Genomic DNA, 131,784 nt, shown 5'->3' with positions numbered 1-131,784 from the left:
TCCTTAATGTATTGCCTTGCCATTGTATCACCATTCAAAATATAAAAAATGCGTTCGCTCTTTAGCATCACCAAGTTTGGTGCCAGTCTCATGGAACCCTTAGGAGGAGTATTCAAAAGTTATTTAAAAATGCACATTCAATCCAAAATAATGCTAATGACTGTAATTTTGAAAGTTGTCTGGCTTGATGAGAACAATATATGTAGCAAGTTTGGTGACTGTAGAAGAAACTGACCCCACCACTTTTGTGAAAAGGTGGCACTACAGAGCTCCCCAGCCTCGCCCATGTGATAACTTTTGCACAGGTCAAATGGCCGGTAACTCTGATGTGTGTGCAAAATATCATGAAAATTCAAGCATGACAAGTAAATCAAAAACATCTGAAAAGCAATAATGACATTTAATGCGTTGCCATGGCAACACTGTTTAAGATATCAAGAATCCCTTCAGAATATTAAATCTGCACATATTATTATCTGTCTTATTATTTTAAAACATGTTTTAAGCAATTCAGGTAAACATAAGAGGGATATTTCTGTTCAAAGTGACACACTTCCTTCCACCAGTTGGTGGCACTATGTCCGTGACACAATAGCCACCTCAATTTGATCAGCCCACAAAGCCAAACATTTGGCTCAATTTTTATGTAAATGACACGATGCACGCAGAAGATGAGACACTACCTTTTTCCCATTTATAGACTTTATAGTGTCGCCATGGCGTTCAAAATTTAACATCTTCAATGTCATGACATGATGTCACCCACATTTTTTACCTGTAACATGAAATCCTTAGGAGGATTATTTCAAATTCCAGAGCATGCATTTTTCAAACAATCCAATATAGCTGACTTCCTGTTAAGCAGACCTTATGACTGTCAGGGTGAAAGTTGTCTTGCTTGATGTGATCTATATTTATACAAAGATTGGTGATGGTAGCTCAAAAGGAATGTGCTACAGAGCCCCCCGAACATGCCCGTCTTCTAGGTGGCGCTACAGATGAACAAACATATTGTTCACAATATGAACAATCATATAAGTATGCTGAAGAGCTAGTTTAACTCATTAACTGTACCATCCCATTTATGGGGCATTTTTCTGCTTTTTTTATGTGTATTGGACTATATTACCTTCATATTTTAATCTTGACAAACCTTATATAATTTGAGAGCTGCAAGTCTGTAGCTTCAAAATATGCCCACTGTTTTGCGATCTGAATGACATCATTATAGTAATGCATTAAAATTCTGAAAGAGTGGATTATTAAACATGCAACATGTGAGCGGTATTATATTTTGGTATATATACTTCTGGTTTTGATCCGATTGGTTAATGACAGGAAATTCAAGCATACAATCCATGGTAAATATCCATGATTGAAAGTAGACCATTTTATCCAAAACAGCAACATTTTTGAAAAAACTGACTGATCATCCTTTGCTTGTGTCATCACATAAATTATAATGTCTATTATCAATAAAATATTGATTATAAATGTACTTCATCAATCAGCATCGAGGTCTTGAGATCTCTGCTATTCTGGTGAAATTTCTGCATTATTTGAGCCCACCCATGAGTCTCTCTGTGATTCACAGGCGGAGCTGTCAATCAAACCGGATCAAAGGATCCATGGCCTCTCCAAAAGTTTTAGTGAATACATCCAGCCAATGGATCGCTTGTCAAGATTTGATTGACAGGTCATGTAGCCATTGTTATGACATTTCTATGGTTACATGGTTTGGTCTTGCTCATTACAGAAAAGTGATGTCATCCTAGTGTTCTGAGATTTCTTCCTTTTCTGGTGACAGTTTGGAGCCGAAATCTAGCATTTTAGCTGCATCTTACAATGGATCTATGCAAAAACACTACAGTCTTGCTAGATTTTATTACTTGGGAATAAGTTCCACTCAGTTTTGAGGAGGAATAAATGCTAAACTGGCAGGAGTGCATATTCTGTGTTTGGACTTAAAGCTGCTATAGGGCTAAAGCTTAATGCACAGGCACTGATCAGTGTAAATGAATGGGCTCTTTGGATCATTTATTATTTTATTTAGTGGTTTTAAAACATAAAATGTATTTAATGTTTAAAACATGGAATGTGTTTAAAAAATATTTTCTTTTGTTATCTGATTGAGTGTTTGAATCTACACGAACAGACTGTGTTCCGAACCTGAGGCTGAGAAATAAAAAGTCTTGCCTGCACTGCTTCATTGCCTCCTGACTCCTCCATTGCCCAAGAGAACAGAACTTGTTACAATAATGTTTTGCAATAAAATAGTGTGTCCTTATATGTGGTTTGAGTGGTGTTTCTAAAATTATTTAAAAATTAGTTTTATTCAATCTTGCACCAACAGTGTTCTGATTTCATCCTGTGGCCACTTTTGGTGCTGCGCCTGGTAATTGTATGATAAATATGGTATTTTATCATTTATTTACTTGAAATTTAGTACACAACTTGGTTTGATGTATGGCTAAAGCTTTTTCTAAAAACTGTTTTGGATGCCACAAAGTCGGAGGTGGGAATATCCAAGTTCATATTTCCCTCTTTCGTCCTCAGTCCGTTCCCTTCAATCACAAGACATGGTCACATGAACACATGCAAAATGGATAAACGCATGCACAGTCTTCCAGATGCTAGCTAGCTATTTCACAGGCAAAAATAGGTGAAAATGTAAACATAGATTGATACATAAACTATTTTTCTTAACATCCTCTTGTATATTTATTGTATATTGCATGTACAGTATATTTCCTGCAGTGAAAATACATAAACGTTTCACAAAACCCAGCTTCGATTTATGCTCAGAGCAGGGCTCGACTACGAAGAGAAATCAGCCCGGGATTTTACGTAGCAACTGACCCTAAAGTTGTTGTTCGCTGTCCTTTTCTACATATTTCGGCACCGTTTTATAGACCACAGCTAGTGGCTAAAATGAGCCACTGCGTTATGCAGAACAGACCGTGACCGATGACCCGCTGGCCCACTCAGTTCTACCGATGGCCAGTCCGCCCGTGATCGGCCCCAAAGTGTGTTGGCCCACCGGGAAAATGTAATGTATGCCAGATTACCAGTCCAGCCCTGGCTCAGAGGTCACGCCATCTTGGAAATTATGCTACTTGCTGAATTTGTGGTTGATCGATCTACCCCTAGTTCACAGGTCAGATGTCAAACTTCAAGCAGTGTTCTAGGCAATTGTAAATCTAGCAGGAAGATCTCTGAATTCATTCTATCAGGCATCTTTTCCAATCACAACACAGCCTCTGCTTTATAAGGCAGCTCAGATGTTTCTCATTGTTGCGTCCTTCCATTGTTTTCACCCCCCCTCCATCCCATCACCACAAGTTTTGGTCCCGTGCTGGGTGGGGTTAAGCTCCGTTCTCCTGCCATCATTGCTTCCAGCAGGATCTGATGTTTCAAGCAAGTATCAGAGTGCTAAACCGTAGGACAGGGCTTATGCCAAATTATATAAGTATACTACGGTCTCATTTATCCCAATAAGCATGAGTGTTTCTGCTAGAAATTATTTTCAAGTTGGAGGTGAGAAAATCCTGAGTTTGGAGCATTGGGCCACCTAATACATGTACTCATGGAACTAGTTTTACTGGAGGAGAATCACAATAGTAGAATTATGGCAGCAGTGATGAAGCTCAAAATGCACCAGATGCGCCTCATTACGACTTGCCAGCACTGTTTCATTTACGCCCCCCTACTCTTATCCACTGCTGCGAGCCTGGACACTGGCCAGTGGTGTGTGTGTGTGTGGTTGGTTGGATTATTGGAGACATGGAGATTCCCTTCGTCACAGGTGTTAGAAGCAGGAGGACTGATGTGAAATTGGATTGTTTTCCAAGACTGAAAATTATAGGAGAGATGCGCTCCCCTCATAGATTATATAGTCTTTTCTCACATATTACAACTGAGAACATTTTCAGTATTTATTTTCTTTGGCACAGTTAGTAGCGACAAGCAGTGTGCGAATTAAACACTGACTTTCAGGCAGGTCGACTTTTTCAGTTTATTTTTACTTAACTTTAAAAAAGTACATTTATTTTATTTTAAGGATGTTTAGATAATTTACTGAACAACGAGACAAAAATATCGATTAACAGTTTTTTTTTTGTTTTTTTTTTGCAGCATCACAACGTTGGACTTTTTAGACTTTATTCATATAAAGACCTTCATAAATGACAATTAGAAAAGTGTTTTGACCAGTAGTTATTCATAATTAGCCTAAAGGATGTTGCACTGAAGTCCTTGTTGGAGTCCTAAGCCAAATTCAAGCTCTCTGTCAGGAGCCCAAAGCATGTGCTAATAATTCTGACCAAATTCTCCTGTTTGCTGCATTGCATGAGGTCATCCACGAGATGCAGGGAACTGCTGTCCCTATGGCAACCGAGGACAAATTGCTTTGTAATGCAAACATACAGTATTTGTTGGCATTTGGCTCCCGAGCGGGAGAGAGAAAGGCCTTGGAGCACTTTGAATCTTTCTGTTTGGCTGCAGTCTGGCAGCCAACGAGATGCTTGAACTATATAGTTTTCTGTGACAGGAGGTACACAAACTTTTATCAGGTTCAAAAGAGAGACAGAAACCCAATGATCGCATCAACAGGAAAATATAGATAAACAGGCTAAATTATGCTCATATTTGAACCTACGTACAATAATATTCAACTCAGTGTTTTACAGTCAGGGTTGTATGGGGTGAAGTGTTTGGGAAGCGTGTATTGTGATGTTTCTTTGTTCTCTCCAAGCGCAGTTGAATATTAGCCACCTGTCACAGATCCAACTCTCCCTCTCTCCCTACGGGCTGAAGCGTGCCAGAATGCTGCCCGGCCTCTCTTTTTCACATCCAGATCTGTCAATGAGCTCATCTTTGGCTTTCATCTGTGTGCTCAGCATCACTTCGTTCTAAAACAACCACACACATCTGGTAAGATATAAAATCCCATACATAAATCTCCAAGGAAAAAGAATGAGTTTTATAAGATACTGTACTAGTTAAAAGAGATGCTGTAAACCTCTTTGCTGCTCATTCTTATGCCAAAACATTTAAACCTCCTGTTATGCAGCCATCTGCGCTCCACACACTGTACAACCCACTAACTTCACACACTACAATATTCTATACCATTATACACCACAGATTAAGCTCAGATACTACATATCAGTCCATACACTCAAGCTACTGTATATACAAAAAAGCATATTACCATACTACTAGTATTTGTACTGTGCAGTGTACACAGTATGCACATTTTCTGTATGCATGGAAAACCTGAATGACAAAATACATTTGCCAATACGTGCAGTATAAAGCAATGCAATGCAATCAACTTGACCTTCAAATTCCAATGTGACAAATGAACCCCAAGCAATATCAACCAGGATTTTCTTATTGGACTCATTATTTTATTAGCTGCCAGATGCTGACATTTTACAAAAAATTGTACTAAAAATGTTCATGTGACAACAAGGTAACATACTGTATTACTGTTTAACTGTTTATTGCTGCGTATATTATGCTGTGAACTAGTGATCTATTCCAAACATAACCAAACACACTGCCTACCATCCTCACAGACTACAAACTACCTTTTCACACTACAAACTACCTTTACATATAGCACTCACTACCCACACAAAACCATCATATACATTACAATTCACTACTCTCACATATTATGCTTAAATTCTACATACTGTCCTCACATACTACATGCTGCTACTCACATAAAACTCAATACCCACATAGAGTAAACCACTCACTTACCCTCACATAATATATACAACCATCATAATTATACAACTCACTAATCTTAAGTACAATATACTGTACCCACACATACTACTCACTACTCACATATAGGCCTACCATTAACTTCCCTCCCCACCAAACTTTACTGCAATGCTACTTAGTACTTTAAAATACTACACACTACCCTACCACACTACCACATACTACACGTTACCATCATATATTACTCACTACCAGGGTTGGGGAGTAATGGAATACATGTAACGGGATTACGCATTTAAAATACAAAATAATAGTAGCAGTATTACACTACAGTTACAATTTAAATAGTTGGTAATCAGAATACAGTTACATTCAGAAAGTATTTTTGAGATTACTTTGCATTTTATTGTCATTTGTTTCATTTAATATTTAGTCCTTTCAGATGGAAAACATTTATACATATAAATGATGTGATCCGAAGTGCATTTGAACATCAGTGAAACACTTTCTTATGATGTGTTACATTCATACAAGCAGACAGAGAAGTACGTTTGAAGTAAGTTTGGAGCAGCAGAAATAAAAATAAACATTGAGAATAAACATTGTCATGTGAATATTAAGCTTTATGCTTAGCAAAAATGCTATTTCTAGTCATTTTACATAACTTGTTACCAGACATGATCATATATTTTTATTAAGAAAATCCACATTAGAACATAAATTCTTAATTCTCTAGTAAGACCTTTGATATTAGGGCAAAAACCTTATTCTTGATCAGAATTTTGTATTGTTTTTCTGTAAAAATATCTAAAAATACTTAATGCTTCTTGTTGTAGAAGCAACACTGCATAAGATATTTAGGTTTTTCAGAGAATGTATTTTTAACATGTGTATTTTGTCTTATTGTAATCCAAAGTATTTAGAATACATTACTGACCTTGAGTAATCTACTGAAATACGTTACAAATTACATTTTTCACCATATATTCTGTAATCTGTAGTGGAATACATTTCAAAAGTAACCCTCCCAACCCTGCTCACTACACTCACATACTGCACACTACCATCACACACGGTTCTACTCACCTTTCTCACTTACTACAAACTACCATCATAAAATACTCATTACTGTGACATACTACGATTACATGCTACACACTGCCCACACACTACCCTTCCCTTGCTACTCAATAACCTCAAATGTTAATATACGCTAACCTCACATACACGTTACAACCCACTTATAATACTCACTACACTCACATACTACAAAATACCATACCACATACTACTCTGACTTACCACGCTTACATACTACACACTCCCCAGACATACTACCCTTGCATATTATATGCTCTCTTTTAAAAATTTTAATTTAAATTGCAAATATTATTAGATAGATTTTTCCAGATATTATATACCGCCTTGGTAGATTCATATGAAAATGTAGTTTTTTTGAATGTCTGTTTGGGACACGCTCATTTCACAAAACAGTGATGCTGCAGTTAAAATTAGACTTGCTTGAGCATTAAGTGTCATTTCAAGTTCTGTCTTTTGTGCGTGGATGTATTTTTAAAATGTAAATTGGTATTATTAGTTAGCTGCAACATAATGTATGATGCCCAAATGCATAGGGTGTCTTATTCATTGTGAAACTGTGTTTTCTTAATTGCATGAATCACACTGAAGGCTTAGACTTTAAATGCACAGCCCACCACTGAACAACACAAAATATTGTATAACAGACAGACCTTTTAGTGTTTTTGGTGTGTGAGCATGTAACGGAATGCGTACATTAATTTCAACCCACAATCAGAAATTGCAAGCAATTGTATGGCCCGCAAATTTCTTGGTAAATACTCAAATGGCCTTAATGGAAAAAAGGTTCCCCCACCCCTGGCTTACATAGTGCACACTGTCCACACAAACACACACAAACACAATACCTCCATATACTACTCACTAACCTACTATTATTACACATGACCCTCAGATACTATACGTTAACCTGACATACCACTAACTACCCACTTGTACCACTCACTACAACACATATTACACACAACCCTATACTATACTACAGTATACGCTACACTCACATACTACATCTTACCCTCAGATACTACACAGTACCCTACCATAATACCTTAAGGCCAAAGTATACTTCAATGTCTGCATGTCAGTATGCCTCGTGTACATTGCTTGTGACACAAACATTGTGATCAGCACATCACATGCAGCAGACACGTGGACAGTCCGCAGCTTTGGGAGTTGTCTGCGTATGCACCTGCCATTGACTGTGCTAAAAAAGTATCACAAAGCAGTTGTAGTACACATGTGTCGAACACATCCACAGTCAACTGAGTGTTAGACAGTATGCAAAATGGAATGGCTTGCTGGAGTCACTCGAGTCACTCGAGTATTCCCAAGCAGACATCACATGACATCATTCAAAGGTGGCAGAGAGACTATTCACAGCTTCATGCAGTTGGTTTTTAGCTTCTAAACTGAGGGCCAGAATTTGACAGAGTGCCTCAACTTGATTTAAGCTTGGTGTCTACAAGCAGCTGGCCAGTTGTATTCAGATGATCAATCCATCTGCCACCCCACCCCACTGGATTGAACAGATATTGTACTGGGCCCTGTGTGCCGCCAGTGAAGGTTTGTTCCACAATATTATGCTCCTCTTTAAGATTTGAATGCACAAGAGAGACATTTATCAGGAACCGAAGACGTGAAATGAAACACACAATAATGTTGTGTTCTCTGCACCATAGTGAGCTTCATCCATTATCTGTCATTCCCTCGGCCACTTTTCGTCCTGTCTTTCTCACTTTTAGTTATCATTTACTCACTCTCATGTTTTTCCAAACCCAGATTACTTTTTGTTTAGTGGAAAACAAAAGGAGAAGTTTTGAAGAATGTTCACGCTGTTCTTGTTTATACCATGTTAGTGGATGAGGGCTGGAATTTAAGTCATTATTCACTGAAAATCTTGCTTGATAGCAGTGGTCACCATTAACTTTCATTGTATATAATCAGAACAACTTGGACATTCTGCCAAAGAGAACTACTTTTGCTTTCCTCAAAAGTAATTCATATGGGTTTCGAATAAAATTATAGTGAGAACCACCATTTTTGGGTGTACTATCTCTTTAATGAACAATGTCTACAGCCTGTACCGAAACCTTTTCACATGTGCTCAGTTCAGTCATGTATTACCAACCTGTTATGGTAAAATATGACGATGATGCTCAGATAAACAAACACAGCACCTGTTGTAAACTGTGATTAGTCATTTAGACTCATAACTTACAGATACTTGTGACTCACAACAGGCTGTTTAGGAAATTGTGTGAGGCTAACACATCTCTGACACTGGTGACACAAGTGCAGAATCAAAACATGACACCGTCCAAACTTTTACAGTATTTACATGACATTTAAATCACTTTTTGTTAAATTAAAGACTCTCTGAAATCAAAACTTGGGGGCTGTGTGGGTTGTTTTCTTTAAAAAAAAAATATTACATGGACACACTGCCATTCACAGATATCAAGAAAGACTCATTTCTGTCATTCTGGCCCACCAGCAGCACGCAATTGGAAACGTTCACCTTCCATCTCTGAGTCAGTGTTGTTATAGTTTTACTTTTTGGTAACACTTTTACAGGCAATTTATTTTATTTCTTTATTTTAAAAAAAATTACAATTTTAATCGTCCACAATAATACAATAGTTAAGCATGAATAACACCGTATTTAATGTATAACTGAATGTAGAGTAAAGCTATCTTAGTCTTTATTTACAACTTATTAGATGTCTACATTTTGTGTAGAAAGTAATGCAATTAATGCTCTGTATCAGAGACAATTTTAAGCTAGTAATTAAGGCTAGTTAGTATTGGCTTTACAAAGCAGTTACTAATAAACTACTAGACTTTTCTATTGAAGACAACTGGACCCCATATTTTAAAGTGGGCATTTTGACCTATTCAAGTTATATGTTTATTTAAATATATTAAAACCGTAATAATGACTAATTATTATTATTGGTTTACTAAATTGTTACTAAAGAATTGCTCAAATCTAAAAAGAAAATTAATTCTAATTACAAATTTATAATTCAGCTTTTATTTTTATTGTATTTTCAATTTGTCCTTTCAATTTTGCTTGGTTTTCATGAATTTTCTCTCCAATGACTTTGTCCACGATGAATGTGAAAATGCGTGACGCAACACACTCAGTGGCGTAGCCACAAGTGTGCCAATGTGTGCAAATACCACCCAAAATGTCATCATTCACACCCAAATGAAATAATGTTACATTGATTATAGAATTTGCTAATCGATTATAAGGACTATAATAATCCTTAATGTGCCGTCTCAGATTACATGCACTCTCACATCATACGTGGAATGCGTGAGACTGAGGAAACTGTAAATTAAGAAAGTTTATGCAAACATATTAGAATTTCTAAAACATTATTCATAACTGCATGCATCCATATGAGCAAATTTAAGAGCTGTTCTTTTCTTCCCCAATTACAATTTAGTATGCATATAATAGAATATTTGGAGAAAGCACTTGGAAAGGATATGTATGTAACATGCCTTTACTTGAATGAATATTTGTTCATAACGTGTTAAAGGCTTACATTATTAAATTGGTAATTCTGTGCTCGATGTAAAGATGAGACTCATCTGCCTGTATACATGACCTATTACATTTATATATCATTTACTGTTTCAGGTAATGTTCCCTTTAAATATGCAAATCTATTACACATGATCAACAGACTACTTACTGTCTGTTTGTTAGTTTGCATCAAGTCAGACATGTTGCCATCAATCTTTTAAACTGGCTCAATAATTAATGTAACATTGGTATTATTTTTCAGTATGTATTACATATTTACAGTCCCACACATGATTCAAGACTCCTTGCACTCCCAAAATGCAAAGAATTTTCAATTTTTTCGCTTTACTGCTGTGCCATCTTTTCCACACAATGCATAACAATTTAATTTCTTAACCAGTTCATGTAAAACCTGTTGTTTTGTTTTTGTCAATATAACAAATATATATTATATTCCGGTATAGTGCAAATTACCCCTGAAAATGACATTCCTGAATTTTAAGATTTCACATCTAAATACTGTATTAAGCATAATATTTTGACACAAGTGTATCAAAAACTTACACTAAAATTAATTAGCACTATTTTTTTATTTCAGATCATTTTGGATTTTAGCTTAGTTTCAGTTTTTCCAATTATGTTGGTAATAAAACTGCCGTGAACTGGGTTATCTTTTCTTCTGTAGCCGGAAGGATGTGATGGGAGCGGCAGAGGGATCAGTTCAGGATATTTGGGGAAACGAAAGGCCTGTGAGTGGGAGAGATGTGGAAGATAATGAATCCAGAGGTGTGGAGAGCAGGCGTATTTGTCAAGACTGTGTATTTAGGCCTGTTTGTTCCTGTCAATGTGTCAAGTTCTGGTAGTTCCATTGACTTCTAAACAGTTTTCTGCTTTGTCATTCGGTCATTTTCAAAGTGATGAGATGTCTAATATAGGTTGAAATAGTGTTTTAGAAATATTTCTGCTGTGAAGACCAGTATTGCTGCTAACCAGTTGCAATTTAGACAATGGCCCAAAGCTTGGGATGCTAGATGCTATCTTAACCAACAAGATCTTCTTGGTCAGCTAGAGGTATGTTTTTTAATAATGTAATTAAGTTTATGTTTTACAAATAGACATTTTGCAAATAATAAATTATCATATTAAAATGATATATATAATTAGATATACTAATATGTCATGGGGGGTGTGGTCATGTGTCGATCTGTGGGAGAGAGAGAGAGTGGTAAGCCTCGTCACCTGTTTCACAATTATCCCTAACACCTGTCTCTCATTATAGTGATGCAGAGGGAGACCAAAAGGAACGCCAGAGTGTCAGTGGGGAGAGAGAGTGTCCAGAAAGCACAACAGCCAGAGCGTCTGAGAGTGAGTCTCTGCTTATTTGGCAAGTATGTGGTTTGATGTTGTCCTGTTGATAATGCCAAGACGTCCCTGTAAAAGACGGTGCTGGATGGCAGTATATGCTGCTTCAAACTTTTTACATATCTGTCTGCATTAATGATGCCCTCACAGATGTGCAAGTTTCCATTGCCACCCCTGACCCATACAGAACACTGGGTTTCGGACCTGACACTGATAACAGCTTGGATGGTCCTTTTCCTCTTTGACCCGGAGAACATGACAGCTGTGTTTTTCAAAAACTATTTGAAATGTGGACTCATCGGACCAAAAAAACACAGTTCCACTGTTCAACTTTCCATGAAAGATGAGACCGAGGCCAGAGAAGTCTGCAGCCCTTATGGACAGTGTTGATGTACGGCTTCTGCTTTGTATATTAAAGTCTAAACGTGCATCTGTGGATTCAGCGTCGAGTGGTGTTGACTAACAAAGCTTTACTAAAGTTATCCCAAGCCCATGTTCCTGATATCTATTACAGATGATTGATGTTTTTAAGACAGTGATGTCTGCGGGATCAGAGATCACTCACATTCAGAAGTGGTTTTCGTCTTACCCTTTATGCATCAAGATCTGACCAGATTCCTTAAATCATTTCAATATATTGTCCACTGTAGAGGGTGACAAGCCTAAAATCCTTCCAATTTGTCTTTGGGGAACATTGTTCTCAAAGTGCTGAATTATTTGCTGAAGCATCTGTTAGCAAATTGTCTCAAAAGTCTCGAATGATCCTTGCTCTTGAAGGACTAGGCTGTTGGAGGCTCCTTATATACTATGACACGATTGTTTCACCAGTTTAACATCTCCTGTTTCACATTGCCTTGATATTTTAACATGTCAAATTGTTATTAGTCTTAAATTGCCCGTCTCAACCTTTTTGGAGTGTGTTGCAATCATCTCAATTACAGTACGTAAAAATATTTTAAAAAATTCACAAGGTAAAACCTCGCAAAAATGTGCAGTTGTAGTGTTTTCAATTTAGCAAAGGTTGAATTTAATTTATAAACAACTTATTTTTGTTTTTATTCATATTTTTCATACTGTCCCAACTTTTTTGGAATTGGGTTTGTATTATAAAATAATTTAAAGTGAAACTATATATATATATATATATATATATATATATATATATATATATATATATATATATATTTCATAAATACACAGTATGTGGTATAAAGTATATACTGTGTAGTGTGCAATATGTAGTGAGATAGTAAGTGATTTTGAACAGTATGTCCTGTTTGCAGCCTCAATCTCTTTGTTATCAGTGTCGGTCAGTCTCTTGTGACCTGCTGTCTCATAGCGGCTGATCTCTGAAGTTGTTATTGATGTTTCAAATTTACTCTGAAATGATAAACTTACTCTTGTGTAGGTTTGAATCTTTATCAGTTTGTGAGATAGTCTATACAGAGTCTCAGGAGCTGTACCCTCTTTTGCCTGCATCGAAAAAAGACATCTGTCCCATTTGCAACTGGTTTTTCAACTGATATGCAATTTCTCTCAGTGAGACTTAAAGCTAATTACCTACGATCTCTCTCATGGGAGAAAAGCAGTAAATGAAATGAATAATGTTTTGAGTGACATCACTCATCTGTGGCAGAATCTCGTGGGAAGCAATTTAGACCTTTTTATACAAGCAAAAAGTGTCAGTTAAAATCAGTGACTGTGACGTCCGTAGCAACTGATGCTGAGAAAGAGGTGGAACATGGAGCGAAACCTTGAGCTCAGAGGTCTAAAGCAATGAATGCTGAGATTGTAGTTTGGAACAACCAATGCCCCAGTGTCTGTCTACTGCACAAGTTTGTTTTGAAGCTAGTTGGTTCACAAATGTGACAACTAACAAAACTTCCGAGAACACAACATTACAAATGTGAGTTGAATGCTTTACCATCAACCCATGCTGTGTGCGTAAATTTATCAAGAATTAAAGACAGTAAAAATGACTTTTGAATTTTGTTCATCCAAGAATCCTTCACTTGCAACAATGACACCTTAGGCATTCTAGCTGTCAGATTATTGGTCTTTTGTTAAAGTTTCATCCCATGCTTTCTGCAGCACTTCCCAAAGATGTCATTGCTTGTAAGGCACTTCTCACGGATTTCCCAACCAAGATTTTTTATCAACAGCTCAACACAAAGTATGAACACCATGAGACCAAGCAGTCATCATACCGCTCAGGAAGGAGACACATTCTGTCTTCTAGAGATGAATGTAGTTTGGTGCAAAAAGTGCAAATCAATCCCAGAGCAACAGCAAAGGACCTTGTGAAGATGCTGGAGAAAACCGGTAGACAAGTATCTATATCCACAGTAAAACAAGTCCTATATCGATATAACCTGAAAGGCTGCTCAGCAATGAAGACGCTACTTCTCCAAAACCACCATAAAAGACTACAGTTTGCAAGTGCACATGGGGAAAATGATCTTAGTTTTTGGAGAAATGTCCTCTGGTCTGATGAAACAAAAATGTAACTGTTTGGCCATAATGTCCATCGATATGTTTGGAGGAAAAAGGGTGAGGCTTGCAAGCTGAAGAACACCATCCCAATCATGAAGCATGGGGGAGGCAGCATCATGTTGTGGGGGTCCTTTGCTGCAGGAGGGACTGGTGCACTTCACAATGGCATAAGGATGGCATCATAAGGAAGGAATATTGTGCAAATATGTTGAAGCAACATCTCAAGACATCAGCCAGGAAGTTATAGCTTGGTCGCAAATGGGTCTTCTAAATGGACAATGACCCCAAGCATTCCTCTGAAGTTGTGGCAAAATGGCTTAAGGACAACAAAGACAAGGTATTGGAGTTGCCATCACAAAGCCCTGACCTCAATCAGATAGCAAATTTGTGGTCAGAACTGAAAAATGTGTGTGAGCAAGGAAGACTGCAAACCTGACTCAGTTACACCAATTCTGTCTGGAGGAATGAGTTAAAATTCCAGCAACTTATTGTGAGAAGCTTGTGGAAGTCTTCCCAAAAAGTTTGACCCAAGTTAAAAAAAAATTTAATCAATGCTACAAAATCCTTACAAAGTGAATGTAAACTTCTGACCCACTGGGAATGTGATAAAAGGAATACAAGCTGAAATAAATTCTCTGTACTATTATTCTGACATTTCACATTCTTAAAATAAAGTAGTGTTCCTAAATGACCTAAAACAGGAAATGCTTTCTACAATTAAATGTCAGGATCTGGAATGCAACCACTCATTCAGATTTTTTCTTCTGAGCCAAGCGGTTGTGTTCAGCGAGCTGAATTACTCTGCCGATCCATTCACCTCTGTTTCCGGTGAATCTGTTGGATTTACAGCACATTACAGCGGTTTCTCCCCCCTCTTGCACTGGCATTGTGCAGAGAATGCCCCTGGGTGCTTCAACATCTAAAAGAGTAATTTTTTCCTCAAAAAGAATATATTTTCTTCTAAAAGAGTGGCACCTACGAAAGCTTAGAAGCTCTATCTGCTTCTAATGGCCACGATTGCTGTCTCATGTGTTTTGGTGCTACCCACGCGGATATACCTTTCGTGGATGGTGCATGTCCTCATTTCGAGAACATGACCATGGCAACGTTACGATCATGGCTTTCTTTCGTCAGAGGGAAAGCCACCCCAATGGCTCCCTGCCTTGGTCCTTCTACCTACGGGTATGGGGCAGAGTCGATTAGAGTCGGTTAGCACTGGGGACGATTTGGGGACCTCAGTGATTGCTTCTCCATCGGAGAGCGGGCTCGTCATGATGCCGTCTGACGCAGAGGACTCGGCTGGACTCCCACCCTTGGGTGCGTAAATTTGAAAATTTTTTTGAACATTCTGAGAATGTCATTCAATTGACTTTTATACAGAAACAGAACAGGATAAGTCTCACTAAGTTTGTGTAAAGAAAAGGCAAGTATATAGGCCTAACGATATTATAATGTTTTTGTTTGGTAATACATTGTTTTTATTTAATGCTTTATTCATTTGGTAATTTATTTAATTTAATACAGAGAATTGTGCCGGCATTTTTTCAAATGTAAGCTAAAACATAATTGTATAGAATTGGGCTATATTTTAGTGTTCCAAAAAAGCACACTGATTCTTTTCTCCTAGTATTGTGTATTTATTTTTAATTTAAAACATCTATTATTTTGAATAGTGTGGAAAAGCAACATTAATAAATGAACAGATGGCTACCACGATTAAATTAATCACAAATAGAGGCCATTAAGTTATTCTCTGTGCACTTGTCGATGACAGGTGTATGATATGAGATATTTGTGTTGGTACTCCAAGAAGTGTCATGTCGCTGATGTGTTTGCAGCATCAGATCTGTGCAGGTATGCCATTAAGACCAATTCATAACAGTGTGAGTTATGCTTCACATACAATAAACTGGCTTTCAAGGATGTATAACTTGTTGTCATGATTAACAAAGTCTAACAATTGGGGTAAATTGGCTGGTCCTTCCGGCAGCCTTTGAATGCAGCCAGCGGCCGATTTTTCTCTGAACCCTTACTGATCAGTTGCGCTCCCTCGTCCTGCACCTCCGTGCCCCTTTATAAAGAATCTCTTTACAATTTTTTAAGTAAATCAACAAACAAAAAACACACACAATTCAATCATCGGTGCTGCGGCATTACATAAGTAGCTAGATTGAAAAAGTTCTGGGTCAAAAGCTAACCCAGTTCTTCTGGAAGCCATACGTATCATCACTTATTTTAGGTGGCATACGCAAAATCCTAAGAAAGATAGGTGGGATACAGCGTATGACTGCGTATGCCGTGGACCAGTCTTAATTATATATATATATATATATATATATATATATATATATGTATGTATGTATGTATATATATATATATGAGATTGACTAATTAATTATATTAACATTTTAATAGGAAGAATGTTGGAATGTTAGTTAACAGGATAGTTCACTTAAAAGTATAATTAAATTCTTTCATCATCTACTCACCTTCATGCCATCCCAGATGTGTATAACTTTCTTTCTTATACTTAAGACAAATTAAGGTTATTTAGAAAAAATATCTCAGGTCTGTGGATGAAAGACAGATTTAAGTCCTTAGCTTTTTTATTATAAATCTCCACTTTCACATTCAGATGTAAAAAGATGAAAAAAGATGTAAAAGTGCAAGTGGACATTTATAGTAAAAAACAACTTAGATATTGATCTGTTCTCACCCACAGCTACGATTTCGCTTCTGAAGACAGATTTAACCACTGGAGTCGTATGGATTACTTTTCTGCTGCCTTTATGTGTTTTTGGAGTTTCAAAGTTCTGGACACCATTCACTTGCATTGTATGGACCTAAAGAGCTGAGATATTCTTAAAATCTTTGTGTTCACCAGATATAAGAAAGTCATATACATCTGTGATGGCATGAGATTGAGGAAATAACAAGAATTTTCATTTTTGGGTGAACAAGCATTTTTAGTACTTATTTTAATCATAAGAGGAGTTCGATTTTCGGATATAGATCAGTTCTGTTGTCACTGTGATTTTTAACTAACAAACACCATGAGTGTTCAACATCACATACACCAGAGATGTGATTGAAACCACGAGCAATATATAGTATTTTGAGCAAAAGTAGATCGCTAAAAAGAATTTGCGTGAAAAGGCGTCTCAGCGCCCTCACTGCATGAAAGACTGTTATTTGTGTTCCTGTAAATACTGTTGTCATGACGAGTACACATCTCTCTGCTATTCGAGAGATTGGACAGATTCGCGCCGTGTTGAGTAACTCTCAAGTGAGATTGTGAGCGCGCATGTTCGATTAACACACCACGCATGAGCGCGCATGTACAGCGTGTGAACGCTCGCGCAGAGCGACCGCCGCTCTTAAGGTGCGTACACACTGCCAGCGACTTTATCGCTGAAGGTCGCCAGTGGCTGGCGGTGAAGTCGCTAGTGGGTGTACCCACTACTGGTTGCCTAGTAACGTTTATAAATGACATTCACGGATGCCACTCCATTGCTGTTGACAGCGAATCTCTTTTCTTGCCACTAAAAACAAACATTTTGAAGGGAAAAGACTAAATATAAATGGAATCAATACATAAAATGCTTTATATCAAAGATGAATGAGAAACAAGGCGTGCTGTTTGCCATAGCGGCTGTTTATCTGCTGCGAAAATGCAAATGTCGGTCTGTCTGGGTCCATAAAATCCCCGCGATCTCAGATACACCTTTCCACGCAGTATTTTTCTTAAAAATGTCCTTGTACGTGGGAAGAGACATATCATTGAGCACTGGAACATTTCTAACAGCAAGAATTTGCCTTTCATCCATTTCCATTACTGCAGGAGCTGAGAGAGAGAGAAGGATCACGTGAGCTCTCCCGTCTTCTCTCCTATTGGCTGTCGCTTCCGTTAGTCGCTCCAAAGTTGAACTTTTCTCAACTCTGTCGCATCGCTGGACACGCCCACATCTAGCGCCAACGGTCGCGACAGCTCGTGTCGCCGGAAGTCGCTGTGCTCGCATTGAAAATGAATGGTATTGAGTCGCTGTTGCGCGCGATGTCGCTGGCAGTGTGTACGCACCTTTAACATCAGCCATGCTCAGATATTATTAGTTGTTTTTATTTATTTGTTTATTTGTGTATCACCCTCTTGCAATTTAATTCCCTCTCTAACGTGATTCAGCAATGTAGAGAACTAGCGTAAATCCTCAGCAAATTGGACACAGTTGATTTGATAGGCTTCTGATAAATATATTTCTGATGATTATATCATAACGAGGGCCGCAAAAGATAGCTTGAGGGCCGCGTGATGAGTAGCGCTGCCTAGACTATGCCCCAAAGCGCCCCATAACTGTTACCTAGTGTGACTTCATTATCTCAGTCCTGATTTGCATGAGGAAACTGACTATATCTGTCATATTTAATGAAACATTGCTAATGACTTTATTGAGAGGAATTATCATCTACAAAGCAATAAAGGAGAAAAGACATTTAATGATGAGAGGGTAAGATTCTAAGAATAACCACACTTGAATATATTGGCTTTGAACTAAGATATTTTTTCATGTCCACATTGAATACGAAAGTGCTGTGGGACATGATGCAATGAAAGCTAATCAGAAAATATTTTATGTTAAATGTACGGTTTAAAGGCATATTCCGGGTTCAATACAAGATAAGCTCAATCGACAGCATTTGTGGCATTATATATCTATTACCACAAAAATGTACGCACTCGACAATCCTTTTAAAAAAAAAAGAAATAAAAAAATCTGGATTCCGGAGAGACACTTACAATGGAAGTGAATGGGGCCAATCTATAAACGTAAAAACACTCACTGTTTCAAATGTACAGAAACAAGACATAAGAAATGTGTGTAAACGTGATTTTAGTGAGTGGTGGTGGTGTAGTGGTCTAAAGCACTTCGATCCCCACATTCACCACCATTGTGTCCTTGAGCAAGGCACTTAACTCCAGGTTGCTCCGGGGTTGTCCCTGTAATAAGGGCTCTGTAAGTCGCTTTGGATAAAAGCATCTGCCAAATGCATAAATGTAAATGTAAAATATAGTGAGATCCCCCCAATCATGCATCTGTCCATGTTTATATAATGCTGAAAATAATTTAGTATTATAATAATTTGCAATAGTGTGACTGTTAGTCTGTCATAATCAGACAAAAAACTTAAGTCCCCCCTCCATTGTACAGGTTGTTTCACCCAACTAATGTTGCACAATCCCCCTCTAGTGTTGACAGAGGTGTCCACCTGTAACTTTTCTTACTGATGGCCAGGATGGGCCAACACAGGTATGAATTTGTGCAATTCTAATTTTTTATAAAAAAAAGAACAATCCAGTGTAAAATGTGTCCTAATGGATATAAAACATTCTGATATTTAAATGTGGATGCATGAAGGATTTGGTTTTCTGATCGTCAAGCATCCTGCTGGAATAAAACTTTGTGTCTCACAAGACACAGTCGGTGGCTGACAACATGTACAATTTCGGTCTGTAGATCTGTTACCCAAAAGACCACGTGTGTGTGTGTGTGTGTGTGTGTGTGTGTGTGTATGTGTGTGTGTGTGTGTGTGTGTGTTTGTGTCTGTGTGCATGCTAAAATGTAAAATTTTGCAATCTTCATAGCATGAAAATTAAATTCCGAAATAATGTTTTCCTCATTTTAGCCTCTTACCAGCTCTCATTTATTCCCCATCAACATCCTCAGTGCCAAATAATCATTTTTAGCTTCTTCAGCCAAAGAAAAACAGTTAGACTAAGACTGAAGTGTTGCCTGTTTTTCTCCTGTTGTGAAGCAAATTAGAAATAAATGAACCCGCTCATCTGAACGTCAGGCAGCCCGGGTAGACGTATTAAAATAATTTACATGAGCACCACAGGAGATCCTCTTGACTGCTGGCCAGGTTTCATTAAGTTAACGTGATAATGCCCCATTCTAATTTACAATTCCACCCTACCATTCAGATCAAGCCATTGAGCCTGAGCTCCACTCTGCTGTCACTGACAGAAAGTGATGTAATGTTAGTTTGAACTCACAAGAGGTGCAATTAATTGATTATCCTTAAGAAAACTAATTTCAGCTATTACAGTATTATCTCAAGTTCTTTGAAAGATTCACATTGAACTCGAGGAATATATGGTACACAATCCTAACGAAATCTGGTTGTGATGCTCAAACAAAAAACAGCAATCTTATGATGGCACCACAGAACCACAGTGTTCACACTTTTCAGGGATATCAACCCACAAATTGCTTACTTATATTTGTCTGTGCTGCATATCAAGCTTGGATCAGAGAAAGTATTTTAACCTTGTGCAACCTTGACAAAACAACATGGTGCTGACCACAGCAGAGTTTGCCTTTGGGAGAAACACCAACAAAACTGCATCTGGTTAGAAACCTAACTATGTTTTTATAGTGAAACCTGTTTGAGTCAAAAGATTAGAGTCTCTAGTTTCATCAGATATGCCATTTTTAACATTTTAACTATTTATTGTGAAATGCCACGCTGCTAAACAAAATGTTCATTAATGTGTACTTTAGTGAATTTTTCCTTACAAATCCTATATTTACTGTGCATTATCACATTGAGATGATGCTTTCAGATGCTTTATATGGAGTTAGGATGAAAATAAGGTGCATTTCAGACTGTTCTGAGACCAGTGCAGACAGAGAGCAGACTAGAAGTTAAGTCATTCACTAAATAGGGAGCAAAGCTCATAAAATGTGACCAAAAGTTCAGTTTCAGGTTGCAGATGATGTCAGTACATAGATTCAGAATATCTAATGCATAATTGTATTTTAACATGGTTGAGAGTGATTAGATGATGCTGGCCATTACTTTGAATCAGAATTCCTTTAGCTAATTTCTCATTTAATGTCTGTAATGTCTCAATAACATGAATAATAAAAAATCTGACTTTCTATAGCTTTTTTTTTTGATATTATTTAAAATTACACAACCCTCTGTCCATATATTTCCATCCATTTTTAGGATTTTTGGCATGTTTTATTAGGTGCTACTATTTACAAATCAAAAAGGGAAATTAAAAATGCACACAGCATTCATGCTCGGGTCTCAAGAGGTTAACATGGAAAAAATCACACACTTCAGCTTTAAAATTAGATTTGCTCATTACAGGTTACAGACGTCTAGTCTGCCCTACAGGTCTAAAACTGCTCAGTTAGCTTCATCTTTATCATCTCTCCCTCTCTAACCTTTAATTGATGTCTATTACAAGGTCCTCTCTCTGTATATCTTCTCCCCTGACTCTAATTATTGGAATATTTGTGGCTACAAATTAGCATTGAGTCTATGTTAACCTCGACAGCTGGATTTCAGATGATTAAATAATTACCAGAATTGCAAAACACACTTTTTACTCTATCACCACTGTTCGAGCTTCACACAAGAGACGAATGCACTGTCAGAATTTAGCTAGCATTTCTCTGCGCATTTTAATTTGGTGTGAGATGATCGCGGAGTCTGTTGTGTCAGTGTTGATGTGGAATCTAGCACTCAGAGCTGTTTTATCATAAAGACTTATTCTGTGGTTATTTGGACTTTAGTGTAACTATGGATTATTTGCTGCATTAGTCAATGTCACTTCTCTGTAGTTATGTATTTATGAATGTATGCATTCATGTATTATGTAATCAATTAAATGATGTAAACCTTCTATTTCTGCTAACTTTAAACAACTAACTAACAAAAATTGTTAGTTTCTGGGTCAATGACATTACACTCATTTATAATAAAAAAAAAAAGAATTTTTGTCCAGATCTATGAAATGAAAAAAAAAAAACAATTACATGAAAATTATAATAAAGGGATAGCACACCCCAAATTATAATTCTCTCATCGCTTACTCAATCTCATGCCATCCGAGATGTGTATGACAAAGATTTTTAGAAGAATATCTTTCAGTCCTTTGAAGCTCTAAAAAAGGAATAAAGGCAGAATAAAAGTAGTCCATACAACTCTAGTGGTTTAATCCATGTCTTCTGAAACAATATGATAGGTGTGGGTGAGAAGAAGATCAATATTTAAGTCCTTTTTTATTATAAATTCTCCTCCCATGCCAGTAGGTAGTGATATGCATGAAGAATGTGAATTACCAAAAACAAAAGAAGAATGTAAAAGTGAAACAAGTATTAAAATTAAATATTGATGTTTCTCACCCACACCTATCATATTAATTCAGAATGCATGGATTAAACCACTGGAGTCTTCTGGATTACTTTTATGCTGCCTTTATGAGCTTTTTTGACCTTCAAAATTAAATTGAATGCACATACAGAGCAGAAATTGTTTTTTTAAACATCTTTGTTTTTTTCAGAAGAAATAAAGTCATACACATCTAGGATGGCATGAGGGTGAGCGAACGATGAGATATTTTCATTTTTTGGGTGAACTGTCCCTTTAATACAAGAAAGTTACTTGAATGCACCACTGTAGTGCGGAGGCAGAGGCGTTTGGATCCATTTGCAGTAGTTTATTAACACAAGCGATCAAACAGAGAGAAGCAGACATAAACAGAATCAGGCTCTGATGAAGGGACAATCCAGTACTCGTAATCAGACACAGGCAAGGGTCAGGGCAGGCAGCAAGGGTTCACAGAGTCGAGAGTCCAGGCAGAGATCTAAGGTCCAGATAATAACAGGGAACAGGGAATAACGCTTGGTAATGTCAGCTGAGCAAAACAACACTTCGCAAAGTAACAATGAAAGGGACAGTCCAGATATAGGGGAGATAATGATGAACAGGTGACGGTGATGAGGATAATCAGATAAACCAGGCAGGGATGGAGATAGATAATGACCAGAGGGAACGATGGGAAGTGCAGTTCTAAAACTCCCTGGAGAGGGAGCGGATGAAACCAGCGGGAGGCGTAGCTGAGCGCTCGGTGACAGAGCCCCCCCTGCGAGCGGCTCCGGAAGCGAGGACCTGGCCGACGACGGGGTCTTCCACGGGGTCTTGGTGCGGGGCGATCTGGGTGGTCTCGATGGAAAGTGGAGCGTAACGAGGGGTCTAGAATATACTGAGACCTAACCCAGGAGCGTTCTTCAGGACCGTATCCCTCCCAGTCAATGAGATACTGTAGTACCCCGCCGCGGCGTCTGGAATCCAGGACCATTCGCACCCGGTACGCCTCTGCGCCGCCGACCTCAATGGGGGGAGCCTGCACTGGGGTGACCTCCTCCTGCACCACCTCTCTCCTGGGAGTAGTAGCGGGTCTGAAAAGAGACACATGAAAAGTGGGTGAGATGCGGTAATGAGCTGGTAGTGCCAAAACGAAAAGAGACAGGAGTGATCTGGCGGAGAATTTTGAATGGCCCAATGAACCGTGGAGAAAGTTTTCTGCAGGGAAGCTTAAGACGGAGATCCCTGGTGGAGAGCCACAACCACTGGCCAGGCCTGTATTGAGGTCCGCTGCGCCTTCTCCGATCTGCGTGCTGCTGATAGTGGCGGATAGTGCGCTGTAAGTGGACGTGGGCGGAGTCCCAGGTAGCCTCGCTGCGCCGTAGCCACGCGTCCACTGCGGGGAGATCGGATGGTTCTCCAGCCCATGGGAAGAGCGGGGGTTGAAAGCCTAGAACACATTGCAAAGGGGTTAATCCTGTAGCTGGTTTTAACAGAGAATTCTGGGTGTACTCTGCCCAGACCAAGAAGCGACTCCAGTCGTGTTGATTCTGGTGGCAATAGGTGCGCAGAAAACGGATGAGATACTGGTTGAGCCGCTCCACCTGACCGTTGGCCTGAGGGTGGTAACCCGATGTGAGGCTTACGTTGATGTTTAATTTGGTGCAGAGCTCTTTCCAGACTCTAGATGTGAACTGGGGACCGCGGTCAGAAACAATGTCATCTGGAAGTCCGAAGAGACGAAACACATAATTCATGAGAGCCTCAGCTGTCTGAAGGGTGGTAGGCAATCCAGCCATAGGAATAAAGCGGCATGACTTGGAAAAGCGATCAACAACCGACAGAATGGTAGTGAACCCCTGGGACTGAGGCAGATCAGTGACGAAGTCCACGGCAATGTGGGACCAGGGGCGCTGAGGAACGGGCAGAGGTTGTAATAGACCAGCAGGCTTGAGATGAGAGGATTTGACGGTGTTGCAAATAACGCATTGGTGGATGAGAGTGATGACGTCGGCTTGCAAAGTGGGCCACCAGAAACGGTTGGAGACGAGCTGAGTGGTAGCCGTGATACCAGGATGTCCCGCACTGGGAGTGCAGTGAACCCACTGGAGGACACGATGGCGAAGCTCGAGAGGAACATAGAGGCAATCTGCAGGGCATTCTGGCGGGACAGCGTGATCTTGCTGTGAAGCAGTTACCTCAGCAATTATATCCCATTGCACGGGTGCCACAATTAGCGTGGAGGGAAGAATAGACTCGGGTTTGGATGGTTCATGGGGACTATCAAACAGACGAGAGAGAGCGTCAGCCTTCCCGTTCTTAGACCCCGGTCTGTAAGTGATCTTGAAGTTAAATCTGGAAAAGAACAGAGACCAGCGAGCTTGACGCGCATTCAAATGCTTGGCGGACCTGATGTATTCCAGATTCCTGTGGTCCGTGAGGACAGTGAAAGGCTGACGCGCGCCCTCCAACCAGTGCCTCCACTCTTCAAAGGCTGCCTTCATGGCCAGGAGTTCGCGATCACCCACGTCATAGTTACGTTCTGCTGAATTGAGCTTGCGAGAATGAAACGCACAGGGGAACATTTTGGCCGGGCTGCCATGGCGTTGTGAAAGAATCGCACCCACTCCTGTGTTAGAAGCATCCACCTCCACGATAACCTCACTCTCAGGATTAGGGTGGTGAAGAATGGGGGCTGTGGTGAATCTCTCTTTCAGCCGTTCAAATGCTGAAGTGCACTCGGGAGACCACCTGAACTTCCTCCCTCCCCCCTGGAGAAGGGATGTGAGGGGAGCCACGATAATGCTGAAATTCCGTATGAATCTGCGGTAAAAGTTGGCAAACCCCAGAAAGCGTTGCAACTCCTTCACAGATGAGGGTTGAGGCCAGTTGACCACAGCTTGGACCTTGCTATCATCCATAAGGACCCCTTCGGCGCTGATGATGTAGCCCAGGAAAGAGATTCAGGTCTGATGGAACTCACATTTCTGAATCTTGGCGTATAGCTGGTTGTCAATTAAGCGTTTCAGGACGGCTCGCACATCCCTAACGTGCGCTTCGAGAGTCTCAGAATAGATCAAGATGTCATCCATGTAAACTATGACATTTCGGTTAAGCAGGTCTCGGAATACCTCGTTGACAAAAGCCTGGAACACGGAGGGACTATTGGAAAGTCCGAACGGCATAACCCGATATTCATAGTGGCCGGAAGTAGTAGAAAATGCTGTCTTCCACTCGTCACCCCTGCGTATGCGTATCAGGTTATAAGCATTCCGTAGATCCAGCTTCGTGAAGTACCGGGCTGTGCGAAGCATCTCCAAGGCAGCAGGAACTAACGGCAGAGGATATCGATATTTCACAGTCACCTCATTCAGGCCCCGAAAGTCAACGCACGGCCGGAGACCACCGTCCCTCTTCCTCACGAAAAAGAATCCAGCTGAAGCAGGGGATGTAGAGGTAGTAATGAAGCCCTTGGATAGTTGCTCATCGATGTATGCTTGCATGGCCTCAGTCTCAGGCTGAGACAACGGGTAAACTCTCCCGCGAGGTGGTACAGCCCCAGGTAGGAGTTAAATGGCACAGTCGCCCGCTCGATGTGGTGGTAGTTGATCAGCTTCCTTCTCGCTGAATGCCCGGCTTAAATCATGGTAAACTGCCGGTACCTTATGAAGATTCGACTCCATAGATGAAACGAGGCATGCTTCAGGACCTTGGACAGTGGGTGCGCAGTTCGTCTGACAGCGGGGAGACCACTGAGAAATCCTCCTCTCTGACCAGGAAATCTGGGGATTGTGATTCTCCAACCAGGGAAATCCTAGTATTACTGGATGAAGAGGTGAATTAATGGTAAACAGCTGTATAGTTTCGGTGTGCTGAGAGCCGATGTTAAGCGTGAGGGGTTGTGTGATGTACTGCACTCTCCCGGTCCCCAGGGGGCACCCATCCAGCGCTGCAACTGCCATCCGGGGATCACAAGAGACGAGAGGAAGATGATGAGTTTTGGCAAAAGCAAGATCAACAAAACACCCTGCCGCTCCTGAGTCAATTAATGCTTTAGTTTTGACACACTCTCCATTAGAATTTAGCGAAATCTCCAAAATGAGTGAGTTTAGAGATGAAACAGGAGGACTCACCGCAATCGAATCTGTGGATGTGGGTCTCCCAGGACGTCTCACTGGACAGGCAGCTCTCAGATGACCAGGTTGGGTGCAATACATGCACAGATTATGCCGCCTTCTCCTCTCACGCTCGGCCGTAGTGATATGGGTGAAGCTGATCTGCATAGGCTCGGGTTCTGTGCTTACTGGGGGATTAACAAAGTAGTTAGTCTTGTACGATGAGCGGCGAGCCCGGATGAGATGATCGAGACGAATGGCGAGCTCCATAATCTGGTTCAAAGTCTTTCCATCATCGCGGCAGGCTAGCTCTCCCTGAAGCTCTGAGATGAGACCCTTTCGGTATAAGAGCTTGAGGGGATCCTCACCCCAGCCCGTCTGTGCAGCGAGCGTCCGAAAGGCGAGAGTGTAATCGGCCGCTGTGAAGCTTCCCTGGCGTAACGAAAGAAGGAGTTCCCCCGGATCCTTTCCGCCCGCTGGGTGTTCAAACACCTCTCTGAAGTGAGTAACAAACATATCATAAGAGAGAGTAGAGAGCTGACCTCCTGACCACATCACCGTTGCCCACTCCAGCGCCTTTCCAGTGAGGAGCGAACACACAAAGGAGATACGGCTGTCGTCGGTGGCATGCTCCCGTGACTGGTTAAAATAGATCTCACACTGCATCAGAAAACCTTTACAAGTGATGGGTGATCCAGTGAACTTTTCGGGGAATGACACTTTGGGATTGCTGGAAGGGGTACTCACAACAGGCTGTGAAGAAGCAGGTGCGGCGGGTGATGGAGCCTGATTGGCGGCCGTGATCGCTGGGGTGAGTGCTCGTACAGATTTCACTAGTTCCTCAGTGAGAGTAGTCAGTTTAACCAGCTGCTGACGATGTGTAACCAACTCCGATGCTTGTGAAGAAACCTCATGGGCTAGGCGGAACAACTCTGCTGGATCCTGTGGTGGCGAAGTGTTCTGTAGTGCGGAGGCAGAGGCGTTTGGATCCATTTGCAGTAGTTTATTAACACAAGCGATCAAACAGAGAGAAGCAGACATAAACAGAAACAGGCTCTGATGAAGGGACAATCCAGTACTCGTAATCAGACACAGGCAAGGGTCAGGGCAGGCAGCAAGGGTTCACAGAGTCGAGAGTCCAGGCAGAGATCTAAGGTCCAGATAATAACAGGGAACAGGGAATAACGCTTGGTAATGTCAGCTGAGCAAAACAACACTTCGCAAAGTAACAATGAAAGGGACAGTCCAGATATAGGGGAGATAATGATGAACAGGTGACGGTGATGAGGATAATCAGATAAACCAGGCAGGGATGGAGATAGATAATGACCAGAGGGAACGATGGGAAGTGCAGTTCTAAAACTCCGGGGAGAGGGAGCGGATGAAACCAGCGGGAGGCGTAGCTGAGCGCTCCGTGACAACCACTTCTATGATAAGCATATTTGCTGTTTCTGAGTTCAAAATAATAATAATAATAAAAAAATATTCTGTGGCTTAAAGTAAAAAATGTCATGGTAAGCAACTGTCTAGAGACCGTAATGAAAGTAAAAGCCTCATTAAAAGGTGAACTTTCTGAAAAATAAATAAATAATGTATAATGCATAAGTAGTGCAAAACAATATTTTATTAATATTTTTAAAAGCAAATAAGCAGTGTGTTTTAAAACTGATAAAATAATTTAAAAAAGAATCTTTCAAGACTGAGTGTGAAGCTTAAATAACCAATATTTTGACATTTTTACGAAAAAAGGCACGTCATGTGGTGTAACTGTGAAAAAACATCTTGATATTCTTGACCCCTAAATTCATGATATTTCTCATGTTCTTTGTTCATTACATTTATATTTATATAAATTCATGAAAATTAATAATAAAGTCATGTACACCCTCATGTATGCAAATTGCAAGGAAAGTACTTTAATAATTGTACTTATTGACACCACATTACATTTTTAAAGTAAATTATTATTATTATTGTAGATAGACAACCAAATTCGACTTGACATGTATTTTTAACTAGATTTTGTTATATATATATATTTTTTAAGACTTCTAATTTTTATCACCTCAGACAACCTTATTTTCAATGACCCTTCTACAACTATCCATCCTGCTTGTGCCCCCCCAGACCATTGAAGTCAACTTCCACTCAACTAATGCTTAATGGTATCACCACAGCTTCTTTTGAAGTGATGGTTTCACTTTACAGACCATTGGACTATAAGAGGGCCAGGTCAACTTCAATAAATCCGAAAGAAAGAAAAAAGAAAGACGCACTCTTTTCATCTGTCTTCTACCATCAGACACACACACAAATAAATGTAATTGAAAAGAGAGGCAATATTCAGTGACTTCACTATTTCTAGTAAACATTTGTTAACTGGTAATGTTTCTTTAGATATTTTGTTCGACATTGTTTTTCAGTTTTACAGTACCTCTTATGTTTTCAGACAATTATTTGCAAACTCTGTGCTCAATACAGAACTTGTATTTTGGTTTTAAAGAAGTTATTTCGTGACAATTGCATTCTTAATTGCCTGTCTGCTCTAAAATTGAAAATATTCAGTAGTTTTATTCTTTCCTGCCACAAACAAAAGGAAATGCTGACTCCATTGAGTGCTATTAATTGCTTTGTGATTTGTTCTGCTGATTTACTGAAGATTAGATTGAGTGCTTTGTCAGGCGGCCCATTTAAAATGTGTGTTATTAATTATTATTCCACTGCAATTTTGGTGAAGGGAATTATATTTCTGAGAATAGTCTGTAGTACAATAATAGCTTCGGGCATATCCTGCATTAGAAATTAAGTATTAACCTGTTTGTTTCCTCTTCTAGATTCTATACAACAGTAGAGCTCTGTGAGAAACTCATAAAAATAATGTTGTTGGTTTTTAAAGGATTAGTTCACCCAAAATTTTTAATTCAATCATGATTTACTTCTTCAGTGAAACACTTGAGATTTTGTTAAATAATGTTGATACTGCTTTTTCCCATACAATAAATGTGAATGCAGGTTGTCAGTCAATATCATACTGCATAACATCTTCTTTTGTGTTTCACAGAAGAAAGAAAGTCATAGGGGTTTGGAGCGACATGAGGTTGAGTAAATAATGGAAGAATACATTTCTATGTCAACTATCCAAATCTGTAATTTTTGGAATAATGTCTGATGGTAATCACAAAGATGAATGTGATGTCACTGTTTTGGCTTTTCGCAGTTCCTCAGAAACCAAACTGCAGTCTTCTTCAGGTTAAAAGAGACAGGATATTAATCAGACCATTTATTTCCAAAACACCTGTGACATATTTTGAAGATGTTTGGAGATTATGAAGTCGTTATGTGTATTTCCCCACAATGTGCTGTGCACATCAGCCAAACAGGAAAACGGTATCAGATATTTGTAAGAGCATTCAAAAATACTAATTTGTCAAAATATCAAGTGCATTTCAAAAATATCCTCCTTGAAGCACACTGCAAATAAACAAAAAAAGATACAAGATAAAGGTAACTGAGAAACAGAATGTCTCTGTTACTGTCTTAACCGCCATTCCCTGATGGAGGGAACGAGACGTTGTGTCGATGTAGTGACACTAGGGGTCTCTCCAGAGAGCCTTGGTTACCTCCCATTTTTGAGAAAAGGCCAATGAGAATTGGTGAACAGAATTTGCATGCCCCTCCCCCAGACATACGGGTATAAAAGGAGGGAATCGTGCATCTGTTCAGACAGGTTTTGAGCTGAGGAGATGAGAGAAAGTTCCCGGCCCTTTCAGTGTTGTGGCAAGAGGGACACAATGTCTTGTTCCCTCCATCGGGGAACGGAGGTTACGACAGTAAGCGAGACATTCCCCTTCTGTCACTCGTACGTTTGTACTCGTACGTTGTGTTGATGTAGTGACACTAGGTGTCCCTATTTAAAAACGCCACAACACTGAACGTGTCACGAGGACTGCTGATGCAGGTGCAAGCAAGCTGATGCATGCGAAAATAGCAGGTGCATCAGACGGCACATAACCTTCCCCGACGCCCCAAGAGACGTCAAGTAGTTCCCCGCATCCCTGAGGGAGGGAAGTGACGTAACTATCCTGGGAGCAGGTCACGCCAGCCGCTGCCTTTTCTCACTCTATGTTTTCTTTCCATAGATTGTTAGATGTGGCTGGGGCCATCTAACACTATAACATGCATCGGGGAAAGGGTTCTTTTCCAATCCTATTCTTTCAGGGGGAAAAGACCCCGGGTGGACCACATCCTGCCCATCAGGGGAGGTTAACATGTGGCAGATACATCACATGGGCTTACCAGCCACACATGGAAGTGGCGCGGTGGTAGGTCCTGCCTTGACACGCCGTGCCCATCTCGGGACTCAAGTCTGAGGCCAGCAAAACTGTCACTGAGGGTACCATATGCCCCAGGAGCCTCTGAAACTGTTTCTTTGGAACCGCTGTGCCCGGTCTGAACGAACTCAGTCAGTTAAGCACCAACTGTGCATGCTCGCTTGTGAGGCGCGCTGTCATTGAGACTGAATCTAACATTGAGAAAAGAGATGCTCTGAACCAGGGAGAGCTTACTCTTTCCCAGTTGTCCTGAATCTTAAACGGCTGAGGTGCGTGAGCACCAGGTCCCTGTGTGCACAGAGCAACTGTCGAGAGTGTGCTAAGATTAGCCAGTCATCAAGGTAGTTGAGTATGCGAATGCCCACTTCCATTAACAGGGCAAGAGCTGCCTCTGCGACTTTCGTGAAGAAGTGAGGGGACAGGGACAGACCGAAGGGGAGGACTTTAATATTGCAGGAAGCAATACGGATCCTTCAGGTCTACTGCTGCGAACCAATCTTGATGCCAGACGCATATCAGAATACGTTTCTGCCTCAGCATCTTGAATAGGCTGTGGCTGTAAGCGGTGCCCCCAAACCTAGGAACCAATTGTCTAGCCGCGAGGGCTGAGGGGGGGACGGAGGGTTCCAGTCCAGCATAGTCTGGCCCGGGTAAGCATAGCGGACAGCTAGGCATCAGCCTCAGACTGGGCCGGCACACCCGTAGGCACTAGCTCAGTCGAGTCCTCAGCGTTGGAGTCCACCAAGACGTTCTCCGATGCATCAGCAAAACTTTTATCCAGCTCGGGGGCTCTGAGAAAGACATCAGACTAGCTGTACGGCGATCTGGTCTCATCTCGGGGCAAACGAGTGTGCTGGGGAATGGGGATTTACCCAGCAAAACCGTGCCCGTTAAATTCCCAAAATCGCCTCCAGCGCCAGCTGGAGAGCTGCGACCACAACGTTGCCATGGTCATGTTCTCACAGTTAGAACACGACTGAACACGACCTCTGCCCAGACACGAGAGGCAGCGCCTGTGGCCATTAGAAATGGAGAGGTAACGACCACATACTGGTATGACACAAAGACGGAATGGCATCTTGATAAAAACGCGTCTTTAAAAAGAAAATTCAACATCAGTGTGTTTACTCTTTTAAAGAAATATATACTCTTTTAGAGGGCTGTCGAAGCACTCAGGGACGTGGTCTGCACTGGTGCGCAGATGAAGAGAAAAGCTGCTGAAATGTGCGTATTTCCAACAGGGTATGCTCTTTAGAGGTGAGTGGAACAGCAGTGGGTTTTACTCAGCTCGCTGAAACACAACCGCTCGGCTCCGAAGAAAAAATCTGTCTGAACAGACACACGATTCCCTCTTTTTATACCCGTATGTCCAGGGGAGGGGCATGCAAATTCTGTCCGCCAATTCTCATTGGACTTTTCTCAAAGATGGGAGGTAACCGAGGCACTCAGGAGTTACCCCTAGTGTCATTACATCGACACAACATTGAGTGAGTGACAGACGGGGAACTATAACACTTTACAATAAGGTTGTATTTATCTACATTAGTAAATGCATTAGGTATCATCAACTAACAGTGAATTATATATTTTACAGCATTTATTAATCACTGTAAATGTTAATTTAAAAAAGATACAGTTGTTCATTGTTCATGTTAGTTCATATGTAATAACTCATTGTAACATATACAATGAGGTTGATCAATATATTGGTTTTACCGATTAATTGGTGCCAATAGTTGCTTTTTGGAACTATTAGTTATCTGCAACAATCTATGCTGATTTTTTTTTATTTATTTTTTTATTATTCCTCATCAATAAACCTCATCAGGTGAAATGTATAGGCTATAAAAAGCTTATTTTGTTAAATACTGTACTTACATATAGAGCACAGCAAAGAAGCCAAGTCTCTGTCATTTCAAAATAAAAGTCCCCAGTGTATTTCAGGCTTGTTTAAAGTGAAAGTCCAGCATAATTCTCTAAATCCTATTTTTTTCTTGTTATTATTAGGATTTTGATAGCACAATAAACTGCTTTTGGGAAGATATTCATTTTGGTCTCCTGCAGCCTTAATGTCTTTTTCCGTCATAGTAAAGATAGACTAAGAATTTCTTTAAATGTCTATAAATCGATTTAAAAAAAACTATTGGCCGATTAATCTGCCTTTTTGATCACCTTAGTTATCATTTTCAGAATAACACACTATCGGATGACTTCTAACATACAACCTTTATTTTTAAAAAGGTATAAATATATGTTGAAATTAACCAAGATTAATAAGAAATCAATAAAAAACAAATACAAATATTGTTCATTGTTAGATAATGTCAACTAATATACACTCACCTAAAGGATTATTAGGAACACCATACTAATACTGTGTTTGACCCCCTTTCACCTTCAGAACTGCCTTAATTCTACGTGGCATTGATTCAACAAGGTGCTGAAAGCATTCTTTAGAAATGTTGGCCCATATTGATAGGATAGCATCTTGCAGTTGATGGAGATTTGTGGGATGCACATCCAGGGCACGAAGCTCCCGTTCCACCACATCCCAAAGATGCTCTATTGGGTTGAGATCTGGTGACTGTGGGGGCCATTTTAGTACAGTGAACTCATTGTCATGTTCAAGAAACCAATTTGAAATGATTCGAGCTTTGTGACATGGTGCATTATCCTGCTGGAAGTAGCCATCAGAGGATGGGTACATGGTGGCCATAAATGGATGGACATGGTCAGAAACAATGCTCAGGTAGGCCGTGGCATTTAAACGATGCCCAATTGGCACTAAGGGGCCTAAAGTGTGCCAAGAAAACATCCCCCACACCATTACACCACCACCACCAGCCTGCACAGTGGTAACAAGGCATGATGGATCCATGTTCTCATTCTGTTTACGCCAAATTCTGACTCTACCATCTGAATGTCTCAACAGAAATCGAGACTCATCAGACCAGACAACATTTTTCCAGTCTTCAACTTTCCAATTTTGGTGAGCTCTTGCAAATTGTAGCCTCTTTTTCCTATTTGTAGTGGAGATGAGTGGTACCCGGTGGGGTCTTCTGCTGTTGTAGCCCATCCGCCTCAAGGTTGTGCGTGTTGTGGCTTCACAAATGCTTTGCTGCATACCTCGGTTGTAACGAGTGGTTATTTCAGGCAAAGTTGCTCTTCTATCAGCTTGAATCAGTCGGCCCATTCTCCTCTGACCTCTAGCATCAACAAGGCATTTTCAGCCCACAGGACTGCCGCGATACTGGATGTTTTTCCCTTTTCACACCATTCTTTGTAAACCCTAGAAATGGTTGTGCGTGAAAATCCCAGTAACTGAGCAGATTGTGAAATACTCAGACCGGCCCGTCTGGCACCAACAACCATGCAACGCTCAAAATTGCTTAAATCACCTTTCTTTCCCATTCTGACATTCAGGAGTTCAAGAGATTGTCTTGACCAGGACCACACCCCTAAATGCATTGAAGCAACTGCCATGTGATTGGTTGATTAGATAATTGCATTAATGAGAAATTGAACAGGTGTTCCTAATAATCCTTTTGGTGAGTGTACTTAACTAATGTTAATGAATACAACCTTATTGTAAAGAGTTACCAACAAGACAAAATCTAAAAGGAATTGTTCACTCCAAAATGAAAATGATGTCCTTGTTATGTGTTTAATTTGCAATTTCTTGTGACAAAATGTCATTAACGTACATCATGTCAAAAACAAATGAGATTTGATAGTATTGAGGCAACCTCGGTTTAAGTGCTTAACTTTAATAATATTATTTAATTTGAGAGTGAATAATCACATACATTTTATGTTCATCGCAGAAAGTTTTTGAATCGACTTAATGCATGACTTGTATCAATTAGTTTACTGTAGTTTTATAGTTTTTTCTTTTTGTCCTTTTTAAGCTTGACAGACCAGAATCGCTATTCACTTACAGTATGACAAAAACATTAACTCTGTAAAGACATTTTGTGTGTGCGTGTGTATGTGCAGACAGAATATATACAGTATGTGTACAACAGAGGAAGAATTTAAGTAACTGAAAACATTAGCTCTGTTCTCCAGATATAATACAGCTGACCTTGCAGGTACTTAATGCAGAATGAAAAGCTCCTCCATTATATTGTTTTTCTGATTGGATCTGTGCAGCTGATTAAGATGTCAAAGTCAAGTGAACCATGCCTTGTATTGATTAGTTCCCATATAACATGTTTCCAGCCTGTAGGCCTCCGGTTAAATGCTGGTCATTAAAGCAAAAACAAAGGTTATAACCATTAGCAGAGCCACATGCAATATTGCACAAGTCTCTAAGTGGACTAATCAGTTATGTGTTTAAATAGGTTTTCTTTTCTAATGCATTAGATAAATCTCTAGAGATATTTAAGTTGTAATTAGGTGGTGTCAGTGAGTGCAGTTTGTAGGTGGAGCCAGTGTCAGAGGGTGGAGTCTGTAGGTTAGGCTTGTAAGTATTGTCTATTGACAGCGTCTATAGGTGATTTCTGTTTATGTCTTAGCAATTCTGGTGATATTTTGAGAAAAATCAGTAAGTCATGGAGGAGCGAGAAGACAATGAACCCCACTTGCAAGTCAATATTCTGAGAAATAAAGCTAATTTCTTCCTGCAGCTTGAATCACATCAGCACAGTCCTCCTAATGAGGATAATAAGCTCTCACTATAGTTGTGGCCCCAAGCTGGTCTGCATTGATGCACTTCTGGACATAAAGACATTTTTTTTTTCAAATGATTGAATATTAATGTTATATCAAGGGCATAGCAGCCATAGGGGACATGGGTGACACGTCCCCCGCACTCTTTAAAAAGGTCATTTTCCAAGCTAAACCCATACTGAGTCCAAATGGTGCACACTTGTATACAGTGTTCTTTGCATTTTGTTACTTTGGCTGATTGATCGACCATCCAGCCGATCACAGGTGAGTGTCATGAGCCGAAACAACTTTTACGTAATAGGCTGTCAGTCAGACAGTGTAATCAATGCGGCTCCGTTCATTTCTACAAAGTTGCTTTCAACAATGCTCATATATCCATATTTTGTATCGGCATTGATTTTGATTTAAATTAATCATCTAGAGATGAGGAACACATAAATGAGAGTTATTTTTCGGCATATTGTTCTTGATTGGCAGCATTATGTGAAATACACTGCAGAAAAAAACATGGACAATCCTTCTTTTAAGCACACATTGTAAGAGGCGTTTATTTCAGCACATGATGTTTCATTAAGTTATGTTTTTTACATTATGTTTGTAAGGTAATCGTTGGGTCGGTTGTTTTTGACAAATTATGTAGATTACTAGATCTGTGTTAAATATGTAAAGCTATTTTTAATATCAACTTACCTCTATGTTGGTGTGCAGTCAACAAACTGTAGGAAATAAATATAGATCTGCTGTGTTCTGAGAACACTACTGAAGTGAATAGATGTGTAGACATGCTTTTTTATACATGAAAACATAAAGGAAATTATAGAGAATAGCATGAGCCTCCACATGCGCTAGGTCTCTTTGGTAACACGCTCAACAAGCCATGTGTTAAGATGTATAACTATTATCCATATTATCATTTATATGTATAAATAATCTGAAAGGACTAAATATTAAATGAAATGAATGACAATAAAATGCAAAGTAATCTCTTCAGTTATCAAAATACTTTTCTCAGGTGTTAGGTCAACTTCTTGATTGTTCGGATGCTGAACTATTAATTCAGGTATCCAAACTTTTTCTAAAGTGTGGCAGTTATTTTCACATCACATTTTGAAAAAGTACAATCTTCCTAAACACTTGCCACGTGCTTTAGGCTATAGCTGAGTACTGTACAATGATGCATCAGTGAACTATTTTTTTTTTGAGGCAATCAGTTGCATAATTCTTTTTAAGGTAATAACTCCCATGTTTAAGTTGATTTTGTACAACTTGTTTTTGTACAGGTTACTTTAACATGACAGAAGCTCTTCTAAATTGCACAACAAAATATTAAACACTAACAAATATCCCTTTACATTCATCGAGCACAAATACCCATTATATAAGTTCCTGTAAATTTAAAGAGACATTTACATTTATCAAAACAAGAATAGGTGTCAGTTTTGTGAACTAAAAAAAAAAAGAGGAATTTCTAAATACTCACCATGGTTAATTTATTTGAACTAATGTGTATTACTTAATTCAATGAATTATTTTGAGGATAAAGGGTTTAAAGTGAGCGAGTGAGTGATGTTTGGTTGAAGGAGTGATCCAAAAGGAAAAAATGAAGATGGCACAGGTAAATGAATGCAAAAATGCTTGGGAGGAATATGTTGAAACATGTTTATTTATCAATGAAATGGATTGTCATCAGATACATCACAAATGCAGGGATACAGACAGAATGAAAAAGACTATAAAAATGTTCTCCAGACTTTCCATTCATTTCCTTTTTTTGGGTCAGATATTGTGTTTTATGTAATCAGGATGGCAAGACGATGAACAGGAAATGGAAAGAATATAAGTGAAAATGAGGGTGAATCAAATTAGCACAGATGCTAAGGCTATGAGTATGAGGAATTCAGACGGTTAGTTCGGAAAATTACATGTTGTATAGCAAACAGACAAAACAAAAGCCATTGAGCGTGACTAATATCCTTCGCTGCAAGGTCCGAAGTAATTTTGTGTGCACAAATCCTAGTGTGTCTGCACCTTTAGTCCTTCGCCGAACATACAAGAAATAAACGCGAGCAACGAAACCATGCACCTTGACGACTAATGCTACATGAATGCAAATACATTGTTCCTGTATGGTCCAATTCTAAAATAATAACAGCACCAAATGAAAAAAGGATGACACTAGTGTAGTAACTGGACGTTAGTTCTGTCAGCCAGACAGAAAACTCTCACAACGAGAGACCAGACTCACTTTTAGCTACTGAGCAAACATACACACAGGTTTTATTCATTCCTACTTTTTCAAATTTTCCTCCCTTTTTCACACAATTAAGGCTTTTTAAATGCATATCAACAATGCTGGTCGGTTAAGACTCAAAGACATTTGAAAAACACAGAAATTCCTGAATCTCAGACATCATGCTTACAGTAAACGTGGCCGCAGTGAATCTTCTGAGCTAGATTTGAAATGGACCATTTGCCATGCCAGCATTTCGAGAGCAAATCAGAATCCACACGTGTCTCTGTTTACCTTTTTAAATGTGGCATGTTCTAAATGCCTCTGAACAACGTCGTCTCACATTTTATGCTCTGCTTCTTATTATACTAGGTAAATATAACTACAGGATACATACCACCTTTAAGATATTCAGCTCTGTTTTATATAATGTGATTGCAGTTTCCTTTCAATCATTCAAATTGAAAGTTGACTTGTTTGATGGGCTAATATTCTCGGAAATATTGAGCACCACTCATGCATACAGTACATGTATACTCACCATCACGTACAAATACAAATATTAGAAGTGTGATAGAGAGGAAATAAAAAGGACATTGAAGAATAAAGAACCTTTCAAAATGTACTGTGGTGGAACTATGATACGGTGTTTGTGTCAGGTGGTAATACCATAGTACTTTTATATGTACCATGGTATTGAATGATTACCAAATACCAAGGTATTTACATGGTACTCCAAGGTACTTAAAAGAATACAATGATATTACCATAGTACATGTCCTAAAAACAGATTTAAAATGGTACATGTAAAAAAAAAGAAAAATAAGCATGGCATTTTGGAGTGGAGAGAGGGATGAATGTCTACATTTCCCCAGGCTTACATTGATCTTTATGTAAATGTAAACAAATAAGTAATAGGCATTGTAATCATATACTGATTAATTTATTAAGCCTATCAGAACAATTTGTCCCAAACCAAGTCATGAAATACATGAATTTGAAGTCCCATTTTTTTCTTTTTTCAATAAAAAAAAATCTAGCATCAATACAGACACACATTCAAACACAGCTTGCCAGAAACACATTGTTTCCTTTAGATTGGAGTGTATCAGCATACGTTTTCTATTTTATCTGCTTTTGTCAGGTATAAAGGAAACTTGCTGGATGACAGCTCAGCACTTTTAAGTACCACTTTTAATCTTGAGGTTGAGACAATTCAATTTGTTCAATTGTGTTGTACCAAATAAAGAGAAAACAAACAAAAATAAAAGTTAATGCAAGCAAATAACTGTATGTTCAAAGGTCCTTCCAATGCAAAGGAGCCAGAGTCTAGAGTCGGACTGCAAGGCATGAACCAAACTGAGATATCTGACTCTGTTTACAAAGAAAATAAAAAAGTCCAATCAGTCCAATCCTATTGCAGATACTTCCAATTACAAGCAATGGCGAGATATTATATTGATAATAAAGACACAGGACTGGATGAGGAAGGCTTGCATACACTTTAAAATCAAGCACTGTCCTGAGTTGCTCTTGTGGTTCTGGGTTGTGGTTCCTGGAGAGCATATGTCAAGGTTCAAGAATCCAGACCGATAAACAAGGCAGTCCGAAGGAGATGACATGCTCTGACTTGAACAGCAACCTTTCGGAAAGGGAAGATACGAACTTTCAAATCTCTGTCCGTGTAAACACGATCAAATGAGTGAGCTTTCAGCATGATAATGATTCAAGCATTTCCGTTGCAGTACTACTCGCAGACTGAAATAACACGTCAGACTATCGCAATAAAATATTTGTCATTGTCTTCCAATTTGTGTTCCCTCTGTTTTGTTTGATATGCTTCATGTTAGGCCAAGGCGAAGGAGTCTTGCCCTTTCTCCAGTAGTTGGGCGGCCCCTGGCAAAATGAGGTTAACCACAGTCTCTGATCTCAAAACAAAGGGAGCAAAGCAATATTGCACTGCCTTTCAGACAAACAAAATGAAGCAGTACTCAAAAAATGTAAAATAGAATAAAACAAGAACTATAACAAACAAAAGCAAAAGCAAACAACACAATCCATAATTAAGGCTGTTAAAATATTGCAGAATATTTTGGCCCCTGTTTTTGAGACAGACTGCCACAACAGTCAAGTCTTCCACACTACATATCACTGCAAAATATTTCAAGCAAAAATATTTATAGAAAAGAAATAGATTTAAAAAATGATGACTGTAAAAAGAAAAAAGATCCTCTTTGGAGTCTTTATTTGGTTTGGGAGTGCTTTAAAGGGAATTGTACAATTTCGGTTTAAAAATAAATTATAGAAGCGAAAATACTAAAAGGTGGTAAACCTTGAACTGGGCTCCTGCGACAAGTGGATTTTTTTTTCTCATTTTGAGCGTGCATTCGTAGGACCTATAGGTATAGCAATCAGCAATTTCCACATAGAACAGTGAAGACCTGAAGTGGCTGTCACAATGCACAAAGAACAATCTGCAAGCCTCCCACAAGTCCTACAACAGGTGTAACTGGGCCAATGGGCGAAGAGTGGGAAGTTTTGTGGGAATGAACCCATAACCTCCTGGAAGGGGGAATCAAAGCAAAGACCCTCGCTGTCCTCTTTGAACGAGACGCAGGTCAAGAGCCAAAGTCCGCAAGTTTAGGGTGGTTACACCACCTTGTCTTGTGGCTATGGAGAGGGATGCAGACCTGGGCAGCTCTGGCTCACACCCATTCCTGCATGGAGCGTTTGCAGTACAGTATGTGTCGAGGTGTACCCTTCCTCTTGAACTGAAAGACGGTGTAGATCAATACCAGCAAGCAGAGCGCCAAGATGCAGGGAATGACGATTGCTATAGCTTTGACCGTGTTGGCTTCATTGTCAAGTTTGATCACAATATCCACGTCTTCCGTTGGTTGCCAATCGGGATCGATGGGCATGAGGTCGCATCCCATGAAGTCCTTCAGGATGGACCGAGGATAGCCTGGTTCGACCCGTAGCCTGTGGTTGTTGAATTTCCAATACTCTTTACCCTTGTAGAAGTATGTAAAACCTGCAAAGAATCCAAACACATAGGATACATTTGTAAGATGGGGACTGATTCTCAATGGATTTTGGTTTAAGACCTGGATTTTACATTAGACATCATGTAGTGAACCAATGCAACATTGAGCAGAACTAATTTTTGTGTAAATGATTCATAATTCCATTTGTACGTAAATCGACCCATTCAATTAAATGGGACACAAATGGTTTTACGCACAATTTACACAGAAATTCATTCTGGTTGTGTTTCAAGAAGACCCATTGAGATCTGTTTACATTACCATTGGGATGGTTTCAAGGGAATTGCTATGAATTTGCTAATGTGGTTTTAGCTGTGATTGGTGTTCTTGGTGGTTGCTAAAGAGCCCAACCAAATTCTCTATGATATTTTGGTCCCTAGATATGGCTATGAAAAATAGTTAGTCAGACCACTTAAAAAAGTAAAAGCACGACTTTCCTCAACAAGCCAAATGATTTTAAAGTATCATTTATGTCCATAGCAAGAACTGAAATTGTTCAATACAAACTTAGAGGTTCGCTTGATAAAGCTTGGGCTGAAAGGTTTCAAAAGTTTTAAAGCTTGATGTTTGAAGGTTTAACAGACCTTAAAGTAAGTCAAATAGCCAGCTAGTTAGATGGATATTCAGACAGAGTGTCAAAGAGATATAAAAAGAAAGAAATAAAAGCAAGAAGAGAGAGAGAGAGAGAGAGAGAGATGTAAAGCCTTGAGTGTTTGTTTACATTTAACTTTGTTTTTAAAGAGTCTTGGCGTGTGTGAACATTTCGCCAATGTAAATCTATGAGATATTTGATTGTCCACTGTGCAAAAACCGTAATTCTGATCAGTTAGAAAAGTCATAGCACACTAAGTGAGAACAGTCTAAAGGTCTATGCCAAGATTGGTGGATGTAGCTTGAAAGCTTTATGAGTAGTTGATCATTTTGATCTTGGTTTAAGGATTTCAGAAAAGTGGTACTTGTTTTCGAGTTTGACTGTGTTTGCGCAACTTAGCATAATAAAATATTCTGTATTTTCGAAGCCATGCCATGGAGGTTAATGCATGTACTCTAGACATTGATCTGTGGTGCTCATGTAGATGACGCAGATTCTAGCCTGCAAGTCCCAATCCAATTTCCCCTCTAGATTCACAATAAATTCCGAATAGAGGCAAACGCTCCCTAAAAATGTTCTGTATTAGGACAAAGGACTTTGCAGAGATTTGATCTGTAAAGACAATTGGACACTAAACCAAAGAGAAAATCTTGACAACAGACCACCATGTTATCGTAACACTGACACTTGCATTAAGGCAGGAATAGAGTTGAGAAAAAAGCTATTCTTTCTCATCTCCCCATGATTGGCTGGCCATGATAACACATAATAAGGGTGCATTTTCAGTGCTACATCTTGTCCACAGAGGTCTTTTGTGTAACGTGCTGAGACAGGGCTGAAAGAAAGCCCACAATCACTTTTAAAATGTGGTTAGCCAAACAATGTCCCTGTAGTATTAATCTGCCTTTCATGCTCAGATAAATGCCTGTGTCCATGGGCAAACCTGGCACCAGGGCTGGGTACAGATGGCATATATGTGGCTGTTGACCTGTAAGCCTGCAGCTATAGACTGAACTCATGCAAGACGTACCCCTGGCAATGAGATTTAAATTCTGTACAAATCACTGCAATGAACTGGCACTATACCTTCGTTCATGTTGTTTAAGAAGGTGTTTTCATGAATAAACTTGAATAAAACAGTTGCTATGTGCATGAGTTTGTAATTTAATTTAGGAATCGTATCAGTTTGGGGTCTGTTCAGGAATTTAGGAATCGTATAAGTTTGGGTCTGTTCAGGAATTTAGGGATCGTATAAGTTTGTGGTCTGTTCAGGAATTTAGGAATCGTATCAGTTTGGGTCTGTTCAGGAATTTAGGGATCGTATAAGTTTGGGGTCTGTTCAGGAATTTAGGAATCGTATCAGTTTGGGTCTGTTCAGGAATTTAGGAATCGTATCAGTTTGGGTCTGTTCAGGAATTTAGGAATCGTGTCAGTTTGGGTCTGTTCAGGAATTTAGGAATCGTATCAGTTTGGGTCTGTTCAGGAATTTAGGGATCGTATCAGTTTGGGTCTGTTCAGGAATTTAGGAATCGTATCAGTTTGGGTCTGTTCAGGAATTTAGGGATCGTATCAGTTTGGGTCTGTTCAGGAATTTAGGGATCGTATCAGTTTGGGTCTGTTCAGGAATTTAGGAATCGTATAAGTTTGGGTCTGTTCAGGAATTTAGGGATCGTATAAGTTTGGGGTCTGTTCAGGAATTTAGGGATCGTATCAGTTTGGGTCTGTTCAGGAATTTAGGAATCGTATAAGTTTGGGTCTGTTCAGGAATTTAGGGATCGTATAAGTTTGGGTCTGTTCAGGAATTTAGGAATCGTGTAAGTTTGGGGTCTGTTCAGGAATTTAGGAATCGTATCAGTTTGGGTCTGTTCAGGAATTTAGGAATCGTATAAGTTTGGGGTCTGTTCAGGAATTTAGGAATCGTATCAGTTTGGGTGTGTTCAGGAATTTAGGAATCGTATAAGTTTGGGGTCTGTTCAGGAATTTAGGAATCGTATCAGTTTGGGTCTGTTCAGGAATTTAGGAATCGTATAAGTTTGGGGTCTGTTCAGGAATTTAGGGATCGTATCAGTTTGGGTCTGCTCAGGAATTTAGGAATTGTATCAGTTTGGGTCTAAAAAAACGAACAAAAAAACATTATATATACATTTCAAAAATCTTCGTGGATCTTCTTCATGCAGTTGACTTAATGATTGATGTATGCCGTCATGAAATCTGAGACTCTCCACTCGAAATCCGAACACAAGTGGCCAAAAGAGACGACCAGGTCTACCTGTGATCAGACCACCCAAAATGTATCTTAATACCCAGTGTAAACAGGGCTCCAGTCAGGGACGAGAGGTAGTGTAGTTGATACACCCAGTCTTGTTGTGTGTGCACCACAACGGCCAAAAACAAAAGACTGTGGGCATGAATAATTGGGAGAATATCGGGTCACAAGACTGGGAAAGGTAGAAAGATTCAAACTCACGTCATCTACATGAGCACTATATGGCAGATCGTGCTGGAACATGCGCGTTAACTGCAGCTACAGCGCAGGTACGATACCTCATTTTTCTTATCAATTCAAATTATGGTCCTATTAAAGAGTTGATGGACTCAAATATGTCACTATAAGAATAATCCATATGATTTACATGCTATATCCAAGTCTATGATGATAGCTTTGTGTGAGTGCAAAATTTATGTAGATGTTCACATTACTCATATTCAAATTTGGCAGGTCGTAATTAGTTACAAGAGATGTGAAAACCAATGCCGATTGGCATTATTGACCTCAAACCAAGTGTGATGCCATTTTTTTTGTCCAGATCCCTTTGTAAAGTATCTGTGGGACAATACCCTTTTTTAAAAGACTAAACAAAATTAGATTGAACTGCCCTGAAGATTAAATTTCACAGAGAAAACATACCATTGGCTTTATCCACGAACGCTCCCTGCGGAGAATCTGGAACTCCCTTCCACACCGTGATGGACTTGGGATAGCCAGGATCCATCGTTCTCATATCCTCATTATATCTCCAATACCTACACAAGTTAAACAGAGAAACTTAAAGCTTAAGTTTGTCATTTCTGCACCACTAGCATCACCAAACAAAATCACAAGCTCATGCCATTTGGTCGAGCCAATGATGCTGTATCGATCTGGTCGGGATGCTCAAACAAACAGAGCAAAGTTCTGAAAGCACCACAGAGCAACAGTGTTTACACTTTTCAGGGGAATCAATCTAACAATGGTTTACTTATAGCTGTCACTCCTTTTTAACCTTTAACAACAGATTAATTACACACACATTCACAAATGCACGTGGGAAAACACACATATACAAGCATGAATGCATAGACTCAGGCATTCAACAGTCACATGCTGTGAATATACCTATCTCCTTTAAAGAAGTAGGTCTTGGCCACGTCCTCCCACCAGACGGCCGTCTCTATGCTCTGCGCTGGCATGCCATTTCCAAACATTGAGATGTCCTGGGGGTAGCCAGGCTGTACCATTGTGTCCTTGAAAACCCAGAACTGCTTCCCTAGAAAAAGAACAAGAACAAAAGAGGATATCAGAAGATTACAGTATTCAAACCAGGGTACATTTTCAGTCGGATGAATGATACTCATGTTCCGATTTAGCTTGGTGAAAGGAAGATCCTGTTATTCCATAGTGTTAATAGAAAAAAATCATCACACTAAGAAAATTCCTGATCAAGCTTCCTAATTGTACCGACCAGTAAAATTGTACTTTTACTGAATCAAGATAATCTGACACTCAAGTTACTGATACAGAATCCTCAATATTTACATCCTTTCTAGATAAAAGTTTGTTTCAGCCAAAACAAAGATTCAGTTTCACACCTCGGGCACTTTCCCGTTTGCTTTTAATTACCGTGACTAGTCTTTTGGCTGTGCGTCTGCCACAGTTACTCAAACATGACATGTTTATATGTTACTTTAAATTGTCAGTATGTTTTAGTGTCTGTTCTGTGGGAGTGTTAAGCAGGGGGGGTGCAGTGGTGACCCTATGCGTTTAGGAAACTGCCTGTGATATCTGTTGACAGTGGACAGGGTTAAAGGAGTGTTGTGGTTTGTTTAGAATCGGAGGGGTCAGAGGAGGACAGGTCCTTCTTTTGCCTCTGGAAGAGGAAATTCCTGTCACGTCACCTGGGTCTTTCTCATGCCCCTCTGACCGGGGTCAGTCTCTCTCTGTGCCAAGCATCCCTGGACACAGGGTCGAGAATGCAATAGGGGGCTATTTGAAGGCCCTGGAGCTACATATGTGTGTTTGTTCATTTGTGTCTGTGTTTTGTCAGTAAATGTGCATTTTTTGTGGAAATTAGAGGATGATTGTATTGTAAATGTTGGCTAGAGGTCAAAATTATCCAGAGCTACACATTAAAATGTCCAGATTTGGACATGTTTTCAGTCCTACTTAAATTGATGTTAGTGTAACATACTCTCATTGCTTTCTACCAATGAATGTAAAAAATAAAATAAAAAAATGTTTCTGCACTTCCTTATGAACCACACACACTGCGTACTACCACTGGTAGTGTTGGGTAAATTACTCAACTAATCCACTACAAATTACCAATTACTTCACTAAAATGTAATCAGATTACTTTACTTACTACTTCATCTAAAAATGAATCACATTACTAATTATTTTACTTATAAGTTATTTACTTATCCTAGAAAAGTTTTTGGTTTTCTGCTCAAATTCAAAATGTCTATATTTCCTCATTCATTGTTGCACACCCTTCAGCCGTCACTGAAACGCTAACAGATTGTATAATGTATTATACATATTACTTTAAAAAAGTACTTATTAAAATTACTTTAAAGTCAGTAACTACTGTATAATGTGATTACAATAATTTAAAATGTAATGTATTATATTACTTTTTGACTAAAATGTAATTAGATTATAGTAACTAATTACTTTGTAATCAGATACACCCAACACTGCACAGGAAATAAACTTTAATATCTCAATTCTTTCTCCTACTAGACCACATTGTGTAGATCATTTGTAAAACCATGTTTGGGTGTTTCTTCAACTTCGGGCATATTCTGTGAACTTCTAGAAAATAATTCAAACTCTGACTAGTTTATTTAATTTTTCTATTAATGTCCAACTGTGTGAGTTCATGCATCACAAGAGAATTTTATTCTAAAATTGACCAAAATTCCTGCAACAGTATAATTTCCGACTACGACTTAAATTATGCATTGCGTTTAATAGAATTCCCTGGTGGAAATGACGGTGATGAAAATGACATTTTTTACATTTTTAAAATATATTGGCCGACTGCTTTGTCTTGCTGAGGCTAATTTAATAGCTAACATTTGATGTATTCTATAAACACACACAATTAGATAATATTTTCAAACATTTTGCGTACTTTTGCAAAATTACAGCTTGATTTGAAATGGCGCCCAATTAAATTACTCTGCTCACAAGTGATATTTAATTAGATTTTTCTACACAAACTTTTGAAAAATCTTTATTTGGGGCTTTATTTGTTTGGTTGGTTGGAAATGATGCTATTGTGAGAAAAGATGGCTAAAACAATTATTATGAAAATGTATTTCACACAATTTATATTAAAATGGTTAATTTATTTTTCACTCTTTGTTTAGATTTTAACATGTAATAATTTGTATTTTTATAATGGATTTTCATAGTTTAATACTGAAAGTCTGGGTCTGGAACAAAGATAAAAAAATACAGTTTATGCATAATATGTAAAGTGCCAAAAATAAATGATGAAAGCATGGTAAAACATTAGTTTTAATGTGATCTTTCTACAACAAAAGGAAAAAAAAAAAAATATGTTAGTTTAAAAAAGAAGGACATGAAAGTGCCCAAAGTGAAAGAAGTACTTGCTTCTAAAATATTGACATAAATTGTCACATTTAATACAATCTTACAATTTACTCACAAATGGTTTTTAATAAACATTACATAGAAATCCATTCTGCTCATTTTCCATAAATGAGGTTCTTAGTATAGATCGTAGTAATCTCACATGTCTCCGCTAGAGTTTCAGAAGAGCTCTAAAAAATGTCATGAACTATGCTCAGATCTGCCAGGATACCAAAGTTTGCAATAAAAATTCAGAAATTGCAATACTCATTTCTCATCAGATTTTTCCAAGACCAAATCATCTGAGCTAAGCTACCGTAATCACATTAGTATTATAGCTCTGTACTACTGTATGTCAACATTTGTTTCAGTTGCATATCATGGTTATTTCTCAAAATGTGTGGAGAAAGAGAGGACCAAACCAGCATAAACTAGTCTGAACCAGCATGAAAATGCATGCTGGTCTAATATAATTATTATCAGCACAGTTACAGAATGCATGATCACATACAACTATATGGAAAGGAAAAACTGGTAAAGAGTCCATGTTCAATCCATACATAATTTAATACATCCCCTCTCATTTCCACTTCAGTCCCTGCTCTCTGATCTCATACTGGAGTTGTGAGGTGTGCAGGCAAATAAATGATTAAAATGACAGGCATGGTGGGCTAAAAAGATTCATTAAGCTCTCTGAACACAGGAGAACATTTGTCTAGTTGTTGAGGAACAAAAGCATGTGACTGCTGTGTGTGTGTGTGTGTGTGTGTGTGTGTGTGTGTGTGTGTGTGTGTGTGTGTGTGTGTGTGTGTGTGTGTTTATCATCATTATCTAAATTGGCCCTGCCTCTTCTATTGCTCTTTTAGCCATCTTTCTCCCTGAGAATACTGAAAATACAATAAAAGCTCTGTATCTTCAGACCGATATTCTTTACATGAATATATTGTGCTCACTTGTTTTTTCACTGACTATCTATTAAAAAGATGCAATGAAAATGGAAAGTGACAGAGACTAACATACCACCTACATCTCCTTGTGTTCTGCAGAAGAAAGAAATTCAGACAGGTTTGGAACAACACAAAGTGTGTAAATGACAACAACATTTTCATTAATGTTTGGAATTCTTACCTTTGAAGAAAACAAATTTGCCCTCGCTATTCTCATAGACTGCATCAATCTTGGGTGGTAAACCCCTCCAGAAGACATTGATGAGCATGGGGTAACCCGGCATCACAGCGTTATCTCTGACCCTCCAAAACCAATGGTCCTTCACAAAGAGAGAGGAAGAAAGTATTACATTAAAATATATATAATTAGAATGTAAAATGCAATACGATTTTGTAAAGCAACTCAAGCTAACAGTAGGAAAAGAGATCCACTGCAAATTTCAGCATTTATGAAGTGTGTGTGCTGGAGCCATACAAGTTATTTACTTTTAGGGAAAAAATAAAAGCATGCAAATGTTAGGCACATTTCAGCATTTAAAACTCTAAACCTATCCTACGAGGCTTGCATCTCTTTATGTTTGGGATGTGTCCACACAGAATGGTCAATACAAGTCTTTAGAGGGTTTTGCATTTTTCTTATCCAATACACTTGTTTTCATTCCAACATTTTTCATTCATTTCAAATTTTATATGATTTGCTTTATGTCTCCCTTTTGCTCTAGTGTTCAAGCTGAATGCATTCAAGCTGACATGGACTCCACAATTTGGTGCAAAAGCTGATGATTCATGTTATCCAGCATGATTTGAAAAGCATCTTGAGTGGAAATCTGACCTTTTGCACAAAGGATTTAACATGGTCAATGTCACAAATTTGCCTATTTTATAAGTGACCTTTAAAGATGCACTCATTATTTCCACATTAAATAAGTTTAACTCCTAAAGATATGAAGTGTAATTTTGCATTATCTGTAGGAAATCATGAGCACTCATATTAAAATGAAGACTCCAGTCATATCAGTAACCTTATAAAAGCTGTTTTATTCTACATGGAGAGGGTCCGCACATGGGGCGGCCATGTTAGAATCACATGACCAGCTGAATACTACTAGCTTAATCTCAGTAACCATCCTGTTATTTGACATTTTCACTCATTGATTAAAGTAATCATGGCTGACTGTGAATACAAAATTTCTTCAATGGCATCTGAAATGAAAAACTATTGATTTTAAATGATGCTGCATCCAAGCCACTAGGTGTCAGTGTAAGTCCAAGAAGTTACTGAGTCCACCTATATAAGGAATATTTCACCCAAAAAGTTTAATTCTCTCATCATTTACTCACCCTCATGCATCCCAGATGTGTTTGACTTTCTTCTGCTGAACACAAACAAAGATTTTTAGAAGAATATCTCAGCTCTGTAGGTCCATACAATGAAAGTGAATGGTGGCCAGACCTTTGATGGTCCAAAAAGCATATAAAAGTAGCATAAAATGAATCCACATGACTCCAGTGGTTAAATCCATATCTTCAGAAGCGATATGCTACAATAAATTGTATTGTATCAATACAGTAAAACAATACATTTTACAATAAATCTACACTTTCACCATTTGGCAATTTGCATTGTTTGTGCATATCACCACATACTTAGCAGGGAGGAGAATTTATAGTAAAAAAGGAATTCAATATTTACCAGTTTCTAATATCATTTAGCTACGGAAGAATATTAATTTTATACTCTTTATAAGCTTTATGGACCTTCAAAGTTATGGCCACCGTTAGCTTTTATTGTATGGACCTACAGAGCTGAGATATTCATCTAAAAATCTTTGTGATCTGCTGAAGAAAGAAAGTCTTACATATCTGTAATGCATGAGGGTGAATAAATGATGAGATGCTTGTCAATTTTGGGAGAACTATCATTTTAAATATTTCTTATTCATCTTACATAATAACGTTTCTTTGTTGTAACTTTTTCAGAATCTTAAAACTGTTTATTTCCAGGTTTAAACTAGATATTGAATCCCGGATTTTAAATGTTGTCTCCGAGAATTTTGGACCCCACTGTATGCTGGAGACTAAACTTGAAGAAGTCAAATAATATAATCATGCCTATTTAAGAACAACGTAAAAAATAAATGCTTCTCATTCTGTGTAGAATGGGCATCTTCCTAGACTAAACTGTTTTAATTGAGGCATTCTGAAGCTAAACGCCCTGCCCTTCACCTACTTCCATGTGGCCACAGCTGCTCTCACTTCCAGCTTTGGAAAATCCCCCATCACACATCTACAGCTTTGATGTCACCGCTTTGATGTTTCCAAAGCTTGTTTAAACATTGGTGGTAAAATGGACAATATCTCCGTCATCTGTGATACCCATAACAATCATTGCCGTCATGTCCACCTGGGAAGATCCAACTTACGAGTTCAGAAATCAAAATTACGACTTAAGTGGTTTATAAAATAGACACATTGTGCAATTTAATTCTGTCTAGTGCTAGTGCGTTAAAATGAAGTGTACAGAATGTACAGTACATTAGGTGTGTAACTGATACTTTATCTGTGTATTTTATCATTCTCATCCTGCTAAGAGAAAGTATATTCTGGCATGCTTTAATCGCTGTTCTTCATCAACATTCACAATTACAACTTACTATGATCAATACCAATTAGTTTCCATCATGATTCGTTCACAACTTTCCATAACAAAAGTTACGTTTCTATCTAAATTCAAAATTGCATACTACCATACTACTTTTCCTTTTCCTGTCATATAAAGTTACGTCAGAAATGGTCAGAATAGTATGGTACTATACGATTCTGAATTTAGCCTAAATCTTTCTTTTGCCCAAGGCAAGAGTTTTGGGAAGTTCTGCATCATTTACCTCCACACGTGAGTCTGTTTCGTCAGCAGCATTTAGTTAGGAATACAATTTAACAGCTAGCATGAAAATAGCATATTTTTTGGAGATGACAGCAGTGTCATTATTCATCTGCCACAGAAGTGCTTCTCCAGACTATTCCTTACAGCAAATTGAAGAAAAATTTAATTTGACCATCAATGTCTCTAAAAAAGAGAGCCTTTTTATTTTATCTTGCAATAAAGAATCTCAGCAAAAGCAATGTGTAAATCTTCACTGTCTCTTCTCGACAGCATTTTGCACTCGATTACAGAAACATATTTTTTATATTTTACACCACCACTTTGATCCATCTTGCTGAATAACATAAATCTAAATAAACAAAAATCTTAATTTAACTGTAATCAACCTCCAATAATACAAAAACCTATTTACAGGATTTTTTGTTGTTGATGTTGTTCTTGTTGTTCTACAGCAAAATATCCAAACAGCCTAAAAACAAGCTACTAAGTATAAAGTAAACTTGTGTAAATAATAACACTTGTTTTTAGAGAACATATTTTAGTTTTTCATATCCGACTGAAAAAAAGTTTTTTATGGGTGGATGTTGTTTTCATTCTATTGTAAAGCGACCTTGAGCTGTGGGAAAGTGCCCATGATGAGTGCTTAATAAATAAAACGTATTATTTTTATTTATTTTTAGATTTATTAAAGTTTAAAACAAGAAAAAAAAAATGTGAATGCAAAATATTTTAACTGAAATACAAGAAAAACTAAATTTGATTAATAAGGTTGCATTTGTTATCATTAACTACATTCAGGGCTAGGAAGAGAAATAGGCCCAGGATTTTACATGGCAACTGGCCCAACTGTTGAGCGTGTGTATGTGTGTGTGTGGGAGGGGGGGGGTTGGGGTTTTGGGGTGGTGTGGTGTTCGCTTTTCTGCATATCTCTGCGCCATTTTGTGCTCCGTTCTGCATAACACGGCCCATTCGGCATGTTTCACGGCCGACCCACCGGCCCGTTCGGTTCTCCTGATGGCCAGTCCGCCCCTGATCAGCCCCAAAGTTCGTTAGATTACTAGTCCAGCCCTGACTACATTAGTTAGCATAAACTAACAATGAACAACCCTTTTACAGCACTTAAAGGTCTAGGTTAATTTCAATACATTTTTCAATTAAAAGTTGTATATGTTACAATTGGTTATTCATTATAAACTAATGTAATCTAACAATGAACAAATGCATTTTTATCAACTAACATTAACCAAGATTAATACATGCTGTAAAAAATATAATGTGCTTTGTTACAGTAGCTCAAAATACCTAAAGCATTTACTGATGTTAACATATATAACCTTATTGTAGTGTTACCATTACGTTTTTATTTTGTATGCAGTTTCATTAACATGGCCTACCTGGAAACTGACAAAACTTTGAAATCACAGTCATTTAGTTTAGTAGTGCTACTTGCACTATTACAATTGCTCATCCTTAGGGTTAGGCCTTTTCCAGAATCCCCTAATCCTAAATATTACACTTAAATGAGTACCTTGTCCTTCACTGTTTGTCCTGTATGGACATGAATGATACTTTAAATTGTGAAGCATGCGAAGGTGTACAATTACTTTTCAAAGCAATCAGACCTACAATTTTCACCTTGTAGATGAAGCAAAAAAATAAAAATACCTGACATTGAAAGAGAGAAATAAGGCATATATACTGTAGGGACCAGAATATCATCTGGGGTGGACTATTTTGATTTAGGCCATTTAGCAACCACCAGAACACTCCAGCAGCCACCTAGCAATGCCTTAGCATTGAACACCAGAACACCTAAGCAACAGGATAGGTACATCATGGTGCCGAGTTTTGTGTGGGTAGGCCAGTGATGTTTACATTCTCTTTTCTTTAGAGAATGTAAACATCACTGGCCTCTCTTTTTTCAAACTGAAGAGAAAGCCAAACAAATTCGACTGGCACTGTGTAATCACAGGGAAGCTCACACAGACAACAGTGACCTTTCCACAAACACTAAAGCGTCTGTTCCCTAGACGAAGTACACTCATCTGCATTTCATTATCGTTTGCTTCTGAGAGAAGACACACAGTTGTCTGCGTTTTGCCCTATTCTGTCTGAGTGAGAAACTACAGAGACGGAACACATCACTTTTCAGTGCTGCATCATATAGACTCTGTCATACCAAATACTTAAGAAAAAGTGACTTTTACAACCCACTGTGACACACAGCTCTCACTTCGCTCGTAGACAGACAGAGACAGAATTATAGAGAGACTGTTATCTTGTACAAGTCTTGAATTTAAAAAAATCAAGCAACATGGGGGATTGAAATATATGATGTTATAATACAGGGAGCATTAATGTCTAAATTGTCTTATTGATTTTTAACCATCATTTTATTTTTAATATTGACAAATCAAAGTCATATGGTATAACAACCATGTAGGTAGCTAATCTGTTGTCATGTCATGTGACAAAAAAAAAATAATAAAATAAAAAAGAGCGAGAGGACCCCTTTGAACCATATGACTGTATGTAAAGTTTTGAAAAAATATAAGATATTTTTATCTTTTTAAATGAAAAGGCAAAATTTGTGTAGGTCAAATTGAGTAACCCTAACACCCCGTCTACACCGGACGCGAGCGATGCCGCGTCACATTGCAGCATCACATTGCAGCAGCTTGAGGCTGTCTACACCTGACCAAAGGTGCTAAACCATTTATTTGACTTGCTGGCAGGAATAGCACCAGCCAGTGCAGCGCAAAATGGCCGTTTCCTGTTGGCGCAACTCAACTTACGCATCCGGTGTAGACAGCATCATTGATTACAATAGGAGCGTTATGCTTTTGTTGTATCAGATGCATCTGATGTAGACAGTGAGTAAGAAAACTTCTTGATATTCGGGCCTCAAAAACGTATTATATATGTAAAAAACAAAATTACCTTGAAAGATTTTAGATTTTTAAAAGTTTTCTAATTTTTATTATCTCCGACAAACTTGTTTGTCAGTGATCCTACTCACATATTCCTGTGACAGCAACGATCATGGAAATGGCACAATCAAAGTTTCACATTGATCAGAGTCTACTAATAGTTACTTTTTTTTACTCTGAGTGCAAATAGCCACACTCAGTTGGTGACGGCGTGAGAGGTAAACATTGGAGACAGTAAGTAATGGAGAACGATCGCATATTCTGTTTTTTAGGACTGCATTTCCCAACGGGTTTTTACTTTGTAAAGCAAGGGAAAGACATGTCCCATTTCTCAAAACGGAAATCAAAGAGATCCTAGAGAGAAAGCTGATACTTTTAAGATGATAAAAAGATGTTAATTAGATTGCGATGCTTTCCAGATGAAAAGATCTAAAACATCTCGGAGATGTACGTATGCTATCTGGGTTGTTGAGGGGATGTGTATGCCTCCGGACATGAACACAAAGAAAGCTAAAAGTTCCCTTACCAGCTAAAAAGGATTTTATTTACAAAATATTATATGAGTAAAATAATAAAATATGATATGAGTTTTAATATGAGCTAGCTCATGTAATCTACCTCCTCGATGAAAAAGGCGTGTAGAAAAATTATCTGATACACCAAATATCATTTTTTTAAATTAATTTTATTAATCTCACAATAGCAAACTTTGCAAGCTATCTAGAAAAAAAACGAGTTACCTTGGTGTTCTCAAATTTACAATTGTGAGTTGCCACATACTAAAGCCATTTCACCGGCACGGTGTAATCCGGTAACGGTTTATAATCGTACTGTACCAAAACATGTTCAAGTCGTAAATGCTACTGAAACTGTTACTCATCATGCTCAGAACGTGGAGGAAAATGGATTATGTGATTTTTTTACGGTGGCATTTTGGGTGGTACCTTGAGGTCTGATTGGTTAAACCTATGGCAGTTTGTGTCAGCGCTGTACACAGAGATTTTTAGTCGGAGTTACTGACAACGTTTTTACATAAAAAAGAGGTTAACAGTACAACTTAATGCAACAGAAGGCAGGGTCATGTAAAGGTTGAACTATTTTTAATTTGGGATCCTGTCTTAAAAAAGCAATGCTCACACCAAAAACAGCAAGACATGATACAAAGACATCCATCTGATGCATGTCTACATACACCAACAATTACTATTTAAACTGAACAAATCACAAATTAATTGCATATTTGGTTACGTCCTTTCAAATATGCATTCAGGCCGGTTAAATGATAGCACAATCTGATAGCAGTTTGTTTACATGCACTTTAAATGTTTGATTTCAGTCTGACAATAATTAATCTTTTTAAAATGTCATGTAAACGGTTTAGTCCAACTAAAATCGTACCAGTCGGAACTTTGGAAAGTCGGATTAACAGTAATAAATAATCCAGCATGTATACAAATTAATCGGAACACGGTTGGGATTGGTGTTGAGTGCATGTCTGCTTTGAAACAAACCCACAGTAGCTTTATTATATCTGCTCATGTAAACATTCTGACTGTAACAACCAGCCGAGTCTGAAAAGAGGGATTCGTGCTGGGAGACAGAGGGATGGAGAGATGCTGAGGAGAGATGAAAGCACTATGAGCTGTGTGATTCTGGGCAGGTTGAGAGCGTACTGCTGGGAGATCGGCCTCTCTCTCTCTCTCTCCTCTCTGTTTTACAGTCTACAGATCCGTCGCTGGGCTGTGAATCTCTTCTCACAGGATGGACGTAACAGATCTGTCACTGCGCACAGAAGTGAACTGCATCAAACACCGGTGCTCAGGAGACTTGTAGTCAAGTGAGAAACACTCTCTCCTGCACTTTAAACACACACTGTCAGAGAAATGAGAGAACTGAGTATTTATATTACTGGAGAAATAATCGAGAACAAAGTGTGCTCCTGTTAAGCTTTGCAGAAATGATACCAAAAGGGTTTATAGACTTTGATTTTGGCTACCACAGAAAGACATTATTGTTTAAGAAGTAAATGCTGGTTCTATCTATGGCCACACACAGCAGATAATACAAAGCTTAAAGGGATATTTCACTCCAAAATGAGAACCTGTCATTATTTATTTACTCTCAGGTTGTCCAAACCCATATGACTTAATTTCATCTGTAAAACACAAAAGTTTCCACCAAAACATGAATGGTGACTGAGACTCTTTTTGTGTTCCATGGAAGAGAGAAAGTCACTCGGGGAAGTAAATGATGAAAGAATTTAAATTTTTTGGGTGAACTATCCCTTTCAAGGGGCCTTTCTTTGTAGAGGGGGCTGGAAAACTCATAAAGGTACAAGAAAAGAAAATGGATTGAGCTAAGATCACAAAACTCCTGGAGAGAAAGTGGCATAATCCACACGAGCACTGGGACTTAACAATGGCCCGGAACATGGTTTACAACCAAAAAGGTTCATTAAACTTTTAAGCATGCAATTATTTTCTGCTTTATATTTGTAATTAATTTAGAGTAAAAATTTTACCTTTGACACTACAGAGTCCTTTAAAGAGGATACATTTAGTGATGCAAGGTCTCAGAGAAAGTTTTAGTGTACTGACAGACTAAATAGTTACTGTTAGAGTGCTAAAAACCCTCTAAGAAAAGTCCGAAAATTTAAGAAATAAGCTTTCAAAATATTTGATGTAATATTTGTATTAATATATTTAATATATTGTATTTTATTATTTAAAAAAAATATTTAAATATAATAAAATAATGTTTTATTCTATAAAATTGTATGAATTCAATTAATAATAATAAATCATTATTTAATAAATAAATATTTATTTATATTGTATTATTTAAATTATTAATTATATTCAAATATATACAAATCAATTAAAAATATAAAAATAAAAATAGAAAAGCCTGTTTAAATATGATAATTATTTATTTTAATAAATGCAATTAATTAATATAAATGAATCAAACGATCTGATTTGTTTGTATTATGTATTTATATTATAACTATATTAATAAAGTGATCTATAACAAGTCTTATGAAATCTCCTTGCAGCCAGTGTCATTAATCTGCCAGTCCCTTTCTTGCTGTAGGGCTTCCTTTAAGCCCAGGCTTAGAAGAACATTCAGAGCACCGCATGCTTCTCTGTTCACCGACGGCTCCACAGAAGAACCACTCAAAGCCTGACACTCACAGAACCCTGCTACTTCAGCTGTGTAATAATAAAGACACCCACTGAAGATTCACCAGAGCAGTCAAGGAACAACAGAAAGAAGAAATGTGAAACAATAACAGTAGAGAAGTGTTCTTTAGTACATAGTTTTAAATGAAAACTGAAAACACTTCTTTTGACAGAAAGTTGAACCACTAATTGACTGGCAGCTGAAAATGTCTAAATGTTTAATAAAACGGAAACTTCATAATTCTCGAATGTGAGGTCTACAGAGAGGTCCCGTCAACCTCAGAATATAAAAGAATGTATTAAAATGATATTCACATTAATATATGAGTTCTTACAGCAAGACTTGAGATTCACAAAAACCTTAATGCTCTGACTCATCAATCTCTGGATAAGAGGGAGAGGAAGATGAGGAGGAACAGGAAAAGAAGCAAAAGAAGGAAACAGTGTGCCTCACTGATAAGATGAAAATTAAACTAAATGAAGACTTTTTCTATGCGATAGATGGACGTCTTTGACCGTTGCTCTGCATCTCGCAGTTTTTTTGAGCATATCAAATATTTAGATGCTGTGTTAAGTAAAAAAATCATCATCTTGAGAAATGTATCTTGAAACACCTGGGTTCTGTTCTATTCATGGTGCTGCATCTAGCTTTGACGCGTTTGGTGTGAATGGACTCTAAGTTGTGTATTGGACCGGTTCATTGAATAAACGTTCCAAACCAATTGAACCAACTGAAATGAATCAAACTTCCAAACTGCCCTACTTGAGAGATAACAGCCTTATGATTCTATATCAGAACTGAGTTTAGAATGGAAATGTGTCTAGAATCTAGACTCAACATTCCATACTTCTGAGGCCCTGACTCGAATCAATTAGTTCAAACAATTACCTTCACACTAAACATCCCTGATCTGAAACAGACTAGATTAGGAGATAGATTAAACAGTACCCACGTAAACCAGATCAACTGTAAAGTCAAAACTCTCTCAGCTCTACTGAGTTTAATTCAGCAGTAGACTCAGTTATAGTGAGCAAGAACATTCACCCATCGGTTGTGGTACTTGGCATCAACCGACATGAAGCAGCTGACTAAACAAAGACTGAAACTGCAAAAACACAAATCAATACCTATATTTTATAGTGGTTTGAAGAAATGATCTCCTATTCCAACTTGGCCTTTAGACAATGATTCAATATCTGTTGTTACTCTGCTGTCAACAGATATCATCCATCATCTCCCAGCCAATCACGTTTGCATCTGCAGCACTAAGCCGCCAACATGAGGGAGCTGACACAGGCATTACCATGGATACACTTCTGAGCTCAGCTATCAGACTTTAAGAGTTTTACAGCACAGAAATATGTGTGTTATTGTCTAACTGCGGTGATGGACTACTCCAGTTTAGAACGAGAAAGAGAGAGGAACATGTAACAGCGTTCATGATAGATTTTGTTTTCCCAGAGGCGTCTGCTGAGAAACTGCGACTTTAGACCAAGTAATAAGATTAGAGCCCAACAAAAACCCTCTTCAACTGGAGTAAATCTACGTGTCAGCGCGAGTTTAGCTACTCCAGAAAAAAAGCTACTTGCTTTCCTTAAAATGCTTCATAAATGAATCCCATCTATTTTTAAACACAGAAAAATATACACAAAAACACTGGCTGTCTGTTTAGCGAGAGCACAGTAAATCTTTTTTGTAGCCTTAAGGGATGTGAGCTACGGAGATGTTGAGCTCTGATTCACAAATGCACACCCATTGGAGAGCTACAACACAGCAACTGGACCTAATCCACATATATCTCCTGAAGTTGTCTGCCCTCTACTATACTTTTATACTTCACTATCCTTTTATAGTTCTACACTTTTAGTCTGTGCCAGACAGACTTTAGGAGTGGGCGAAGGTAAACTATTTCAAAGGAATATTTATTGTTAATGTAGCGAAATCCTTGGAGATTTATCTCAGACAGCCTTATTGTATTTTGGCTCCATTTGTGCAGTTAGTGAACACCAATTCATAACGTTTTTTTATTTGATATTATACACATTGTGACCTAAATCTATAAAAATTAATAAATAATGGCAGTACCAATGTGTTGTCGATGTAAAGTTCAATACTTCTTGCTATAGTTACCTACCCAGAAGAATGTGACTTTTGTTTGCGAGAGTCTACTTGGTGGTGAGCAAAACAAAACACTAACTTGTAATTCAACTTAAGTGTTTATTGAAATGTTGTTCGGACCATGCGAATGAGACTTTTGTTGGCGAGCATCGGTTTGCTGGCTGGTAAAAATGCACACCAACTTGTAATCAAACTTTTGTTGTTATTGAAATGTTGTTCAACCCAGGCAAATGCGACTTCCATTAATGGCCGACAGTGTGAAGAGGCAGGCAAAGAATGAGGATCCAAGTGCAGCTTTAATGAAAAAAAAGATAAACACAGTAACTCAGAATATAATAAAACATAGGAAACCAGGCACAGAACACGACAACACATGTGAGAACTGACAAACTAACCGGGGAAACAAGGGCTTAAATATACAAGGGAACAAACAAGGGAACATAAAAACAGAGAAAACACCCACAGAGAGGGGGCGGAACACTGGCTGAAATACGCTCTTCCTGCGGAAATAGGTTTCCTGCGGCCGCCACGTGTGTGTTTTTGTCAGCTGAGGCCGCCAGCGCTTTACACACTGAGTTCAAGCAGCATTTATGAGACCAAAAGCTGTATATGAGCTCATTTCATACATAACAATTAAGAAACCAAGTGATCAGAGAGTTGATCTTGGTCTGTACCTTCTTTAACTTTCATTGTTTCAGATATATAAACAATCGCACTTGTGCTATTGTGCTGCCTATTTTAAGGCATCATGGGAATACTCCTTTATTTACCAATTGATAATGAAGTATTAATGGTCTTACCTTAAACACAAACATCTCCCTTCTGAGGATGGCTAGAGTATTAAAGCCACCGTCACAGATGTCTGGCTTAGCATTCGGGTGCATTGGTTTGTCGCCAGTTGGCATTCGTGGGGGCCGCGTCTGCCTGTCGTTTTTGCGTGGATCTACGGGTGGGTGTGAGCGGGCGGGTGGGACTGTCGGTAGAGGTCTTGTAGGCTGAGAAAGTTTATCTGGAGGTCCTGGAATGAAAGAAATAAGAGAAAGAGACATTAACTCTCAAAAGGTTGAAATTGTTTAATTGTTCTATTATCTTTAGACTCATTATCATGGTACAAAAAGAGGTTGACCCTCACCGAAGACTTCAGACTGTAATCACAGACAGATTTTTGTTTGCGTAACATGCTTAAATCTGACTGTTTAGAAGTCAACCTCTGTAAAATTAGGGATGTGCACGAATAATCGACTAATCGAAAACTCGTTCTGCACCAGCTAGTTGAATATTAAAAATACTACTTGAATATCAAATAGATTTTTCTTTGTGCATTTGCCTGCCTTGAGCAGTGCTAAATATTGTACTTTCCCTTTAAATCACTCTCCAAATCTCACAGTTACAATGCTTTGGATGTGTATCATCGAGGTGTGGGATGAGAGAAGAAGTTATGATGGCATCTGTGCTATTGAAAGCAAAGCCTAGTGTAGCAATAGCAATACTTGTTATTAGGGTTGCTCTGATACCAAAATTTTGGCTTTGGTACAATACCAGCCCTGGTACCTCGGTATCAATACTAACTCAGTACTTTGGCAACAAATTTAAAAAAACTCAGACTTTTTATGAAATTATTTATGAAATATTCTTTGTCTAAAAGAACTGCAAAAAGTCTTATAGACATAAATTATGCCTTTTCTATTTACATTTTTCGGGATTCCATGTTATGATCAAATTGTGTTTAATCAAATACATACTGTACTTTAATCAAATGAAAATAGAATAATTTTCAACAACATAATGTATTCATGAAAACATTAAATGAAAACAATCTGATTACCTGAGGCAAAAGGCTGTCATGGCTAATACTAATAATATAACCATTTAATATTATATTGTTTTATTATTGTACATTTTTATACAGTAGTAATACTTTTCTGTCGTAATGTCTTCAATTTCACGCAATCAATTGAACAGAGCTCTCATTTCAGCTGAACTTTTATTTTGAAAGATATTTGAACTTCTTCCTGTTTGAGGAGAGTAAGTTATATCAAGCTTCCCACGACTCACGAGTTGAAATCACTGAGCTGCAATGAAGAAAGAGTTCATTATAGAGTTCACAGCCATTTACAGTATACACTCAACAAACTGATCTGTGGCTCTGCAAATGGATACTATTGGACGCACTGCATGAAAATCAAGCATTAGTAGTGTGTGTTGCATTTGTGTGTGTGTACGTGTGTGTGGGTGTGTGTGTGTGTGTTTCTGCTGTTTAATGATCACACTTAGTCATATAGAGGCTTTTTTATTATTATTTTCAAATGGTCTTTGATTTCATCTCAAAACTCTTACATTACAGAAAACTTTGCTAATGGCAGCCAACTTTAATATGGTAATGAAATTAAAAACAAGATGATATCATATTGTTCATAATTTTTTGGTATCACGATACTAAACCACGCAACCCTACTTGTAATATTTTGATTCTTATTTAATTGTATTCTATTGAAATTCGGTTCTTGTTCATTCGAGTCATGCAAACCAATGGTGGAATTGAAGCGGTATGAGAAACTTGGAAGCTTATCAGACCAGTATGTGTGTATGTACATGAAATATCTGAACACAGACGGAGTGGATTTGATAAAAAGCCAACATTTTAACCACTTGTTTTTCTGAAAAACAACATGAAATTATAAAAATATGGTGGCATTTATGTAGACTTACAGTGTATATATGTGCATTACCCTTATGATCTCAGCATTGGTTTCTATGTTTCTAAGCTCCAGTTGAGTGTTTTTTACTTTTAAATTTGTATTTACAGTAAAGCATATTGTGAATTTCATTTTTCCCCCCAAAATAAAAGCATAGTTTGTAAACGCTACATTAGTTTGAAACCATTCTTGGTAACTTTTGTGAAAAAAATTTAAATATACACTGATCAGCCACAACATTAAAACCACTGATAGGAGAAGTGAATAAAATATATTATATCATTACAATGGCACCTGTCAACAGGTGGGATATATTTGGCAGCATGTGAACAGTAAGTTCTTGAATTTCATGTGTTGGAAGCAGGAAAAATGGGCAAGCATAAGGATCTGAGAGACTCTGACAAGGGCCAAATTGTGATGGCTAGACGACTGGGTCAGAGCATCTCCAAAATGGCAGGTCTTGTGGGGTGTTCCAAGTATGCAGTGGTTAGTACCTACCAAAAGTGGTCCAAGGAAGGACAACCGGCGTATGGGGCTGCATAGACCTAAAATGGGCACTTGAGCATCAGAACTGGACCATGGAGCAATGGAAGAAGGTGGCCTGGTCCGATGAATCAACTTTTAGATCATGTGGAAGGCCGGTGCGTGTACATTGTTGCACTATGGGAAGAAAGGAGGCAGGCGGAGGCATTGTGATGCTCTGGGCAATGTTCTGCTGGGAAACCTTGGGTCCTAGCATTCGTGTGGATGTTACTTTGACACGTACCACCAACCTAAAGATTTTTTCAGACCACGTACACCCCTTCATGGCAATGGTATTCCCTGATGGCAGTGGCCTCTTCCAGCAGAATAATGCGCCCTGCCGCATTGCAAAAATTGTTCAGGAACGGTTTGAGGAACAACCTCAAGTGCTGGACCAACAAGTCCAATCCACGGAGACCCTACCTCGCAAATTATAGGACTTAAAGGATCTGCTGCTACTGTCTTAGTGCCAGATAACACAGGACACCTTCAGAGGTCTTGTAGAGTCCATACCTCAAAATGTCAGAGCTGTTTTGGCAGCACGAGGGGGACCTACATGATATTAGGCAGGTGATTTTAATGTTGTGGTTGATTGGTGTCAATGTCACATGTGTCGTACTTGTTATTTTTAACTTTGTTTTAATTTTCGAGTAATTGATTACTCATTTAATGTGGTTTAGAGTCCTTGACTAAAAAATTACTTGAAAATGCCCATCCCTAGTGAAAATGAATAAATAATTTTAAGAATGAATCAACCAGGATGATCACATGACAGGATTAGCAGGAGAGTTACTCCTCCAGTGATGTGTGTGGCCCAGGAGACCACAGTGAGAAGCCACAATCTCTAATACAATCTTCAGAAATAGAGCAGTATTACAGCCCTTCACATTACATAACACAGGGTGAACAAGAGAGAGGGCTAGATACAGACAGACAGACAAATTGATAGATAGATAAATACCGTAGATAGATTCATTTCAAAGCTGATTTATGCTGGTTAGAAATAGCCAAACAGTTAACCATCAAAACTGATGGTTAATGATTATGAAGCTTGTGAAGTTGATGGACCAACATGATCTTCTCTGGTCAACCAAGGAAGTCTTGCTGGTTAGGCTAGATCAGAGGGCTGCTAGTATTTTCAGTGTCTCGTGAAATCAGAAGAGAGCCTGACGATCTTACCGTAAATTTTCTGGATGCCCTGCAAGTCGTCTTGTGGCAGTTTGAAGTTCTCTGTGTCCATGTACTGGTAGAAAGGGGCCATGATGGCAGTGGGGTCGTTGGAATGCTCCAGGCCTAATGCATGACCCAGCTCGTGTACTGCCACCAGGAAGAGGTCGTTCCCTACAGCCAAATAAAACACCAACAAATCTATAAGAACTTACAGAAATTAGACACGTTCAAACTTTCAAACCCATTAAATGACTATAAAATTGACTGAATTATTGGGGTTAATGTATAATATTTGCAGATTATTTACAAATTTGAAAGTTTTTTTGTGTTTAAATTACACTACTTGATATGTTCAAACAAAAGTAATGCAATTAATAATATCCACGGATATTAATATAGAAGAATTTTTCTTCCATCGGAGCAATTCAAGCTTGAAGTACCACCTGTTTTCTGCAGGGTGCAGTAAGCCAAACTTCAGCTGAACATTAATGGAATTCGTAACTCATTGTTTCTCCCATAATAGGATGTATTTTCTAGTGAAACAGTATATTCAAGAAGAAAAAAAGTATTTGGAATTTGATTTGATTGTTAAAAATGGGCATTTCATTCCAGAAATAAGCCAAATCTGAAAGTGAATTTGAAGTTGATTTTGGAGGACTATCCCCTTCAAAAATATTTGGATCTTGGTTAATGTTATAGTCCACAAAGCCTAGATGACATCAGTCAAAAAGAAAGTAATTTAAGAGGTGGCGCAAGTTATTACATTTTGATGGAAGATGATGATATTTATTTTTCTTTGGAATAACATGCACGAAGAAGACCAAGAACCTGTATGAAGAGAGTAAATGACTTCAACCTGATTTGGCTGCATTTCTACAATTCCTGTTCACTCTTGACCTCCAAATGGAAAGAATACTGCTAAATTTACAGCAAAGGCTGGATGTGACAAAGCGCCACATGATATGTGCACAAGAATATCAAATCAAATCAAGACCTGTGTGTTGTTGTGTGGTTGTTTGTGTACATAATTGTTATCCATCTCTGTTTCCACTCCAGAATTACTCATCCAGAGCAACCACAGCTACTGCTGGGAATCATTACTGTATGAATCCTGTCACTACACACCCTCACATCAAACATCCATGCCTAGCATCTTCCCTCTGTGCTTAAACGGAAAACCCCACCCTGCTCGCTCTGTGATGATTTTGAAATGAGACTTTACGCCACAGGCCAAAAAAACGGCGCCACTGGTGGCAGCCCAGTTACCAAAGCAGATACAGCGTGACGGTTACCAAGGACCACAGAGGATAGCACGCCCATGAGGGCCACATAAGAAGCTTCAAAAAAGAAATTGGGAAACAAGAACAGTATTTATTCAGAACTGGTTCCATTGAATGAGCTGTATGATTTTAATGACACACTATTTCCTAAACGGTTCTCGAACATTTCATTTTAAATCAAAGCAGTCGTAACAGCATACATAAAATACTCAAAAAAAAAAATCATTTTCTACTTTTTAGCAACAACGCTGTGCTGTGATGGAAGCTACAGTGTGAAACCTTTAGTGCGAGCAGTGTAGTACACTTCCCGAACCTCTGAGGGCAGTAGATTAAATACAAATATCTTCTTATTTATTCTTCAAAAGTTCTAAAAAATTGTTCATTAAGTTTTAAATGGAATGTTTTGGGTTCATAACAATTTAAGCACAGTTAACAGCATTTGTGCCATAATGTAGGTTAGTAAACGATTTTATCATACAAAAATAATGTTAGCACGTATACTGTTTTCATCTTGAGGCTTTCAAAGTTAATGGGCTGGCTCCATTCACTTCCATTGTGAATGTATTGCTGTATCCGTGCTTTTTGCCAAGTCAAAACTATTTTTTGTGGTAGTTAACATTATGCCACAAATACTGTTGATTGAGCACAGCTTGTATTGAAACCGCAACATACCTTTTAATGAAATTATTAATTGAAACATTAAAGGAATAGCTTGCAAATGTTAACAGCTCACTGGAGGGGAGGATTATCAGTAAAAAAAATATTTATATTTGGGTTGGTTCCTTCTACAAATTTTGCGTATGACTTTAGAAGAATTGGAAAATAATGCACGGGTCGGAAAGACCATTTTTATGAAACTTTCATGGTTATAATATGGAAAAGAGTGTGCAGGATATTCATTCAAAATTGACCTTTTGTTTTCCACTGATAAAATAAAGTCAGATGGGTTTAGAATGATATAGAGATTAACCTTGTCTTCTCCTCTCTCCTTAAGTTGTTTTCTCTAACTGTGACACTCCTGTATCTCTCTTGCTATCTCTCTCTCCCTCTCTTGGTATCTTTTATTCTCTGATAGAATGCAAAAGACAAGGATAAAGATGACACATTTTTATTCATTCAACTTGTGTTTTATTTAAAACTTCTCAGTGCAGGAGACACAGCTCAGATGAAGTGTTCTGCATTCCTGGATATTTCAGTCTATTTCAGCACAAGGAACATCACCCCGGAGAATTCGACCATCTACGGCTGCAACAAAGCCAACGACTGCAACAAAGTACATATTTGACCAAAACACATGGGACCAGCTGTAACAGTTCTGTTATCAGAGGAAAATATTAGTTTGGTACAACAACATTAGATAGAAACACAGAAGCAATAAGAATTTACGAGTAAGGGACGGGTGGGAGTGAGGGAGAGAGAGAGAGACTACAATGACTACACTTTGTAGTATGATGGTGTGGCAGGGCGGAGGGCGGGGCCGGGTCGTGATCCTACACACCCGGTCCTGTATTAGGCTAATCAAGCCTCTGAGGTATAAAGGTCGACTGCAGAGTATTGTGCGGGAGAGAGAGATCGTTAACGGACATGTCCGTCATGTGTGTGTTTATGTTGTCTTTTAAGTTTACTATTAAAATATGATTTATATCGTCAAGCCGGTTCTCGCCTCCTCCTTTCCATTGATCCCTTTACAGATGGACAGTAGGCTCCATTTTTTTAAATACCTAACCTTAAGTATTAAACTTCACTGTGTAACTCGTAATGCTCAAACTGTGCTATTGGCATGAATGACACCCCAAATAAAGTCCCTTTAAGGCAAGTCAGGTCACTAAGCAGCCATATTTGTAAAGACCCCGGACAGTTATTTCCAGTTATACAAGTACAGCTCCAATCTACTGGAATGGGGAAAGAGCAACATCTTCAAAACTGTTGGTCAAGAACCAAATTTCTAATAAGCAATAACATATGTCATATGTCACATATGTCATATTATAGTTTTTTTTTTCAAATAACCAAAACTTTAAATTTTCAAACTGGTCAGGCTAATGTGCATACGCATTCTCGAGTGAACAGACAGGCAATTGAGTCTTTAAATTTTAAGGCAGGACTTCCATACCTATTGCCGCCACATTGAGCATTGTAATGGCTTCATCATTTTCAACTGCACGATGAGACTATAGCCAAAATCGTTTTGTGATTTCTTCCATTTACTGTATATGTATACAAGTGAGCAATCTCATTACCTTATAATATCTCTACATTAGATCATGCTGCTTGTACCGTTTTATTTTCTAAGCAATCAGACTTACAAATTGTGTCTGGTGGACAAATAAAATGGGTTATAATAATCCCATAGACTTGCATTGAAGAAGGAACCTAAGGCATATCTAGGGACAATTCCAGAATATAAAGACTTTGGGCAGTAGAACCTTAGTATCGAACAAAAATACCCTAACAACTGCATTGCAACACTCAAGCAACCACACAGAACACACTTGCAAATGCACAACACCCTAGCATCAAGTCCATGAGTTCTAGACGAGCAGGCACCAAAAAATAAGGCTAGTTAAGATGTCCTTTCTCCACAGAAAATCAATAAAAACCTTTTCCTCCAGTAATGTTTACCATCATATCAGCTGACCTGAGCTGAGGTTCTCCCATGATGCTCTTGTAGAAGTTAATTCAAACAGCTGTGTTTGAAGCAATCGGGGTCTTATATAAGACTGAAGACGCTTATTAATTAGCAGGCAGCAGAAAGGTAAGTTCTCACATCAAACAAAAGAGAAAAAAGCAAAGTGATGGGAAACAAAGAGGGAAAACGCACATGAAACGAATCTGCTCAATTGGAGTTACCTTACCTTCACCAATGTTACAAAATTAGACTACCTTATAAAACACAGCTGTGGCAGAACCATGGTACAGTGATGCATCGCATGGTAATACTGTGGTACTGTGATAATGCTATACCATAGTACTACTAACACGGTATTACCATGGTACATGTCTGAAGAACAACAACAAAAAACATGTTAATACCATGACACTTTTATATACTATGGTACTGATTGATTACCATATACATATACCATGGTATTTACATGATACTTCAAATAATACCACGGTATTACCATTGTATATTTCCAAAAGCATGGTATTATCATGGTAACATGTCCAAAATAACAGCAATACCCTGACATTTTGATAGAATATGGTTCTTACTGATTACCATATTCATATACCATGGTATTTAAATGGTACTCCAATATAATAAAAACAACAAAACATTACATTAACAAAGTATATTTTATTTTCAAAATATCATAGCACTTTTGATATATACCATGGTGCTAAATAATTGCCATACTTACATGATACTCTGAGATACTTCAAAGAATTTAATGTATTCACAATGGCACATGTCCAGAAACATGGTACCGGTAATACCATTGTAAGTTTTTGTGGAATAAACAAACAACTTTTATGATCTAAAAAGGCACTAATTACAAACAAAGTCTGTAGAAAAATCATGTTTCTCAATGCAAGAACTATGCAGCAAAACACTGGGACCATGTGGCACCCTATCATGCAAAAAGCCAGCAAGATAGCAAACTGTTACCATATTTTATTATCCCTCTTTCTAATATCACTGTCACTTGTGGAGAAATGCATGGCTCTTTTCAAAGCCACTTGATTAACTTCCCACTCTTGACATACATACACATTGGGCTCCAGAGACCTGACCTCTGATTACATCCGATGGAGTAGTTGGAGTATCAGTGTAATTCCAAACAGGAGATGGGAGATGTCTAGGTGGATAAGCCCACACCACTGTCAATGATTGACAAGCGTTTCTGCTCTGAATGCAGTGGGCAATTATTTTTATAACAGAGAACAGCTTGATGAACTTTCAAAGATTCATTAGTTTTTAAAGGATATGACATCACCTTCTGTTTCCCAAGGGAAAGACATAAGGACAGAGGGAATTCAGTAAGGCAAGACCTGTGTGTGAGTATGTGCCAGACACACTTGCACACACAAAGGCACACTCAGTCATGATACCCTTGGGGGAAGTTGCACCCATTTTATATCCCATACACATTTCCTCTATGCAGGGGACAAACGCCCTGTTGAACTCAAGACAGGAAAGCCCAGGTATTAGAGAGCAATTCATTAATTTAACCTTCATTATTTTGACTTCCTCCTAATGATCTAACCAGCAGAACACAAAGTTTATTTCAACCATAGAGAGAAGATCCCCAACAGGAACTGTCCTTTGCTGAGAGCTTTTGGTGACCAACAATTCCACTCTTACAATGCATTCAGCAAATTACTACCAGCACTTTAAACAGGATTTCACACAAAACACTAAACGCCTGTGGCTTAACTAAGCCCCTTCTTTCTCTTCTCTCTGTCTCTTTTCTGCTTTGAGGCAAATGCACAGAGGCACAAACATCTTCTGTAGTGAACAATGTTTAATTTGATCCCACTATTTCTTCTGCGTGTGCAACAAGCTTAGGAGGTAAAACAGAGAGCTGTATCTAACATTATAAAAGACTCAAGAGTTCATGCACATAATTGAAACATCCTTTGCAATACATTGCCAAAACACCCCTCAGTGGATGTAAGAATGGCATTCAGATGTTTGCAAACAAATAAGATGCTGAAAATGCAATTCAGTGTTTATTATAATTACACAACCCCATGCACAGGCCCTGTTAACTCTACAACATTGGGAAATTCTGAAATCATATTCTTGAGAAAGTGCTGTATAATCTTTTTTTTAGTTAACTGACATACAAGAGGAAATCCACCCCAGCAATCTCTATAAAACGATTTAATCTGGCGTTCGTTTCCAAATTCGTATTCACTGATCATAAATTGTAATTTATCCCTCCTTACCAGAGGTGAGAAAAGTAAAAAGAACATTGTGACTGGTACAGCCTACTTGCTGCTCAAGCAGCAGCTGTTTTTATGCTAATTGCCATTCTCTTCTCCCTGTTAACACAAGTCATTACACTCTGCTAACATACTCTTCAAACAGACCAGCCTAATGCTACAATGTGCTAACACAACCCATGAACAGGTCCTGCTAACTCTACACCCTGCTAATACAACCCCTTAAACCCTGCTAGTGTAACGGGAGCCAGCTGGTAGATAGCTGTGCAGTGTGTAAACCTCACTCTCCTGACCTCAAGAGGTGCACAACCGACTGGTGATAGAGGCTGTAGCCTTTAGCCTCCTTGTTAGAGCACCCGCCTCCCACGCCGGTTCGCAGCGGGGCGACCAGGACCGGTTACACAAGCATACCCTATAAACAAACACACTGCTAAGAGTACTACTGAGAACATAGTGCTAGCAGCATGCTAAATACTTACAGTAGACCATAAATATGGTAGGACTAGCAGCTAATAACATCATCACAGATTATAAACCACATAGGGACTAATTCACGAATTTTAGCATGTGGTAGGCCCTGATAACTCTACAGTACATCCTGCTAGCACAACCCATAATACCCTGTGAGCATACCCTAAAAACGAATGCTGTGCTAGCACATCACATGAACAGACCTTCACTTACTTTTCAACGAACACAATATAAACAGACCACACTGGCAGATGCTACGAAGAACATTATGCTAGCGGCATGCTAAATCCTTACAGTAAACCATAAAAACAGTAGGACTAGCAGCTAACATCATCAACACAGCTTAGAACAAAGAAAGGGCAAATTCACGAAACAGTTGCACAAATTTAGCATGTGATTGGCCCTGGTAAATCTACATCCTGCTAGCAAACCCTATAAACTGACTCATGCTAATTTCATGCACAATGCAATGCTAAACACATGAACAGACCGTCACTTAAGCCCAAAGTATACAGTACTTTGATTTGATGTGAACGCTCAAGCGTCTGTGTACAGTCGAACACAAGCCTGTCAAAGTATACTTCCATTTGATGGTGCGTGCCTATACAGGAGTTTGGCGCGTATGCGCTACGATTGCTATGAGATGCTGGACAATTTCAATTCAGGAGTACATATCTACTGTTGCCCTCATCTCCTGTTATTTACTGCCAATTATGTCTTCTAATGCTTCTTTGTGACAACAATGGCTCAAATGTGAGTATTGCCACCTTGTAGATCCAATAATTCCAGGCGCAAGGGTAGTTTGTGCGTTTTAAGACGTACGGTTTGAAAAATCGGGCTGCATGCGTTCAGTCCTCGAGCACTCGGCTGATGACGAGATTTGCGTCATGCGTCCTGTACAGAAGTATTCTTTGGCCTTTACTCTTCAGCTAACACACTGCAAATAGACCCCACTGATAGATGCTCCTGAGAACATCATGCTAACAGTGGAAAATGTGTTACAGTAGACGACAAAACAAAATTACAGAATTAGGTACTTAAACAACAAAGAAAGCACATGCAAATAAACAACGCTATCAACCGGTGCAGTTCTTACTTAGCAAATTCCCTCAACACTGAACAATCTGAAATTCTAATTATGGATGAGAACATTATTAGTCTTCATTTCAGTATAAATGGTGATTAAAAACATTAACACCAGGAAAGACGAGAACAAGAGGGCATTTGTAAGCCCACCGAGAAGGCCATCTCTGAGTAATTGGATCAGGAATGGAGAAAGAGGTAAGACAGAGAGAGAGCGAGCTGAGTACTCAGATTCCTGGCGTTCTTGTGTTACCCGTGGCTGATTCCAGGAGAGATCGGGTTCAGGTTCATTCTTGGGCGTGAAAAAATTAGCCAATGCCCGTGTACAGATGAGGCATTGTGAAGAGACCAGCTGCTCAGCCATCTCCCTCTCTAGCTCTCTTTTCACTTTATCTGTCCCAAACCTCCTCTCTTCTCTTGTTCAGCTCTAACATCTAGACTTACACCCTTTGGCTCTAGTCTTGGCTTTCTGATTTCAAATTCAGATCTCCAGCTTGACAAAATGCAATGTCCCCACAAACATATTTGAACATTTAAGACGCACTTTAAAATGTATGAATATCTTAGCATTATTTACAAAATATTAAGCCCACTTTTTCAAGCAAATCATAAATAAATATATATATATATATAAATCAAATTCATCCATCCATCCATCCATCGTCAACCGCTTATCCTGTGTACAGGGTCGCGGGGGGCTGGAGCCTATCCCAGCTAACATTGGGCGAAAGGCGGGGGACACCCTGGACAGGTCGCCAGTCCATCGCAGATAAATCAAATTAAAAATCAAAATTTTAAACGATAGACATGTTGTTCAAAATTAAGTATTTGGAAACTTTTTGGTAATCAAATTTTGTGGAACATGTCCAGTTAATGTAATGAACTTCACCTTCATACATCCACTAAAAATCTTGTTTAAAGGAGGACGCTCGGTATACTGCAGCCTTCAAAGGACGCGTCCTACCTAGCACGCAGCCTTCGAAAGGAGACACAGCCGTCATTGTTGTGAGTTGCATTAAGAGTGACTCTAAAGACCATTTGAAATCCGATTTGAACTCAATGTTATGTCAACCCAATGGCCAACAGAATTATGACACATTAATCGAACTGTACTGCATCCCATAAAAGTAAATATGCCATCTACTCTGACTAAAGTCTGTTGACCAGTAGAGATGTCGTCTGCTTAATGATAATTCACATTTATGAGCTAATTTGTACACTAAATTCTCAAGTACCCGCAGCATTTAAGGCAGCATTTGACTCCTTTCATGAGAATTCACGTTAACAAGCCATTTTTAGGAACAAATTCTGCTCCTAAGATTAGAAACATTTCCTGTCAACAAATATAGGCTGGGACTGAACCTTAGCCAGGTGGAAGAGACCATGAGAATAAAAACAAGATAGAGAAGAGATTAAGGGTAGTATTTAAACACACACACAGGTCAACCTATCCGAGCCTTACTCGCAGTGCTTTGTGTAGCAAATTTTGAATGGAAAAAGAGGTACAACGAGAGAGAGAGAGGCAGGCTGTGCAGGCGGAAGAGGCTATTGCTCCTTGCATGGAATGCTAATGCTCCAGTCGGTGGGTGAGCGCCTATTTTGAGAGAAGACCTTGTGTGTAACAGCGTGAGTCACTCTCCTTACACGTACAGGCACAGTACAAAACACAAGGTCTGCAAACAACTTCAAACCACATTGCATTTACTGTATATATTATTGCTAATTCTGACTTATGCTATATGGTAATGAGTGTATACAGAGAATAAAGTATTTTCAGCTTTCATTTATGATTGTTGGAGAATGCGTGACCGGTATAATAATGTCACAATCTTGTCACATGACACGTTGGACATCAAAACAACTTGAAACAGCATCCGCAACACATTTTACTTCCATAATGTGACTTTTCAGAGAGAAACTGAATATTTAATGGTAAATAGTGTGGGACTTGATTTTATCGATCAAGATTTGATTGGACTGTAGATGTTAGCATTTTTTTCCCACATGCACGGCCTTGGTAATATTAGCAGAAAAAAGTTGTACGATTATGAAAACGTTTTTATAATAATAAAATATAGCAACAAATTTATCATGCACAAACCAGATCAGTGACATTTCTTAAAGGTAAAGTGTGTAATTTCTGTGCAAATAGTGGTACTAAACAGAATTGCAAAGGTAAATAATGCATTTATTTTTTTTAATCACGATTAATGCATTTACCGTTTATAAAGTATAAACTAGCATAAACACCAGACGGAACTTTACACTGACGCACGCACACACAACAGCCGTGTCAGTAATCAAATGATGGGGAAAGGACCTCTTAACGCTCTTTGTTGTTCAAAACAAGCCCAGGTGGGACCTGTGATAAAAATAAAGTACATTGCAAGTTGCAATTTAATTACCACAGATGCACGTTAAGTCTAAACTATCGCAAATATTCAGAACAAGCCATTGTTTACAAGCGCTTTTCATGTGGAGTTCAAAACGGTGCTTGATGCTGGACGCTCTGACACAAATCGTGAATGCAGCTTCACAATTGCAAAGTAAAATTTCAGCAATTAATCACGATTAATTATGAAAATTATGTGATTAATCGTGATTAATATCTGACAGCACTAATTATATTATATAGAGTGTATATTATATTTAGCCCACCATGGTACAAGCAAACAGTTAGAAGACCCTCTCAAAACACCACAAAGTCACACCCCAAACACATCATTGGTTGAGCTAATGTTGCGGCCGGTCAAGCCACTCTTAAAAAACTTTAGAAAACATTTGTTCACCAATTCCGTTTGGTGCAGAGCAAAAGTTACAGACTTTACTTTTGCAAAAGTGAATAAGGTCAGTTTTAATTTCATGTTGTCTTGGTCCAATCACCTCAAAGCTTTATTGTACATGTTTATCTAAATAATGTTATAGAACAAAGCCACCTGCCATCAATATACACACACTTACTCAAACCTCTCTCTGGTCCATGTAGATATGCAATAAAAATAGTTTCTCTTCCTAGAGTTCAAGAAACATTTATTTTAAAAGCTACACTCATCCCACCAGTTATCGTCTTCCAAGAGAAGTTGTACTCATATGTTCGGTTCCTCCCAAAATCTTCCTCTTTACACCCTCTTTCTCAAATGTTCTTCAGACTAATATAACATAAATTACAATTAGCACTTGTGGGCAACTATATTTGTGTAACTAAGCATGCTCCTAAGATTTTAATTTGTTAAATTATTTAAGTCCTTTTCTTAAATAATTAAGGAATTAATTCCTTCTCTGAAACATTATAGGCATTCCACTCCTCTTCCCTTTGACTGTTTTTCTAACCCCATAAACCCCTGTCTCATCCTGATTTGAGAAAATATTACTCTGGAATTTTAATTTCTAGCATGAGTGCAGCCACATGAATGTTCCACATTTTCCACTGCAGCCAATGTTATTGCATCAACTTTAACAGTGTGAAAAAACATGACAAATCTGCCAGAATCCATGTTACTATGTGTTTCCCTGAGGATATTTGGTGAAAACGAAACAATTGCTGATCTTTTGTTAGGAGACATCTGTAGGTGTGCTACCTGGCTGATACAGTTCTACGAGCAGCTGAAAATATAAATTTTTGTGTGTGTGTGTGTGTGTGTGTGTATGCGATTGCTAAGGTGTTCTGAGTGAGTTTTAGCATGTTGATATGCGATTGCGTGGCGTTCTTAGTGGTTTTGCGAGATTCTATGCAGTGGCTAAGGTGTTGTAAATGGTTCATGTTGCTATGCGATTGCTGAGGGCTGTTCTGAGTGGTTTTAGGGTGTTGCTATGCAAATGCTAAGTTCTGAGTGGTTTAACGTGTTGCTAAGTGCTTAGTTTTTCTGAGTGGTTTTAGCTTGTTAGTTGCTAAGATGTTGTGAGAGGTTTAAGCATGTTGCTAAGCGATTGCTAAGGCATTTTGAGTGGTTTTATGGTGTTGTTATATGATTACTAATGCATTCTGAGTGGTTTTAACGTGTTGCTATGCAAATGCAAAATTCTGAGTGATTTTAGCATGTTGCTATGTGAATGCTTAGGCATTTTTGAGTGGTTTTAACATGATGCTATGAAGTTGCCAGGGTGTTCTGGGTGTTTGCTATTGGCCTAACTCCCACCCACCTGAAAGTCTCCAAAAAGTCTGAAGGCTAAAACTTTTATAAAAGTATTTGCTAACGAAGTAAGAAAAATACACTAGCTTTCCCTTTAAATTACTTTTATAAATTTTTCTTACCTCATTAGTAAATAGATTTGTCTTGTTTTAAGCATAAACCTCATGCAATTTGTTTACGAGATTGAAATCAAGACCCAATAACTAATGCCATTTTGCTTCTTAAGTAAAAGTATCTTGTTTTAATGATGTTTAGATGGAAACAAGAATAAAATACTGAGTAAGAAAATTATTATCTGCTGTGTGGAGTAACCTGAGGTTTAGTGCCTTGATCTGGTGCCAGAGTTTGACCCTAAAACCTTTTGGTTACCAAAACAGGTCTTTCATCAAAGCACACCACCACTAGCAGAAAGAAATATGCCACACAACTTCATTTGGTCACAGTTTTGGTGCTAAAACAAGGCTGCAGTTGTAAACAAATCGTTTTTTATCGTTCAGTCCTTTGTATTTTACCTTTATCATCCCAGACAATCTCTCTCTCTCTCTGCCTAGAATAAGAACTGGAGAATGTTCCTGCTGTGAGGCCTAACTACTCTCCTACACACACACACACACGCACACACACACAAACAAACACACACACACACACACACACACACACACACACACACACACACACACACACACACACACACACAAACAAACAAACTCACTCTCACTCCAACATGCCACAGCCCAGCAATGTTCTCTATTGGACTCTGAATCTCTCTTTTTGGGGACTTTCCATTGACTTCTATTGTTTTATACCGAGCTAATTATATTTTCCTATACTCTTACCCCACCCCATCCCTAAACCTGACCCTCACACAAACGTTCATGCATTTTTTATATTTTTATTAACACATTATTTAATATGTTTATTAAGCTGTTTTCCTTGTGGGGACCATTGGCTGTTCATTTGGTAAAAAAGTACAAAAAAGAATGAAAGATAAAAAACATTTTAAAGATATTTAAAATGGAATGAAAAAAGACAGATCATGAGAGAGAAATGTATTTGTCCCCCTAACCCAGACTAAATATCTTGTGAGCTGTGTCCCCCTTATTATGCTCCCACAATCCCTGTCACTTACTGTTGTACGCACAGCGCTTCTGACCTACTTATAGCCAAACTCTCTTACAACTCAGGCTGACAGGAAAAGAGGTAGAGACAACGGTGGAAGTGTCGGCCCACGTGAAAGAGGATGCAGTGGCTTCTGAGAGCCGTAATATCTCGCTGCATGTCAACAAAACAACTGTGCCCGGCAACAGACCACCACCTCCCCAGCAACAGGCTAGTGATTGATTTGACAGATCAGCACAAGGGTTGTTTCCTCTAGACTACAAGTGTAGTGTGTGTGTGTGTGTGTGTGTGTGTGTGTGTGTGTGTGAGCATGTATTTATCACTTTGTGGGGACAAAATGTCCCCATAAGGATAGTAAAACCCGAAATATTTGACCTTGTAGGGACATCTTGTCGGTCCCTATGAGGAAAACAGCTTATAAATCATACTAAAATAATGTTTTTTGAAAATGTAAAACTGCAGAAAGTTTTTTGTGAGGGTTAGGTTTAGGGGTAGGGTTAGGGGATAGAAAATATAGTTTGTACAGTATAAAGACCATTAAGTCTATTGAAAGTCCCCATAAAACATGGAAACACAACATCTATCAACAATACAAATCTAGTTAACATCGTGCGACTCTGCGTACACATGCGTAGGCATTGTATTTTGGCCTCACTATCTCTAGCACATAATGTAAATTCATTTAAACTGATCTTAGTTCAGGAGACTCTGTGCTGTCAGTAAATGTTTAAAATTTCGACACACATAGTCATGCTACAAAACAACATGGCGCCAACCACATCAGAGTTTGTCTTTGGGAGAAACCCAACAAAACTACATCTTGTAAGAAACCAGATACGTTTTTTACATTTAAACATGTTTAAGTAAAAGATTAGAGTCACTATTTTCATCCGATATGCCACACTGCTAAACACAATGTTCACTAATGTGTACTTTAATAAATTTGTACCTTATAAATCCTATATTTAAGGTGCATTATCACTTGGGTCTCAGGAGGTTAAAAATAATTAGACAATGGCATTTATATTTAAAGTAATCTCAATTAAAAGTGTTTGGAAAAACTTAAAGACATATATTGTACATATACTGTACATTTCCATCAATTGTAGAGCAGTCTAGAAAACCAGGACCAAGATAACAAGTTAATTACTCTAATGGAGCGAGAGACAGAGCTGACATCTATTCTCCTATAAAGCAGAGTTTATATGTGACCGATATAACCAGGTTTACGTACCGTCATGATTCGGGTTCCCTAGAGTCCAGGGCTCATCCGAATCAAAGTGTGTGTCTCCTCCAATTCCCGGACCTGGAAAGTAGGCATGCGCAAGGAAACCCCCTTCTCCATCGAAGGGAGAGCTGTCGCCATGGAAACCCGAGGCGAAAATGATAGTAATGTCCACGTCTTTCTTGTTGCGCTCCAGGTCGCTATAGGGCACTGCTTCGAACCGCAGCGGTGTTACATTCTGCCACACATCGAATGCCCGGCGAATGGCGTTGTGCGTCTCCTCCGCGCCCACCTTAGGTGTGATGTTTTTTATGCTAGAAAGAGTGGATGACAGCTATTAGAATGTGGCATTAATTCATATCATGATCACATTATATTCAGTCTGAAATGTTTAGTGAAACTGTTGCCTGTTGCGTTATTCGAAACATTGTGATCTGCCTTGCTGTATACTACCTACATAGGCAGCTAACTACCAAGACAACATCCAAAATGGACTCTGTCCCAAATGGCACACTTTGATGTGGACTTGTGATCTCGTGGCCTTTATTTACGCATTCTAGCAAAGTCCACGAGACCGTATGTGTCCTATTTGACATTTTAGCTCTCAGACGTGTGCTCATGAACACCTCCTTTGCACCCTCGATGCGCCCTTTGGCTGAGCCAGCATTGGTGCGAGCTCCACATTGGTCTATTACCCTATAGTCTCTGCTGCTTATCCTCCATGGCCAAGTATAGATCTTGATGAGGCGATGTTAAGTGAAGATTTACTATACTATTCTTTGAGTGCCTAGAAAAGCGCTATATAAATGTAAATTGTTGTTTTTATTTCAATTATGTTTTTTTCTGATTGTCAATGACAGATATCTTGCTGTTCTTGTTATATTTTATCACTTTTTAATGTGATGTGTATATTTGGTTTAAAACACTATGTTTTACTAAGTTCACCAGAGATGGTCAATCACTCATATTCAGTTTCTACTGAAAAGTTTTTCTTGGGGGAGTTTTGCGTTCATAAAAGTAAGTAACTTAAAATGAAACCTTTGCTATCGTTGTTTGAAAGAGGATTTTGGCAGTATTATGGGTCTCTTAAATATTATCATGGACTTGCTGACTAGCGCCCCATGGATCTGAACTCGTTTACAACACAAAGGCTGGACTTGGAGGAAGACCGCAATGCCGTAGGGTTCCATTTGGGACAGGGCCATGGAACCTTATAAAGGGCCATTCACACCGAACACGTTTTTGTGTCCGTCTACACTCTTTCCATAGTTTTTCTATGTAAACATGCACTAAATTAACATCTTTGATTGTTGTGCCATATCCAGCAGTTTTTTTTGTGTGTCACACAGGAGCGCTGAGTAAAAAAAAGAAAAAAGAATTTCAACTTTTTAAAGAGCGTCTCACAACATCTATGCTCATTCAAGTTTTTTGTTTTTTGCTGAGGAACGCATTTGGTCTGAACAGACCCTAAGTGACTAATTTGGAATGCTCTAAATTGGCAGAAAGAAATTTTACACTTCACTATTCCAATAGAAATCCAATAGATTTTGGCATTAGCATGTTGCTAAGCTACCAACATGATAGGTACTCTAATAAGTATTTTGACATTAGCATGTTGCTAAGCTATCATGATACTCTAATATGCATAAAAATACATAGCACGTAGACTTTGGCAATTTTCAATTAGATTTGACTATTTTATTAATATTCAGTATTGAATACAGTCTAAGTATGCTGACTTGCAATTTGGACAAAATGAGACATCTTAATAAGGCAGCATAACATTGCTGCCTACCTTTTGGAACCGCTTTCATGATGGGCGCACACATCCCTGCTGAATAAACAAAACAGATTAAACCAGCCTGGTTTGCTGGTCTAAGCTCTGCTAGCCTGTGTTGGCTGGGGCGTTTTTGTGGGTTTAGTGGCATTTGGGGCCTGACAGCTGGTCTGGCTAGGAGACCAGCTGGAAAAAAGACACAAGCTGAACATCAGCATAGCTTGGAGACCAGCTAGTCTAGCCCATTTTAAACCAGCTAAAACCAGTAAACCATCTTTGACTGGTTTAAAAGTTTTTTCAGTAGGGATTTGACACTTACAAATCTTGTCTAGGTATGTTGCTCACGAGGTTTTGGAACAGAGCTAATGGAAATTACTAAAACACAAACAAAGTGAAAGAAAAAGACAAAGAGAGTAAATTAGGGAAAATTTGCTGTTTCTCCTCTTCCTGTGCTGGAGGTGCTACAGGTGTTGAAACAGTATTTCCTGTGGAAGGGATTTATTTTCTTACTGAGGATTGTCAACAGTTCACTACTCTACAAGAGCCGCCTGATGTGGGCAATTTTCAAACCCCATAACTTTTTATAAATGTGTAGGACATATATGAAATTAGATTTTTGTTATCACTCCCCATTTAGCAAACTGGCTTTTTCTTTTGCCTCTGGTGTCTTTTGGAGTGAATTTGTCAAATTAAAGGGATAGTTCACACACAAATATAAGAAGAAAGAAAGACATATTCTGACCTGTCTCCCATTGGTCAAATAAACTATTAATCTCACCCCAAACTCACACTATTGGTTGAGCCAATGTTGCTGTGTTGGGCTGGTTCATACGGTGGCCCAGTAGCGCACAACACAACGAAATTCAAAAAGCAAACATAAGTTCACAACACAACGGAAACAAGCCACAACACAACGGAAACAAGCCACAACACAACGAAATAGCCACAACACAACAAAATAGCCACAACACAACGGAATAGCCACAACACAACGGAATAGCCACAACACAACGGAAATGATCCCGACCACTAGGGGGCAGCGTCGGCACTAAATGACAAAATTTTGACTGTCTGATCAGCCTCACGTTCTGTTCCTGTCAATCATACACAAGGTGTCAACCAATTATGAGGGAGGGGCCGAGCCATCACACACTCACACACACACACACACACACACACACACACACACAGCGTCAAACTCGGAGGAGAGGAGAGGAAAAACACATGTGAAAACAAAGCAAAAGCAGGAAAATGAGTCAGAAGCACAGCAGCATTTGGAACCACTTTAATGATGTGGACAACGTTAAAGCACAGTGTAGAATTTGCCAAAAAAAAATATCGCATAAAGCCGGTTCTACGCACAACCTACACCGGCATATGTGAACTGTGCACCCAACTGTGAAGCTAGCGGAGCTTCGAGAAACAGCTTTTTCTTTAATATGGGTTCTATTATGTTCAGATTGTATTTGTTTTGAATGTTGTTTCTATACATTAAAAAGTTCTAATGCAAATGCTTAATAGTATTATTTTTTCATAACAAATCAATGCATTTTTAAAGAAATTGTGAGACATTGCGAGTATGAGTTCATTTAATAATTGAATTAGAATTGTTTTCACACCTATCATAGAGAAAATATTTTTTTTTTTAAAGAGCCGTTTGTGAGCCAAAAGAGCCGTCTCTTTTCAGTGAGCTGAGTCAAACGAGCCGACTCACGAAAAAGAGCCGGATTGCCCATCACTAATCCAGACCGCCAGCGATAACGCATGGGAGATTGAGAGCAATTTACCGTTTCCGGAGACCACCTGTCCCCCTAGTGTTCGGGAGCATTTCCGTTGTGTTGTGGCTATTCCGTTGTGTTGTGGCTATTCCGTTGTGTTGTGGCTATTTCGTTGTGTTGTGGCTTGTTTCCATTGTGTTGTGAACTTATGTTTGCTTTTTGAATTTCGTTGTGTTGTGCACTATTGGGCCACCGTAGGTTCAGTTGCTCTAACAAAAATAACAAGGTTTTGATAGCGCCACAGAGCCACAGTGATTACACAGAACCACCATATGAATGGCTTATTTGTTGTTGTCCTGGAATATTAAGATGGGATAGGAGAAAGTATTTTAACATTGAAAGAAATTACACACATCACATATTGGAAACATTTACTTGAATCAGTTTCCATAATGATACCATTGCTTATAATTTACCAGGACCATGGGTACATTATACAACATTGTGCTAGTGTCTAAAGTTGCAAAGTCTCTCCATCAACTAAGTAGCAGTAGTTTTCTCAAATGTGTGAGGAGGAATTTTAACTGTATTAAAGCTGTGCCTCTAAAAATATTTACAAGACATAATATCTCATTGAAACCTAAGCTCTCCATCACTCTCTCCCTCCAGGTGGTGTAGGATGAGGTTTGGATATCATACGCAGACAGTTGTTCCGTCTATGAGTGCAAACTATTAGATCAACATCTGGCTTGCAATCTTCATGTGTTTTTCCTGTCATTCTCAACTGTAGTTTCCAGAAATCCTAATCCTGTCTGAACTTCACAACCCCTCAGATCTTTCTTTTCCTCTCAGGCTTTAGTTTTTCAGCTCAGCTGGCATGAAGGCTGCTTGTTAGCATGATATGGAGTGTGAGGTGCCTTACAAGCTTTCCCAAACCTTCCTACGGTGCTTCTCATCTGTAAGATACCGACTGATTCTGTAGATGTTAAAAAATCACAGAGAAAATTATGTACAAATTTGCATCAAGTCTGGATGCCATGAAGCTCTTGGTTGGCAGGGTAAGATATTCAATACCTGAATATATTATAAGTAGCACGACTAGGCTTATGCTGTAATAGAATATAATCTTTATTTTTTGCCACACGAACAGAGGCAGTGGAAAGTGAAGTAATTTGCTCAAGGGCACAATAGTTACAATTCATGGATCATCCCTTGTGGCGTTTGAACCTGCAACCTCTGCGATACAGTCAAAATAGTATCATGGTAACTCAAAAAATTTAGTCTATACGAGATGGCGTAATTGTAAGATATCGTACGACATGGCCTGTACAAAAAGGTATGACTTTTATTCCCATAGAGGCCATCCAATCAACAAGCATAATTTCCAATCGATGCAATATAGGCATCAAAGTTTAGCTAGCTTTGGTTACTTATGCAATACTAATGACTGATGTATATCAATAACCTTTAATACGCTTCCTTTGTCTCATTCCAAACCGCCATGATTTCTTTCTTCCATGGTACACAAAAGATAATCTCCTATTTCAATGATTGGGTAAGGAGTTCAACTTTATGTTTAGGTTTGGGTTTGGGTTAGGGGTTAAACTTAGGAAAAATGTTAATAACATTGTTTGTTGGTGTGTTTATTTTTCCAAAGTGACTATCTGCACAAGGTGTAAATAGCACCTGCCACACAGTGTGGCTATTTGCACTCCAGTCTGGTGGAAACAAAGAAATGATGTTGCTATAATGGCATAGTGTGTTAAGACATTGTGGATGTGCTTTAATTTATCTATGTGGATTCGATTCCACCTTTTGTCCCAATTTTCTCCATCCTGTGTCCTGTTTCTACTCTTAATATTTCCGTTAATACTACTTATAAAGTTTGATATAAAGGTTGATTTCCTCAAAGTGATTTGGTCATGGTTAAGGATGGTGAGTTGAGAGAAAGGTTTGATCAGGGTACAATTAACCAAGCTTTTACTATAGTAATATTGTAGTAACCATGTTTTTGGCGAAAGACTTAAGTTTTAATGCAATTAACCATAGTGTTACTAGAGCAATATGGTTTTAATATAGTAACCACGTTTAATCTGCGATGGACTGGCGACCTGTCCAGGGTGTCCCCCGCCTTTCGCCCAATGTTAGCTGGGATAGGCTCCAGCCCCCCGCGACCCTGTACACAGGATAAGCGGTTGACGATGGATGGATGGATGGAACCACGTTTAATTTCATGTTTAATACCATGGTGACACTTTGGTTACTGTAGTAAAACCATGGTTAATTTTTGTGAGGAAAGGTTAGCGTCGGGTTTAGGGGTAAGGGTTGGTGTGGGTGTCTAAGGGACTTTAAATAAACACAATAAATATGTTGCAGTGATGCCACTATACTGTATGTTGGTATTTAATTAGGGGTGCAAATAGTATCTGACACTATTTGGATGAAGCACCAAGATCTGAATGTTGTAAATCCATAGGTTTTTGGTGCTCACAGGCTAGCGACAATAGGTCCTGTCGCATGTGTGGACCTATTGTCGCTAGCTTGGTTTCTATTTCTACTGCGCTGTGCTGGTTAGCTTTGCCCACAGTGAAATCTCATTGGTCCAAAATCCCGCTCCTCATAACTGTAAATTAAACACCAAATATCTTCAAATTGGCTGTGATTTTGTCATGTTGCACATCAGTTTCACATTTATTGTGAACACACCAATTGAAATCACTGGAAAGATGATAACATTGGGAAGTGTAGAACAATTTCTTCTGGCACAGGAAAGCCCAGACTGCCTTCTCCAAAAACAAGAGGCCAAAATAGTGTCCATTAAAATGGCCGTTCAAAAATCATGCCATTATCTCTAGCTTCTAAACACAAGAGCTCTCCAGGTTCTGCCCTCTAGACTTTGAATACACAACACATCGCTTTGTTCTTTCATGTCCTTAACTGGCGTTGTTGAAACCATGTCAGTTATGTGAATGAATGTGAGAGTGTTTCAATGGGAATGAGAACACAGACTGCTTTGAGACCTGGTTAATTACCAGCACTCAACAGCCCAGAATAACACACATATACACACACACACAGACATACACTGCCTGGCCAAAGAAAAGTCACTGTTTGTATTTAAATAAGAAGATCCTTAAGAGCCTATGATTGGATCATTAATGCAGTGATTAATATGTTTCAGCTAGCAACAATTCTTTTAACCCTAACTGATGCAGTGTGTAGCTTCTCATTTCATATACAACCATATCAGAAGACATTTTCCGTGGTTGTGGAAAAGATGTTACTGTATTTAAGAAGGGGCAAATTATTGGCCTGCATCAAGCAAAGGAAACAACTAAGGAGATTGCTGAAATCACTGGAATTGGGTCAAGAACAACGCATTAACAAAACCTGGAAGGATAGTTGTCAGCTTCGCGGAAGAAATGTGGCCGGAAAAAATCTTGAATGATCGTGATCGATAATCACTTAAACGCTTGGTGAAGTCACATCCTAAACAATCGGCAGCTATGTTTAATAGTGAAAGTAAGAGCATTTCCACACACACAAAGCAACGAGAACTTGCAGGATTGGGACTAAACAGCTGTGTGGCCACAAGAAAGCCACTTGTTAGTGAGGCTAATTGGAAAAAACTTCTTCAATTTGCTAGGAAGCATAAAGATTGGACTGTGGAGCAATGGAAAAATGTCATGTGGTCTGATGAGTCCATCGCTTTGGAATTACCCTATCCCAAAGTGATGGGCGTGTCAGGGTAAGAAGGGAAGCGCATGAAGCGATGCAACCGCCATGCATAGGGCCCACTGTTCAAGCCTCCGGAGGCAGGGTTATAATCAGGGGTTGCTTCAACTGGTCAGGTTTAGGCTCAGCTCAAGAAGTGAGCTGGCTACTTGAATGTACTATATGACCAGGTTATCCCATCAATGGATCTTGGCCAAAAATGTATGCAACAGAAATAAATATTGTTATGTTGCATAAGGTTGTCGAAACAATGCCACAAAGAATGTGCGCCATAATCAAAGCTAAAGGCGGTCCAATTAACTATTAGAGTATGCAACTTTTGTTTTGGTCAGGCAGTGTACATACAGCAATGCTATTTGTGGTTGTTATAGTATAGTAGTATAGTAGAGATAAGCTTTGATATGGTATGATCCAGAGTTTGCGGAAAATGAAGGATGGTACAGTCTGGATCAAGACAGAGAGCAGGCAGTGCTGGGGGGAACATCTGCCTACCCATCTGCTCTGCCTGACTACACACACACACACACACACACACACATACACACACACATAGGAACTCCTGCCTAAAGCCATCAAGCTACATTCCATTACATAATCATAATCTCTCTCTTTCTCTGTTGGTTTCTCTGTCTCCTATTTCTCAGTAGGCAAAAATGTTTAACTTACTGTTTATCAAAGGATGCTGGTATGCTATTTTGAGGATAGGGTCTGGATCCTTAAAGGCAAAGTGTGTAATTTTTTATGTTAAAATACTGCACTTATTACTTTCCCAGATTCATTTGCAGAGTTATAAGTGAGTCATTCATACCATAATGTCTTAGAAAAGTGTAACACTGTGGCTCTGTGGTGCTATCAAATTATTGCTGTTTGTTTGAGCATCTTGACCAGGCTGACACAGCAACACTAGTTAAACCAACAGCTTGAGTTTGGGGGCGGAGCTGTTTGTTTGCTGACCAATGGACAACTGTGAGTGTTCAGGAAAACTGTTTGAAAACAAAGAACACCAGTGGCTCAGAAATTACACTATTCACTATTAAAGGAATATTCCATACATTCCACAATTGTTAAACAAAATTAAAGCTCTATCGACAGCATCTTATCACCATGAATAATTGAACCTCCCTAACATGTTAATCAACCAAAACATGTTTATGGTTTTTAAACATGTTTAAAAGCAGAAACGTTAAGCTCTTATTTTTTAAAACAACTTACTGTACATACTTTCTTCTTTAAAGAAACAAGAGTGTGCTGTAAATCATTTAAATCATCCTACTGAGTTGGGTTCTGGTTATGCGTATCAAGTACGTATGCCGTAAATGTGCCATTTTTGGTATACTATGGGACCTTTTCTATTAAAATCCTGTACCCAAACCAGGCCACACTACTCCCAGGCAGATTATATTGAGGCAAATGTAATGTAGTTATATTTACATATAGCATAATAAACCAAAGGCTGCAGGATTATCAATGAAATATTGTGTTTAGGATAGAGAGAATCATGTTAGTACAATACATACTGTAGGACAGAAATCACAATGTTGTCGATTGATTCTACTTTAACAAGAATGACAATTCATATTTCAATGTCATGTAGGTCAACAAGACAAAACATAGTAAATTGTCTATACAGTATATTCACATTTAATATACAACTCTCTGGAATGCCTCATTCTGATTATTAAATTGCAGCATTCTACAGTCAAATAGTTTGTGTATAATGACCGCTTGTCCCAAGCAGCTGATTTCCTACAAAGCTGTGGTAGTTTCATGTCTCTTGTATCCAAGGATGAAACCACAAATTCGGAAATGGGATGACAAAAATGTAATAATGTAAGCATTAACCATTGAAAAACCCATATAGCTATCCACTGCTAGCCAAAAGTTTGGAATAATGTAGATTTTGCTTTTTCGGAAGGAAAGTGGTAGTTTATTTCACCAAAGTGGCATTCAACTGATCACAAAGTATAGTCAGGACATTACTGATGTAAAAAACAACACCATCATTTTTTGATCAAATCTAGACAGGTCCCATATCCAGCAGCCATCACTCCAATACCTTATCCTCGAGTAATCATGATACTAGAAAAATCACTTACCATTATATCAAACACTGCTGAAATCTATTTTGATCGTTAAATGAAACTTAACATCGTCTTAGTGTTTGTTTTTGAGTTGCCACGGTATGCAATAGACATGTCTTAAGGTCAATATTAGGTAAAAAATTTCAAAACATTATACCGCTTTCTCTAGAAACTCATCAGTCAATCATTGTTTTGAGGAATGAAGGCTATACAATGCTTGAAATTGCCAAAAACCAGACAATTTCATACAAAGTTGTACTCTACAGTCTTCAAAGACAAAGGACAACTGGCTCTAACAAGGACAGAAAGAGATGTGGAAGGTCAGATGTGCAACTAAACAAGAGGAGAAGTACATCAGAGTCTCTAGTTTGAGAAATAGACACCTCACATGTCCTCAGCTGACAGCTTCATTGAATTCTACCTGCTAAACACCAGTTTCATGTACAACAGTAAAGAGAACACTCAGGGGTGCAGGACTTATGGGAAGAATTGCAAAGAAAAAGCCACTTTTGAAACAGAAAAACAAAAAGTAAAGGTTAGTCTTTCTCACTGATAATGTCACTAAAACTTATTGGTATGACTGTAATACCAATGCATACCAATAAAGCTTTGGTGACATTATCACTGAGAGACAGGGAGAGAGAGAGAGAGAAGGGGCTGGGGGGGTGGACATAAATATATAATAATAGTAATAATAAATAAAATATGTATATTTATTTTATTAATGTATTATAACATGTATGTATGTATGTATGTATGTGTGTATATATATATATATATATATATATATATATATATATATATATATATATATATATATATATATATATATATATATATATATAATATTTATTTATTTGATTAATAAATCTATCATTAAATATATTTATACTGACCGTAATTACATATATATATATATTGAATCTGATTGGACGAGAGACATTCCATGAGCACTGTGCATACTATATATATATACAGTACAGTATATATATATTAAAATAGACATAGAGGCCAGTTGGGAATGGCCAGCTGGCAGAGAGAGAGAGATGAGAAATGCATGATTTAGGAAGAATGAAGGGAGTTGGCAGGTGGACAGTGAGGTGAGATAGAGGAATTTGACAGCCTGATTATCTAAGCACTGCTGCTGGTTAAATACATCTGCTGTCTGGATACGTACACCAACTCTGAATAACAAAGGCAGTTACCCTCAGACACATACTTGGATATGTTTCATAAAACATTCATGTTGTCAAAATTCAACATTTTCAGTAGCTGATAACAGTGAATTTTAATATGCTAATAAACATAGTCATGCTGAGTAAGCTATTTAAAAAAGACATATTATTAAACACAAAAGAAGTGTAATGGTTTATGACCTACCTGTATGTGATATGTTTATGTTGCCATTTCTGCCCTGTGAGGGCGTAACGCCTTTTTCGTACACTAAGTTTTGAGGCACCTCCGAACTGGTCTGGCACCCCACACCGTGGCTTCTTCATCCAGCTGGGAGAGAAAAAGGAATAGATTCATTAATATTGCACGGCACCACATTCATGACATTCAGCACATCCTGTCTGGGCTTCTACACAACACTAAAATGCTCCTAGATCATGAGTAACATCTCAAATTCCATGAGGTTTCCAAAATGTAACATTAAATAACATGTCAACCTCAGGAAATATTTATTCTTGTGTTATAATATACTATACTTAATTAATATTTACCTTTTCAAGTAACAAATTATGAATCTCCATTCATTTAATGAAGAATTTTTACAAGCTGCAGCTGAAGTAACATTTCTGATACACTAATAAAACTATTAGTTTTGTACATCTAATTTTGTGAACATCTAAGCTTTATTTACCAAACAACATAGTACTGTGGTGGTACCGCGTGGTGCATATTCACCATGGTACTGTGTGATTACCATATTTAAATACCATGATATTACCATGGCACATTTTTGTACGGGTAATATCAGTCTCACTCTGACCTGATTTCTTGCTGAGAGCATCTTCAACTATAGTTTACACAGAGAAAGAAAAAGAGAGAGATAAAGAAAGAGCGGGGCAGAAAGAGAGAGAGAAGGTGTTTAAAGCAAAGAATAAATCACAAGAGAAGAATCAGCCTCACCTTAAGGTGTTATCACTATGAAGAAGCAAAAAGGAAACAAGAGCACATAAGAGTCATGATGCCACAATTATTTTAGTGTCCAAACATGCTGATGTGCTGTACATAATACATCATATTCAACATACAGGAAATATGACGTTTTTTGTGTACATGAATATTTGTTTTTTTTGTGCTGTCATCATATCTAAAGTAATCCCATCAATAACCCTGCTTAAATGGTCAGCTAAGACCAGACAAAATGTACTATAGTCACTAGTTAGTGCTAGTTTGACGCTGGTCTACAACATTTTAAACAACAAAAATCTTAAAGGAATAGTTCAGCTAAAAATAATAATTCTCACTCACCCTCATCCCAGATATTAGAAGAATATCTCAGCTCTGTAGGTCCATACAAAGCAAACCAACAGAGTCCAAAGCTTTTATGCTGCCTTTATGTGCTTTTTTGAGCTTCAAAGTAATCCATACAATGCCAGTGTATAATCCATGTCTTTAGAAGCGATTTGATAAGTGTGGGTGAGAAACAGATACATTTTTAAGTGCATATTTACTATAAATTCCCCTCCCTGCCCAGTAGATGGCGATATGCACAAAGAATGTGAAGAACTCTTAGGAGAGAAGAGTGCTTAGGAGGGCTATTTGAAAGTGGAGATTTGTAGACTTAAATATTGATCTGTTTCTCACACACACCTATCATATAGCTTCTGAAGACATGTATTTAATCACTGGAATTGTATGGATTACTTTTATGCAGCCTTTATATGTTTTGGAATTGATTTGCATTGTACAGACCTACAGAGTTGAGATATTCTTCTAAAAATCTTTGTTTGTGTTCAGGATACCAAAGTCATACACATCTGGGATGGCATGAGGGTGAGTAAATAATAAGATCATTTTAGGGTGAACTATCTCTTTAAATACCACTATCTCAACCTTCTGGCCCAGACCCTGTGAATATATAAGCGAGTGATTATGTGTAAGAGCTACTTACTCAATGGTGTTTTTATCCAGTGCACCGGTGATGTTAAGGCCATAGAGACGCTGCATGGCAGCGATAGCAGACTGCATGGTCTGAGTGGACCTCAGGACAGACATTCTTGGGTCTGTGGGAGGGAGGTAGCCATACCTCTGCAACCAAGCCTGAGAAAGAGACAGAGATATAGACTTTTGTTTATAATGCTACTTCCTTTATTTTTTTCTTAGGTTTCTTTACACTTGTTTTACACTCTATAAAATACTTATTTTAAGGGCTGTCAATTTAACACGTTAATATAGTGGACCGTTCCACCCCAATTTAACCCCTGGATGTTAAGTATTTGAATTATTTCATATTTATATTTACTTGTAAATATTGACATGATTAATTGCAATTAATTTGATTAATTAATCTGCAAATCATGTCATTAATTTGATTACATTTTGTAATTGATTGACAGTCCTACTTTTTTTATATCTCAACTTGTGCGGCTAGTTGAGAAAAGTTGTTTTTTTTGTTTTTCTTTACTTTATATTACTTAATTTCCTGTATATTATGTATTTGAATTACTGTTTTCATTGCATGCAGCTAAGCTGCAAATGCAGGTAAATGAAAATGCAGTTGATCATGACAAAAATGAAACACAAACATTGCAATTGAAACAAAAACAGAGGAGGTCTACCCAATTTTCACTTAGCAATAGTAAAATAACTCATACTGACAGAGTTTCTTATAGAAGCAATACTGCTGCTGTTTCTCCCATTAGTAGATAAAAAAAACCACAGAGTTTGTTTTGAAGTGGTTTTCTCATTAATGTCAGAGAGAAGCAGCAGGGAACTGCTTACACGCATCCTTTCCTGACCCATCTGCCGCCTTCAGCCAACAGCCAAATGCATCACAACTCTACAACACATGACAGTGTGTGTGTGTATGTGGGAGTGTGAATCATCACTCCTCTGGTTCTGTTGGAGCTCAGATCTGTCCTCTAGCTACAAGAAATGCTCTGTCCTGATGAGGCCTTTTCTGAAGTCAGGGAAAAAGAGTATAAAAGAGTGTCTCACTATATAACGGCCCTTTGATACTAACAGCACAAGATATGCAAAGAACAATTTTTTTATGCAAAATATTATTTCTTTATTTTTTCTTTTGATGTTGGGGTGAAATATAACCCAGATCCTTTTAGCCTTGTATTTGTGTTTTGTAAAAGTCATGTAGCCTCTAAATGAGGAGATACAAGCAATATTTCACAAAGCAATCCTAATTTGATGACAAACTAAAAACCAGTAAAAATGTATATAAAAGACAAGACACGATTTAGCCACGTCCGACATGTTCTTGGATCAAAATTCTTTATTTGTGCTAGAAAAACATTCCTATAAAACAAATACTTTCAAAATCCAATCTATAACAATTAACTGTCACTAAAATAAGAGGGAAATGATTGGTTGATAAAAAATTGGTTGATAAAAAATTGCTCAAGCTCCCAACTACAACCCTATGCATAAATCTTTACATAACCCTATCTCTGATTTATCCACATACAAAATGTTTCTGTGCTAACCCTACTCCTAACCTTCCTCCAAAATCAATGGGAAATGATAGCTTGATATAAGAATGTTGTTGAAGCTGCTAACCCCAGGCCAAACAAAACCATAAACCTATGCCTAAAATTTAATTGGTTAACAGAAATGGTGTCCAACAATGTTACTGATCCATAACCATGTCCTACTTGGGGAAATCATGTTAAAAAATGTAAAAGATATGTTTGTGCTTATATCAAAGAGTGCTGGATCTGGCTTAAGGCATCGAGGCCCTTCAACACATCTGCACTGACACACCAAACAGCTGTTTTGTGTTATTTACAAGAAATGCAGGGTATTTATCAAGCCCAAGCAAGAATAGAGAATATATTCAGGTTTTATTAGCTAGCATTATAGCATAAGGGATTGGTTAAGAAAGGATGTCTGTTTTGTTCACCTCTCATTTGCTTGTTAAAACACTATCGGTTAGGTTTAGGTTAAAGTTTTAGGTTAGGGTGGTGCGTTTTACTCATTAAAACCCCCACTAATATTCACCTGAAAAACCTCATCTGATTATGACACCATTTCACTCACTTTTGGTGCCCCCTGCTGGACATTTCACTAGGAAACTGCAGCTAAACATTTAATGAAGCATGTAATTTTGTTTTGCAAAATATTGCCACAATCATGTATGTTCATGAGACCAGGCTGCAACCAGCACAGGTTGCATGACATGTCAGAATCCTTATAAAAACAATGACCAAAAGACCAAAGACTGCATTAAATGCAGGTTCACTTGTATGTTGTTGGGCCTATGCAGTTTGTTTTTATATTAATACATTTCAGTGTTTATTTTAAGGACTTTTACTTTTATACAATACAGTTTTGGCTCTGTGTTGGGGTACCACTTGATGTATAATGTAAAATCTGAGTCTTAAAGCACTGTCCTAAAGCCATCCCACTGCACATATACAAATAAACTGATTTCAAATAAGGGATATAATTAAGGATTTATTCAGGATTCTCCCTTGACTACTGTTTGACCTTCACCCCTGGCTGACAGCATGTCTGGTCAGGGAAGTGTAACAGTACACTTACGTATCCTGAATTTCCATTCACTCACAGCATGCTGTTAGCTATAAAAAAAAAAACAATCTGTTATCATCTTCAGCTGTTTTACTTGCGCAGGAAGCATGCTTTAAACTAGCCCAGGCATTTGACACTGAAAGTCCTACTTCATGAATAAAAATCATAACCTAATCTGATGTTGGAACAGGATCCAAGGGAATCTATGGAGGTTCAGATTTACACACAGGTATTTTATGAGCCACTGCATAATGTACAGACTTGATGAGGGAGAGGAAACAAAACCAGGACAACAAATGTGTGTCACATAATTGCGGACAACATTGCGCAGAGGTGCCATTATTTCATTGCGCAATTCTCAAGTTCAATTCAACACAGTTATTGCTGCCCAGTGTCTAAGCCCAGGGCTTCACATTTCTCTGTTAGTTAAGGATGCTCAGGGACACTTTTTTCGGAACAGAAAAATGACAAACCATTTCAAAGCTTTGTTTCAAAACCTCAACCAAAATCCCTAAGGTAGAGAAAGACCTCAAATCTTGGTAAAACCTGTCAGCAAAAACAAACATGGTCAACCGCAGCTTAAAATGTTGGCAGTATGGTGTAGTGGCTAAAGTTCAAGGCTTGTGACCATAAGGTTGTTGGTTCAAGTCCCACACTGAGCCAGAAGTGAGATACTGTCTCACTACTGTGCCCTTGAGCAAAACAAGGGGATCATCAGAGTAATAAGTGTACTCTCACTTCGGTTAAACACATCTGCTAAAGGACTGCTTTCATATACTGATGGTTTATGAGTTGCCACATATCATCTTACACTCTGCAGTTACGTTTAAAGTCAAAATGAAACAGCATTCGCAACCTATTTTACATTCCTAATGTGGCATATGTGGACTGAAACAAAATATTCAACAAACAAAAAATAGGGCCTTAAGGAACAAAATATAGCCTGAATGTGAGTTTGTCTACCTGGTCTCACAGCCAAACATTATACCTACATTTTTGCAAATGTTTTTTACGTGACTTGTACATATTACGGTTATTTCCTGGTGAAATTAACACTAGGGGTGCTACAACAGCAATTACTTTTATTTACTTTCACAAAAATCCTGAGTAAAACTGCAGATTATCAGTTCATGAACTTTTTCACCCTGTTCCTCACACAATGCTATCTAATAAAATCTAAACACTTTAACTATAGCGCATGACTTGTAAAGCGATACCTTTTAAAGTTTGCATTACATAACCAACTACATTTACAAGCTAGTTCAAGTGTGATTAAATTGCACAGTAGCTCAACTGATAGAGCATTGCTCTTGCAATGTAAAGATCGGGGTACAATTCCTAAAGAAACAAATTCATAGAAGGACCACAAAATGTAATTGTTTTAGAAATCGCATTTTTCATGTCAAATTTACTTTTTCTAACACTATGGGTTAGGTTTAAGGTTTAGAGTCGGCAGGTCAGTTTTGTTAATTTAGGATTTTGGCTTTTAGTGCCACACGGTGGACATTTCACCTCTGAACTGTTGCGATATGTGTAAGGACCCACATAATATTAATTCATATAAATGTTGCCACAGTCACTTAATTTTTATGAGATCAGGCTAAAGTGTGCAGTAAATTGTGGAGTTCTTCTCCCCTCCTGAAACACCCACATTTGAGAAGGTTTTCTGAGGCTGAAGATCAATTTCATCCTTGAAAGCATTTCAAGACGTCCCGATGGAAATATTTTATTTGCTATTTGACCAGCATTAAACGATCCCATTAACTATTGTCAAAATTTCAGAAAGGCTGTGTTACCTACAACAGTAGCCTAAAACAATGCCAAAATAGCTATGTGGCTATTGGTTAACATTATTTTCCCTGCACATATGGCCTAAGTGACATCAGATAATGTCTAGGTTACTGTTGTAACCTCCGTTCCCTGATTGAGGGAATGAGACGTTGTGTCGAGTGAAGCGACACTAGGGGACTTTCTTGAAGGCCCCCCGAACTTGAGAAAAGGAGAATTTGGCAGAAAAAATTGACATGTTCCTCCCCCGAACATATGGGTATAAAGGGAGGGAATCATGCCTCTGTTCATTCAGGTTTTGCACTGAGGAGCCGAGAATAAGGTTCGGCCATTGCAGTGGCTTGGTTCAGCGTCGTGGCCAGGGGGACACAATGTCTCGTTCCCTCCATCAGGGAACGGAGGTTACAACAGTAACCTAGACGTTTCCGTCTGTCGCTCACTTCAACGTTGTGTTGAGTGAAGCGACACTAGGGGTCCCATATCAATCATGCCATGCGCTGAACCGTGTACGTGCTCTGCTGATGCAGGTGCGGGCAGGCAGTTGCATGACAAAGCAACAGGCTGTGTCAGACTGCATGTACCCTTCCCCAATGCCCCATAAAATTATCATAAACTTTTTTGGTTCCTGGCATCCCGAAGGGGGGAACAAAGTGATGTGCCAAGCATGGGCCGAGCCTGCCATGCCGTTTCTCTCTCTATGTTTCTCGCATAGAGTTAAAGCAGCTGGGGCCATCTTAACGCTATCACACACAACAGGTAAGGGGTTCTTTTCCAACTCCTATTCTTTCAGAGGGAAAAGACCCTGTGTAGACCACCACCTGCCCAGGCTGAGGGGAGGTAAAGAGTGGCGAAATACGTCACATGGGCTTTCACATGTGGAAATGGCGCGGTGGTAGATCCTACCTGCTGCGAGGGAGGAGTTGCTACAAACATGGCAACCAGGGGGCAGTGGGGACTGCCCAAGAGAGATGCAGGTCCACCCCCGGGGCCAGCTGTGTGCCAGCGTGTCTGTCCCGAGGGGAGCCTCCGCTAGGGAGTACCAGAACGGGCAAAGGGAGGTCTCTTGGGAAGTGAACAGGTCTATCTGTGCTTGGCCAAGCCGCTCCCAAATCAGCTGGAACGCCTCGGGTTGGAGCCTCCACTCTCAGCTGAGCATACTTTGTCGCGAAAGCGCGTTCCGCTGCTGTGTTGAGGTTGCGTTCCCGTGATGTGAGTGGCATGCAATGACGTCGCTGAGTCGCTGCTTGCTCTTTCTTCGAGGCAAGAAAGAGACGTGGAAGTATGCATCCTTCAGGTCTATCGCTGTGAACCAATCTTGATGCCAGATGCAAGTTAGAGGTTAGGGAGACGGGGGGCGTATGCTTGCTGCAGGGCGCTCGATGCTGGGGCTGAGAGCTGGGCCCAGGTTGAGACGGAGCTGCCTGATGTTTGGAAGCCACAGGAGGACGCTCTCGGCAAGCAGACAGAGCACAGCCCGTGCTTGTATGGCGGCGGGGCATGATGAATGGCTGTCTCTTCACCGCTGAGAACTGCTGGGCAAAGTCGTCAATGGTGTCGACGAATAGACCGAGCTGGGAAACGGGGGTGTTGAGAAATCGTGCTTTGTCTACTTCACGTATCTCGACCAGTTTCATCCAAAGATGACGCTCCTGGACCACGATGGTGCCATCGCCTGCCAGAGTGTCCACGCTGTGACCTCCATGGCCCCGAGGACGAGGTCGGTCTCAGAGCACAGTTCCTGCAACACGTCGTGCAGCATAAGCTCTGCAGAGGTGAGTGGAATAGTACGTGATCTTAGCTCGTTGATCGCACAACTGCTTTGCTCCGAAGAAGAAATCTAAATGAACAGAGGCATGATTTCCTCCCTTTATACACGTATATCCGGGGGAGGGACATGCAAATTCTGTCTGCCAGATTCTCATTGGCCTTTTCTCAAGTTCAGAGGTAACCGAGGCCTTCAAGAAAGTCCACTAGTGTCGCTTCACTCGACACAACCTCGAAGTGAGTTTTTATTTATTTATTTGAATTTGAATTTATTGAAAGGATAGCCCCTTGAGATGTAACATCTCATTTTCAAGGGGGTCCTAAAAACATACGCAATATACAGCACAGACAACATAAAGCAAAACAACATTACAAAACAAAACTACAAAAACAAAAGCTCAACCTACTTCCCACACTCTTGTGGGCTTCCCACACCCGCAACATAGTTTCAATACAAAATCTCAGCATCATACAGCATCAACATAGAGCCACATAATATCAGCAAAAGATCCTCAAATGAATCTCAAGTATAGAGAGAAAACAAAATAAAATCAGAAACATAGACAAGTTATTTTAAGATAAGAGAATAGGCATAACCTAAAACGATTAAGAGAGGTAATAGATCTCAGAGAAACAGGAAGATTATTCCAGTCAAAAGGGGCTTTATACAGAAATGACCTACGTCCAACTACACTAACAGTTTTTGGAACAAAGAAAAAAGGATGTTGCAAATGTCTAAGAGAGTAGGGAGATCTATATGGAATCAAAAGTTCATTCAAATAAGAAGGACAAACAAAATAAACACATATAAAGATAAACAAAAGCCAATGAAATTGTCTTCTAGATTTAGGATGCAACCAATTAAGCAATTCATACATATGGCAGTGATGAGTACGATATGGACACCTTAACACAAATCTGCACAAAGAATTATAAACAACATTAAGAGGCTTAAGATAAATATCATAGGTATTTTGGTAAACAGTATCAGCATAGTCAATAAGAGGAAATATTAACTGAGAAACAATTGTTTTCCTGTCTTGAAATGTAAAGCAATTAATTGAGCAATAAAGTAAGCGCAGGCAGTGATAAATTCTTTTAATAATATAATCTATATGGGGCTATATCTATAATATAATATATTTATGTATGTTAGTTTTTGTGTGTGACACTGAGCGCTGTCTCTACAGTTTCAGAAGGTTCAGAATACATTATGTTTGTCATTTAATAATATAAACAATGGCATTACACTGTAAAATATGCCATTAAAAAAAAAAACACTTTAAACTGTAAAATTTACAGGTTGTTCTGTAAAGTTGTTTACATTTTTACTTCATTTATACATAATTATTCTGGCAACCACAACTGCCAGTTTTAAAAAAATTTATAAAAGCATTATATATATGGTTTTTTACAGTGTAAATATTGATTTCATGTTGACTTTAAATATCAGACTTATATCAAGAGTTGATGTATAGAGCGAGAGGGTTTAAAAAAGATGATCCCCGAAGGACAGCAGGTTGACAGTGGGGATTCGGCTTTGTTTGAGTCGTCCTGAGATGCACTGCATGGCTCTACTCCCTGAATCTGAGGTTTACTGCATGCTAACTACTATTTAAACTCCCTCCACATACATTCTCCCTCTTTTTGTTTTTCAGACCACATATAATTAGCCAGAGAAAAGAAACGAAAGGAGAAAAAAGATAAAGAGAGGGATAAACCTCTGTGTCTGGCTCTCTGACACGTTGTACATTCAACTCCATGATTAATGGAGCTTTAAAGGCATAGTTCACCCAAAAATGAGGATGGAGGACTCACTTTGTTTAAGGAAAACAAAACCCTAACATTCTAACATCATCCTTTGTATTCCATGTAAGAACGAACCTCATTTTTGGAACAACATGCAAGTGAGTAAATGATGACAGAATTTTACATTTTGGATGTACTATCCCTTTCCTACCATACCTTATATGCCCTATTATATTTGCTCATGTTAGACAGCTGATGTACAAACAGTACTGTAGGTCAAGGTTTTCTTATACCCATGTCAATCACTTCAGAACAGTGCCGTCACATTAAATGCAGTAAAGACAGATAGAATCGTGAAATTTTAAGAGGATTCTTTTCAGCTATGGATTATTTATTGAAGCATGGAAGTGTAGGATTTAGATATTTGCCTTTATCGTATCTTATCTGTTCTATTTTGTTTTAAGGTCACTGTGCCTTTAAGGCAGATAATAGGGAAAGGTTTTCTGAGGACTGATGTTACCCCAGGGGACCTCTAGAGGGAGAGAGTGTGTTCTGTGGTGGATTTGGACATGGGAGCATTTGTTGCAGCCTCAAGAAGAACGAAGCCATTAAAAACCACAACAAGGATGTAGAATGCTGCCTCTGTGCTTGGACTGTGTGCCAAAAGAAAATTAACTTTAGGGACTACAGGTATATTTTAGGCAGATGTATATTTATTCATTTAGCAGATGCATTCTATCTAAATAAACTTACATTATGTTTTTACTACAGAAACTTTTGGTTGTGTCTTGGTTAAAGGAATATTTGACACAAAATAAAAGTTTACACACCCTTATATCAGCCCCATTTTATTTTTTCTATAATGAAACATAAAAGGAGATGTTATGCAGAATGTCTGAGCTGCTCTTTTACAGTGAAAGTGAATGGTTATTTATGTCACTTTCTTTCTTTCTTTCTTTCTTTCTTTCTTTCTTTCTTTCTTTCTTAAAGAGATGTTAAGCAGAATGTTAGCCTGTGTCCCCATTCACCTTCATTGAATGGAAAAAAGATGGAATGAAAGTGAATATTCTGCATAAAATTTCTGAGTTCCATGGAAGAAAGGAACTCACTGTAACAACATGAGGGTGAATAAATGATGGCAGAATTGACATTTATTTGGTAAACTATCCCTTTAATGTGTAATTTAACTTTGGTAGAGGAAAAGTTCTGCCTCTATACAATTAGTATTATGGTGTGTGTGTGTGTGTGTGTGTGTGTGTGTGTGTGTGTGTGTGTGTGTGTGTGTGTGTGTGTGTGTCTATACTAAAAACAGACTCTTTCACACAGTGGCACTTAACTGCTGTCTCTTTCAGCTGTGACACCAGACATGGATCTCTTGCGTCACTTGAGCTCAAGTAAGTGTAAGTGTGTGTGGGTAAGGGCTATCTCTGCCTGCTATCTGCTCTCACACATACTAAATTATTCATCGGGACACATACCAAACTGTCATATCGCACATGGGATCTCCATGGTGACCCCGTCCGTCTCATGCCCTCTTTCAACGGCTGCCGACTGTTTTGGCCAAATGTCAGAGAATATCACAGTTCTGTAACGGATCTGGCGTGCTTTTAACCTCTCATCCCACGTCCAAACAAAACATTTTTTTTTTCATTTGCGCTTTGTTCCCTTGAATCTCCCCAGAGAGAGGTTTGTGCCTGTTTGTACAAGTTCATAGTGGAATACTAGCATACTGCATACTGCTCAGTATGTACTCCATACTAGTGGAAGATAGCTAAAAGGATAGTTCACCCAAAAATGAAAATTCTCTCAATATTTACTCACTTTTATGCCATCCCAGGTGTGTATGACTTTCTTTTTTCTGCTGAACACAAACTAAGATCCATATGAATGCATGGGTTTTCAGAAGTGATGCAATCACTTTGGGTGAGGAAACAGATAAATATTTCAATCCTTTTTTTACTATAAATCTCACATTGTGAAAGTGAAAGTGGAGATTTATATTAAAAAGGATATAAATGTTGAACTTGTTCTCACCCATACCTATTATATTGCTTCTGAACACATAGATTGAACCAATGGAGTTGTATTGATGACTTTGTTTGTGCCTTTATGTGATTTTTGGAACTTGAGATGTCTGGTCACCATTCACTTGCATTGTATGAACCTACAAAGCTGAAATATTATTCTAAAAATATTCATTTGTGTTTTGCAGAAGAAAGTAAGTCATACACATCTTGTATGGCATGAGAGTAGGTAAATGATGAGAGAATACAATTTTTTGGGTGAACTATCCCTTTAAACCACTTCCCGATGTGGTTTTTGCTGTCCAGACTATCATATCTGGATATGCCAAAAATCTGATTATTAGTGGCAGTCTGAAGAAGGCCTTATGTGCTCTTCAGGACTCGTACCCAGTTCTTTCGCATCACAAGTGCAACACTCAGTTGAGCTACCGTGCAATTTGATTGTACTCAAACAAGCTTCTTCAGTTGGTTATGTAATGCAAATGTTAAAATGTATTGCCATGAAAAAGTGTTTTGATGTCATAAGACATCATTGTGTGAGAAACAGGATGAACAGATAATTTGCCATTTTACTCATGATTTTTGTGAAAGTGAATAAAATGAATGAAGTGTTTATTTCACCAGGAAACTGCTTCTCTACATACAACAAGCCATGTAAAATTCATTTGGCAAAAATGTAGGTATAGTAATGTGACTTGTTGAAAAATGTATGCATAGTATAGCAGTATGCCATTCCGAACATACACCCGAGTCGATGCTATGTTGAGGTAAGCTTGGCATCAAGTCGCTGAGCTGTAGGGATATTTTTTCCAGGTCCCCACAGTAACAGAAGAAAAACCCCAAGCATCTCAAGAGAGCTGCTAGCCTAATGTGCATCTATTCAGCACCAACAATCACCCATGCCATTAAAGATTGAAGAGTAACAGTCTCTCTCAACACACTAACATTAGGCCAAGGAAAACAGTGAGAGAAGGCATGAGGGAGACAGAAAGAGAGACAGAAGGAAATTTAGAGAAAGTAAGAAAGAAAATGTCCAGAGAGTAAGATATCTAGAAATAGACATTGCATAAAAGCAGCGCCACGCGTTACGTTGCGACTGTGTTTGGGTAGCACTGGTGTGCTCTGTTCTTCAGCAGGATTCTGACAGATAAACATACGGGTGTGTCGTTCCCTTCCCAGCATAAATCTGCTGTACGCACAGAGCCAAACTGACATCAGAGAGGCCATGTGTGAACGCAACATGCTACATCAAGAACAGAGCACTCCGATCTCTCCTGGAAATGCACAATGCACACAATGACACAATGTCGGAACACAAACATGCAAACACATAGGGGAGCAATGTGCGTAAAGATGTAACCAGTGCTCGACCTGCTCCGAGCGGGATTTGAACTGGGGTTGAACCGCAGGCATGCTAAGGAGGAGGCTAAAGGCTACAGCCCCTAGTGTCAGTCGCTAGTGCATCTCTTGAGGCCAGGGGATTGAGATTTACACACTGCACAGTTACCTTACCAGCTGGCTACTGTTACACTCACCCCCCTAAACCTCACTCCCATCCAGGTCACAGCACACTGTAACCAGTCCTGCTCACCTGCTCCAAATGGGATTCAAACCAACGTTTCCCTATTGGGTGGCAGGTGTGCTAACAAGGAGGATAGAGCCCCTAGTGTCAGTTGCTAGTGCGCCTCTTGAGGTCAGGGGAGTGAGGTTTACACACTGCACAGCTATCTTAACAGCTGGCTACCATTACAAAGGCAACAACTGTAATCGCATTACAGTTAAAAGGGTTGGTTTACCCAAACATGAACACCCTCTTCTGTGAAAACATACAGTGACCATGGACTGTCAAGCTCCAAAAAGAACAAAAAAGTCACCATAAAAGTAGTCCAAATGACTCGCACACTATATTTCAAGTCTCCTGAAGTAATACAATAGCTTTGTGTGAGGAACAGAGTGTAATTTAAGTCATTGTTAACTGAAGACCCTTCCGCGTTCGTTTACCAGGCAGAGGAGAACCAATGATGCTTGACATTGCTGACATCCAACCTGATGCATTTTAATGTGCCTAGTTTGAATATAAATATGCACAAATATATTTGAGAACTGTGGAAGTGAATAAAGCTAACGTATGGCTTCAGAAGACTTGAAATATAGCTGTAAAAGTTCTCATTTAATGGTTCTTTATGGTACTTTTTTGGTGCTTTTGTATACTTTTTGGAACTTTACAGCCCCTGGTCACTATATGCGTTGTTGTATAGGAAAGAACAGCCTGAATATTTTGCTTATGATCTAATTTTATGTTCCAGCAAGAAAGAAACTCAACATGGAACGACATGATGACAGGATTTTCAATTTAAATTGTAAATCAATCTGAAATTGTTTTAACATCCCATTCAACAAAGGTAAAACACAAAAGCTGATAAGATTTTTACACTCTCAATAACCAATTAACTTTCATCATGACTTCAGAGGGTCAGCAGTCAAACTCAAGACAGAGATCATCTCATAAATACTGATGGAAGGATGGAAATAATCTAATAAACATTCTAGCTTCTGTTTATTCCCAGGTGTTGTACTCAGTAACAAATCCACACAGGCCTGAGCGTCACACAGAAATGTCTCCATTATTCAACAGGTTCTCCTGTGATCAGATCAGATGAACAGTGAGAAATACAGGACTGAACCCGTACAGTTAGGCCTCTAGGGACACGACACTCAGCATTACACACAACCTCACAACTGCTTGTAAATATATCAATTTGAAGAGAAGGGCTTATGGGATGGGACTCACATTGTGTACTCTTTTTGAAGCTCTGTGCTGCTCTGACAGATAAGTGTGCATGAAATATTTGTGTGATGCTAGTAGCTTGTAAAAAAAAATAATAATAAATAAATAAAAAAATGCAAAGCAAGCCTATACATTATACAATACTCAGCACAGATCTAATCTGACCTATTAAACCCCAAAACACTGCCATATAGTTAAGACTGTGTGATGTATAGAATACTCACAATATATATTCATGATGATTTTGATGACAATATAAAATTAAGCAACATTGAAGATATTGTGATGATTTTAATATATATTTAATATGCCCATTATGTTTCCTAAAGTGTGTGTTATAACACTAAATTCGCAATCCTGCCTTGGAAGGACTGTCCATTTCAATAAATCGATTCAAATCTCTAATTCAATGATTCATTTGCATCATCTCTATGTTTATGGATGTCTCCGCGTGGCATTTCTCATTCATTAAAATGCGTTAGTAAAAATACATGCAGGTTTATACAGCTGTTACCATGCATTGCTGTTTATTACGGAAGTGATTTTCCCGGACATTTTCATAGAGATTTCATAAAGTTCTTTATAGAGTTTTAAGTCATGAACCAAAATAACTAGCTCTGAGGTAAATCAAAATTGTACATGTTTGAAAATCAGACAAAAAGGCTATGCACTGGAATATTCTGGGTTCAATACAAGTTAAACTCAGTCTACAACATTCGTGGCATAATGTTAATTATCACCAAAAATGATTTCTACTCGTCTTTTAAAAATGGCAAAAAACTGAGTTGCAGTGAGGCACTTACAATGGAAGTGAATGGGGACCATTTTTGAAGGGTTTAAAGGCAGAAATGTCATTTTTACAGTCACTTAAGGATTTTAAGATTTGTTGGCATTACGTCGTCATGGCAACATGTCATTGCAAAGAAGTTGTAAAATTGGCTATAACTTTAAACAGAAAAGGTTAGTATGTGAATTTATAACACTAAAATCATGTTAACATGCATATCGTGTAAGTCTTGTGGCTATATTTTTGAAATGGTGAGTATTTTAACATTCAAAAATTGGCTACCATTGACATTGTAAGTGCCTCACTGTAACCCAGATTATTGCTTTTTTTTTTTTTTGAGAAAAGGTGGGGCAAGTCTATATACATTTTTTAGGTAATCAATATAATGCCTCAAATGCTGTCGATAGAGCTTAATTAGTAATGGACCTGGAATATTCCTTTAACATATTCAATGAGGGAATGAACAACAATCCAATTTAGCATTGCAAAAAATAATTGTAAGTGTAAAATCAATCAAAAAAATTACATTGCAAAATATACAGATATATATACAATACTAACATATAAGTAGTTTGAGAGTTTTGGGAGCCAGAATTCTTCCCAAGAAATTCCAATATTAAACATGACTTAAAAAAATATTAAGATGAAACAAAGTGGACTGATAGCTTGAGCAGAAGGATATACCATCGCTTAACAACTTCAGAGCTTATGGTAGATCTGCATTTCAAGTTTTATTAGTTATCATTAGTAATCAATTCCCCAAAGCAAAAAAATTTATTGGATTTTAATTTCCGGAACCAGACTGTGCGCTCCATAGCTTATTCATGCCCATCTAAATGAAATGTGATCTTTCTTGTGTTCATTTAGTGGAAAAATGTTTTTTTTTACTGCATTTTAATTCTTGTATTAAACATTTTGAATCTACTTGGCAACAATGGCAGTTTGGTCGAAATGACAGTTCTTCCAATCACTCTTTTTAAGCCTTTACAGAGCAAATACATAAATATCAAGATATACAAAAGGCTGAAAAATATTAAGGTTTTCATTAGCTTTATCGCCAAGGTCTACAGTCCATACAATGTGTACTTTGTGTGTTGGAGGTGAAACACTTTGGCCATCACAACAGATACAAATATTTCATTTTTTTTTAATACAAGTTTTAATGTGACATTACCAAGACAAAAGACTTAATTGAAATAGAAAGACAGCAACTGAACTCTCACTGACTGCTATTCATTCAGACACACACATACACATCATGTTATATGAAGTGACAAAACACCATCTAAACATGTCATTCTTTAGAGAACATGCCTTTGTCTGAGAGATGTGACAGTGCTTTATCTGTTCACAATAACGCTTTTCGGAGACTGACATCTCTGATGCAAGAAAGTTATTTTTTTGTAGCATTTGCATGCATTTTACACAATACAGAATAGCTTAAATCTGTACAATGAATGAATTAACGCTCCTATAATTTGAACGATTTATATTACTACAACTTTTTTTCCATTTAATAAATCTTACTTATTAATTAAAAAATAAATAATTTGTGTCCTCAAGAGAAAACTCTTCCGCTCATTCTGGAAGACCATTCTTCAACCAAAAAGCTCATAAAGACCTCCAGAGAGTAATACACACAGAGAAAGAGCTGAACCGCCAAGAAAAGATTACATGTCCATTGTCAGTTCTTCATAATTTGGCTCTCTCAAAGACCAAATAGTTTGTCAATGGCTTCTTTCATAGCACACCTCACTGCCTTCACTGCACACTAGTTAAATCCTTCTTTTGTCTGTCTGTCACACACTATTAATAATCTCACTCTCCAAAACACACACACACACACAGAGAGAGAGACATTGTCTACTGTACTGGGAATGTGTACATTGAACATTTAAAGCAATACAAATAATTACTTGTGCTCATCTCATACACTGTAAAAACTTCTTAGATTTACAGTAAAATACTGGCAGCAATTTCACCAGCAATTTATGGCAAATATACAGCACACTTAATGTAAAGCTCAAATGCAGATTTGTACTGTATTCATCAAATACTGACAGCTACTGTTGCATGTTCCCCACATGCACTGCGACATGAAGAAATTACATGATATTTTTATTTAATGGTTTCTTTTGCTGTTGATTTGTTTGCAGTTTTAGATACTTGTTTTTTAAGGTTCAGGATTTACTTTATATCTAACAGTATGATTGTTGATTGTCACCATTGTTAAGTTTTGTATGCTGAGTGATGATATCTGCATGTGTCTAGTTGACAATTAACAATAGACATTCAATAATAACCTGCATTGCAGATCTCTCTTTGAATGCTTATAATTCAATTACTCGTGTACTGTACAATGACATGATGCTATTGCCTCATTTAGTGTCATTTGCAAGTTATGATCAGACTAATAGTCTCAATTTAGCTTTTTTCCTGGCAAGTGCAAATTATTGTATTCAACTACAACACATTAACACAGTGACTGGGAGAAAAATAAATAAGGTCCAAGGTCCCAGCCCAAGGGGACACCAATCACTATAATAGTGACTATAAACAAAACAACTATTTAGGATAATAAATAAATAAAAAACACTAAATAGTGCTAAGAACTCTATTAACTTCTGTACATGGCCCCATAAACCCCGATGCAACCCAAGCATATAGTACTTATTCAAGTGCCAGGCCTGATCTGTATTCCACAATTCAGTGCAATACTGTTATTTTATATTTATAGAGTATTTTTTAAAGGTTCAATTATACCTTTTTAAATAGCATTTAGACAAGTGAAGAATGAGGGTGACAGGGTTGGATCCAGTATTGTTTATACAGTATGTGTCAATAGTGTGAACACTGGCAATAAGCCACAGATACTACACTTTGGGTTTTAAAATGGCACTAGGATTTTTAATGTTCATCTTCCCAAAATGTTTGGCAAATAACATCTTTTTACTGTTAAACTACTCACTTCACAATGAGCCTGCTATTTATCTCCTAGATTACCATTTTTTTTTTACAGCAAACTGTTGTATTTAAGAATTACAGTAGATTGCTGTTAGAATTCGCCCGTAAATGTACAGAAATATTTAACAGTGTACCGTTTTACTATAAAAGCATATTTAAAGGGATTCACCCATGTTCCACAGAAGAAAGAAAATCATTCAGGATTAAACACTGTGAGGGTGAGTCAATTTTTTGGGGGTGAACTATCCCTTTAAATATGTCTGTTTCACTGTGGCAAAACAGTACTAAAAGGGCACAGGAAGTAAGCGGTGATGCTGTGGCCCAGTGCCCAATTGGCTCTTAACCTCAGATATTCTGAGAGGTCAAAATGTCATCGGACAGCTGGTCCACCATCAAAAACCATACAGATTTAGGTTAAACTCTCACTTATACCCAGATCTGTCATTTAAAAACACAAAAGATCATCATATCCTTCTACAAACCTACTGTATGCGTGTGAGCGCAGAATAAACCTGTGCCTCTACCACACCAACAGAGCATATGAGCCAAACCACTCCAATAAACGTCTGTTTTTACAACACTGTCCATTTAGAACATCAGAGAAGTGGAAAATGCATTCTGTCTCTCTACTCTATACTCTTTTGCCCTGGCAGAATGAACGTTGATTCATTCAAGGGTTCGTTAAACTCCAAAAATATCTGTATTCATCAACATACTTGGATTGAATTAAAGAAATTTATGAACGTACCAAAGGTGCTGAAATCCTTTCTGGACTAGTTTGTCTTTGTGTCTATCTGGCGAAAAAGTTTGTGTTGAGATTTGATTTATTTAATTCGTTTTTAACAAAAGATTTAATAAAAGTGCGTCACATTTCTTCCTTTAAACCCTCTGAAAATTGTCCCCACTCACTTCTATTGTAAGTGCCTCACTGTAACCTCCACTTTTGCTTTTTGTTTTTTGTATTTTAAAAGGAGGAACGAATTGAAATGGTTTTTTGTAGTAATCAAGATAATGTGAATTAACAAATGCTGTCGATTGAGCTTAACTTGCATTGAACCCAGAATATACCTTTAAATACATGGTGAAGTGGGGATTTTAAAGTACATATAAAATGTTCCAGGATTGTTGCTAAAACCTCTAATCTTCAACTGTCTAAAATAGCAATATTCAGAGAGACGAAAAGAATGATGTTGTCAAAATGAAAATTCAAGGCGGTTTTGACCTATTGTTTTCCTTACCACAGATTTTAGACTCATTGCAGACATAAAGAGCATCTGACACAACTGTCAAACACATAAACAGGCGGTTTGCCTCTGCAACACAATTTAGCGCTTGAATCATTGTAAGCCAAGAAGCAAACTACCCTGAACACACTTCAGTATTCCAAATAACACAAACAGCTGTCTCGCTTGAGCATAACTTTTGACCAACTGTAAATTCACAGCAGGCTTTTATAATATTGGCACATTTCAAAGACAGAGTTGCTTTGAAAAGCTTTCTTCAAACTGTTGCAATGTTTAACTGTAACAGCATGTTTATCGTTACAATATTTAGGCTGTAGTGACAGGTTGACTCCTTCGGTTTCTGGACGGATATCAAGTCATGTCGAGCTGATTTATTCTGCCCTCTCGTGAGTTAGATTGTGCCAATATAACAAACCCAAGATCAACCCTACATATCTAATTCAGTGTGTGTGTGTGTGTGTGTAGAGAGAGAGAGAGAGAGAGAGAGACAGAGAAAGAGAGAGAGAGAGAGAGAGCATCACGAAAACAAAGCATACAAGCGCTTGGACTGGAATTATGGAAGTGTACGGGACTCTTTAGCCGAGAAATTTAAAACCCCTCTTTCCTGCCGAGGAAGTAAATAAGTAACAACACTGACACAGTTATTGTGCAGCACAGTACGTCATTGGTACAACTAAACAAGCAGTTCACTGTGTTTTTGAATACATTTGTTCAGGATTTTAGTGGTCATTGATTCTTAATTATAATTGATAATGTTTTACATTACAGAGTGTATGTATGCATATTACATGCAAATTTAATTCATTTAATACTGATAATACTGTGCATATCAACAAGCTTATTTTCTAAAAATGACATATTAAGTTCGTACTGTTCATTTGTAGACTATTACTTAGTAACTACATAGTAGTTACATTGTAACATTAACACTAATGTAAAAAGTGACCCATTGAGTGGACATAGATTCCGTGTGATACATTAAATCATGAACTTGAACTTCGTGGCAAGCTTTGACACAAGAATACAGACCCTTTTAAATCAAACAACACAATGATTTCATTAGAATGTTTGAACTGAGTTGCCATAAAATTAATATGGTGCAACATCCACCAAAAAGTCTTCAGACAAAATTTCATTGAAGGAATTCCTTCTGCATGCTCTTTTGTTGTGCATTTCATAAACTTTGATTTGTTGTAAGGGGTTTATATTATTAGATGTGCAAGGCTGAATTAGTTCAATTGCATTAGTAGTTTTCATGCAAGCTGTCTCAATCCAGCGCAGGGTTTACATAGAGAGAAAGAGAGATGTGAAGGACATCAGCATCATCTCCTCTGTTTCTCTTACCTCCACACTGAATTGCTGTTCCTCTCCGTCCACCGCACACAAAATCCACAGCAAGAACTGCGCGCACAAGCAATTCAACCCTCTTCTATTATGCAATGTTAACAAAACCATAATGACCCGTATTTATAAATTTTTGGCTGTTTTTATTAAGAGTCAATGAAAAGCAAAGAACAATAGAAGGAATAAATCCCCCTCGTCTCAGTTGGTTGGAAACATTACAGGCAAACAAACAGTCGACACGTCGCGAGAGATGTTGTAGACATATATAATGATATCATGTAACTCCGGGAGGCTCTGATCGCGTTGTGTTCTCCTTCAGAGTGTGTCTCCTCTTCGTCTCCCGGAGGCGCAGATGTAATGATGCTCAGATAAGTCACATTTAGTTGTGCTGCTCCTCTTCTGCTCAGAGCGATGGACTGCGAGTTTTCAACCATACCTCTCCCGTCTGGGCATGCGCGCTGCGCTCCTCAGCGGAGAACAACGTCACGGAATCCTGAATCAGAAACCCAACACCACTGTACACTGCTGTACAGAAAAGACAACAACAACAACAACAACAACAATAATAATATCTATCTATCTATCTATCTATCTATCTATCTATCTATCTATCTATCTATCTATCTATCTATCTATCTATCTAATCTAAAATTATGTAAATAATTGTATTGATACAATTTTATTATAATAATAATAAATATTGGTAGTAGTAGTATAATTAGTATTATTACTACTACTATAAAGCTATGTTTATTTTTATTCTTTGTTTGCTTATTTGCTGCATAGACATCTTGGTTGAATCATCCATTTCTTGTACAGTTTTGCTCAATCACTTTGGCTCATTTTTTGAAACATTCTCTAAACTGTAAGTGCAATTGTCACAACTGTTTTATGGGACATCCCAACTCTATTGCATGTCTGCAAAATGTAGTAACTCACCCAAAACATGGTGCACAACAGTTATTGTGTCATTGATTTGGCCAATGGCACCAAAATGAAGTTTTTTTTTTGTAATCGTGTGAGTTGTACTGGTCAAAATGTTTAGATGTTTTTTCACCATGGCAGTCAACCCTGCAAATGATTGTTATATACAAATTACATTTTTGTTCTACTTTTTTGTTGACAGTGACTGCTTACTCTACTATACAAGAATGTCAGGTTTGTCTAGCTGAATGCTATTGTGTATCACACTGAGCTTTTTAGATACCGATTTCAACAGCAGGTAAAAGTTTACTGGGAAAAGTCAATAATATGGTACACAGAAAAAGGATATGCACATTTGTATGTATACAGTAAATGTATTTTTGTAGCAATGTGTTACATGTAAACAGACAATTCACATTTGCATGTCCATTTATACACATTTCTTACATGTAATGTCATACATAGTGAACAGAAAATTGACACAAAATGACATCCATGCCAAAAAATCAACAAAAGAAAAACGCTACAATGAAAACAACCAAATCTGGTGTGAACAAGAATCTAGTTGTTCAGATATTTGAACATTATCATCGGATAAGTGAGCCAAAGAGATTGAGAAAAACTGTAACATGTAGTGGAACACTCATGTCCACTGGAGGGCAGTAATATTAGCCATTCTTTCACTGCTTCATCAAGCAAAGCATAGAAAATCACAAATAGGCAAGAAAAAAAAAACATAAATTCGTGTTTCTGGTTAACCTTAAGTAGTCTTTTTTTATTATTCAGCTCCAATAGTAACCCTTGCAAAATATAACCCTTAACAATAAACAGTACAAACTTATATTTGTGTGCTAAGTTCATACTCAAATTTGCTTAAATTTAACTTAACACAGCTTATTTAAACTAATAAAGGTACAATGTGTCAGGGGTGTATTCCACTTTTACATTGATGATGGAACATTCCAAAATCATTGTCACAAAATAAACTTAGGTGTATAAAAAGTAGGTGAAAATCAGATTTAATGTCACAGATCAATGATTTTCTATTTAGAAGCAAATGCGATGGGAACAAAAGCAGAGCAGCAGGGTACAGCCATCTGATGAGGTTTCCATTTTCTTGGGGCTGCAGGGAATCACATGCGCTCTAAACACATAAGATGGAATACACCACTAACATCTGTAAAAACTCCAACCACACATCATAAACAGCACTGACTGCATGAGAGATGTGGGATCATCACTATTCAGTGAAAGCTTTCCAACAGAATTGAGATTAATTATTAAGGTAACCATCACTATTACAATTGCACATACTTAGGGTTAGGAATCTGAACAAACCCCTAAATTTAAAGGGATAGTTCAATTTACTCACCCTCATTACATCCCAGATGTGTATGACTTTCTTTCTTCTGCAGAAAACAAAGATTTTTAGAAGAATAATTCAGCTTTGTAGGTCCATATAATGCAAGTGTATGGTGACCAGACATTTCAGCTCAAAAATCGCATAAAGGCAGCATAAATGTAATCCACATGACTCCAGGTGGTTAAACCTATGTCCCCTGAAGTGATCAATATTTCAATGCTTTTTTACAATAAATCTCCACTTTCACTTTCAGAATGTTAAAGTGGAGATTTATAGTAAAAAATAATAAAGGTCTTAAACATTGATCTGTTGCTCACCCACACTTCACCCACACTATCACTTCTGAAGACATAGATTTAACCACCTGGAGTCATATGGCTTAATTTTTGTTGACTTTATGAGATTTTTAGAGCTTGAAAGTTTTCACCATTCACTTGATTGTATGGACCTACAGAGCTGAGATATTCTTCTAAAAATCTTTGTTTGTGTTCTGCTGAAAAAAGAAAGTCATACACATCTGGAATAGCATGATGAGAGAATTTCATTTTGGGGTGACGTATCCCTTTAAGACATACTGAGAAACTTAGAAAGGAAAATAGTGCCACATGATGGATCTCACAAATGTGACGACTGTTCATAACATTTTCTGGACGATCTGTAAAGGAAGCTGAAGGAGCGTTTGGAATCAGAAGCAGATGCAGCTATAACATTAGAAGTGATATTCACGGAGACGGTTATATGGTGCAGCACTAACCAGTCACGGAAACCATTAAGTCGTCCATCTTTCTCAAAGGAGTACATCACAAGAGAGTGAGAGAAACCTGAGACAGAACAAGCACAAAGAGAATTAGAAATGGACAGAGGGTGAAAAAGAGAGAAAGAGGCACAGATGGTTGCTGAAATGAGTACTCTAGTTTAGGATGTCATCATTATTGCGTGTCAACGGTAAATGCCAGGATTGAAATCATGGCACCTGCTCAGTACTTCCTCTCCTACACAATATAACAACTGTGTCTTGGTTTACCTCTAAAGATCTGTTGAGTGGGGCAACTGTGATGGGCACCTGTCATGTGTGTATTCATTGGCCGATATCATTCTTGTGACTAAAATATGACGTGAAAGAGATTCAAACGATTAGAGTCACTTGCAGAGTTTGTGGATTTGCTGAAAAACTAAATAAACAGAGGATTATCAAACTGTAAATTAGCAGCACATATTTCAGTGAATAATTACAGCTTTGTGTATCATAACTTTTGCATCTGATTTCACTTATCTGTCTTAGGTTTTCTATACTAGATTCACCCTATGATGCTTAGTTGTTGTGGGCAGTTGCTAGGGGGTTCTGGGTGGTTTCCAGGGGATTGCTTGGTGGCTTCAATATGGTTACTTTCTGACCCAAGTCAAAAGAGCCCACCCCTAAGTCTCTATGATTTTCTGGTCCATAGATAGGGGTCGAGTCCCTCTTTCAATATAAGTCTATGGAATTTTTTAATACATTTTATCTTCCAACATGTGTATAATTGTAAGTTTGATCAGAAAAGTACACATGATAAGGTATCATTCATGTCTGACCAAAGATTATTGCGAGTTCATTCTGACCCATAGCCCTTTTTATGAGCAATCATAATTCTTGCCTTAGCAAGCACCAATTTGTTTTTCAAAATGAGGACAGGCATGCTCAGGTTGAGAAGCATGTCATTTTGATTAAGCCTTATGTAGATCCAGCAATGGCAAACAGACTTGCTGACAGTTACAAACTGCAGTCCAGCCAAAGGGTTGAACAGAGGTCACATCCTACAGATGATTAAAAAAGCAAGAAGTCACTCATGGTTCCAGTGAAGGTACCCTAAACATCAGCATACCAATAATGTCCAAGTCTCGCTTTAAACACAATGCAACCTCTGGAATACATTGTCTGGTTTAATGTCCAGCTGTGACAAAAGAAAGGCTCCAGAGGACAGATGTTGTTTAAAAATATCCCAATACCAGCTAATATGCACAATAGCACAGCAAACACGATATTTACATAATGTGATTAAACATGCAAGTGCAGTCGAGGCACATATGACATCCTTCCAAGAAGTCAGCCACAATCTACGGAATGTCTGTCATCCGTGGAGGAAAAACGGGCTTGTGTATAATGTTGTGTTAGACTAAGGCCTGTTTCACGCCGCACATACATAAATATACGATTTATATGTTGATTTGAAAAACTGTAATTTTTGAATGGCCGTCAATTGGGGAAACATGCTTTTTGGCACCACATTGTGGAGTGGATGCTGACAACAAGCCACATTTTGACCCTTGGATCCTACATTGAGTATTACTTTCAATAAAAAAACAGGAGTTAGCCATTTAGAATTATAACACACTTGATCATTGTGAAATATACAGTAATTTACATGAGGAGGTCCACGTTTACTGTTGAATCACTTAAAAGAATGTTCTGTATTCAGTACAAGTAAAGCCCAATCAACATCATTTGTAGCATAATAAGATTACCACAGAAAATAATTACAACTCTTCCACCATTTATTTGTATTTTCAGTTACATGTATTTTCGTGGTTTAACAGTTTGATTGAAATCCTGTTTAAGGCTGCATATAGAGCAGTTGCATAATAAACATCAGTATTTCTAATAGTTCAGTTTGCGCAGTCAGACCAGTTTCATACACTAACCTGCAAAAACGTCACTTTGTTTATTCTTGAAGACCTTTGAACTTTTGTGTGCATGGTGACATGGTCACAATATTGGACTTCCACCTGTCCTGCACCACATCGATGCGTCCTTCAGTATTAAGTACAGAAAATGTATTACCCTCTTCTGGTCTCCAAACACTATTACGCTAGACTACATTAAACGAAAGGCAAACAGACATTGAATTAAAAAGCACGCAAATTAGGCTTCTAATTTAAATATCGGCTTATGTTAATTTATCGATGCCTCAAAAACGTCATGATAAAATAACATGCTGATAAATAATCAATATATAGATATTTTATTATATGTCTTTAATCAACATTATACCACAAATGCTGTTGATTAATTGTCATGTATATTGAACCTGGAACATTCCTTTTATCTACACTGTAAAAAAAATCCAACTTTAATTTTGTCAGGCAAACTCAACAAAAAATGTAGATTACTTAAAGAAATCAACAAGTTCAACTTTTATGCCTTTCAGTGTGATCAACTTAAAATTGTAAACAGCAAGAACATACAATGTCAAGTTTTGTTTTGAGCTTGCAGGCTTTTGAGCATGCTCAGTCTGATCACCGAGGAAGCCAAATGTGGCAGAATAATTCAATCTGTGCAATCGCTGCTAGATTGGCTTGATACTTTGAAAAGGAATATTTTCTTATTTCATGTAATTTATTTATGTTATGTAAATATTGATTAGTGACATTTTGGTCAGAATGTTGGATTGCAGTATTTAACTTAATTGTTGACAACAATGCACTATTGTGTACTAAATATACTACATAGGATTGTCTATTTAGTGGATAGAAACTTTGTGTCTGAGCAGTGAACACTTCATGTTTACTGTAGGAAGTCAGTAAAGGCCAGGGCTCCAACAGACATGGAAAATCAGGAATTATTAGGCAATTTAAAATGTGATTTTGATTCTTAAGAATATTCTCCTCAGGTCCTGAAAATTAATGGGTCAAAAGATTTGTAAATGTTATATTTATGCATCTGCCACTGAGCATGCCAATTGGAGAAGCAATTTGTGTGGAGGCAATACCCATAATCCCTTGGGCTTACATTTATTTATGTGTCTTTGGCCGAAGCATGGCGACATATGAGTACATGTAACTAATTATTATTTATAATTAATACAGTAGATGCTTCTTGTTTTTAGTGTGTTTTAATGATATCTTGCTGTAAAAAGTTGTTTTATTTGAAGTCACCATCAGGGCGAATAGTGCTCGCTTTAGTGGAGTTTCTTCAGTTTTCAAGTTAATTAAACTAATATGAAAGGTTTAGTGATGTTTACTGTCTCTGCTATTTAAGTCAGCCAAACCAAACAGTATTTTGTTGGTGTTGACACATGAAATTAAATGGAAATGTGAAGCTGTTTAACAAAGAATTTTCCAACCTTAAAAATGTAACCTTATTGAACTTGAGTGAACATGTAGAAATCACTGGGTTTTTTAATGTGTTGGACTTAATTTATTCAGTTAACTGAAAGCATAGACAAATGTCAATTTGAAAAACTAAATAAACAGAGGATTATCAAACTGTAAATTACTCATTTAATTTGTTAATTTGCCCTTGAGTTGAAAATACCTACAAAAAAAGCCCTGAAGCTGGATGCCTTAATTTTTAACAAGTTTTTTCAATTTTTTATTTTTTTACAGTATACATAATGCAACCTAATCCCTAAAAGTACAGAATCTAGACTGCTTAAATCATCTTGATACAGACATCTTAACAGAGTGTCTGTGTGCGGGTGAAACAATGTGTTCAGTGTGAAACAGGCCTAAGGGAGTATGCATGAGTGAGTGTTTTGTCTTTGACCATGCCACTATGCATATGTCAGTAGGTGAACAGGGTTTGTTGTCATGACCGCAGATGTCAAAAGACGAATGGCCAGAGTTCTGGAAACCAACACTGCTTCAGTAAGTCTGGTGTCTCCCAGGTTCTGTTCCCACCATCTGTGAGGGGGGATGAACTCAGAGAGATGACCGGGGTAAATGAGGGCGGTGAGACTTATTGTTCCTGCTGCAAGTGCCAGGGTGTGTTTGGCTGAAATATAAAGTCCTCTTGTGCCATGCCATTCTTCTAAAAATGAAATGCATATCAATCAACCTACAAATGCCTTACTTATAACTGTCTCTGCATATTAAGTTGGAATAGGAGAGTATTTGAACAAACGCAAAATGATATACAGTGCATCACCTGTATATGTTTGGATTTAACGCAGACTCAGCAGGATTATTACAAGAACTCTGTTAACAGAATGAACAGCTCTCAGAAGTCAAAATACACAAAATGCAAAGTGAAAGTGTGACAGGCTGACCCAGTTTGTCAGATTGACCAATCACATCCAGCATAGAACAGTACTGAGATCTAAAATTTATATTGAAGCCAATTACACTCACACTTTTGCTGTTGCTGTTTAAGAGAGTGTAGATTGATGCATTGTCTTGCTCGATTGTGAAATTAAAGGAATAGTTCACCCCAAAATTCTACCACTTACTCACCCTCTAAACCCATATGTCTTTTGTTTTTCTTCTGTGAAACACAAAATGAGATGTGAGGCAGAATTTTAGTCTCAGTCACTTTCACTTTTTTTTTCTCCATACAACGAAAGCGAATGGTGACTGAGACTAACATTCTGCCATATTATCTATAACATATTTCTCTGTGTTTCACAGATGATAGAAAGTCATACAGGTTTGGAATAATATAAGGGTGGCTAAATGATGAAAGAATAGAATTTTTTGGTGAACAATCCTTTTTGTTAAGTTAGTAGTGTCGCTGCTTTTAGTTAACAACTCCCCAACACTAAATGTTACCATCGCATGCATTAGGTTTATAGAAGTTACAATATGCATTTATTTGCCTTGATCAGACCAGCAATCCAGGCAATAGCTTGAGATAATGTTTTATTACAAATTGAGTTAGCATCCATAAAATCTTTTTCATTCACATCCTTCCAGAGAAAAACATCAGCAGGATGGTCTGTGTTTTCTTATTAATGAAAGATTGTATAGTGCTTCCTACCTTCCCATGGGTGTGGGACAGTAACTGCTCGATTAAATGGTTGTATTTACATGGATACAACTTTACCATCACCAGATGTCCTTAATGTATAAAAGGAGAGCTTTCAATTTTGTGATGCACATCTAAAAGCCTTGATAAATTAAATGCTTGACATTTTTTTTTTTAAAAGAGACAACATGAAAGAAAACGTTTTTGATGCCCTGTTTCTAATAATGCAAAATACCTTCGGAAAAACTCTCTCTGGCCATGTACACTCTGCAAAGTTTTGAAAATGACAACCACTTAACATTTCCAATCTTCAACTGTCCAGTTTTGGTGAGCCTGTACCCACTACAGCCTCAGATTTGATTTTTTGGCTGTTGTAACCCATCCACCTCAAGGTTTGACATGTTAACAAGGCACACTACAATTAAATAAATAATAGTTTTAATGACAAACTTAAACAAAAGACACAAACACACACATGACGGTCAGCTGCCTGTAAACAATCTCTCTCTCTCGCACCACCATCTGCAGTCCTCCTTTATCCCTCTCTGAGGCTTAATTAGCCTGATATGGGACTGGGTGTGTATAATCACGACCTAGCACCGCCCTCCGTCCTCCGCCCTGTCACAAGCAGTTACAGAAATATTCAAACCAGCCCCTGTCAGAGAGCGAGAGCATGACAAAGGGACCCAAAAGCAGAGGAACAGTTCAAAGGATTAATTTACAATAAATTATAATGTTAACTGTGCTGGCGAAGACTGGAGATACCAGCACTGGCTGCAGTAGAAGGAAATTGTTTTGTGAATGAGTGTGCGCTGTAATCATGCCCATCAGATTTGAAGGTAATCGCATTCCCGGCATGCCGGAAGAGACAAGGAATCCTCCGTTGAAGATTTGTGAACACAGAGAACAAGCGTACTGCAAGCTGGAATTTAACCACATTCCCAACACATGGGCAGAGACAGGCAACCAAATAGATACACGAGACATGACCAACTAGGAAAAGGATGAGGTAAGTTGCTTCACATCAAACAATAATCTAGCAAAGATACTGAGAACACAAAGGGTTAAAGTAGGGAGTGAATTAGAGGAGAACCAGGTGTTGCTAGCATGCTAATTAGGAACAATCAATCTTCCCATGGAAACACTGATCATACATAGTGTGATCAGTGTGAAAACAACAAAATACAGTGAATAATCTGGCAAACTCACAGGAGCCGTGACAGCCCATCTGGCACCAACAATCATGCCACAGTCGAAATCACTGAGATCACATTTTTCTCCATTCTGATGGTGGATGTGAACATTAACTGAAGCTTCTTACCCATATCTGCATGATTTTATTCACAGCACTGCTGACACATGATTGGCTGATTAGATAATTGCGTGAATAAGTAGGTGCACAGGTGTTCCTAATAAAGTGCTCAGTAAATGTTATACGTATGTAAACGGTGGTCCATGGTCCAGCTCTCTTTCCACCAAGGTGTACTTGGACTGATAAAAAGGTTGATTTTGGCCAAATTTTAGCCTTTCTCTCTGGTCTTTATATAATTAAGTACATTAAACTTTAAGATTATTGAAAAACGTAGACATAAAAATTAAGCATTTGCCTTGGTTTGGATTTGTTGGGAATAATTTAAATTGATGTGTCTTTTACAACCATGGTAATAGTACTCTGGGGCATCTGACTCATGAGCCATTTTATCTAAACTAATATAGGAAGAGAGTTTTGTTGTGTGTTTATTACTTTCATGACACATTTATTGTTTTCTTTTGCAGAAGGAAAAGGAGTCCTTCAAATAATAAATTTGACACAGATAAAAGAATCATTTGTAATTTATAATCAACATTCCTTTGAAGAAGTGATTGTACACTACTTGATAATTTTTTATTTATACCTTTTTGTCATCTGTTTTGAGACAGATAGATTCTGTAATCCATTGTATCAAAAACAGGCAGCTGTGGTCCGTCAGGTTCTGATTATGTTCTGATTTTAGATTTAACAAAATCTCCTTTTTTTCTCTATTATTCATTACTGCTATTATTTTGATCCTCCAACAGTCATATTTCTCAAAGTGACAAGGCGAAACTTTGAGCTAAAGGTGCCCAGCTGTATTTATCCAAATATCCATTTTGTCAGCCTTTTTAGGCTCAGCCACGCTCTCCCTGAGTCTCAGCTAATATCTGGGCCACGTGTGTTTAGGTTTATCCGAGATTTGTATTTATATATGTGTGTGTGTGTGTGTGTGTGCGTGCGTGCGTGCGTGCGTGCGTGTGTGTGTGATAGAGCAGTTGTGGAGAGAATGGAGTTTCCCATACCTGGGCAGTGTGCTCATGACTGGCTCTGGTTGCATAACGCCGTTTGGAAGTTACCTTGTCTGTCTCTCTGCACGAAGCTTCAGGTCTTCTCGGCCACGGTCATTCCCTCCCTTCTCTATGCTTGCGAAACGTGGACCCCTCTAATGGAACATCTTCACTGGTTAGAAACATTTAGGCTGGACTGCCTACGATCCATCCTGGGTTTAATAAGGCTGAAATGTGTGAGGAGCTCACAAATCCTTGAAAAATCTGTACAAAATCCCATTGGTGAGCTTCTCCAGCAGGCAAGGCTGCGTTGGCTGGGCAATGTAGCCTGCATGCCCAACCACCGCATGCCTAAACAGCTTTTGTTCGGCCGGACTGAGGGGGCTAAACGGGTGCAGCACGGGCTGGAGAGGAGATGGAGTGATTGGAGCTGAGTGGACTTGTAGCTGACTGGTACCAACGGTATGAAGATCGGCCTCTGTGGAGGAGGCTCGTGAAGGACGCTACTGGGCAATTGGAGGTAGTCGCCCTCCAACAACAACGGAGGGTGAAGGAGCGACGCTCACAACAACGAGTGGAGCGCCGGATGGCTAAAGCACAGCAAGTTGGCACAATAGGGGACACAGGTGGTCCATCAGTCAGTCAGTCAACCCGTGGCATCTGGGTCTGCCCTGTGACCTCCTGCCAGCGGGCTTTCGACACTTCACATTGTCTCAAGGTGCACATAGCCTGGCACTAGCGTCATGGTGATGTCACCACCACTTAGTGGCAAATGGCGGTTGTTGTTGTTGTTGTGTGTGTGAGAAAGACAGAGTACTGGTATATCTCAGGTGTGTATGTTGTTGTTTGCTATCTGAACTACTCTGTTGGTGTGTCTATGTTTAGAAAGCCGGCCTGCTGTGAAAAATTCTGGCATTGGTGCTCCCAAATCCTGCCAGTTCCACCAGAGCCCATTACATATGCTGCAAAGTCAACCCACCAAGTGCCTGATTTACCCCCCGTCCCCAATGTTGCCTGGCCTTCCCGCCCTATTTTACCTCGACCACATTACCACAGAAGATAGAGCTCAGTATACATAGAATTTACTCAACATGTGTCTGTTACTCTTGTAACCTGGAAGTAATTTGATCTAACATTTAATATATTTTTTATTTTGCACATTTAAGTAGCTAATGGAAATCCCTGAAATTATAGTTTACATACACTTAGGTTGAAGGTTAGTTTGAATTTTTTAACCACTCCACAGGTTTAATATTGAGAAGATGCTGGAGGAAACAGGTAGGCAAGTATCTATATCCACAGTAAAACGAGTCCTATATCGACATAACCTAAAAGGCAGCTCAGTGAGGAAGAAGCTACTGCTCCAAAACTGCCATTAAAAAGCCAGATATAGTTTGCAAGCGCACATGGGGACAAAAATCTTACTTTTTGGAGAAATGTCCTCCTGTCTAATGAAACAAAAATATAATTGTTTAGCCATAATGACCATTTTTATGTTTGGAGGAAAAAGGGTGAGGCTTGCAAGCCGAAGAACACCATCCCAATCGAAGCATGGGGGTGGCAGCATCATGTTGTGGGGGTGCTTTGCTGTAGGAGGGACTGGTGCACTTAATAGATGACATCATGAGGAAGGAAAATGATGTGCATATATTGAAGCAACATCTCCAGACATCACACAGGTAGTTAAAGCTCGGTTGCAAATGGTCTTCCAAAGGGACAATGACCCCAAACATACCTCTAAAATTGTGGCAAAATGGCTTAAGGACAACAAAGTCGAGGAATTGGAGTGGCCATCGCAAAGCCCTGACCTCAATCCTATAGACAATTTGTGGGCAGAACTGAAAAAGCATATGCGAGCAAGGAGGACTACAAACTTGACTCAGTTACACCAGTTCAGACTGGAGGAATGAGCCAAAATTCCAGCAACTTCTTGTGAGAAGCTTGTGGAAGGCTACCCAAAATGTTTGACCCACGTTAAACAATTTAAGGCAAAGCTATCAAATACTAACAAAGTTTATGTAAACTTCTGACCCACTGGGGATGTGATGAAAGATATAAAAGCTGAAATAAATCATTCTATCTTCTATTATTTTCACATTCTTAAAATAAAGTAGTGATCCTAACTGATTAATACAAGTTTTGTACGATCAAATGTCAGGAATTGTGAAAAACTGAGTTAAATGTATTTGGCTAAGGTATATGTAATCTACTGACTTCAACTGTATATTGAACCCAGAATATTCCTTTAAGCCGTTACTTGCTTGTTGTGCACCATCCTCATTGAAATCAACATGATTCGCAGTGATGTCTGACACAGCGTAAACTCTTGTGTGTAGGTGACTTATAAATTCATGCACTCCCACACAATCACAAAATTTGCCTAGATCGCTGAAGACAGGTTGACCTCTAACCCTGCATGTGTTGTTTAAAATGTATATGTGATTTAATGAAAAAATGTTTCATAAAAAATGCTACTCTTCTACAATGCACAGAAGCCGTGAGTTTTCCCTGTGCAGTTTTTATGTGGTTTGTGCTGAAATAAAACTCCATCTGGATCGCAAAGACTCAGTGTGGGCGGAGCTTCCATCTCAGTGTGAGATGGGTTATGAGAGCAACAGTGAACTCGAAGTTCAGACTGAAGTGTAAGTGAATGTGTGCCATTTCTGACTAATTTCTGAGTAATACATTGACATCTGACATCATACACACATACATTCACAACAATATCAACAACAAAAATAGGTGGCATAAGCTTAGGTCCAAAATCAGCATCATGCCATGAGAAATCCTTAAATACTGTACTTTTAAAACTAGAGCAAAGCAAGTATCAGTGGCTTAAACAGGCTTGAACAGAAATAAAGAAGCATTATTTCCTTTACAAGACTAAACACGATAAGGTGTGTTGAACTTGCCCATGCAAAGCCACGATGATAGGGCGTTGTGGGTGGTTGCCCCCACCACCGGAAGTATCACTCACGTTCATACCCAAATGTTCAAGATACACAAAAGATTTCAATTAAGGGTCAGAGATTTGTTCAGATCACTACCCCTGTATGAGCAATATTAATAGTGATGCTTGCCTTAAAAGGCACCACTAATAAAACTCTTATTCGGTTCAGCAGGAAATTATCATAGTGCGTTTACCACTGCTCCTGGAACAGCACTGGAAAATCGATACATTAAACTTCATGACGGTAATTCTGTGCGGAACACAGAGAAGATAGATGTGTTTCGCAGATCAATGCTATCAGTGAAATCTGTGCTTTTATTATATTTACCCCTTACTCCAAACATTACAATTATAACATCTTGCTCACCACTCATAACCAGATCACACAGTAGATGATGATATTAAAGGGCAGAAATTATCAGCAGGGGTTCTCCAAATCTCATTTTGCATTCAGTCATGAGAGTGACAATGACTTAATATTCAGTTTCATCCTGTTATGTCCTTGACTCCACCAGGTCACCACTATCAGGTAATCTGTGCATGGACCTGTGCATTAGATGTTATAGATTTTTTCATGAACCCACTGTCATTCTTAGTATACAGTATTACATCAAAAAGTCTGTCATCCTGAAACTGGATGCCATAATTGTTCCTGGCCTGAGATAATTAAAGAAATAGTGTGGCCAATGTAATTATTTATTCACTCTCATGTCATTTTAAAACCTGTATACTGTATTTGTGAAGAGGAGGAGGGTGGAGCCAGGCCGTGACTATGCACGCCCGGCCCCCAATCAGGCTAATCAGCCAAGGAGAGGTATATGTGCAGCAGAAAGTGGCAGTTCTGGAGAGAGAGAGCCACATACAGCTGCGGTGAGTGCATTTATGTTTTTGTGTCTTTTTGTTTAAGTTCCTATTACAATATTACTTTGAGATTTCAGTCGGTTCCCGCCTTCTCCTTTCCCATTTTAACCCTGTTAGATTGGTGCCAAAACCCGGGAAGGAGGAGGGATGTGCTGTCGTGGAGTCCTCGCTACTGCTATCCACTCAAAGAACCAGCCACGGCCATCCGCTGGGGGACGTAGGAGTTGCTGCCAGCCGCCTGGATGCAGAGGAATATACAATATTTTAAAGGATCAAACTACCTGAAACTATTAACCCACTTATGAGATACAATTAAGAAAAATTAACCAGCATTTGGGTTGAATAAACAACCCATTTTGCTAAATTAAAATGAATAACCAAACTTGCAGGATTAGATTAGCCCTATTTGTGTTCTGTCCCATATTTAAACAGCGGGTGGGTTAAAAATGTCCCACCATTGGTTACCATGTCTGTCAAGCTCCAAAAAGGACACAAAAAAAAAACCATACAATTATTATAAAAGTAGTCATTTGACTCAGTGACATCATTGACGGCATAACATGCTCGTATTTTAACTGAATACAATTCACAGGCTAGACGCGAGATTGGTCAGAGAAGTGATTAATTACTTAGTTTTCAGTCACACAAAGCTCTTTTATGGCTTCAGAAGACTTATAATATAGTGCACAAGTTGTATAGTTGTATTTATTTATTTTATTATTATTTATTTGCCATTTGCTTGACTTCAGCACTAGAAACTGTCATTGTATGGAAAGAGCTGCGTAGAGGTTCTTCAAAAATGTCTACTGTTGTGTTCCACTGACGAAGGAAAGTCATATGGTTGTTGAATAACATGAGGGTAAATAAATGATGACAGAATTTTCATTTTTGGGTGAACTGTCCCTTTAAGCCCATACACACAAGAGATTTACCAGATATACCTGAAATTGTTTTGAATATCTTTATCAGAAATCTTGTGACATTGTGTTCCAGGATTTGTTGATATATCACTGATGCTGTAATCATCACAACACAGATATGCATGGCATTAAACAATCCTAAAACCTGTGCTGCTGAAATCTCCACCATAGACAGGTTTGCCTCTTGAATCCTTTATAATCCTGCAACCTGCCTGTGTTTATGTAAGAGAGCTGAAATACCTCCCAAAACATCCTCCTCGTGTGCACACATGGAACTGGCATGCTGGTTCCAAAGTACGGTATAATCTCTTTTGCTGAGCTTTGAAATGTGACAATGACTCTGTCTTTTCCATTTCTGATTGTGGAAGGACAGCTTTGATTAACTTTGGTACCATAAAGATCTGTGGTAAAATAAAATGACAATGCGTCCCCAGATCTTATGACCTCCGATTAAGACAAGCTTTTAGATTATGTTAGTGTAACGCTGATGGAACAAAGACGACAGGAAGCAAGACTTCAAGGCAAGGTGCGTCTTTTAATTCCCCTTTTTTAGTGCCCACAATATTCACACAATCTTTAGTAACCACAATTTCCATCTAGTCGAACGCTGAGTTCGTTGTCAGTTTCTCTCTCTCTCTCCTGTGTCTGCTGGCATTTTTAACCGCTCTCCTCGCTCTACTGCAATTAGAGACAGGTGTTAGACATAATTTGGCTCAGGTGTGAGCGCCCTTACCGCTTTTCTCTCCCGGACGGGCGCTTGACCACGCCCCCGCTGCCACATACCCCCACCGCCCGACTCAGGCCGGGGCGTCATCCGGCCTGCCTACCACTCCCCCATTTCTGGAGAGGAAGTCGGCGGCAGCCATCTGCACCCCCGGTCTGTGGACCACCTTGAACTTAAAAGGCTGGAGGGCCAGATACCAACGGGTGATCCGGGCGTTAGTATCCTTCATGCGGTGGAGCCACTGGAGTGGGGCATGATCCGAACAGAGGGTGAAGGCCCGCCCCAGCAGGTAGTATCGGAGGGTGAGGACCGCCCACTTGATGGCCAGACACTCCTTCTCCACGGTGCTGTACTTAGTCTCCCTTAAGGAGAGCTTCCGGCTAATGTACAGCACCGGGCGCTCCTCCCCCTCCACCAGCTGCGAGAGTACGGCCCCCAGCCCTCTGTCTGAAGCGTCCGTCTGCAATACAAAAGGGAGAGAGAAGTCAGGTGCATGCAAAAGCGGCCCCCCACAAAGTGCAGCTTTAATCTGCGTAAACGCCTGTTGGCATTGCTCCGACCATTGGACCGGATCTGGAGCCCCCTTTTTAGTGAGGTCAGTCAGCGGGCTGGTGGCGTCCGAATAATTAGGTACAAATCTTCTGTAATAGCCAGCCAGCCCCAGGAACTGCCTCACCCCCTTTTTGGTCTTAGGTCTAGGGCAAGTCGCTAATCGCCCGCGGTCTTATCAATTTGGGGACGCACCTGGCCATGACCCAAGTGGAACCCCAGATACCGCACCTCCACCCGCCCAACCGCGCACTTCTTGGGGTTTGCCGTGAGCCCTGCCCGCCGCAGCGATCTCAGGACGGCCCTCAGATGTTGCATGTGCCGCTGCCAATCATTGCTATAAATGATAATGTCGTCTAAATAGGCAGCGGCGTACGCGGTGTGCGGTCTGAGGATCCGATCCATGAGTCAGCTGAAACGTGGCTGGTGCCCCAAACAAACCGAAAGGAAGCGTCACAAATTGGTGTAATCCAAACGGCGTGGTGAAGGCTGTCTTCTCACGGGATATTGGTGTCAAGGGGATCTGCCAATAGCCCTTTGTTAAATCCAGGGTCGAGTAAAATCGAGCAGTACCTAACCGATCGAGCAGTTCATCAACACGGGGCATTGGGTACGCGTCAAATTTAGACACCGCGTTGACTTTTCTGTAATCCACACAAAACCGAACAGACCCATCACTCTTGGGAACAAGAACAACCGGGCTGGACCAATCACTGTGGGATTCCTCTATTACGCCCATATCAAGCATTGCATCTAATTCTTCCCGAACGATTTTCTTTCTATGTTCGGATTAGCGATAAGGCGACAACGCACCACCGCGCCCGGCTCGGTCTCGATGTGGTGCTGTATGAGGTTTATACGGCCCGGAGAGGGAAAACACGTCCGCAAACTCCTTTTGCAACTCAGAAACCTCTGTGAGCTGCCGCGGTGAGAGTTGGTCTCCACAAGTGACCGGAGTGTTGAGATTGTAGTTTTTGTTTACCTCCGGTCCGAGCTCCGCCCTGTCCGGAACTACCGTGGCCAACGTCACAGAGGCCGCCTCCTCCCTCCATAATTTCAGGAGGTTGAGGTGATAAACTTGACGCGCGCCCCCTCTATCGGTACGTATAACCTCATAATCGAGATCCCCCACTCGTCGTGTGACCTCAAAGGGTCCTTGCCACTTGGCGAGTAATTTAGAGCTCGATGTTGGGAGTAATACGAGTACTTTGTCTCCGGTGCAAATTCCGTAGCCGAGCACCCCTGTCATACAGCCGGCGTTGGCGTTCTTGAGCTTGGAGCAAATTCTCCTGTGTTAGTCGCCCCAGTGTGTGGAGTTTTGCTCTAAGATCAAGAACGAATTGAATTTCATTTTTACTGTTAGAAGGTCCCTCCTCCCACGCTTCGCGGATGACATCGAGGACACCGCGGGGCGTCGCCCGTACAGCAGCTCAAGCGGGGAGAACCCGGTGGAGGCTTGCGGGACCTCTCGTACCACAAACAACAGGGGTCTAGCCACTTATCCCAATTTCTAGCGTCATCGTGCACGAATTTACTGAATCATGTTCTTGAGCGTTTTATTAAACCGTTCCACTAGGCCATCTGTCTGAGGATGGTAAGCGCTAGTGCTGAATCGATTTGATGCCCAAGAGCTCGTAAAGTTCGCGAAGTGTCCGTGACATAAAAGTTGTGCCTTGATCGGTGAGGATTTCTTTCGGAATCCCCACCCGGGAGATTATCTTGAAGAGTGCCCCTGCAACACTACGTGCGGAGATGTTGCTCAGAGGCACTGCTTCCGGATATCGCGTCGCGTAATCCACTAGGACTAACACGGCGATGTCCGGCGTGCTGACCGTTCTAATGGCCCGGCGAGGTCCATCCCAATTCTTTCGAAGGGGACCTCGATTAATGGTAGAGAGCGCAAAAGCGCTTTTGGGGTGGCGGTGGGTTTACCAGCTGACATTCGCGGCACGCCGCACACCACCTGCGGACGTCACCGCCAATGCCCGGCCAATAGAAGCGGGCTATTAGACGGAGAAGTGTTTTTCGTTCCCCTAGGTGACCGGCCATAGGATTATAGTGAGCCGCCTGGAAAACCATTTCCCGGCGGCTCCGTGGAATCAATAATTGTGTTACTTCCTCTTTTGTTTGGGCGTCCTCGTCACCCTGTATAAGCGATCCTTGATCAGCGAAAAATACGGATATGAGACGGCGACACCCGGCGGAGTTGTTGACCATCGATTACTCTCACTTGGTCAAAGGCGTGCTTAAGGGTATCATCCCGTGACTGCTCCAAGGGAAGTCCCCTCCGGGAATTCCCGGAGAGGAGGCGTCCACCTCGCCCCTTCCACGTCACTCGGAGCAGTCGAGGGCGGCCCTGGCTCCGCCTCCCCGCCAAAGCATCGCACATCACACACCCCTTCACTTTCACGCAGGACCCATCCGCACAAACTCCCTTCAATAACTTTCTAAAATTCGGCCAATCCGTACCCAAAATTAGCGGATGGGTGAGGCGGGGACTAACCGCTGCCTCTACACTATGTTTTTCTCCCTGAATTTGATCGCCAGAGTCACCACGGGATATTTATGAATATCCCGTGTACACACCTTACTCTCACCAGTTTAGCTGAGCCCAAAGCCCGGGTTGAACCAAGCGTTGGTGGATGGTGGTCTGGTTACAGCCGGTATCCAACAAAGCTTGGTATGTACCCCTAGATTCTTACGGAATCCGATGCGCTCCAGCCCGATCGGGGGCAGCCTGTGGAACATCGGAGACCCGTACCACCGCCCCTATTTCCATCAGCGGGCACTGATCCCGGAAGTGGTCCGGGTCTCCGCACCTCCAGCAGACCGGCCCAGGCGCTGCGGCCGCACCCGTGCTGGCGGGTGCCCCCACCTGAGGAGGAGAGCGGCTGAAGGATGGGGAAGGGCTTGGCGGGTGTTCCCAAGGCCGGGGAGCTGGAGCGCAAGCGCTCCGCGCCTGCGGGGGCAGGAACGGACCCTGGGGAGAGAGCAGAGCGAGAGGGAAGAGGGGAGGAAAAAAAACAGGGGAAGACACAGGGGAAGGGGAGACAGACAGAGAGGGCTCATCCGCCCTAGGGATCGCCGCCATGTGGTCCTCCGCGAGTCGGACGGCTTCCTCCAGCGACGCCGGGCGGTGGCACTGGACCCACTCGGCCGTCTTCGGGGCAAACACTGAACAAACTGCTCCAGTACCACCTGGTCGATTAGTTCCTCGACGCCGCGGTCCCTCGAGAGCAGCCACCTCCGACAAGCATCACGGAGCCGCTGGGCGAATGCAAGCGGGCGGTCGGACTTATCAAGCTTCAAGGCCCGGAAGAGCTGGCGACTTTCTTCCGGGCTCCGACCAACCCGTTGCAGGATGGCTTTCCTCAGGTCGGGGTAAGCCAGGAGGCTTGATGCCGGCAGTTGTTGTGCCGCGAGTTGCGCTTCCCGGACAGGAGAGGGACTAGGCGGGCTGCCCACTGGTCTTGGGGCCACCCCCAAATCTCCGCCGTTCTTTCAAACAGGTCGATAAACGCCTCTGGATCATCTGCCGGCCCCATCTTCTGTAACGCGGGTGGGGGCAAGGTGGCGCTGGTGTCCGGGGTCGCGGCTGCGGCTGGAGCGGCCTCCTGGCTGAGGAGGCTCCGGATGGCGTGCCGGTCCTCTGCTTGAGCCCGCATGATCTCGAAGAGCGCCGATCCTGGTCTTGCCGGAGCTCAAGCAGGGATTGTTGGTGGCTTTGATGGAGTGTCGCGAGGGACTGGAGGACTTCCGCCAGCTGGGAGGACTCTACGGGCGATTCTGTTCCATCCTTTGGAAGGCAGGTGTTCCAAATAATATCCCGGGTTTCGGCACCAGTGTAACGCTGATGGAACAAAGACGACAGGAAGCAAGACTTCAAGGCAAGGTGCGTCTTTTAATTCCCCTTTTTTAGTGCCCACAATATTCACACAATCTTTAGTATCCACAATTTCCATCTAGTCGAACGCTGAGTTCGTTGTCAGTTTCTCTCTCTCTCTCCTGTGTCTGCTGGCATTTTTAACCGCTCTCCTCGCTCTACTGCAATTAGAGACAGGTGTTAGACATAATTTGGCTCAGGTGTGAGCGCCCTTACCGCTTTTCTCTCCCGGACGGGCGCTTGACCACGCCCCCGCTGCCACAGTTAGACAGACCTATCAATATGGCATCATCCTACTCATGAAATTATAAACAACTCCTTAATTCCATACATTGAATTATACATTGAAACCAAGTCTCTTGTCTTGATACTGTATATCTGTTAAACATAGCAAGCTTCTTAGCTAGTGCTTGCTAGAAAAGTTGTGGAAATTGTGTTCACAACTCAACATGGCCACTCCAGGGACAGGTTGTACCAAAAACAAGAGATTTTGAAGCACCTATGCAAAATGTGTGCAAAAAACAAAACAAAACCATAAATCTTCACATTTTAAGTATGGGCAAAAAACAATACAGAGCTAAAAATTTACCAAAATCAAAAATCATCAGTAGCACAATTGTCTAATTTAAATTGTGGGTCAATGACATGATGCTGATTGTTTTGTTATTCTATTATTCTTAAATGATGCACATTTTGTTATTCAGAAATACCTAAATAAAAATGTAGTTCACACAAACCTTACTTGAATACACCTCTACGTTGATAAAAAAAAATGTATCTACTTTTGGTAAAAAGTTCAAAGTTATTTTTATAATTTTTCTGGGGCTTAAAATAAAAAATGTCATGTTGTTTAACCAACCGGAGACAGTTAAAAATATATATATAAATCAGTCTCTATAGAAAAAACATTTGAAAAAAATAAATGTTGGCATCAGAACTGCAGAATAATATTTTATTATTTATAAATCATTTTTAAAAAAATCTGAATTTATTATAAATATTTGAAAATTAAAGTAATTTGGTAAGAAAACATGTAGGTTGCCATTTTGGTAGGTTGAAGTTTTAATAAAATATCAGATCAGTTTTATTACATATTTATGATTTTTTTTCAAGACTTGGAATAACCCAAGACAAATTCTTGATATTCTTGTCTCACAAATTCTGAATATTTTTTTAACAATATTTTTTACCTTGAAAAACATGCCATGACATTGACATTTTTAAAGTAATTTAAATGATATAACTGTTTTTCAAAAATGTATGAAACCAAATTGAACACAAAAAATGAAATTTCTACAAATATTAGACATGTTTTAAACTACATTTTCAACAGATTTCTCATTTTCATCACCTCAGACAACCTTATTTGTAAATTATATTTAATTATAAATTAATGGTTTTTGAAAGAGTTTTGAATCAATCAGTGTTCTTAAAATTAAAAAAATGTCATAAAAAAAAAATCTCAATAGGCAACCTCTGGTTTAAGCCCATTATCATCTCCAGCTAAATTTTGGTTTCTTATATTTTTTAAATCTTGTGGAGATTTTATAAGTTTGTAAGGCTCTATTTTTATATATTCTTTAAAGCTGCTTTGGAATATTATGTATTCGCTATACAACTAAATCATTTGCTCCATGTAGCAGGGCAGCAGTGTGTCTGTTTGAATCAAAGTTCGGTCTGTGATTTATGAAATGAGGATGTTCCAGATGACCTACATGTGCTGTTCTCCCATTAGCACATATTCCATCTGCTAATGGAGCAAGACCTTACAAGATGTTTCAGAGGCCCTTCTTGTCGAAACTCCGCCCATACATGCTTGAAAACATTTACGGGCAATAGCTGGATAATTAGAGCTTTGTATGCTGACTTAGCAAATATGGTGAAGTTTAAAAAACTGCATACTCAGGTGTTTCCATAGGCGCTAATTTGCTAATTTGTCATTTAGTTAGTTATTGCTGTACTCCAAAGTGACTTCTAGCCTACCCTGCTAAAAAAGACTATCTTAAACCAGCCAGGCAGCTGATTTAGCTGCCCAAAACCATCAAACCAGAGCAGCCTGACCCATGAAAACCAGCCAGGTGGTGATATAAGACCGGCCAACCACCTTAGGCTAGTTTAAGCTTGGTTAGAGAACCACCCCACAGAAGATCTTTTGCATTCTCTAATGGTGATGTTTTAATAAGGCCCAGGAGCATTAGCCTCATGCTTCAACAAAGGTCAATAGTGGGACA

The 131,784-nt window shown here is 38.9% G+C and overlaps 1 protein-coding gene across 2 annotated transcripts; it reads right to left on the bottom strand.

The window, feature by feature from the left end:
- Nucleotides 1–37,149: 37,149 nt before the first annotated feature.
- Nucleotides 37,150–109,785, bottom strand: LOC127634447 (matrix metalloproteinase-16-like). 2 transcript variants are annotated; one of them, XM_052114020.1, is made up of 11 exons: nucleotides 109,360–109,785; nucleotides 90,317–90,465; nucleotides 89,329–89,343; nucleotides 88,576–88,698; nucleotides 77,894–78,198; nucleotides 63,693–63,854; nucleotides 60,096–60,313; nucleotides 48,362–48,500; nucleotides 44,750–44,900; nucleotides 44,282–44,397; nucleotides 37,150–40,768 (listed from the first exon to the last, which is right to left on the bottom strand). In XM_052114020.1, exons 1-11 carry the CDS (start codon nucleotides 109,468–109,470, stop codon nucleotides 40,440–40,442), a joined length of 1,818 nt encoding a protein of 605 aa, XP_051969980.1. In that variant the 5' UTR covers nucleotides 109,471–109,785; the 3' UTR covers nucleotides 37,150–40,439. The 2 variants fall into 2 exon arrangements, with proteins under 2 accessions (XP_051969980.1, XP_051969981.1); XM_052114021.1 differs by lacking the exon at nucleotides 89,329–89,343.
- Between the last annotated feature and the right edge of the window lie 21,999 nt (nucleotides 109,786–131,784).

This window comes from Xyrauchen texanus, chromosome 41 (genome assembly GCF_025860055.1).
Source record: "Xyrauchen texanus isolate HMW12.3.18 chromosome 41, RBS_HiC_50CHRs, whole genome shotgun sequence".
NCBI classification, from domain to species: Eukaryota; Metazoa; Chordata; class Actinopteri; order Cypriniformes; family Catostomidae; genus Xyrauchen; species Xyrauchen texanus.
Note: the sequence above shows the minus strand (reverse complement) of the source record. Positions and strands in the feature narration are given on the sequence as shown.

What these genes read in the sequence shown, in the direction of transcription:
- LOC127634447 (XM_052114020.1), bottom strand. Translation starts at nt 109,470, where the DNA reads ATGGTTTTGTTAACATTGCATAATAGAAGAGGGTTGAATTGCTTGTGC. An exon ending in GGGCATCCAGAAAATTTACG is followed by an intron (nt 60,314 to 63,692) that starts GTAAGATCGTCA and finishes CTTTCATTCCAG; the next exon opens with GACCTCCAGATAAACTTTCT. An exon ending in GTTCGTGGATAAAGCCAATG is followed by an intron (nt 40,769 to 44,281) that starts GTATGTTTTCTC and finishes GATTCTTTGCAG; the next exon opens with GTTTTACATACTTCTACAAG.